The sequence below is a fragment of the Archocentrus centrarchus genome, chromosome 23 (genome assembly GCF_007364275.1).
Source record: "Archocentrus centrarchus isolate MPI-CPG fArcCen1 chromosome 23, fArcCen1, whole genome shotgun sequence".
Taxonomy (NCBI): Eukaryota; Metazoa; Chordata; class Actinopteri; order Cichliformes; family Cichlidae; genus Archocentrus; species Archocentrus centrarchus.
Genome location: NC_044368.1, coordinates 23,300,617 through 23,444,795, shown reverse-complemented (window position 1 = coordinate 23,444,795; position 144,179 = coordinate 23,300,617). Strand labels below are relative to the sequence as shown.

Genomic DNA, 144,179 nt, shown 5'->3' with positions numbered 1-144,179 from the left:
CACCAAAATACACAAATAAAAATGAATGAAGTCAAACCAAATCTGATTAAAGCCAAAGGTAATTAAGAGGAATAAAATCCTGGGATAACCGGACCAGTTGTGCCCAATCAGGCTCAGGCTGAGAATCAAAGCTCTGGGAAGAGCGCACAGCTAAACCTAGTTAAGATTAAATGGAACAAAGGGATTCAAACAAAAACAGATACATAGGTAAACTTATAGGTAAATGTGTCTCAAATATTGTGCTTAAAGGGCATAAATACTTCAAACACACATATTTCTCACACACAAACAGAATATGTCACATCCAGAAGTGGAACAAGAGTGTTAATTCTATATGAGCATGATAACAAATGCTATTTAAAGGAGATTAATTCCACAAGAGGATTATTCTTCACACTGGCAATAACAGGAAGTAGGAATGGGGGTGGTGGACAACATTTGATCTCACAAACATCTAGCTGATCCCAGGTGTAAAACACACTGGGGTTCAAGAGACAACCTCATATCTGTGCATGCTCAATCTCTGAGTTTTTTTCTTTCTTTTTTTTGTATTCTGTATGAGTTATGTGTACGTTTGTCTGCCAGCTCTACTCTGAGAGTGCGTTTACCAATTCCTGTAGGCCAAAACATAAGCTGTGCCCGCTGGCTTCTTCCTTACAGTGGTAGCATTGATGTCAGTTGTATTACCGTTTATCTTTGACTGACATATCCAGTTCATGAAAAAGCTTTCATTCGCTCTTCAAAACATGCAGCGTCACACAGGAAAGTCATCTGTCATGCATCAAGTGATGTGATTTATACTTCTGGTATTCACCACAGTGACTTGATTCCAATTAGTAGAATAAGAGCTAGATACTTAGAACAGCAAGACTCACTGTAGCAGTGCACAGAGTGGACAACGAAGCAACAGTCAGAGAAACTAGATCAACAAAGCACCAGGAAGAACATAACCCACAGAAGACAGCACACCAAAGAGCCAGAATGACAACATTCACTTTTAAAAAATGTGTTGGGCAGAGCGGCGCATGCACCAATCCTGTCTGTGACACACACATTTCCTTCCCACCTGAGTGCTTTCATCACATAAATGCAAAATAAAGTAATAAATTAGGTATCAGTTATTTTTGGCTTGTTTAAATAATCATTGTATTATGGCTTTTTTGGCATAAAATAAAAGAATTTCACTGTGAATTAAGTTTTGAGTCCAGTTTATAAAGTCCAGTTTTGAAGCCTCATATTTGATATGTTAACATACCCACAAATCACAAGCTGAGGAGCGGGTTTGGCTGATGAACTGAGGACACCGAACACTCAAAACGGCAGTAACTTATCAAAGAGCAACTACTGAGACCATAAACCCCTCAGTAAATGTTTATTGAAGTCATTTTCTCATAGACGTCTATACAATTTTCTATACAAAAGAGTCCCTACGGGCCATTAGAAAGAACTCAAGTTTAAGGCACTTTCACACTGGCTTCAATTTTAAGCTGCTACTACTGACTTAAGATTAATGATTTTAAATTATTTACATTCTGGATTTACATTTATGTCTTAAACATCATTTACTTGTTGGTTTTTAATCTCTTCTATTTGGTAATAATGGTATTTGTGAGCTTTATAAAGAATACTCGGTTGTCCATAAATAGATTTTAGGAACAATGGAGTAAGCTCAGCTACAGTCACTGAACTGAAATTCACAATCTGCCAACATTATTAAAGCCACAGTTTCAGTTTATAAAAACCTAACAACAAAGTGCCTGACGACAACGCTGAGCCAGAAGCTGAAACGCCTTCATTAAAAAAGGGCAAAAGAAAAATCTTTGAATGCTGAAATATAACAGATCCACTGAAAACTTACCCAGTGACATCATCAGATATCTGCATTTGAGTTTTTATACCTGAATCTACACAGATCAATCAGTCCATATCAGTGACATCATCTAAACCACAAATAGATGCTGACTCAGGATTCACACACACACACACACACACACACACACACACACCCCTACAGGCCCTTAAGTTGCCAAATATTCTCTCACACAAACACACATCCCAAATTTCCCCTCTGTGGGACAATAAAGGCTGTTTCTTCTTCATTCTCTGGAGCCCACTTAACACGAGTGCCCTCTGTCTTCATCAGATCCTCCCTGAGACTAAAACACACATGCAATAAAAAGCATCCACAAACTCGTCAACGCTTAAACTGCATCATCTTTGCCAGAAAAATCTAAACTAAAATAAATAAAATGAAGGAGCTTTCTCTCGGTTTCCTGCTCCCTCCAAGAAGTCGGTGGCTGCACTTTGAGATTATTTGGGGACTCAGTTCGATTGTTTCTCTACTCTTCTATAGATCAAGACTGATTAGGTTATTCCAAGTGAACTACAGTAGTGTGCAAATGTCTTGACTCACCCCTCATTTCTTTACATTTACTTCCAAGCAGCCAAAGTTGCTTGTAACTTTTTAAAGTGGTCTTGAACAATAGTTCTCCAGGCTTCCTGAAAGTTTTTCTTTGGGCATTGGCTGCTTTTTCATTGGCCTCCCCAGTGCCCCAACCTCAACACTACTGAAGCAGCGTGGGATCATCTTGACAGAACAGAAAAGGCAGCAAACATCCACAGAAGATCTCTGAGTGTCTCCCAAGAAGCCAGCAGATCTACTTCTGAAGACTGCTTAATTAAAATTACAAGAACGCTGCCTCAGAGTTCAGGCTGTGTTAAAGAACAAAGATGGTCACACCAAATACTGACTTTCAAGGTCATTAAAATGGTACAAACTCAGTTTTTTCCTTATATCTACTCTATTTCCCTGTATGCTTGAATCTGTTTATGCAAACTACACAAATAAACCTTCATTATTGAAAAATGATCTGGTGTATAATGTTTAATCTAAAAGAGCTGCAATTATAGTATAGATGCAGCACAATGGAGCTAAGCGGTATTTTAAGCATCATTATGTTACATGTTCCTGTTACTTCCTGTTGTTCCTGTGTTTGTGCTGCTTGCCCATCCACATTATTTCTGACCTCACCTTTGTCTTCCTCAGTCAGTCCACAAGCTGCAAAAAAGCATCAGCTTGTATTGTTTTCTTAGCTCTCTTTAGTTTTGCACAGTACAAAGAAAGTGTATCTAGCAGGTACGGGCCACGAGTAAAGATGGTACCGAAATGCATGCAACGGCTTTAAAAAAAACAAAAAAAAACCCACAAACATTCACGTAAACACAAGGTGGCGAGATGTTTGGACGGCCTGACTGTGCACTCCCTCCCCCTGCCTGCACAGAATTTGCAGCGCCGCCTAATCATCGTCATTACAGCTGTTTGAAAAACTGTTTCCAAACAGGTAATCAAAGCCTGTCTTGATAATTAGCGAAGGGGAAGACGTCTTTGTGAGCAAGCTGCTCCTCTCCCTCCTCCCATTGCCACCAATCTGAGAACACAAATCAGATCCTATGAGAACACAACAAAACCTGCACATGTGTTTTTGCAGTCGTGTGATTCTTAGCGCGCGTGTGTATGTATGTGTGTGCGTGCAGCGGTTGCACTTATTGTGCTGCCGAGACAGCTTGACTGAAAACAAACTGACAAAAAACATTTGAAGCAGAAAAAAAGGGGGGAAAAACGTGCACACACAACAACCTGTCAAGAGCGAAATGCCTCTAATTTTTCTGTCATCTGCCACCGTTTAACAAGACGAGAGCGCTCTGCCCCCACACTCCTCCTTCAAACCACAAGAGACAGAGATGGAGGGAGGAAGAGGAGGGGAGACAGGAGGAGAAAACAAGGATGGGAGAGAGACAGACAGAGCATCAGATATGTCTTTTTCCTATCTGAAATCATTCAACTCACTTAACCTTTTGCTTTCTCTCCAGGTTGTGATCTTTTGCTCCTTCTCTTCATCGCCCCCTCTTTCCTACCTCAGACAGTAGAAGAACAAAGTGTATATTTGTAAGTGTCAGGGGAGGCAGGGTAATAAGCACTTAGCCACTGGCCCAGTCTCTCTCAGACCAAACCTCCTGCTCTCTGCCTCTGGCTCTCTCTAAGGGGGGAATGGGGTTTATAGTAAAGCTCCTGTTCACTTTAATATGGTACATTACGCTGATGCTGCTGTCAGCGCACACCAGAGTGCAGGCAGTGTGTGCGTCTCAGCAGGTCTTCTGGCTTCTACATACATTTGTGTACATTTACAGCAGGTGTGCGTGTTAGCATGTGCGCACGTGTGCGTGGTGTCAGCTTTATTCCTCTCGCTTCCTCATCAGAACAGCCTCAGTGAAGACAGGCAGATACGTGAAATATTTAACTGTCGTGTGTTTAAAAGAACAACAGATGCTTTGTTCTACTAATTAGCACTTAGCATAGAGAGCAGTTACAGTGCAGTGGTGTGTATGGATGGGACTGTTATTCAAACTCAGCTGGGGCTTTAAGCAGTGCACTTGACATGCCAGGTCCAATTCTGTTCGCTCTTCAGTGAACCTGGTGCTACAAGTTAGGTGGCAGTGGTACTAGATGGTAAACAAAGACCTCCAGCCAACACTTAGCAAGGGGCAAGCAACTACAAACATGAGTCAGTATCAGTTATATTTTAATTATCAATAATGGCTTTTCATGTGTTTGAGACAAAACTCTAAGATGGGGATAACCTTCATATCAGCCGGCCAACCTCACGATCTGTTCGACATTTTGATGGATACTAATGTTCTCTAAATGCTGATTATTTGTTTTTGAGGAACCCCGACTTCCATTTGCCACAACAGACCAGTCGAAATCCAGCAACAGTGATGAACAAAGTAAATAACTAAGGTTAGATCCTTATTAAATTGAACAATTTGCCATGCTGAATATATGTATTAGATCACCTGTCATAAAAACATGAAAACACAAATATTTTAGAAATCTATCAAAAACTCAATTAATACTAAAAATTAATGAATTCACTGAACTGAATTTAGACCCAACTTTGAGCCGACACATGGGCCTTTTCTGAGAAGTCAGAAATCAATCAAGCTTAACATTCAGACACTAAAACTGATTTTTCTGTTCAGGAATGCAAGTAAATAACTGTAATTTGGCATCTTAAATCTAATAAACCATAGGCTTTAATATGTTTCTTCTACAAAATGGTAAAGTTGCAAATTCATGGATAATACTTCAATTAAAAGGTACGTGTAAAATCTCACTACTAGATGTCAGCAGACTGCAGTGCATAATTCTAGCTACAGTGGCTGCTGTCGGTCAAATAACTCTGGATGCCGTTGATCTGTAGTCAGTGTAGACCTCAGCTGTTAACGTCCGTTTACTTTAGAGGAGGCTGTAAAACTTTGTGAAAGAAATCTGATCCGAGTCGATGAGTCAGTGAAGTTCACTTCTGTCCAATGGCAGTGATACTGAGATGAGTTATTGAGGATATCCTGATTTTTTCTGTCAGTAAGTTCGGCTGTTGTTGCCGCTGTTAGCTGCTGTTAGCCAGTGTTTGTGAAACTTTCCTTGAAGTGGATCTAACGCTGTTGGACTTGGACACTTAGCTGTGATGATGTGAGGATATAATCAAACTGTTTATCAGAGGGAAAGTGTGATTTTTAGGACACTGGAGCCTAACATTAGCTGGCATAAAGTTAGCTTAACCACCTGTTACTGTTTAGCTGGCACTGTCAGCTGTCCGGAGACAGGAGGGTCACATTTCTAATCCGCTGACAATAAGTAATTGCAACAGAATTGGGAATAAATGAACATGTTTATGCATGTTTTTATGTGTTAGAGCCCTGACTTCAGTTCAGGAGATGAGGCTTGAGGTGAGGAGGAAGAGGATGAGCTACAAATGAGGGAAGAGAGAGGAGTGGTGAAGGAGGAAAAAGACATAATGAGGAAGATGGTGAAAATACACATGTACAAATGTTAAATGGTCATATATAGTTTGAAAGAGCTATTTGTGAAAGTAACTTAAAAGGAAAACTACATATGTGGCCAGTCGGTAGCCAGATGCAGAAGACATGATTAGGCGAAACAGTGATGTCCATCTCGGCCACTGCATTCAAGATGGCAGGGCAACTCCATTTTTCAAGCATGGTGGAGGAAGTGTAAAGGTTTTGGGGAAGTGATTTAATGATGGTAAAATTAGAGATTTGTACTGGTTCCACATACCATATAGACATGGTGTATATGGTTCCACATAAGGGGATGTGAAACCATACCCATTTTATGGATGGCGCTTCTTTATAGCCAATTTACTCTTAGGAGTAAAAAGCAAAAGCTTTTTTAGAGAAGCAGCAGTCAGCTAGCTGTTTTCATGTATCAACTATATTGTAATACAAATTACAAACACCCCCCCCACACACACACATACACACACACACACACACACAGTGCAAATATTCCATTTGCTATCTGTGAATTCACCGTACAGTTCTGCAGTTCGCCACAATCAGACACTGTGCTATGAAGGTAGCAGGTTAAAGAATGTTTAATGTCCGGTCTTACTGCATTTGCATTTCCACATGCATCCATAGTGTAATCATTGTCTATAAAAGGTTCAGGGCTGACAAAAGAAAAGTTTGAAGAACAACATTTCTAGTTATAAACTTGTCAGGGTCATAACTATATTTCCTATTCACTCATCTAAAGTACGACTTTATGAGCAGTAGTGTATGCCTTTGACATCCACGAGGACATTAATGCAAAAACCTTAAATTTCTCAATCAATCCAAAGTTCTAAGAGTGCAGCCACGATAACGCAGTACAACCTGAAATTATCACAAAGAATGAAGTGAAACACAATAAAAAAAGAGCGAGGGATCAAGTCAGAAACACAGGAAATATATTCTCTCTAGTCCTCTGTAATGTAGGCTTGAGGTACAATAGACAGTTGTGAAAAGACTGAAATCTATTAGCAAAGCACAGCACAGCTCAACTCAGTCCACTAGTTTTGTCCTTATTTAGGGCAGGCTGGTGGATGGTCATATAACACCGAAGTCATAGTAAACCACAGCAAAACATAAATTAAGACGGAGACAACCGAGGCTAGTTTGAGAAAACAAAAGGCTAAGGCTGTCTGCTCCAATTCTGTCGCACAGAACAAAAAGGAAAAGAGCAAATTGTGGCAAAATGATCTTGTACACAATGTGGGTCACTGTTACAAGCAAGGCTCTTTTGTTGGTGCCTTTTTCAGTAGCTACATCATTCTTGATAACTGCGATAGACGGGAGACGTGTGTGAAATCTGTGTGTGTGCATGCGTGCGTATCTGTGTGTGTGTGTGTGTCAGGTTGTTGTAATGCCATGCCCCCTCTTGTCCCTCCTCTGCTCAGAGATGCTCGTCTCCTCTCCTCTGACACTTAATCAATGCACTGGAAGTAGCCTTTCACACACAATCTAATTATATGGAAATGAAGGGAAACCAGGGGGACCTATGCTAAGTATGTGGGCATGTATGCACACTTGCATATACTTGCACTAAAAGGTGACTACTCACAGTGACAGAAGGGAGGGAAGCTGCAGGAAAGCAAATATGATCCAAATTAAGTGCCACAGATAACATTAAAGCTGCAACTGTAATAGGTAAAAACAGAGCATCTACACAACAGACACCCAGAGCTATAACTCAAGTATAAGCCTACATATGATCTGAACTGTATTGTTATTGGTCCCTATCGTGCTTTGTGACTACCCATTCATCAGGGTCTGAGACATGCATGGAGCTGTAATCTTTTGCCTGAGTGAGCATGTGTGTGTGTGTGTGTATGTGGTGATGGTGGTGATGCTGTAGAGTAGGGTCAGGGTTAACTCATAATAAATCCTGCATGTGCAGCCATTAAAGTGAGGATACTGCCCAGGCATTTGTCTATGGAGTCATCAATAAAGTGCGATTGCTCAGTTTTACGTGCCATACTGTCCCAGCTGTCGTTTCTCACTGTTCGCTTTGGGAAATTGGCGCACAAGCCTACATACTCTAATGTTAGTGATACGTCATAACAGGGAAAATTTGTTTCTTCATGTTGGCAAAGATGGAAGCTAATCATGCTTTGTTCTTTTCAACTTTGCTCAATGCATCTGTGGTTCAGTGTAGCTGACCTATCAGGATACAGTTATTTTAATTGAATTATTATTCCTTAAGTGTAAAAATGTTATTGTAAAAGTTTTAATATACTAATACTAATATACTAATTTAATATACTAATGGGCAGTTTTTGATGTTGGAAAGGTTTAAGGTTTACTTTCAGCACATTCATTCTAACTGTCCTGCACTGTTGTCTGTTCTAACCTCTTTAATGCTACTCTATGCTTCTACTTCTACTACTCATTATAACAGCATTATTTTCAAATCCTACAAATAAGGACACCACCTTTGATTTAATTTGTTATGCACGCTAAGATGGATGGATGGATAGAATAGTCACAAGAAGCACTTTCTGTGTGAACCCACACTTTTGACAATGCTGAAATATCACTGGTGCAGAATTTTTTAACTTTTTGGGCTTTTACTGGACTACATATCTCGACATACCAAGTCATCCATCTTTTATATATACGGCACCATAAATTAGGGCCACATTTTATATATACAGTCTATGGCAATACACTGATACATCTGTATTGGTTGCTGTTACATGTGCAACACAGTGCTGTCAGCAGCAACCTGATAAAGAGCACTAAAGAAAGCTAGCACCCATGACATAGTTCACTCTTAAATAACTTTGTAAAGTCCAACATTTTAGTGCCATTTCAGTCTAAATATGACTGTAGGGATTGTAATCTATGGCACAGTCCATCTTAGACTGTCTAAGTTCATTTAACTTGTAACTGATAAATTAATAAACTTGTGCTTGGAGGAATACAACAATGATAATTCGCAAGCCATTATACTGTATAGTGCATGAATCTATAATATTTTCACATAACTGAATACAGAGTTGTAATCTTGGTGTTTGCATGAGTGTGTGACTGTGTGTGTGTGTGTGTGTGTGTGTGTGTGTGTGTGTGTGTGTGTGTGTGTGTGTGTGTGTGTGTGTGTGTGTGTGCATGTCAGAATATGTAAATAACAGCAATACAGAGAAGATCATGATTGAGTCAAGTGATCTGACAGCTGTCAGTTGAACCTATTTCAGCTCAAATACACACAAACACACACAAACACAGACAAACACATATACATACGTCAATTATGGCGAACTGAGCAGTGATGAGCTGATTGGGTAATATGTTTACTCCCTGCAGCCATTGTCAGCAAGAGACCAACTATACAGTGGACATCACCTGGCACACAAAGAATCAGACAAATGTACAAACAGACACTATATGCAGTGTATGGTCAGGATGGGAGGGTAGTATATGGAAACTTCCAAGAAAGCCAACAGCACACGACACATTTACACACACTCACACTAACACATATTTTATACACTTTTATGAGGAATTCCATTTGTTGTAGCTGTACTGTGACATTAGGGATGTCACCAGAACCGATAGTTAGAATACCGATCAATATAAATATTCTAAAAATGCTACAATACCTTTATTTCTTTTTAGGTAGTTTAGATACCAAAGGCAGTGTACATGTATGTACCAAGGTTGCAGATCTTCCAGAACTGAAGGAGACAGCATACCGCTACAGTATAAGTGTACTTGCAGAAATATTCCTTAGGGGCCCAGGAACATGTGGTTTCATTTTCAAGTTCAAAGGTCAAAAAAATCAAATGCAAAAATTCCCTCTCATCATCTCATCAAACCAACTAGTTACATTTTGACCTGACAGTGTAACTTGTCTAAACTAAAGGTCAGTGGATAACCAAAATCATTAGGCTCTATCCCTTTGGGTCTGTACATATTTGTACCAACTATCAGTGTTATCCACATAATACCTGTTTATATATTTCTGCATAAACCAAAGTGTTCAACAGATTATCCAACAAAAACTGGCAATTATCAATAATGAGCACCAGATAAGTTAATCATTAGAAAAACAAATGCATGGTAAGACTTGTAGCTCCAGCCATTGTTATCAGCTGAGTGAAGCTGTGGGTGCTGAGCAGAGAGCATAACAAAACAAGTTATCACTGAAGCTCAGGTCACTGAAGTCAGGCTCTGCATGCATGTCTACCAACATCACCTCAAAATCAATCTGACACTGGATAATGGTTACATGTTAGTACAGATATGAAATGTTATTAAGACCAAGCCATCAATTTAGAACATGAATGAAGCAAAAGGGGAAAGAGTACAAGAGTTCATGTGACGCAGTGAGGCACACTGGACCACACCAATAAAACCACACAGATCAGAGGCACAAAGGACAAAAGAGAAGAAGAAAGAATTAAGAGGATGTGGGCATTAGAAAGAAAGGATTGTGATAACAAAACAAAAGACCAAAAGACTTTAAGAGAGAACAAGCAATAGATGGAGACAAAGTGATAAAGAGTGTGTGTGCATGTGTGTATTCATTATAAAAGTGTTCAGATTGTCTTGGCGTCCTATCAGGTGGCATCAAACCCATGCGCGATCTGTAGAGGGAACTACAAAGTGGATCCTGGGGCCTGCAGAAAGAAGCCTTTTTGATGGTGCTAATTAAAAGCCATTTTGTTTAAAACAAACAGACACAAGTCTAATTGGCTCTTTTCCATAAGAAAGGGGAGGATGCTGAAAGTGGAAGAACGCATGAAGGAGGGAGGATGTGTGCGTTTCTGTGTGTGAGGTAGAACTGGATCAGAGGGAAGCTGTACTCGGCCTGGCACATGCACCGCTGCAGACACACACAAACATGGAAGCGCACACACTTTTTTTTTTTTTTTTTTTAAACTGTGACCTACTATTAGGAATTCCCTAAACATAAAGTAAGAAGGTAGTGCAAGTCTGTGAGGAGATAACAGGTGGAGATGGGGACTGAGAAAACACACACAGACACAAATTCAAACAAGCAAAACTGCGTGTCTAACTCCACCATACGGTCTATTAAACATCAGCTATCAGCTGTCCTCCTACAGGACATAGCATCTTGTCAGCTTTGACTCATTGAACGGTTTTTCTTCAAAAGCACAGGACAGTCAACAAGCTTGGAACAATTTTCACTTCTATTGTTTAATAAGGGTGATATTTGAGATGGGACATTAACTCAGGACAAAGTAAAAATGCTCACCTGACTGCTGACTGCGTTTAACTAACCCAATAAAGAGCTAGTCCAGTTTAATGACTGCAATCATGCTGAAGGAGCTTTTTACTTCAGTAATGCCACAGTCAATATGAGACTTTCAGGAGTGTGCATAAATGTTCAAGGTTGGGCAGAAGAAAGTTGTGAGAGTAAAGTAGTGTATTCCTGCTTTCATTTTATACACACCAACACATATACATGTCATATGCACACACTACAAGTAGCACCCAAAGGCTGTCTGCATAGACAGAATGCAGAGGTTCCACCTGTATCTTATCCAGTACTGGGTATTCTGCTTCCAAGGAGCCAGACACCCTTGCAATTTTTAAAGTGGTCTTGAGCAACAGATCTCCAGGCTTTCTGAAGGTTCTTCAAAGTTTGGACATTGGCTGCTTTTTCACTCACTTTCAGTCCCATCATTGTACCTTAACACTGATCTATGAATCATTCAAACATAAAAATTCAGGCTATGAACCAGTGTTGCATCTACACATAATGGACAACTTAGCAAAGAATAAATTTTAAATTGTATTATTTGGTACCAGCAGCCTGTTGCAAAAAAAAAAAAAAAAAAAAAAAAAAACAAACTAACACAATTTGCCAGGCATAAAACAGCCAACAAGGTCATTACCAAAGAACTATTAGCCAAAAACCTCAGTATATCTCAGCATGGTGTGTCCTTAAAACACTTGAGGAAACTGTTACACAAGAACTGGACAAAAAAATATAGTGGCAACAGAGTTATGGAGTCATAAATACAACTTTAAAATTGTCATCAATATGTACGGAGGAGGTCAGGAGAGAGGTACAACACTGAGTGCCTGCAGCCATCTGTAAAACACAGTGGAGGCTGTCATGGTTTGGGGCTGCATTTCAGCCAGTGGTGTTGGAGATCTTGTCAAAATTGATGGAATTAAAAATACCATCAGATTTTGATCCACCATGCAATACCATCTGGAAAACATATGGTTGGCAATGGGTTCATTTTTCAGCATAAGAATGATCTCAAACACGCTTCCAGTGAAGTAAAAGCATACCTGGATAGGAAAACACACTATGGAGCACTATCAGTCATGGATTGGCCCCCCAGAGCCCGGACCACAACATTATTGAAGCAGCCAACATCCACAGAAGAGCTTTAAATGTCCTTCAAGAAGCCTGGAGAACTTTTCCTGAAGACAAATTAAAGAAATGACAGGAAATCTGCCTCAGAGAGTTCAGACTGTGCTGAAGAATAAAAGGTGCTCATACCAAATATTCACTTTAAAGCTTGTTAGAATTGTACAAACTAAGATTCTGTCTCATACACTCTATATCCATTTATGTTTGCACATTTCAATAAATCACAATTTTCTTAGCAAACTACAAAAGAAATGAGGGGTGGCTCAAGACCTCTGCACACTACTGTACAATCACACACTTTCCTCTAGGTATAAATTGTACACAAATCAAGGCAAAACTGCCCATCTGACATCACAAAAACAAGTTACAGAAAAAACGCAGAGCATACACAGTCTTCCTCTTACATTTTCACAATCTCCCACGATTATGTTTACAACAACAGAGAAATGGGCTGCTTGAATGGCAGAGGCAACAGGGGCCAATTTTAACAACGCACACAATACACTTGCCGCAACACAAACATTCACTTATCTATATGATAATAGGAGGGCGCACAGCTCAACGTGACAACAAGAGAGAAGCTCAGCACAATGCCAAGCAGCGCCTGTAGACAGAGCAAGTGAGATGTAATCTGCTCCAAAGAACAAGAGTAAGAGGAAAGAGAAAAGAGGGAGATACACGTCTTTATATGCAATACAATCTGGAGTTGGGTCTACTGACAATGAAGCTGTCAACGAAAAGAAAAAAAAAGTGTAGACAACAGGCTGTTTGTTGGGGAGGAGTATCTTTGGAGGAGATATTGATGCTGAAAAGGGGATGGAATACAGGGAGCGCTGTGATACAGGAAGTCCTGACAGCTTTTACAATTGCAGCTGGTGAGTGTAAATAACTATGATTGTAGACTTGAAACACTTCAGATGACTTACAATGTCTCTTTTAGGTTTAATGTATGTTTGAACTGCTCTATGTGAAGCATAAAGTGGAGAAAGTAGTGTAAAGGAGGATGTTTGCATCTTCCTTGTGTGGCCTTCTTATGTTTGCATAAGCGAGCTTGAACACAAGCCATCTTTGCTGAACTTTAACAGCTCATCTTTCTGGGAAGAGCGCTTGTTCTCTGCCTTTTTTGAAAAAATCAAATGACGTCCATCAACAAGTAAAGACCTGGAGTGAAGACACGTTTAGCATAGTTTAACATAAAGACCATAGGCAGGAGAAAACATTTAGTCAGGCTAATGTCCAACCCTAAGAACTACCTTGGAGTACATGAAACTAGGGGTGGCCTCTAAATTATATCACGATATGTCTAGGTCACCTGTGATGGTTATGATGGTATAAGGAGGGGAAAAATTACTGAACAAGGTTTTATCGGTGACTGCAGCTCACAAGCAGCAGCATTTATTAGAGCAAATAAAATGAAGGGCATTTTCCATCCTTCTTTTCCAATAAGCTACTGTCACTGATGACAGACTACCCAATTTGAAGCATGAACATACTGGAACAACGTGCCAGCAGCAGCAGCATTACAGTGCAATAGTAGTGACGCAGTACAAGTCAAATACAAGTACAAAAGTAGCCTAAGCATATTTTTAAAAGGTAAAAGACATTTTATGAAAGTTTGACCTTATTTGATCTTGAATAGGAGGTCAGAGGTCAGCATATATCATTCCCTATATGCTGTCAATACAAACAATAGTAGTAAGAAACATTAAACCCAGTTTTAAATAGTTTTATATATTATTATTGTCACTTTGACCTTTAGATCAATTCATTGACCTGAAAGGAGAGGTCAGAGGTCAAATGTGCCATGATTTAAAATCTTTATACAGTACTTTCTACATGTTGACAATACACACAGCACCTGTAGAAACATGTAGTTAATAAGTTATGAGGCTTTTTGTCAATTTTCGACCAATAAATCATGAAGTTGACCTTGAAGACCTCAGTGAATGTAAGCCAAATTTTAATGGATCATTAGCATGACCCCGCTCTACACCTCGCCTACGTTCTATTAGAATTCATTCAAAACTTTGAGCTATCATGCACGCATGCATGCAAACGCTATGAAAAAAACATAACCTCCTTGGCTGAGGTAATAATCACGAGATCAACCAATAATGAAAAGCAACCCAGCATGGGCGCCCTTCTTTGTTTCCCAGATGAAATGACCCTCACCCCACCCACCCCCACGACAACTACCACCCATGGTGCTTGGCAACAGAGCTTCCTTACCCCTTTCATCATTCTTCATCTTGTGATGTCTGGCCAGTGTTAGCAGTGGTAGTGTGGGATCCAGCTAGACAATGAACTAATACGACAGACTGAAGCAGGTTCTAAATTACAGTGAAGGAAATGAGCAGATTTCAGCCACCAAAAAAAAAAAAAAAGCTTACAAAATGAAACAACTCATTTTTGTATGCTCAGTTTCTGAGTCAAAGTTTTCCCAAATATGCATTTTTGGCAACTTTTACAGTTCCCTGTGTTTGCGGATTATTCAAAAGTGTGCAGATATTTTTCCTCCCATGCTTAGCTAGGCTAAAAACGCCGTGATGTTCCAACTCCAGCTCACTACTTAAAGGAGACTGCATCTGCTCATCTCTGCAGTTTTTTCAAAATACTGACCTTTTCCTCTTAAGCTAGCCTGCGTGCCACAGGACAACAAACAATCAGAAGGCAAGAAAGAGGGGAAGAAAAGAGCAAGAGAAATCACAAAGGAATTACACTTTCTCTTGGCTCATATGATCTATTATTAATCCAATTTTGCACGGACCCTTAAATTTTTTGGGGGGAGAAAAATCACATTGAGCAAATTAATGAGGTAAACGTAATGATCTGAGATGATCAAAGGATATCAGTGTTGGGCGAAGTATAGCCACCAATTAGTAAAACAAGCGCAGGAAAGGGACTAAAATATGCACCAACGCTCCTGATGAAAAGACGGGGTCAGAGAGAATGGACTAATTTCACAAATGAAACGACGTACACCAAGACAGGCCCGTGTGTGTGTGTGTGTGTGTGTGTGTGTTCCAGGAGGAGGGAGGGGTGTGTATGCGGGTCATGTTTAGATTCCCCCTGGGTCTACAAGCAGAGAGAGTAAGAGAGGTCCCACAAGAGCGGCAGGAGAGGAGCTGGCTTTACTTTGATAACAATAATAAGGTAGTTCTCCCTCACACTCTCTCTCTCACTGTCTCCTTTTTTTATCCAGCTTTGGCACAATGTGTACTGCCGCTCTCGTTTGATCCATGAAAGAAGCTTGTTATGATTTTTTTTTTTTTTTGAAGAGTTTGATGCACAAAGGAAAAGGAGAGAGAGAGAGAAAAAAAAAAACTTTTGGAAAAAGGCGGCCTCTGTCCGAATTGGACTTCGGTTCATTAGGAAGGCCTCAAGGGGTGTGCTACTTTTTGTTGGTTTTTGTTTTGTTTTTGTATATTTTGGAAACTTGTTTTTTTTTTTTTCCTCAAGGGGTGAGAGCTGCTTGACCTTCTGAACAAGTACAATCCTTTATAGCGCATTTGTGTCTGCAGAAACTAGTTACAGGGGATCTCATACTCATACTTTCAGTTCCATATTTTTATTCTTTGGCTGAGCTCTGCCTGAGTGACATTTCAAAATAACTCGTGTTTATCTTGCACTTGGCCTTGGCTCCTCTCATACTTATGCCCTGGGAAAAAACTAAAATGAATAATAAAACAAAAATCATAACACTGATGTAACAATGATGCAGAGGTCTCAAAGACGGATTAAATATGGTACACGTGCTGTTACAGGGTTAAAAAGATAGCACTGTGACTTTACTGCTTGATTACAATGTTAACACTGCTCAGCGGCAGCTCGTGATAGTCCAAAGCGTTACCTCCATCTGGTACACGGATACTCCAACTTGCTGCTGAGAGGTTCAGGTGATACATATCTTCATGAGGGGCACTGAGGAAATTGCTCAAAGTATTCAAATTGTCTGTGATGGCATTCATCAGGGACAGGTGTGATAGTCTCTTCTGCATCGTGTTGGACCATAACCAAGATTTTAATCGCAAGTTGTGAGCGATCACTCAGCTGAGGCCAACGTAGGGACAACAAGCGTTTTCAGAAGCTTCTTAATGTGCTGGTCTTCTGCTCTTTTTAACACCTTTATGCTGTTTTTTTGCATTTGTTAAAGGGTGTTATGAGTGCTCTGACGTCTGCCTTTTGCGACCCAGTGGTGCTGCAGCACCCCTACTCCCCACGGCTTTGGTTCTGTCAGTAACGTAAACTAGACTTACAAATCTTGAATATAATCAAGTCAAAACAATGTCGAAAGATTCAATTCAATCATAACTAAAGCTCCCAAGGCCACAAATGAGAGAGAAAATGAAATCTAAGTGGTTTTCTGGTATCTGGCATGAGAGAGTTAATTTTTGCTTCTTGAACAATGACCAACCTTCACAAACACACAAAGACATAAACACATACCAAAAATGCCATCTTACAAAAACCCAAGATACTACTAAGCTCACAGAACGAGCGGAGTCTGATTCTTCCCCGTTCCTCTCCGTTTCTGCTTCAAGCCATTTGTTCCAATCTGCATCTTTTCATCCCACACTGTACAGCAGATCATGTGTTCCAGTGTCAATTTCTATTTCATCTTTTAAAGTCAAATATTATAATAGCTCACCTACTAAAAACCTTCATTGAGAGCAAAAGTACACAGCACATATCTCACTTTAATAACAATGGATCATTTCATCATTTCATGCTTACAATAAAACACACAGGAAGAGGCAGGAGAGAGGAGCTGATAAGACAGAGGGTAAAGTTTGAATTTTAATCTTGACCTTGGAACAAAGAAAGACAGGGTGGGCAGTAAGGAGGAGATATGTTGCCGTCGTCTTAATTTTTTATTCTTGGCTGCGCATCTCCCCAAGTCTTTGTATTTCTGTGTGTTGGACTGAGATGCTGTTAGGACAAGCCACTTAAGCCCATTACTCTAATAATTAATATGTCTTGGCAGCACATTCCTCGGCTGTATTCGAAGCCTACAGATATAAGAAGGAGACAAGGTGATTCAGTGTACAAACATGGACGTGTTTGAGGTTCACTGATAAGGTTAATCATAAAACTAAATATATAATAAAACTAGTGAGAAGTGAATTTGTCAAAATACTCAATAAATGTCTAAAAGAAATCCAGAATATGTTAATTTAAAAAAGGGCATACTTGCCACTTTTAAGCTTTGCAGCTGAATGCCTAAAAAAGTTACTTTCAAGACAAAAATCCTGAAAGTAAGTGAAAGAATCTTTCAAGAGAAAAAGAATAAGAAAAAAGTCAGCTGGCAAACAAAAAGTAAAAATCACAAATTGCAAGGCATTCAAAATGCTCACAAATCAGAGCCGGCACTGATATAGGATTCTGATACCAACACTTATTAGGGATGTTCCTAGTGACTAATTTCTTAGTCGACTAAACAAGGGGGAAAAAAATTAGACTAACCCACTAGTCTAAAACTAAGAAACACTCAGATATCAATTTAAATTTTAGGCCTGTTTAATGGACAATGTCAAAAGCTATCTAATCAAAGGCATTTGAAACCATTTAATTTCAAATGCCTTTGTTTAAACAAAGGCATTTCTTCAATAATGAATCATACTTTAAATGTGCAGCACCGCCCATCGTGCATTATTAACACTGCGCGTTATACTACAAACAGAATGCGAAGAAAAAAAAACTTAAAATAAATTGAATTTAAATATCTGAAAACGCGTTACTGTAAACGATGTTCAAGCATCATTGAATATGACAAAATGACATCTGACCAACAAATAAATTGCAACATTAAAGTGTGGCGCATTGTGTCGTGCATTATGAACGATGCTTTTTGTTCTACAACGCATCTTAATAAAAGTTAAAATCAAAAATTATAATAAAACAACACAAACATCCATCCACCTTCTTCCGTTTATCCAGTGCTGCAGCCTGAGCAGTGAAGTCCAGACCTCCCTCTCCCCAGCCTCCTCCTCCAGCCTCCTCCTGATCCAGACTTCAGTGCTGGGTCTCTGTCTCTGTAGAGCTACGACGTAAGTTTTTTTTAAGGTGCAAACTCATTTGACCCTCTAGATTTTTCTCTTCTTTGTACAAACATGGGGGAAGTAGCTGGAAATGAATGCAAGGAAATGACATTGTTGGATTGAGAGGTGTGCTTCAGGTTATGCTGTAAAACTGTAAAAAATAACTAACAATATTAGACCTAATAAAAATATCAGGCCAAGTTTAACAGAGTTATGGCGTTTTGCTATAACGATATCAGGGCTGCGGCTCTAACTGGTGGCAGATGGCTGTATAACAGATAGGATAAACATTTACCTTAACAATTAGGCTAACCGACTAGTATGTCAATTGCAACGATTAGTCTTCTAGTCAATTAGTCGTGCACATGCCTAATATTTATATTAGGTGACTTAAAAATCCAATTTTCCAATATATCAGACAATATTTCTATTTTCTTTCAAACAAAACATGAGCAGCTTTCACTAACGTTTGTTATGTGTAGTTATTTATTTACTCGTTTACACTCTGCCTGATTCTACTCACAGCTGGTTGTTGTGTTTCTAAGTTTCAAACATTCCCAACAGGGATGTTACAAAGTGCCCCCTGCTGGACAAATTACGCAACATCAACACTCATGGTTGAAGGGTGTTTCTCCCATCGCTTCTCTATTACTTTGGCTGATAAATCCCATCCTGCCGATGAATCAGTCCAGCTCTGTTACAGATCTCTGAAGACGAAGATAAAGCTACATAACTGTTAGGAATCAAAAATAAAGTGTTTTGTAGTAAGTAGATCATGAGAAAATTGGGCAACAGTGGTTACATTTTAGCAGTATTAGAACACACAGACCAATTGGATGAGTGCAGTCAGTTGACAAGACATTTAAACAATGTTGCACTTGCTAGTCCACACCAGAAATGCTAATCGGTTAAACTAATTCTTTAAATTTTATTAATGAATGTTCAATGTGTTGAAAATGCAACACCTCCCCACTAGCCTGGAGAAAGGATCCCCCCCCCCCCCCCCCTTTCTGTGACAGGATGCGAGTAAAGAATAACTTTTCAAACTCAGTGCTGTTTACACTCAACTGAAGGAATACAGTATCACTGTTACTCCGCACGTTGACTTTACTTGGACAGGCTGCCCTATATATAATTTTTCCCTTATTGATGAACAACCATTTCACTGTTATTTTGAAAGTTCAGCCACTGCTAACCAGCTAGCCCCGGTCCTTCACGTTATATTTCCCCAGGCTGACCGGGTCACTATTTTGGTAGCCCTCAATGTTATTCTGCCATCTGACAACCTCGAACTCCAAGTGAATTCAAGCTGACCATGTTTGTTCTTTTTTCTGCTCTGGAAAGCTGCTCCATGCTAGAAGGTCATGCTAACCAGAGCCTGCATCAGGTGGAGAATGAGCTCATGTGGCACTATGCCAAACTGTCACCAAAGCTGCAGAGCAGAACAAGGACTACTGTCATTCCCTGTTGTCAAGACAGCAGAGTCCAACTACAGGATGAGAAAATGACTGGACGGGCAGCTGATTACTGTTAGATTATACTTTGTCACCAAGTATGGAAACTTTATTTAAGAAGAGACACTGCTGTCCCCTGCCACCATCATAATATTGTAGACTGTTTGACATATCTACAATATTATGCATGGAGATCTGTGCCACATATTTCACAAGAATTTAAAATATTTTTTTTGTGTGTGTCAACAGTTTCCCATGCCTCTAAATATATATGCAGTATCTGACTGGGCACCATTTAACCTTGACCATTGAACTGTTTAAAATTTTCAGTGCTTTCTAACTTTTAAAGAAAGCAAGCTTCTTTCGGCTTCTCTCTTATTCACAAGGGGCAGATGGATCTGCATGTTTGATATGGCAGATTTTTACACAGGTTGCCCTTTCTGAAGAAACCCTCCCAGGGATTTCCTCCTAGAATCTTTTGCATATTAGGTGCATGTGTTTTTTTTTAATCACTGTCTTTTTTTTAAAGTTTGTTTTCCTTTATACATACAAATGAAAAAAAGCAGTGGGTACAAAGGAACCAAATAAATAATAATACCATTCAAACATAACCCAAGAAAGGAAGATAAATAAGAGGGGAAAAAAAGGAAAAAAAACAAACAAAATAATAAATAATTAAATGATGATAATAAATAAATAAATTTGGCAAAATAATCCCTGCAAAGTAACCCCCATTCAATCCTACCCAGGTCATTGTCGTAGGTCTACACACTTCATCTGTTGGAGTTATGGTATAAATTCCATTCTGTTTATTATAAATTATCATATCTTCTGTTTGTATATTTTCTATAAGTTGTTTTATGTGCATATGATACTGTTGTTTTTATGTTTGAAATGGGAACACGTGGTGGTATTTCTTACAAAGGAAGTTGTAGTTACCTGCAGGCTGCTCTCGGCCTGCAGAGAACACATATAGGATACGTGTCTCGTATACGCCATGTTACATGCGCACATGTCACAGTATGCTTACGACCATATATGGTAAGGAAAAAGCCAAGAATGTTGTTTATTACATGCTGTAAACTGTGTTTGATGTAACCCACGTGATCTTATTGTGAAAATCCGAATAAAAGCGCTGCGCAGGAAGCAGTTCGCCAGGACAGATAACTTCCGCTCAGCTGAGAGCTGAGTTCAAGGAACGGATCTCTCCTCCTTGCGCAAGTTCAAAAGAGTTGTGTGTTTGTTCTCTGAGTTTTTAAAATGATCTGAACCTATCATCATCCTTACCCCCAACAGGAGCGGGGCTTGTATTAAAAAATGAATTCATCTTAAATATTATTGTATAATTTGGAATGCATCAAGAAAGGGTCCCCATATGTTTCTGAATTTCCCAATAGAGTGCTGAAGAGAACATCTTATTGTTTCCAGTTTTAAACATGACATGAGGTCATATACCCACTGCTTATGTGTTGGAGGAGCAGCGCCCTTCCATCTGATTAGGACTGTACGTCTCGCTAGCAGAGAGCAAAGCGACAGCGCCCGTCTTTCAGAGGCTGGTAGGGGCAGCTCCTCATCACTGGTGCCAAAAAGAGCCAGGAGAGGGCTAGGTGTTACTGCAACTCTGAGGAACCTGGACAAGGTGTGAAAAACATCTGTCCAGAATTGATGCAGACTGGGACAGGACCAGTACATATGAACCAGTGTGGCCTCAGCAGTTTTGCATTTGTCACAGTATGGGGTGATTTCCTGATAGATACGAGAGTCTGCTTTCAGAAAAGTGGGCTCTACGTTCAGTACCACTTTAAATTGAATAAGATAGTGGCATATTAGGTGCATGTGTTAACAACTACACTATGGAGCCACTGTTTCGGACTTAAAAACTAGTTTTAAAAAACATTTTAATTAGAATTCATTTTTAATTTAGGATTTTTTTTTAACCTCAGATTTAATCTACTGGCAGCAAAGTCACCAGAAAAGTCTCTTAAGGCAGCACAACCTCTGAGGCCCTGAAAATATCAGGGTTCTTTAAACAAGCTGCCGAGCTGATGATGAAATCCACTTGCTCAACATCTTTCTCATACTGTAGTTTGAGGTTTTATTTTTTCTAACAAATTCATGAAGCTTTCAAACAGCCTTCAAGCAGACATGGAATCAGACAGTGACTGTCCCCATTTGTACAATTCATCAAGACAACAGCCCGGTCTTGGACAGAAAGCTGGGAGGTGGTGACACTCAAGATTTTTATCCACTATCAAGTGGGAGATCATCAAGCTTTCAGTTTGGCCAAATTGAATACATTAATTAAATTAAAATAATTTCACAAAACCCTTAATATTTATAAATTATAAACTCAAATCAACCAAATTTTTGGTGTATTCTGTGGGCAGATAACACAATGGAGTATCATCATCACATTATTTAGCTGAACTGCAGCCTCACAGTGATCTAAAAATATGGACAGCCATTAAAAACTGATGCACTTCCTGTGCAGCTAGGTGTTTTTGGAAGCTATTTAACAAATAGTTTCTATAACCAAATGAAGCTCTGCTTCAGATGTCTGCTGTCTGTTCCGATTTACACTCAGCTGTTATATTTCATTAGTCCAGAAGTCACACAAACACACTTTGATTGTAAAAGAAGAGAGGGATATGCTCCAGCAAGCCGCCACATGTTGAGGGATTTGTTTACAGTTTCCTGTCTTGTGCGAGATCAACAGTGACACTCAAACATGCAGCTTTCTCACCTGAGCCCTAACTTCATATATGTGCCCACAGACATCCATGTGTGTGTGTGTGTGTGTGTGTGTGTGTGTGTGTGTGTGAGTGAGAGAGACCAAGCAGGACAGAGACAGAGCACCTCATCAGTCGCATTGGGAAAATACCATTCAGAGACTGACAGATGTCTCGCTCCGTCTGACTCTTACCTGTATCTAACAATGTGTCTCGCTCTGTGGGCCTGGGGACATGTATACACCCACTTGACATACACACAGCAATGCCACAAACAAACCCTGTGTTCCGGTCTGTGTGTGTATTTCTGTGTACAGTACATGTTTGTGTTTTCATCACTGTCTAAAACAGAGCGGAAACCAATCCCTGATGCTATGGACAGATAACAATATCCACCGCTGCCAAGCTCACACAATAACAAATGGGAGCGCAGCAGCAGCTGATACTGTAGGACTGTAAATAGCAGACGCACTTCACATTCACTGCAGATACAGTATCACTCAGCAATGACTGCAATTGGTTCTTCAAATAAAACAAGCACAGACGGTGCAGGGAACTCTGAATATAGAATAGCACAGAAAAGAACAGCCTAATAATAAAATCCACAGGTATGATGGCAATATGTCAGAAATAAAAATACAGCTACTTTATCTGTCATTTGTCATGTACTACAGAAGCTGAAGGCAGAGCTCTCTAATGGAGAAAAATGGTTTTACCTCAGTAATCGTCTGCAGCTCAGTTTAGCTCTTACTAATGGTCTAAGACAATACTGCTCAATAAAAAAACGCTTCAGCAGTCTGCTTTAGAAGTGCAAAAGTAGATCACAGAGTCACACTGAAGCACAGTCCTTGAACCAACAGGACACCTGTTTTACGACAGAGTCTCTTTACACCTTAACAGCCTCGACTTTTACAGCCTCTGATTCTTTAATCATCAATGAACAAGGAGAAGAAAGTGTACTTCTAAACTCTTAAAGAATGAGGCACAAAGCTCAGGGAAGATGCTGCACCTGATGTCACGCAGTCATTGACACAGCACCCAAGACATAAAGGCAGGCATTAGCTGGCAGGATGCTGAGGCATATAAGGCAAAGAGAAAGTGCAAAAAAAAAAAAAACCCAAGAGCTTCATCTCAAACTCTATAGGCTTCAGTTAGCATGTTATATGTTAAAGTTCATGACAGTACAATCAGAAGAAAACTGAACAAGTACGATTTGTTTAGAAGGCTTGCCAGGAGAAAGAGCATAGCAGCACAGCTTAGGTTTGCAAAGTCACATCTGAAAGAACCAAAAGACCTCTGAAACAATGACCTTTGGACAGGAAAGACCAAAGTGGAGACGTTTTGTTTAGAGGAACCCCAACACAGCACATCAGCACAAACACCTCATAGCAACTGGCAAGCACCATGGTGGAGCCACAGCAGTTAGGCACCTTGCAGTCACTGAGTCAAACCCGTCCATACACTAATGGTTGTAGTAATTACAAAAAAATGCAGACACTTGAAAAAGGTGGATGAAGTAGGATACACCACAATTCATTTTGACAGCAGTTTTATTGGCCTTAAAATAAACTCGTTTGTGATTGGCAGAGGCGGGAATAACGCAACACCCCACGACACAATATCACAACACTGGACTTATGATATGATGTTGTTAGCAAGGCCACCTGTGCATACAAAGCTCATTCATCCAACACCAGAGTCACAACAGCCAGATCTTGTTTTATATTTTATGCCAGCGCAAAAACAAAATTTCTAATAAGTCAGACTTTGAAGTTATTCTCTGTCAAAGTTTCGAAATAATAGTACACCAAATGGCAAAATTTAAAACATGTGACACAATCAGCAAAAAGGTAATACTCCAAAGATCATTTTGAGATGTATTTTATCAAAATCCGCTCCGATTTACACTCACATACAACACGGAGATGGCAGCTATCCATGCTCTGTTTAAAAAAAAAATCTATGACGCTCGTTCAAGTTACAACTCACAGGTTTAGATTTCAGTGCTGTGATTGGTCCAACTACATCATCAACAGTTCATTTTTAGCCTTGTCAGACAATGTGGCTCTTGTTTCTATATTTGCAGAAACACCAAACACTGTTTTGAAGCCATTTCTTTTTTGCCTGTTATGACTGGAAACTTTATGAAACATGGTGCAGCTTATGACAATGATTCATTTAGACATTTTTTTCTCTATTTATTTTAGATTTATAGTACCAGTCAAAAGTTTGGATGCACTCATAAGTGGGTCCAAACTGTTGACTGGTACTCTACATTGTGACTGATCACCTTTTTTCAACTTCAAATTATGCCCTCAAAGTTAAACTTTATTATCTGTTTATCCAATATTATAAAGTTATCTCATTTCAGTTACTTTTGCTGCAAAATGAAACTGTCATACCTGCCATAAATGTTGCCATAAAACCAAGTCAGTCTGCTATCAGTCTGTAATCAAATCAACTGGCAATTACATGCAATCTGTTTCTGATAATATAGCAATTAACATGATAAATCATCAAAAATCACATATCTGTTGCTGTTGCCATAGAAAGAGATTGAGCAGCCTTCCTGTTCTATAGGAATATAACCAGAATACAACCAGCTGGCAGCCAGTTGAGTCGGGTCTCCTTGCGTTTATAAATTACACAGCAATTACTTGCAAACGTTTGGCAATCTCTCAAAGTGATTGCAGTCAGTCCAAGTCAGACTGCAACTGTTTGCAGAAAGGTTGCTTCTTATCAGGTGACCTGTACAATCACCTTGTGATCAAAAGTGTGTGACAACCTCAAGCTGTGAGCAGCCATTTGGTCACCACAAGTTGCAAAAAGAATGTGAAAAGATTCAACAGATTCACCAGGCAGCCACTGACGTGAGGCGGTTGCTGTCTTATTTTTACTCGTGTGACTGAGCTATTAGCTTGCTCTCAATTAGGAGGTAGCTTTGTCCAATGTTGGATGGTTTTTCAGTTGAACTGATTTAATGTTAGTTTGCTCAGCTAACATTATTTCATGACTTGAGGCCTCTTGTTCATATTTTTCCCATATGAATTATTTAATAAAATATACAATATTTGGCGTTCCTGTACAATATCGACATGCAAAATATCACAATACTATGTTGCATCGATTTTTACCCAACCCTTGGTGATTTGCTTGAGTGAAAGTGGGAAAAGGTTCTGTAACATGTTGTAGCTATTGATGGTCAGGGTTTCCTTCTGATCATAAAAGATAGAAATATAATTATGCATCCTGTCAGTTAAAGGGCCATCCATCCATTCTTCCATTCATTTTCTTACCCACTTATGTAACTCAGGGTTAGAGGGGAGCTGGAACATATCCCAGCTGTCATGGGGCAAAAGGCGTGGTACAATCTCAACAGGTCATTCACAGGGTTAAGAGAGACAGACAACCAAATGACTGTCTGTATCTCTTCAGCCAATTTACAATCACCAGTTTAGCTAACCCAGTTCATTAAAGGCCTTACAAAGAAAATCTAAAATCAGTCAAAACTGGGAGGCCAGCCCATCTCACTGTAATAAAGCCAATTTTAGTATTGAATAAAGCTGCCCCTCCATCACTGTGCTGGAGATGATCATGTTACTACTGCTGTCCACATTTGATACATGTGACTTGTGCTCCAGTTTTACTTCAGCATGTATTTTTTTTTTTTTAATGTAGAAAACTAAACACCTGAATGTCGAGATTACAACTCAGTTTCTCTTCTGAAACCATTTTCTGCTGCTAATCATTTCTGTAAGACCTCAACTTGTGTTAAGGTTTATTAAAGCCATTAAAGGATTCAATTTGAAAGTGAATGCACAATTTATACTGACACAGCAACAAAACCAAACAAACAAAATTAGTTCATTTTGATTGAGTAAAGTTATGGACAGCAGCTTCCAGGACATGAAGAGCCCACATGAAGAAAGTCTGGGAGTAATTTAAAATAAACAAATCTGCCAAAAATCCTTCAACACTTAAAGACCCAACTGAAGCTCATGCTTTGCAAATTGATTTACAAAAGAAAAACACAAATATACTGCGAATGTGTGTGTAAGTCTCTAAATCCAGCAAAAATCACTATTAGAGTCGTTTAAAAAGTTTTCCATACACTTGCTAGTAGATGCTCAACAGATGCAGTTAATCCCACATACTGTAGGGAGACCATAAACCACAGACAAAATGTAAGAATCTATAGAAACATCACAGCATTCTGGTCATGTCTTAGAGAACTACCCCTCTCTCACCATCCCTCTCCTGCTTTCTGAGAGGCAGGGCGGTGATTGGCGGAAAAAAGCCTGCCTCAATCCAATCCCTAATCCCCAGCAGGCTTTAAAACATATGACTGGAGGAGGACCAGCGGCGGCTCTCTCACGCTGTCCTGTTCAGAGCGTTATTTTCTGTGCTGTAGCAGCAGCAGCAGCAGCAGCTGTGACAGAAGCAGCTGAGAGAAGCACACATAAAAAGCAGCTCTTCCACAACTGTGTACCCTGTTCTGTGCGCTCTGAGCATCGGAGAGCAGAGTCACACTGCCAGGGTGCCCTCGCTACCATCGCTTCTGCAACTTGTGCATGGTGGGAGGTATCTCTAGCTCTTTAATGACTTACCGGATGCTGCGCTGCTGAGGAGTCTGCCTTTCCTGTGACTCCCGGTCTCTCTCACTGAAAGACAGAGAGGTGATGGAGGTCGGGGGGAGACTGCTGCTGCCGCCGCTGTTGCTGCTGCTGGTGAAGGTGGTTTGGGTGCTCACATTGATTTGTGTCACTTCTCTGTCTCTCTCTCCCTCTCGCCACGCCACCTCTTTTCCACTCTCTCTCTCTCTTCACTTCACTTCACATTACACACACATGCATGCACACATACAGGACAAGATTTGGGCAAATTACACAAAGCTGAGGCACCAAGTGCAGGAGAGATCTATTTGTTTCTTCTCCACAACGGCTACTTCTAAAGTCAAAGCATTTCTCTTACCAAGAACAAACTATTAAAATCTAAGTCTAGAACTAATGTGCAGCCAGAAGGTAAACCTGTAGACTGTCAAGAGGAACAACTTTAAATGTGTCACTATCATGTTACAGTGCATTTCAACCCCATAAGGTTTTATTCCATTTACCTTGGTCACCTTTAGAGCTGCTTGAGCAAACCAGGTATCTGCTAGCTACTGTACAGCAAATATGGCTCCATTGAATGACTAGCACCTAGTCACCTACTTTAAATGTTGCCTATGTGGGCTTACAGCTGCTTTACTCAGAAGATAACATGTAATGTTGAACCCTCATTCTTACCTGCCCTGCACTAAGCTGGGGGGGGGTACGGCACACACCTTGAACAGGTACAGCTGCAGCTATTCATTCATTTCAGTGATTTGAGGGCATTTACATTTAGCTCAGGACTAAACTTTAGCCTATAATGAAAACATTGAAACCCCAAAATGGGATATTATCGCTATAAAACAGTTGCGGCGAGTTTTTATCTTATTTTATTTTTCTTATGTCTACCGCTATCGAGATATTACGAAGGAGTATTAGGGCCACATTGAGAAAAAAAAAATTAATTGTGCATTTTGAGAATAAAGTCAAAATTTCGAGAATAAAGTCAAAATTTTGAGAATAAAGTCAAAATTTCGAGAAAAAAGTTGAAATACTATTTCGAGAATAAAGTCAAAATTTCGAGAATAAAGTCAAAATTTCGAGAAAAAAGTTGAAATTTTGAGAAAAAAGTCAAAATAGTATTTTGAGAAAAAAGTCGAAATGTGCAGATTTAAGTCATTTCAAGTCAAACACCTGCCATGCCACGTCTACTATAACCTCCAGAATGTCTTGTATTATGAGTTAGCGAAACTATACTTAAGAATCGGAACTTATTTCTCTTTTAGTACACAAACACAATGGAGTGATAACTATGAGGATGGTAATGAGATGTGCAGAAAGCTGCATCGGCTCAGAAGAAAAACCACACAAACTGGCAATGGTTAGATGCAAGGATTTCGATGAATGCACCTTCGTGCAGTACAGAGGGGATTTTCAGAATCACAAGTCACAATAAGGGGCTCGCCTCACGGGGAGAGACGTTGCTCGCTCTTCATTCATTTTCTATGGAACTTGTGCAAGGATGCCACAATCGCTTCGCAGAAGTTCCATGAATGGAGAGGGAGCGACGTCGCTCCCCGTGTGTAGAGCCCCTAAGACAGCTGATCAAGTTGTTTCATCTACCCAAGGCATTTTGTAGAGGGTATAGCAGCCGCGGCCGTTATTTGACTTGAAATGACGACTTCGACTTTTTTCTCGAAATAGTATTTCAACTTTATTCTCAAAATACTATTTCGATTTTTTTCTCGAAATTTTGACTTTATTCTCAAAATGCACGAATTATTTTTTTTTCTAAATGTGGCCCTAATACTCCGTCGTAAGATATAATGGTTAACTTTGAGCATAAAACACTCACCCTTCAGCTGCAGATGAAATTAATTAACTAATGAAGAAAAAATTCCTCCTATCAAGCCTCCTTTTCCCCCATTGGTCCAAACCGCTCTCTCCTAGCTCACTCATTGGCTCATTCTCAGAAGAAGATGACGTCGCATACCTAGTCTAAATTGTCTACCTTATGCAAACGGGCGTTTGGTAGACGGTAAAAATGAGTTGTTTAATATGTTGTGTAGCCTTTTCAAGTGGAGCCGAAATAAATGGAAAAATGGGTCCTCATGCAGACTGGGAAAATTCACATAAAGGCCAGAAAAAGGACGTTTTTGCCTACATAATTGGTTACACAATTTCACGTGTTGTTATGGTGTTTAACTAGCAGCAATTGGTTGTAACATTGTGTCCATGAAGATGGGACGGAACGTGTATTCATTAGTAGATATGTGACTTTGATAACTTGTGAAAGCAAATTATTTATCATACAGAACTGTGTAAAAAGTGTTGAGACACTTCTTATTTCTTTATATTTTGCTTCCAAGCAGCCAGAGTTGAGCAACAGTTCTCAAGGCTTTCTGAGGGCTTTTCAAAGTTTTTCTTTGGACATTGGCTGCTTTTTCACTCATTTTCAGTCCAGTCCTTGTACCTGACTATTTTCAGGCACTTAACGCTAATCTATGAATCATTCAAGCACAAAAACTCAAGGGATTATATCTTTGGCACTTTGTGACTAGCAGCCTCTTGCAAAAACATAATTTGTACCCATTTCTTTAGCTGAGTCTATGACAGTTTGACAGGCATAAAATAGTATGTTTGCACTGACAAGGCGATTCCCAAAGCGCTATTAGCTAAAATCTTGGTATATCTTGGCATGATGTGTAGTGTGTCCTTAAAAGGAGTGGAGAAGTGGAGGACAGAAAAAGAAAAAGTGGCAGCTAAAAACTATCTACAGCAGATGAACAGAATTTGAAAGTCATGTTCTTAAGAAACAGGAAAAAGTCCAGCAAAGACCTGACACAGGACCTGAGAGATGCATCTGACCTTTCAGCTGATCCATCTGCTGTTCACTGCAGCCTCATGAGAACACGCTCAGCGCTTGGAAAATGGAACCATGCAAAGAGCACATAACTGTAAAATTAGCAAGTATGAATGCACCCCATGAAGTGCGACTGAGTTAACACTGCTCCTATTTTGAACATCATTAGAAAACATTAAAATGAGAAGCGACACATAACAAAAGCACAGAGAGACTGATTTAATTCAGGGTTTGAGCCACAACTTTTTTTTTTTTTTTTTGCACTATTATTCAAGACTAAACAAAAAATTAAAAGTGCCACAAACTCCAACGCATGCTGGGCACAAATCAAAACTCTTCTGCTGCTGCTGCTTTCTAACAGAGCTAGACCACATTTGTGACGCAACATTAACAACTGTATAAGCTGCTTTCCTGCATATGAAAAATGTTGGCCCACCAAAGAGGTAATGACCGTTCACCGAAGGAGAATCACCAGGACTGTGATAAAAATATTGCCTTTTTTTTTTAAGTAGGTTTTAATTTAATCAAACTTAACACACAGTTTTGTTCATCACAGCCAATCATGCTTTAGTACATAGTCACTCCCCAGAGGCCCATTTTGAGCCTGGAAAAACCCTGCAGCCATGACCAAACAGGCAGCAGCGACAGCACTTCTTAACCGGAAAGGTGAACAGTGACTGAGCTGTAGCTGAGAGCGAGAAGGTGGAGTCAGCAATAAATGGCTGATAAATAGACTCAATGATTTAAATCACCTGATCTTTGCCATCCCCGGACCTCAGCTGCTCGTCATGCATAAGAGGTTTGTGGCTATTTTAAACCATTAAAATGTGAGTGTGAGAGTTTCTGCTAACAGAATGCTGTTCTCTGTAAATGTATAACAGAGAAAAGAGCAGGCTCTAGTCTTTAAGGGTGCTACCAGCCAGCAGCAAAGATCCATTCACAAATTTGTGAAAACTGTGATGTACATTGTTATTGATTTAATCATTGAAATATTCAAAAATATATGTATATTTATATATTTTTGGAATCCAGAGACTTGGAAAAGCTTGGTGATATGGTGGAGTCGATCAATCAATACACACTTTATGCTGGTTTCTCCTTTATTTGTCAGCCATCTGTAGCTTCTAGATAAACATCACTGTCTTGAACTTAGGAATAGCATATTTGTATTAAATTATGTGCGTTTTTAAAGCAGTTCAGGTTGATTACTGCACCCTCATTTTTCCTTTTTGATGGTCACCAGCTATGATCACTTTTTCACCAAGCTTCTTATTTACTACTGCCTCACCGTTTCACTCAACCAAAATGATTCACCCTAAATCACCGTTACCTCTCTCACTCGCTCTCTCGCACTCATTCTCTCCCCCTTCATCCTTGTACGCTTAGTTGTTTCTAATGTGCGTTCTGCTGCCCACTGTACCTTGTAAATGCCACAGTATGCCTTTGCAGAGGAGAAAGAGGGCTCAGGGGCAATCAGCAAAAGCTTGGGGGCAGAGCGGATGCGCTTCAAAGGCTGTCAAAACTATATTATATGGTTGATCCCTGTCCAATTCACTTTCACAGTTCAATAGCTGCTGTATGTTAAAGCTGAAAAACAAAGACAATCATTGGTGTCTCATCAGTTAGCGCACATAAGAGGCTTTGTCTTTGTGTGTGTGTGTGTGTGTGTGTGTGTGTGTGTGTGTGTGTGTGTGTGTGTGTGTGTGTGTGTGTGTGTGTGTGTGAGGTTGGGGAGGCGGTCAAACAAGGGAAAGTCTAAGTAGAATGACCACATAGGTCAGGTTTGACACACTTTATTATTCATTCACTGTCTGTCCTCAGCTGCGCTTAGCTCATCAGCACGCGCACACACACACACACACACACACACAGTCTCCCCTAGGTGCGGCTTTTACTGCACATATGCGCCTGGACGATGCACAAATGTCAAGAGCAATAACTGGGATGTCACTCCAGATTCACTCCCTTCTCTTCAGTGTTTAGCAGCTAGGTAACTCAGGGTTCTGTCTTTCTGTCTCTGTCACGGTGTGTGTGTGTGTGTGTGTGTGTGTGTGTGTGTGTGTGTGTGTGTGTTTCTACATATGTGTGAGCGTGTCTGTGTGTGCCCTGACTTCTGAAGGTCTACGGATGTTTTTCTTAATTCCTTTCGGTTCAATTTACCTCCAGGTGCTTGAGGATGACTGCTAACATAAAAACAACAACAACCAAACGGTGAAACTGAAAAATATTTTTGGTTTTTATTATATAGATGCTCATTTTGAATTTAATGCCAACAACATATTTCAAAAAAGTTGGGACAGGGACAAGAAAAGACTGGAGAAGTTAAGAAACACCTTCTCCCTACTAACTAGGAAAGTAGTGTGAGTAGGTATTTTAGCATTCAATTTTGAACCGGTACCTATATAACGCTTTAAATCACAAGCCTCCCGCATACAATCATACTTTTATTTCATGCCTAAGTGCTTTATCTAACATTCCCGTGCACACTCATCCTCTGATGACGCATCAGAGGGGTTCAGTATTTTACCCAAGGATACTTTTCAGACTGGAGGAGCCAGGGATCAGACCACTGACTTTCTGAGTAGTAGACAGCCCAGTGGCACGGTGGTACAATGGGTCGTAGTGTTGCATCACAGAAAAAAAGTTCCTGGTATGAACCCCCCACTTAGGTAGTACTTTCTGCATGTTCAGCCTGCTCCTGTGTGCGTTTCCTCTCACAGTCCAAAGAGGTGATAACTGAGGCCCATACTGTAAAGCATGATTTTTGTCTTTTCCAGGTAACTTCTGGGTGGACCCTGGGTTTTATGTGCTGCAAAGGTGGCTCACTTCTTATCAGGCACATCACCATGGTAACTTGTGCTGTGAACCTAACCGGCTCCGGCGCAGGTTAGGTTCGAGATTAGAGATCGGCAGCTATGAAATCACCACCTGCTGATAGCGCCTCCATTCCTCGAAGATCTCGCTGAGCTGGGCCTTTCTGTGTGGAGTTTGCATGTTCCCCCACATGTCTGCGTGGGTTCTCGGGTACTCTGCCTTCCCCCCACGGCCCATGTAGTTATTGGGGTTAGGTTGATGGGTGATTCTAAATTGCTATAGGTGTGACTAGTTGTTTCTCTCTGTGTTGGCCCTGCGACAGGCCGACTAACTTTTAAAAGAAGTAAAGTTAGTTTGAGGTTTGATGTCTGTGTGAAGAAAGAACTTCCCCTGCTGAAACGTCCATATTTAACAGCTAAATGAACTGTTTTCATAAACTTTTTAAAATTACTTTTTTGTGGAAAGGCTGATGGGATACATTTTTTTTTTTCAATCCAAACTGAAAATTTCAGCATCTCTAAATTCCTTTCTCTTTGTCTAGACCTACATCTACCTAATAATCTATTTTGTTTTTTTTCCTTGTAAGAGTTTCCTTGTTTGGATTTTAATGGGAATGCTGCCACAATCTGCGTTGTTCTTTTTTTTTTTTTAACCTCAAACTGGGCGCCAGAATGACCCTAATTTGTTTAAAGCTGTTCCCAATCAAGATCATGTGTAGCCCTCTCCCCGTCTCTGTCTTGCATGTACAGTAATTTCATGAATGTTCCCATTTGTTTTGTGTGTGTGTGTGTCACCCAATTATGAGCATTACTTTTAATGCTCAACATCTTATTATCAATTTCCTCTCTCCCAAGAGCACAAAGCTCTCTTTGACCTCTCAGCCATTCCCACTGACTCCTTTGAAGATTGTGAAGATTTTTATGATGCCCTATAACATGCCCTATATCGTCCCTTGAAATTAATCTTGAATATTAATGTTGATGTATTATGCACACAATGTAATTGCATATAACTACTAATTGTGTTAGACAGAATAAATATTGTAAAATGTTATGGGGCAATTCATGATTTTTTCCTGGCAAATATTTGGCTTCACAATGAAAGCTTTGAAAAAGGTCTTTGATTTTTATCAACAAGAACAAAGGGCACATACACACATATTAATCATGTATCGCTCTTTGCTTGGAGTAGGTTGAAGTACAGCTACCTTCTCAGGATTTGGCAGCTTGTATCAGACCCCTGGGGCCTGAAGCTCAAGAGTCTGGCCAAGAGACACCCTGCTGGGACAATAAGGATGGGTCCATGGCCCACACTCCTGCACCACAGAGCAACCCCGTAACCAGCCTTTTGAAGCCCAAACCAAACCAGTGACATTTGCTGGCATGTATCATCATAAATCTACTGGTGAAAATTACACTTGCGTTGCCACTTTTTATTCAGGAAAGTTCAATAAAACAAAGCAGTCGCACAGGTTAAACCTTGAATCACTTCTCAGCAGACAAGTGGATGAAGTGGAATTACTGCATATGAAGTGCTGCAGAGTTAATGTGGTCTTTCTGTTTTGTATTCTGTGCTATACATCTACAGCAGTAAGGCCGAAAGTAAGAAGAAATAGCAGCACGTAAACACGCATGTGCATACACATAACAAAACAGTCACATTCTAATTGCTTTATTACAACTCTGCAATTTTTAAAAGAAAATATAACACTGGTAGGTAAAACAATTAAAGGCTCTAACCAAGATTAAATAAGAGCTCCTGCATATGCACTTAGCTGAATTCAACTCTGCTTTTCCTATTTAGCCTAAATGCCATGAAGATTTCACACAGAAGAGAGATCATTTTGTGAAGCGTGTCAATAATCTTACCTCCTGTCATGTAAAGGATCCCCACAGCTGAGTCCTGCTCACATAGCTCAGGCTTAACCACCCTCTAGTGACTGGAAGCCAGCATTACAATTACACCACAACAATCTGTTCTTCTTAGGGAATATGCCTCTTCCTTCAGCTTACATTTCTACACGTATACGCATTTTCTGGACAAACGTATCATGATATATCCATCCACCGGCCGAGCTATTCCAAGCCTGAGAAATAACAGAGAAATGCAGGAAGTCGTTGGAACATAAACAAGGCGCAATGGAGGAAGCAAGGGTCAAGGCGGCGCTTCCTGTTCCGAAACCACCTCTGTGTGCCTGCAAGCAGACACCAGGCAGCTGTGACACTAAACTTCTCTTATTAGTGTTATTATCAGATACCTCTAAAGCTGCTTGCTCTGCATATTTACTTCATCTGAAAAACATACTGTGCAGTTTAGGGAAGTACATACTCATTTGCACCATATGACTGGGCCAGCAACTAGTAGGCTACATTATATAGATTTTTGCAAAACTAAAAAATATATGAGGGATTTGATTTTGTCATTACTCTGCTGGTGTTGTTTTATTTTTTACATCCTACTTTTGCTCTCCAGTTCTGCTCTAATTGAATTTAACTTCCATCATGTAACAATAAACCAGGACCTTGTGTGATGTTAGGATTTATTTGTATGTAAGGATAAAAATGTGACCCAGTGTTTTTCAAAATACAAATACTGGCCACAGTTATGACCAGTTCTATTAGTTTTATTTAGACTAAGAAACAGATGACTTCACCCATGGCAATGAAACATGTAGTTTTAAAGTATCTGATCTATAAACCAACAGTTATTTGATTGTGAAGGTCTCAGATGGGCTCAGACACAAAGGAATGCATTGCTTTACTCACTTGATCCCTGTACAAAGTAAATCACTACACTATTCACTGCATTGCTCCTGCTTCACTCTGCAACATCGCCTGGAATGCATTGTTACATAAACTGGCAGTAAACAATATATTTAACCTCACCAAGCCTCAATTTAACTGTAAAGGTAGCACTAACATTGGGAATAGTGTGTTTTTAATTTAATGTCACAACCGCAATGCATTGCAAATGACATAACTCTGTTTCAAAGGCTCAGAAATACGATTTTTGTTGTTGTTGTTGTTGTGTGGTGTGGTGTGGTGTGGTGTGGTGTAGAGGGTGAAGGGTGAGGGGCAGGGGGGTCACCTTCAGTCACCATACTGCTGCCAGCTTTGATTTCCTGTGCTTTTTTGCTGTGGTTAATTAGTATTTTTGCAAATGAATACAATCAGAAACCTGTGCAAAGTCATTTGGGGGTTATGAAAACCTCCATTGTCAGATGTCCAATCTGGATTAGATTCATTTTCCGGCCAGACAAAACAGCAGCATCTGGCCGGCATTATTATAGCATATCATAATGAATTCGTAATCTGGTATTATTGAAGCATTTGGTATTATTCTCAAAGTCAATTACAGTAATAGTGGTATAATGATTTCAGAGGGTTTACGTTTTGGGTGGCAGACAGGATGCAACCTTTCTCGTTCTCATTCGCACAGACAGATTACCTCGAAAACACAGGAAAAATCACCTCGGTTTCCATTTTGGTTATTACATGCTGCGCTGAATAACCTTTTTCAAAATGTGCTCACTCAGTTTCTCCGTTTCATTCTGCCTTTTTCTTTGTGATCGCTCCAGCGCTGCAGCCCACAGTACGCCTTGGACCATAATGCTCGCTGTATTCCACTCAAATGTCTTATCAACACTTCAGAGAAGATGCAGTGCATCAAAATTTAAGGGGAGACATATGGTATACATGAGAATGATCTCAACAGACTTAGTGTAGTGTATACACAGTAGCATCTGTATCTTAATAGTCTATCAGCGGTGGTGAAGGGAGAACGTGAAAGCTCTGAGGGATTTAGGAGAAAGGATATGATTGCATTTATGTCCCATCAAGCAGCTTGCTGGATCCAGGGGAATGCCTAATATATGTCTGTATTTGGTCGCCAGCTTACATCTGTCTGCTTATGGATTTATGACTTTCAAACTATTTGGGAGAAAAAGGCGCCTCTCGACAGAGCCAGTGACTAATAACTAAAGCCGACAGGGATGGCAGGCAAACACACGCGCGCGCGCGCGGATAGACGTAACGACAAGGCTCGGCGACAAGGAACAAAAGAGTCGAAATCTGACACATTCCCTCTGACAGAAGGATAAAAGTCACTCACCCCTCGAGCCATGCTTACACACTCCACACACATGCACAATTTACTTCTTTTTCTGTCACGCAGAGTTTTTGTCATAAACATGCACATAATGTTTCCCGTACACATGCTCAGCCGGTACAGCATTAGCAGTGAGTGTGTTTCCTTATATTTAATCTCATCCTCAGTAAATATTACAGAGGTAGATATGAAGTTGTGTCACTGCTGTTAGTTCCAGTGACTTTAATGGGTTTGTGACAGGGAGGACTCTGAGGGCAGTTTGGCCTGGTTCACGCTGAATCCCACATACCAACCACGATTCTGCTTTTGTTATAAGGTTGGACTGCAGGAAAACAGCTCTGCGGATAAGTGTAGCTGAAATATAAATACAGACAGGGGACAAATTAAAGTGAAAACGTAAACCTTTGACCCCTAATAAGGGGATCTGATAGCTAAAGTATTGTGAGGGGCCATTTTCATGGCATGCCGCTTGTCTTTTTAAGCTAGACTCACATACACATGTTAACGAGTGCTGTGCCTGGAGGGATTCCTATTAACAGTTACGTAGCTTGACCTTTTTTGGGTGACACCAAAGATGCTCCGATTGACTGGTCGGTTCACCTCCTGCATGTCTGATTACAATCAAATAGTCGCACATTCTTCACAGTGAGTGAAAACACAAAGTTTGCAAAGTGCGGTGGGAAGACCACCACAAAAATGTTTGTAACAACAAACCTGTTCTGACGGACTGGAAAATGACTTAAGTACCTGACATTTGTTTTGTCCTATAAATCTGCTGCACCGGCTTTTGTTTAAAGGTAAAGGAGGGTGTACAGCAACTCATTTTCAGTTGATTATCTGCACCTTTTCAGCTCACTCGAGGATGTGGATTTGCCCTCTGGTGGACTGTTGGACAGCTGATTGGTGTCTGAATCTAATAAAGTTGTCCAAACCAAAACACTAGGGCTAAAAATCTCTTCAAATTAGTCAAACTGAGCAACAAGGGAAGCTTACACTTACTCATCTTGCCCATTGATTACTTAAAACTATGGATTAGCGCAGCTTTAAAGTTTAAGTCCACATGGATCATATCAAATCCAGCCTGTGTGGTGAGGGCTGGAGGCTGAATGGCTTTTGACACCTGGGTAGGAATGGTGCAATTGTGCATTAAGCTGTTAAAATATGAGGGTGGAGACAAATGGAGGAGTCAGCATTGGCAATAAATTGAAATAATAAACAAGTGAGACCAAGAGGGGGAAATGAAAGAAAGGTGGAAAAGGTGAAGAAGACGTGAATGGGTGGTGGGGGGGCGAAGGCAGATTGTGTTTGAGAGAGGCGTTTAATCCCCAGAAGCATCCTGACGGCATCTGCTCCGTACAGATGGGGATGAAGGGATGTTACAATACACACATGCATTGTATCAAATAGGGAAAAAAAAAGCTCTGCTGAATGTTGGAAGCCTTTTTCTAACACCCTCGAGGATCATGCTAAGCATAAGGTAAGGGAGCCTGGTTGTGTTTCATAATTTCCCACACTACAAAGACCACTGGAGCTGTGTCATCAGGTGATTAATGAACACAAAGCTCTTTGTTTCTCTCCGTCTCTCCCTCCCTCTCGCAATATGTTATCTAGAAATGTTCGATCTGTCTCGTGGTACGGCGCAGAAGTCGCAATGCCTCGATTGTCTGGGGAAGCAAATGGGTTACGTATGGTTCATCCATCCGTGTGGTGAATACATATATGTACATATATGAAAGCTCCGCTGACTTTACCATGACCATATTCTAATCACATTTAAATTCAAAATCCAAATTATTTTCACTTTTTTTTGTGTTTTTTAGTAATGACTGAAGTGAAGCACATTTAAAAACAGAAATTATGCTTTCCAGTCCAACAGTAAACATAAAAAATGCTAAAAGAGAAAAACAAAAAGTGATATGATGATGATAAATATGGCACGAATATAATTAATATTAATATTATTGCATATATTACATTGATGGGAAAACATGTAATATGTAAAGTCATGTTTAAGAAGAAACAACAGCTGGATAAAAACAGCAGTGTGGAACTGAAGTGGACTTCACTTTTATTCACAAAATTACAAAAGCACTGTGGAAATGTAGCCACTGGCATTTAAGGAAACAATGATGGCAAAGTTTAACAACGCAACTATAACTATAATGATCGGAACTGTGGCTGCCAGCATGCAAAGTCTGACGCACTAAATACTTTCCTACCACCAAGACTGTACTGTACATTTTCTTTAGGCACTTAAATAAAAGCCACAGTGCTTCCTGCAGTGACACTCAGCTGGTTTCACAGTTAAATTGTGTGCCGTCAGAGTGAACACACACACACACACACACACACACACACACAGGGATGCTGATCAGACATTCTGGGAAGTGACAAGAGTCTTGATTCCACTCTAATCAGTGGATTTAGAGTTCAGTCTAGGGTCTGTGTCTATTAGTATTATAACAGAATCGAGACCCTCCACTCTTAAATATTGGAAACTAAAGCATCTGCAGAAGATGGTGCTTCCAAGGCTTCTGTTAAATGTGCTATTTCAAAGGCTTCGCCTCCTTATTTTAAACTTGAGGCATCACTGCAAGCAGTTTGGCCATACATTTTAAAACAATGTGAGCAATTTTAGGAAAATACATCAGAAAATACAGTTTAAAAATATCATCGCTTCTCTTTTGGCCTTAGTCTTACGTATTTTACCACTTTTAACCCCGTTTGCTGCTTTTTTTTATGTGTTTGGCGCCATTACCTTGTTAATCTATCATCGCTGCGTCCATTTAAAGGTGGAGGATTTATTGTCAGCTGAGACGTGGAGGTGAGGTCACAGCATATCGGAGTGGCGCGGTTTACGACAATAGCCATTGTTCCTGGGACCAGCAGGAAGTGTCTGCATGGGACTTCCTGCTGCAGATAGTGTACCTCTGGAGGGCAGAGAGGTGTGTGTTTGCACATGGGTTCATGTGCGTGTCACTGATGATGATTATGTCTGTTCCTGTAGCTGATGTCATCTCTCTTGTTTTGTCTGTAACGGGTTATTTTTTGACTTTGCTGATTCTGAGTAAATTGCCATGCTGTGAGACTTTTTTCCTTTTATTCCTATTTCAACTTCCAAACTTGCATAACTTCCCCATGGTTTACACACACACACACACACACACGCACGCACAAATCCCTGTCAGACCGAAGCATCCACATGTCATCTAAAGGAAGAAGAAATGTATGATATCAGCTGTACTGATGACAGATATTAGTTGCCAGAATAAAAGGAAGGAAGTTGATGTGGATGGCTGTAAACTTCAGAATAAAAAAGAAGGAAAGCAGGTGCAGCATACAAACAGAAAAGCAGGTTTATGTGATTGTGTCTAAGAGTCCCTTTCAACAGTTAAAATCACTAAAAAACACAGAGAATGGCATCACTCTGCTGGGAAAAAAATAAAACTGCCTGCACCCAACAAAAATACCACTTAACTGCTACAATATCACAGTGTTTGATATGTGCCGGCCCAACAATGGGGCCTTCCGCACCTCTTTCTTTCTCACTCTCTCCCCCTCTGAAATTATAGCCACGATCAATTTTGATAATGCAAGGGAGCAGCGGCATTCTGCGGAAAAAAAAAAAAAATCAGAAATAACCATCTTGATTATTCTTTCTCATGGAGAATTTTTTTTTTTTCAGCTGTGTACTTTCTTTGCCTTTCCAAGGTAATGGTAACAATTTTCTCCTCTCAGTCTCACTCGAGGCCTCTTTCTCTTACTCATTGGAGAAATGTGAAGCCGTTGTTTTGGGTTTTTTTTTTTTTCAGTTTTTTTTTTCTGCAATGCTGAAAGCCTTTTGACCCACAAAGTAGGGTTTTGTTGACAGATTGATGCTTTCACACAGTGACATTAGCTGAATCGCCGGTGTTCAGAGGCCCGCGGTGCCACTCTGGAACAAATGCCCTGGAATTTTCCCAAATAATCCCCCTGTGTGCCTGTCTGTGTGTGGTACGCTGCTGATCTCCGGGGGAAAATGGAAAGCATCTATCTATATAAATGTCTGTTTGTCAGTCTGTCTGGACTGCCTTTTACTAATAGTTGTCTTTTTCAGAGGGGGTGGAGGGATAGAAGTGCAGTAACCTTTGATGTGAATGAGGGTGGAGAGAGGAAAGGGGCAGGAGACTTGGGTTTTTGCGATGACAGCTAAGGTATTAACACTCAGTGACACTGGTGTAACATGGTATTACACCCTGACAGCAAACACAGAGGAGGAGAGAGAGGAGGGAAAAGAGGAAATGAAAACGAGAAGGAAAAAAAAATTGTAGAGAAGTAGACTTCATCCATACATTTATACCCAAATTAGTCAAGGTGCAAATAGTTCCCTGTTACTGTAAGGCTGTGTTTCAGCATGCACGCGCCATCCCTAGCAAATGAAGCTGCACACTGTTTCACAAAACTGGGACTCCCAGGGCAGCTAGAATAGCTTCAGTGGTGGAATTTTGTCCCTCTCTTCTTTTCAGCTCATTGCAGTTTGCAGGCATTCGTTCATGCACAGCTCTCTTAAGGTCCCACCACAGCGTTTCAGTCAGGTTGAGGTCTGGACTTTGACTGGACCGCTGCAGCACCTTGATTCTTTTCTTTTTCAGCCGTTCTGTCAGAGATTTGCTCCCGTGCTTGGGATCACTGCCCTCCTGCATGACCCAGTTTGGGCCAAGCTTTAGCATGTTGCAGCTGTCAAAGGGTGAGGAGTGGGGTCTCTCCCTGTGCTATTTTCAGTCAAACAATTTTCACATCAGTATATTCCACCTTCATTCAATTTAACAAAGCATCCAAACTCTCAGAAACAAGGTTATGTTATCAGCTTAGAAAAACAGTTACCTATTTATACATCGGAGTTCAAATGGAGTCACGTCTGCGGCAACCTGACGAATTAGGTCCAGCTTTTAGCTCTATTCTGGTCTCCACAAATATGAGATTTAAGAAAGAAATTCAGACTCATTATCTGCTCAATGCTCCACTATGTTATTGCTAACTTGCCGGGCAGGTGGCACACAGTGGGGTTTTTCACTGAAAACAGCTGCCTGCTGTATCTGGAAACAACACCGATGAGAGGAAAGAAAGGTCAACTGAACACTTAATCACAAAGTATTAAATAACCCCTGGAATGCAACAAAAAAAAAAACAGTTGATCAGAACTCGTAATGTGTCATTAAATGCATGCCGGCGTTTAAATCGAGTTCTGCCTTTAGCCTTTGATTCTGCCAGGGCAGGCTGAGTAATGTTGTCTTTACATACACATACAAGGTATTGTCAGGCCTCGCTAGCACTGGGTCACAGCTGAGGGGAGTTCAGAGGGTCCAAGACCTGCACTGCCAACCCCCCCTTTGCCCAAACACACACATACACACTCATACATACACTGCCTTGTCAAAGGACCCTTTGTGCACTGTTGTTTTTTCAGGAGAAATACCCTCTTTATTCCTCTGTAGGGAATATAAAGCAGTGATCACCTAATCACACACACACACACACGCACGCACACACACACACACACATACACACACACAGATCCAGTCAGCCCCACTGCACGCACACACTAACATGCACATACAAAAACACACGTGTTCATCCACTTTCAGAAACACTCCACACACATTTGTAGGCACATGTGAATGATCATACATTTGTGCGCACACTGAGGCAAACACACACTAACAATGGGTCATTTATGTCCCTCTCTGCACCCCACATTCAGACTTGGCAGCCCGGTGAGGGCTCTGTTGTTTCAGAGACCTGGAGGAAAAGTTATGCGCTCTTAATTTATACACCAGGAAGCACACCTCTTTCTCTCACACTCACGCACACATACACACTCATTGTTGGAGTATGAACTGCTACAAACGCAACCAAAGTCAATAATATGACTATTTAAAGACAGTATGGGGGAAATGAGAACACACAGAGAGAAACGGAGTAAACAGATGATGGTTCTTAGACGTACAATGTGGCAACATTACAGCAGTGTGCAAAAAATATTTTGTTAGGAAAATTCAAAATAGGGGCAGTGATTTACTGAACTTTGTCCAAACATAAATGAAAATCAGTATATGAGGATAAAAGCGTTTGTACAATTCTAACAAGCTTGAAAGCCAATAGTTGGTATGAACAACTTTATTCATCAGCACAGCCTGAACTCTCTGAGGCAGCTTTCTTGTCATTTCTTCAGGAATAGTTCTCCAGGCTTCTTGAAGGACATTCAAAGCTCCAACCTATGACAGAGCCTCCACCCTGTGTTACAGTCGGCTGTAGACACTCACTGTTGCACCCCTCTCCTGACCTCCTCTGTGCTTACTGATGGAGCTTTAAACCAAAAGTTTCAAATTTAGATACGTCACTCCACGAGATCTGTTGCCCCTGATTTTCAGTCCAGTTCTTGTGTAATTTGGCACACCGCAGCCTTTTCTCTCCTTTTTCCCTTCCAGACTTTCAGATACTGCAGATAGTTTTTTGTTAGGTCTGCAACTGCTTCTTTTGGCCCACACCTCAAGACTCAAGACTCAAGAAGACTTTATTTGTCCTTATATGTAAACATATAATGGAGTGGCTGTCCAGTTTCTTCAAATTTTCTTAAGGACACACTGCGCACCAGGCCTAGATTGTCATGAGTCTGTGACCCGGTGTTTTCGCTTTTGGACTTTCTGTTATTTAATATCTTTGCTTGATTCTTTGTTTACTCTTATCTTTGCAGTTTTTGACTTTTGTTCCTTCTTTTAGAAATTCCTGGGTGGTTTCTTTATTTGATCCTTGAGCTTTCTTAGTTTTGTTATCTGAGTTTTTTCTGGGTTATAGTTTATTCATATTTAATTCTTTGTTTCCCTGTGTTCTCTGTGTCACATCTGTATTTCCATGTTCAGTCATTTCCTGTTTTATTTTCCTAGTCTCTCGTCTCGTGTGCATTGTGTTTAGTTTAGCTTCACCTTGTTTCATTGGTTTGATTCTGTTCCCCCTAATTACTGAACCTCATGTATTTAAGCCCTTGGTATGACTTAGGTCTTTGTTGCTCCCTCCCTCATCTCTTATGGTTGTGTGTCTTCCAGGCCAGCCTAATTCAGCGTATGCTTTGGTTTGTTTTCTGTGAATTAACAGCAATAAAGCTGAGCTCTGAGTTTCATTTGCCTCCGGAGTTCTGCGTTTGGGTCCACGTTCTGCCTGCCGCACAGCCAACTCACGACAGAGATATGCTAAAAGCTCTTTGGGAATCACCTTGTTGGTGCCAAAATACTATTTTATGCCTGTCAAACTGTGTTATATTTGTATGGGTTTGTTGTAGGTTCAACTAAAGAAATGTGAACAAGCTGCTGGTAACAAAGAGCCTAAAGATACAATTTAAAATGGGTTCGCTGCTACATTGTCTATTATATGTAAACACATATAATAGACAATTATAGGTCTTTCTATGCTTGAATGATTCATAGATCAATGTTAAGTGGCTTAACAAACAAAACAACTCTGAAAATGGTGAAGCACGAGGGCCGGACTGAAAATGAGTGAAAAAGCAGCCAATGTCCAAAAACAAACTTTGAAAAACCTTCAGAAATCCTGGAGAACTGTTGCCCAAGACCACTTTAAAAAACATATGAGAAACAAATTGAGGTGGCTCAATACTTTTGCCCAGTACTGCATATGCAGTCTGTTTGAGACAATGTGCAAAAAATAAGGCAGACGAGGTGCTGCATGAATAAAGAAATTCTCTAAAGTAAGATAAGTGTGGTGTGTGTGTGTGTGTGTGTGTGTGTGTGTGTGTGTGTGTGTGTGTGTGGTACCCGTTGAGTGCCGTGCTCTCCCTTGGGAACACAAGCACAGCTGAGAGTAAATGGCAATTACTGTGTTTAACTGTTTTATCCGCGCTCAGAGGCAACCATACATCCCAGATTCCACAGAACATCATTAAAATACACTTAGATACACGCACACGGACACGCTCGTACGCATACACACACACACACACGCTGTAACATCACGTCTGGTGGCTTATTCATGCCTGTCACATCGTCATTTACTCAACCATGATGGAGTGATACAAATACCGGCAGACATATTTCAATATTCTGCTGGAGCAAATTATGATATCTGATTAGCAAATGATGGAAAAGGGCGTCTCACGCACACACAAACACACAGCAGCAGGCACACAGAGCAGGCATTACACACACACACACACACACACACACACACACACAGAGCTCATTGTAAAGCCATGATTTAAAGCTGATGGATAGACTTACCAGTTAAGTATTGTGATGTGGTCGTTTACTATACAGTTAAAGAGGAAGTCAGCACGGGACAGTTTATGATATAACGTTCATTTTTAAGAGTTCTTCTTAAGAAAATGTTGTTTACACCCACACATTAAATCTCATCTATGACCTACAACAACAAAATAGAAAACTTTACGGGAGCATGAATAAAGAGTGGTGGGAGAGATGAGGTAAAGCAGTGGTTTCTTCTGTGCTTTAATCCCTCTGGTCAAATGCATTCATGCGCTCTCCAGCCGGGTCTTGATATTCCTCTAAAGTTGTTGAGTACACTGACTAAGCACGCTACAAAGTGCAAGACCGTTATAAGACAGAAAAGAAAAAGAATAATAACAACAAACTGCTTTAAGAAACTGGGCTGTTTAATCAATAAAGATCGTTCTTCTGTAACTGCACTGTCTGTGCCTGCAGATGATATGTGCCAGATATAAATGTATGAGCGTTATTGTTTTATGTCTTACCTTAATTTAATGCTGTTTACATTTATACTTCCTACAGTAAAGCAGCTCAGATATGAATTTTGACAGCACAAGAGGAAGGCGGAATAAATAGAGAGGAGAGAAAGGTGCCTTCTTTCCACCTTAATGTGAGCTGGCATTTGACAGGGATGTGTCAGACTTGTGTGAGTAATGAGAGAGAATGACTCTGAGTGTGTGTGTGTGTGTGAGGGAGAGAGAGTGAGGACAGATTTGAAGACAGACAGACACTCACTCTATCTGCTGTGGTGGTATGTGCTGTTGCGCCCCAGACAGACAGACAGACAGACAGACAGTTGTTCATTGGCCAGTTGGCTGCCGCGGTTGCTGGGTTGGCACGTCGAGGTGGTCAGCATGAAATGGGTGGCGCTGCATATGTGTGTCTGTGTGAGTTGGAGTGTGTGTGTGTGCGTGTGTGTGCGTTTGTGTGCGCGTGTGTGTGTGTGTGACTCACTCCCACCTGCAGGGATGCAGAGCAGTGCCAGCCGCCAGGCCCGGAGAACATTACTCACCGTCAGGACCGACGTCTCCGTTTGACACACGCGCGCATACATACAAAAATATTCAGTGCGCTCCTGAATAATAAGTAGGTGTCCTGCATTCCAAGGCAAAATGTGCCCACCTGCGAAATGAAGTACATACTACTCCCACAGTGGCTGGCTGAGAGAGTCTTTAATATTAAGCATTTGTTTCTTTTTGTGGCATTTTACAAGTAAAAAATATTCAATTTTAGGAGATGGTTTCAGTGACCACCAACATAAGAAAAATTCAGAAGATTTCATCATGACAAAAAGGTATGAAGAGGGTCCTGATTATATGCAGTGGGTGGCCCTCAGATTACATATTGGAAGAGGAATTAACAATTCCTTTACCTCAGTTACCTCATTTGTGAGCTGATAGTACTGCATAGTCCTTTACTCTTCAAATCGCTACTCTCCACATAATCCTCAAAATCCACAATTATCCCTTTTTTATATTTTCCTTATTTGCTACAATTCAAGTGGTCACAAGGGGAGAAAAGTTCAAATAAAACCTCTTTTATGATGATTATCCATAAACGACAAGGTCTGAATCATTAATCCGAGAAGGTGGCATCAATCTGTAGCAGAAAAAAAAAGATGGATCGTAGGGTAAAAATGATACGGTCCCTCTATTTTTTAAATACAGTACAGTGCAAAAGTTCCAGTCACTGAAAGGGAAAAAGCTGCTTTAAAAATAAGCTCTTTTTTTTCATCAGACAGATAAAATGCAGTGTCACAGCCACTTCGGAGTGTCAGGAAAAAATGTGGAAATAACACAACTCTTTCATGAAAAATACATTTTTTTTTTTAATAAATAAAATATGCAGCCAGTTAATCGGCGATGTGCAAAGTAAAAGTAAACTGAGCTGAGTAACCCGGGGCACTTTCAAACCTGAAAACGGTGCTCAGTGTTTTTGCTTTGGTTTCCAGGTTGAACAACATGTTTTCGTGGCTTTGTAATATGTTTTCGCTGGCTTGGTGGGCCTTTTTCTAAGTGTTACCAAGTCATCAGCAATGTTTGGAAACATGGATAGAGAAAAATGAGACCAAATCCATATTCAGTGGGACTTCTCTTTATTAAAATGGCACCAGTCCTTTTAGGTAAACTCGTGCATGGTTACTCAAGATACTCTGCAGCGAGGCTGTTTCAGGCATGTTGGAGAACACGCCACAGACCTTCCATGATTTTAGGTCATTAACTTCTGCCTGCTTGTTGTGATGCAGAGTGAATCTGGTTCCTGTCTAATGGGACTGTATGCTGGATAAGACTTTAAACATCTAAAGTGTGTATATTTAACCCCTGTGCTTCCCTTCATTCCAGCTCCAATTATCCAGCCATCACAAATAATGTAGGGTATGACAGCATACAGTGCAGAATGAGGTGAATACATTAGTGGTTAAAACAAAACAAAAAAAAGCAGATTTTTCTCTTGCTCGGTCCAAAATGAGACTTCAAGTGTAGCGTGACAGTGGAGCATCTCCATTACAACACTGGTGAGAAATAAAACAGCTTTTTACCACAAAGCAAATCAGGCTTTGGCGCTGAAGCTGTGTGAGTGACACTGATCTCTCTCTGTGCGTGCGTGTGTGTGTGTGTGTGTGTGTGTGTGCCTGATCTTCATCCATCCATCTACCCGTCCATCCATCTACTCTAAGCTCTTAAGCAGTGCTGCTGTTAAAAAGTCCCCTAAAACTCTAAGCCAACAGCGATAACATGAGCGGCAGGAGGATAACGCTGATGTAATGTCAGCGCACAACTGACACCCAGTGTTACTCCCATGTTAACAAAACCCATCACAGTCTGTCTGTCCGTCCGTCTGAAGGCATGCTAATCTGCTCTTAATCACGAGCTCTTATTTACAAAAAAGAAAATAAATACATAAATAAATAAATACATTTTTATTAATGCAGCAGAGGGGGAGGGTTGGAGTGAGGGAGAGGAGGGCGATGGTGATTGTGGTGATGGTGATGATGATTTTGTGATTAAATGATGCCATCGTTGTGTTCGTGGATTAAGATGGGCATGGAAATAGATTAGTTCTGCAGTGGTTTTTCATCATGATTGGCAGGCCTCCAAAAACTCACTCCCTCTCCCTTTTTTTCTCCCTCTTCTGCGTCTCCCTCTGTGAAGCAGAGCTGCGTTAAGGTGAATGTTTTGTAGACAGAGAGCACCACCAGCTGGTGGAGAAAGACACGGCATGCTTCCTTCTTTTTCTTATGTCAAATTCAGAGCTGGATTCAGAAGTGGGGAAGAGGAAAGCTCTGCAAAGAGAAGAGTCACAAAGTCATTGAGGTAGAAGACTGAAGCATAGCATCCATCAGCAGGCCATGTGTCTGACTGTTGATGATGTTGGTGCACAGAGGAGACACCAAGGACAGGACAATGGTGTAAAAATACTAAAGCCTAATTCTCCTAAAAGCATCTGCATGTGTGATATTACCTCCTGTCTTCTAGAGTAGGGCTTTTCAACCTTTTATGGTACAGGGGCCGCTTACAGGTTTACTCTGTGCTCAGTAACAACATTCTTTGAGTCAGGAAGTTCTCTGTTCTTCTACCCGTCAGAGGTTTAAAAGTCCACGAGGTCATGGTTTCAGCTACACACTGTACACCCTGTTTCATAACTCAGGATGCTGTTAAATAAAAAGAGTAATCCATCCTAAGCCGTAACCAAAGGATGTGTTACGTTCACTGTTAGCATTTTGAAACTTGGGAGTCACAGTTTTCAATTCAATTTATTAGGTTGATCAAAAAAAAAAAATGAATGCAGGCAGTATTAATCTATTAAAAAGTTATTTATTGCTGATATTTTACAGCAGAATTCCAAGTGTGTTTGGGGCTTTGGTGGTTCAGCATCTAAAATATTTGACTCTATAAAAAAAAAAAAACTTTTCCTTATAAAGAAAACAATTAGAGTTCGATGCTGGTTTTTTAAGTTAATTAAATTTCATCAAATGAGTTTTAAGACGCTGATAGACCCATAAACATGTCCAGTGGCAGTCTGTCTTCACCTACAGCACTCTGTGGGACCTGGATGGTGATGCTGGTGTTATTTTACCCACTCTGTGCCTCTAGATCAAGTCTGTGGTTAGATTCATTCATCTCTGTGTACGTTCTATGAGGTGTCACTCTCTGCAAAGCAGATGATCATCAGTTTGCTTGGCTTGAAAGCTCTTTGCTTTTTGATTTTACCGCCATTAAAAACCTTCACCAAGATGCTACTGATGTAACCTGATGCTAAGTAGGTCTTGTGCCAGAAATGTAAAGCACAGTGGGGTTAAACAGCATTAGGTTGGATTGCTCCCTCCATATTTACTATACAGTAAATGTGTGACCCTTCTGCCCTTTAGCCCCCGTGATCAGCAGTCATTGCCCCTCTTTCTGCTTCTTTATTAGGATTCTGAGAGAAAAACACTGAAGAGACACAAACAGACAAGCACAATGGCACTACACACACACACACACACACACACACACACACACACACACACACACACACACACACACACACACACACACACAGACACGCGGAATTTGATTCTAATTGGGTGACCCAAAGCCACTGATATCATCTGCTATGGTGTGAGACCACAATCGCACCCAGAGCGAGCGGCGGTGCAGTCACACCGCCCCGTTGGAGGAAGACTGGAGGAGTGAGGAGGAAGGTTAAAGAAAAGACGAATAGAAGACAAACAGGCCTAAGACGGAGAAGGAGAAGAAGAGGAAGAACATAACAACAACGACAAAAACACAAAGTGGCGCCGAGTTCATTAATTAGAATTTCAAATTGGACAAACTCAAGATGACAGCGTTGCGCTTGTCAAATCAGATCATGCCCTGGCGGGATGAGAGAGTGGAAAGAGAGAGAGAAGGAGGCACACTGCTCAGAGCCAAATACCACTCTTAGTAGCTGAATGGGTGCCATCTCTCCCTCTCTCTCCCTCTCTCTCTCTCTCCATTTCCTCTGATTATGCCGACCGCCTCCCCTCTGTCCTCGCGTGAATGTCATGGCTGCCTTAACGAGGAGTGACAATTAAAACATCATCGCTGTCTCGAGGCTGAATGGGAGAGGCCTGTCTGGGTAACAGAGAGGCAGAGAGTGAGAAAGAAAATAAAAGAAATGAGGGAGCTACAGGGGGAAACTCTGAGCACAGAGAAGTGGAGAGATACTTTGGCAACACACTGAACTCTAAAAGCAGTAGCAGTGCCCCTCAGCTATGACCTGCCTGAGGAGATGAGGCTTGCAGAACTAGGGATGTCCTTGAAATCACTTTTTAAGACACATTTTGATAGATTTCCGTTTTTTTAAAAATCTTTTTTCAATCTTCTTGGTTATAGAATTTATTGCTTACTAGTATTATACTGACATTTTAGTGCCTCTATAGCGTAGTGGACTGCACATTTCCCTAAAAATCAAAAAATCTGCAGAATGGTTCATTCACAGGAGGAGACACAGACCTTCTACATATAGTGATTTATTGACTTAGGCATCATCAGTTGTCTGATCAGCTCAAATGAAGCATCAGTGCTGTAACAGCTCTGATAATGTTCCATCAATGGTTTCTGATTGAAGCCAGCATGCATTAAAGCAGTCACCTGTCTAGACTGCATTTAGACCATATGTACTTTTAATGATTCCTATGGACAAGTAAAAGAGCTTTGAGCAGCCAGTTTATAATAACTGATGATTACTCAACAAAATGCAAGCAGTTAAATGCAATAGAAGGGAAAAACAGAAGTATCGCTAGATGCTAAGAGACACTCTGTGGCTATCAACCAGTGGCATTGATTAAGGAGGCTAGATGGCGCTTTGAAGTGTGTGTGTGTGTGTGTGTGTGTGTGTGTGTGTGTGTGTGTGTGTGTGTGTGTGTGTGTGTGTGTGTGTGTGTGTGTGTGCTGCACACACTGCACACAAGGAAGGAGCTGTTGCCAAAATGTCTTCACAAAGATCCAAAAATCTTCTAACCACAGGGCAACCCCTCTCCCTCTCTCTCCCTCTCACACACACACACACACACACACACACACACACACACACACACATCCATCCATCTATGGGATGCACAGACAGATTAAGATGGCTTAGTTAAATGACACATAAATTTAGTAGTGGCCACAACTTACCCTCATCTTTAAGCTACCTCTACTGTAAGTATCCTGAATTATATTGAATTCATATGTGTGTGTGTGTGTGTGTGTGTGTGTGTGTGTGTGTGTGTGTGTGTGTGTGTGTGTGCGTGCGTGCGTGTGTGTGTGTGTGCATGTACACCCAAACAGAAAAGCACTCTCCATTTTGATGGCTTTCTATTATGACTCCATAATGCTAATGACTTTGGTTATGTTCCAGCTTCTCTCGGAGAGACTGTGCATGCGTGTATGTGTGTGTGTGTGTGTGTGTGTGTGTGTGTGTGTGTGTGTGTGTGTGTGTGTGTGTGTGTGTGTGTGTGTGTGTGTAGAGGATGACAGGAAAGCATTTGCATCATTAAGAATGTCGCGGCGTCTCTGCAAACCAGGCTCTGACATTTTGAGAGGATTCTGGAGCTCCTCTCCACAATTCCACTTGACTTTCACTTTCACTATATCATTCACAGCTCTCTCTCTCACTTTCTCTAAGAGCATGGGAAGTGCCTGCCTGCCCTACGTGGCCTTCCCAGAGGCGTGTTGTACCAGTTGGCAGGATTCTGGTGGATGCACCTGCTTCCCATTTCATCATAATCATGTACATAAAAGAACTGGTTCAACGTCCACTCATTGCCAGGTCATTACAGCCACCTCAGCTTCAGGTCTCCGGTCTGTCAGCCTATTTCCCCACCATCGATTCTGCTCTCATTTCCTTGGCAATTCTCTGGAGTCACACTCACCCTCTGGAAAATTACTCACATGACTGCCCACTTCCCACCACTCTCTGATGAGGAAGTTAACCAGCTAATATCCCTGCTTACCTCTGAACGTACCTGCCATCCCTCCCAGCTGAGCATTCCATGCAACTATTGATTATTATTAATATACAGCCTGGAGTCTTATAGAACTATTCATGCTTTAGTACTTTGCTTAAACCTTTGCTCAGTGCAGTAAATGCTTCACCTGTCAAATTGCTACTGCAACAGTCTCAGTGAAAAAGAAGAAATCATTTCCAGCACATACAGAATATCATATACAGGGGTTGGACAATGAAACTGAAACACCTGTCATTTTAGTGTGGGAGGTTTCATGGCTAAATTGGACCAGCCTGGTGTCCAATCTTCATTAATTGCACATTGTTCTGGTTCCAGTGGATTTAGTTTGTTATACTGACATCTAGTGGTAGGGGGGACTTAAAACTTATGTTCGAGGTAGGTCCTCCATTTTGTCTGAGGGCGCAGCAGCGTAATGAGGCATGGCAGAATCCAAATCCATCCTCTCTTTTATGATCTTGATTTCGCACAAATTGTGAGTATTATTTTCAGTTGGACATTTTTCTGATGAGTAGCAAGCTCATTGTATGCAGATTGACATTTCTTATTGTTCAATGACCTCATAATCAGAGCTGGTGATCACATGGCAATGTTCAATCAGAAACAACTGTGTTATTGTTAGATTCTTTCTTAATGTTTCAGAGTTGTCTTTAATCAGTTGTATATTGAATAGGGTGTGCAACTGGTACAAATGTAGATTGTTTCATGGTATAAGTGATTTCAATGTAATACTGTTATCCATTTCTTTATCGTTATGTCAATGTTAACAGTTTCACAAAAGAGGACGTCCAATAAACAACCTCAACGTCAGCTCCTGTCTGAAGTGTTCTATTGGGCAAGTGTTTAGCTCACTGTCTAACCATGTATTCGGTACAGCACCTGGTGAGGGCAGTAGAGTGAAAAATTTGTAAATACATCAAGAACATCACGGCGGATTGCATATGCATTACGTTCTTGTGAAGTGCTAACATGTCAAGTGTGCCAGATCCTAATGAAGCGGCGAACCTGGAGGTCAGGTCTGAGTGTAAAGCTTCATCAGCAAGGTCAATGTCATCACGTCGATCCTGCAAATCACATGCAAGCCAGGCTGCAGCAGAAGCTCGGGCAAAAGCGGAAGCAGCTCGCACCAGAGCAGAATTTGCAAGACGGCAAATCGACATGGAAGTTGAAAGAGCTCGCCTTGATGCTACACTTAATGCCCTTAAAGAGGAAGGTGAAGCTGAAGCTGCCCTAGCTGCGGCAAAAGTATTAGAGACTGCTGCAGTTAATGAAGACAGTAAAAGTGAAGTTGGCATCACTGGGCCTCCTTTAGCATCAGCTGTGTCACAACAACGCACTGATGAGTACATTAATACTCACTTCGGTCATCAGCAAGATGAAATGAAGGATTCTTCTCAGACTCGGCCTGTGGGTGCCACATACAGCAGACAACCCAATGTGCAGCCTCTCTCTTCTTACACATCTCGCCGATTTCAAGACACTGAAGCCACGCATCACGTCAGCCTTAAAGCCTATGGTCCCTTGTCACCCCACAGCAAGAATACAATGAACACTCCTCATGAAGTCGGTGGCAAGCCTACACAGATTTCCACAGACATTTCAGACCTAGCGGCTTTCCTTGCTCGTCGTGGTCTTCTTTCAACAGGGGTTAAAGTATTTGACAATCGGCCAGAGAATTACACATCATGGAAATCCACCGTCTGCAGCGCCATAGAAGGTTTGAATCTCAGACCTAGCGAGGAGCTGGATTTACTGACCAAGTGGCTTGGCGGGGAGTCACTTCAGCACGCTCTAAGAATCAGAGCAGTCCACATCAATAACCCAGCAGTGGGTCTTGATAGACTGTGGCAAAGACTAAATAAAAACTATGGCTCTCCTGAAGTCATAGAAGCTTCACTTTTCAAGCGTCTTGAGAACTTCCCGAAATTCTCTGCTAAGGATAGTCGACAGCTTCTAGAGCTTGCTGATCTCCTCCTGGAGGTAGAAACCGCCAAAAATGAAGGCTACTTATCAGGCTTAAACTTCCTTGATTCTGCAAGAGGGATTAACTCAATTGTGGAAAAGCTCCCACATAACCTTCAAGAGTCGTGGGTTGCTCAAGGCACTAGGTACAAACAAGAGCATTTGGTGCATTACCCTCCATTTTCATTCTTTGTTAATTTTATTAACTATCATGCGGAAATGAAAACAGACCCAAGCTTTTCCCTTGAAAGTTCTAGTGCAGCACCCCCAAAATCTGAGAGGACTCTAGAGAAGCAGTGGAAAGCTAAGTTTCCCGTCTCTGCTAACAAGACAGAAATTGAAGCCTCCAAATCTGCGGATAACAAAAAGCTATGCATGGATCCAGACAAGCTCTGCCCTATTCACAAGAAACCACACTCTTTGAAGAAATGTAGGGGTTTCAGAATGAAAACTTTGGATGAGAGGAAGAGCTTTCTCAGGGAGCATTCAATTTGCTACAAGTGCTGCATGTCAGTAACCCATAAAGCTAGAGATTGTAAGGCAGTTACTCACTGTTCAGAGTGCAACAGCGATCTGCACATTTCAGCCCTTCATGATGGTCCTCCACCATGGATGATAAGAGAGTCTTCCATTTCAACAGAGGAGCATGACAGAAAACAAACCGACCACGGCTCCCCTATCACAACATCCAGCTGCACAGAAGTCTGTGGGGAAGGCCTCCATGGCAAGTCATGTGCAAAGGTGTGTCTAGTCAATGTGTATCCCAAAGACTGTCCTGAACAAAAGAAGAAGATGTACGTAATTCTGGATGACCAGAGTAATGTGTCATTGGCCAGGTCTGCTTTCTTTGACGTATTCAACATTCAAGGACCTGTCTCTCCTTACACCTTGAAAACATGCTCTGGCATAACAAACACTAGTGGAAGAAGGGCCATGGGATTCATCATAGAAGCTCTACATGGGGGTGTGCCTCTGGCATTGCCAACACTTGTTGAGTGCAACTTGATTCCCAACAACAGAGAGGAAATTCCCACACCAGAGGCTGCTACTCATTATCCTCATCTTAGACCCATTGCTGGCAAAATCCCACCTCTTGACCCAGTAGCCGAAATCCTCCTATTGCTTGGAAGGGACATTATCCGTGTCCACAAAGTTCGCAGTCATTGTAATGGGCCACATAATGCACCATATGCCCAACGACTCGATTTGGGATGGGTAATAATAGGAGACGTGTGCCTGAAAGGAGCCCACAAGCCTAATGTGAATGCATTTAAGACCAGTATTCTGGAGAATGGTCGTCCCAGTTTCTTCAGACCATGTGTGAACCACATCAGTGTCAAAGAGAGGTTTACAAGTGACCAAGCAACTGCGCCTACGGAAAAATTGGGTCAAGATAACCTTGGTAAGCAGATCTTTAGTCGCACCATAGAAGACAACCAAGTGGCGCCGTCAGTTGAAGACAAACTTTTCCTCCATATTATGAATGAAGAGTTCTCCAAGGATGAATCTAACAGTTGGGTGGCCCCTCTCCCATTTCGGTCACCAAGACAGCGCCTGCCTAATAATAGGGAACAGGCCCTTAAACGTCTGATGTCTCTTCGACATACTTTGAAGAAGAAGCCAGAGATGAGGGACCACTACGTGCAGTTCATGGAGAAGATTTTCAGTAACGGTCATGCAGAACCAGCTCCTACTCTGGAACATGGAGATGAATGTTGGTACTTACCAAGCTTTGGTGTCTACCACCCTCAAAAGCCTGGTCAAATCAGGGTGGTGTTTGACTCCAGTGCCCAGTACAATAATGTGTCCCTGAATGACGTGCTACTCAAGGGCCCAGATCTAAATAACAGTCTGATCGGTGTGCTCGTCCGTTTCAGATGTGAACCCTTTGCGGTGATGGCTGACATTCAGCAAATGTTTCACAGCTTCTTAGTTAAAGAAGAGCATCGGGATTATCTCCGTTTCTTGTGGTTCCATGAACATAACCTTGATGGGGACATCGTGGAGTTTCGGATGAAGGTCCATGGGTTCGGTAATTGCCCATCTCCAGCAGTTGCCATCTATGGTTTGAAAAGGACAGCCATGGAAGGAGAAGGGGAATATGGAACAGATACAAGACTCTTCGTGGAACGCCATTTTTACGTCGACGATGGACTTAAGTCATTTGCTACCATGAAAGAGGCAATTGATGTGCTAAAGAAAGCTCAGTGCATGTTGGCACAATCCAATCTGCGACTGCACAAAATAGCATCCAACAGCGCAGAAGTCATGGGAGCCTTTACAGATGAGGACCTTGCTAAGGAGCTCCAGGGTCTTGTGTTCGGGGAAGACTTTGCACCTCCACAACGAAGCCTAGGGCTCGGCTGGGACCTGTCCTCAGACAGCTTTACATTTCGAGTAGATCTCAGTGAGAGGCCTTTTACAAAACGGGGGGTGCTGTCCACAGTCAATAGCTTGTACGACCCGCTGGGATTTGCCACACCTGTCAGCATCGAGGGTCGCTTGATATTAAGGGACATCACTTCTATTGCCTGTGATTGGGATGCACCGCTCCCAAAGGACAGCTACGAAAAATGGCAGAGATGGAGAGTTTCTCTTCAGGACTTAAAAGAGCTAAAGTTACCAAGGATGTACACATCACTTCCTTTGTCAAAGGCTAAAAGGAAAGTAATGTTTGTGTTTTGTGATGCATCCATCAAGGCGGTAGCAGCTGTTGCTTACCTGAGCGTAACAGACGGAGAAGGTCACAGTGAAGTCGGGTTCATTTTTGGGAAAGCTAAGCTTGCTCCAAAACCAGAGATCACAGTCCCACGACTCGAACTCTGTGCTGCGGTGCTAGCCGTCGAGATAGCAGAGCTGCTCCAGGAGGAGTTAGATATGACACTGGATGACGTGCAGTTCTTTACCGATAGCAGAGTGGTGCTGGGCTACATCTTCAGTGAGTCAAGACGCTTTTACGTTTATGTTCACAACCGTGTACAACGCATCAAGCAGTCAACAAAAGCAAGTCAATGGAATTATGTGTCTACCAACAACAACCCAGCTGATCATGCAACCAGGTCACTACCAGCCAACCAGTTGTCCTTTTCTTCATGGCTAACAGGACCTAACTTTCTGACTGAGGTGGCACAGAGTCGGTGTTGCAAGGAGAGTTTCGGCCTAGTGGAACCTGATTCAGATCCAGAGGTACGTTCAGAGGGCACAACTTGTGTCACCAGCCTGGCTCACAACACGTTCAGCAGTGTACGTTTTGAGCGGTTCTCTACTTGGAAGACTCTTGTGAGGGCTGTTTCACTGCTCAAACACATTGCAAAGTCTTTCAGCCATGGATTTAAGCATGACGTCTGTCACGGCTGGCATAGGTGCAACATGCATCTCGGTGAAGAGCAACTGAACCAGGCTAAAGCCACTATAATCTTCACTGTTCAGAGAGAAGCATATTCAGATGAGGTCAGATGTCTCCAGCATGGTCAATCGGTCAGCAAATCAAGCCCGCTCAGCAAACTCCATGTTTTCGTCGACGTAAGTCAACTTCTCAGAGTTGGAGGCCGGCTAACGCAAGCCCAGCTTACGTCAGACGAATCGCACCCTATGCTCATCCCTGGAAGGCATCATGTTGCCCTGTTGTTGGTCAGGCACTTCTATAAGAGAACTTGTCACCAGGGTAGGCATTTTACAGAGGGAGCTGTGAGGGCAGCCGGATTCTGGATTGTTGGGGGAAAGAGGTTGATCAGCAGTGTGATTTTTCACTGTGTGATCTGTCGCAGGTTGAGAGGCAGACAAGAAGAGCAGATCATGGCTGACCTGCCTGCAGACCGACTGAGCACAGATCCTCCTTTCACGAACGTGGGTTTGGACGTGTTCGGTCCCTGGGTTGTTGTAACACAAAGAACCAGAGGTGGGCAAGCCAATGATAAAAGATGGGCCGTTATCTTCACTTGCATGAGCACTCGAGCAATCCATATAGAGGTCATTGAGTCCATGGACACATCCTCCTTCATCAATGCTCTCAGGCGATTCTTTGCCATCAGAGGACCGGTAAAGCAGTTAAGGTCCGATTGTGGTACCAACTTTGTGAGTGCTTGCAGGGAGCTTCAGATCACGAAGAAGGGTTGTGACAACAGACAAATTGGAAGCTACCTCTTGGATCAAGGGTGTCGGTGGCTGTTCAACCCTCCGCATGGTTCGCACATGGGTGGATCCTGGGAGCGAATGATCGGCATTGCACGGCGCATCCTTGATGCCATGCTTCTGGAACAGGGTTCGGCAAAGCTTACGGATGATGTCCTAGTGACCCTTATGGCCGAAGTGACAGCAATAGTAAATTCAAGGCCACTCACACCAGTTTCTACAGATTCGGACCAGCCAATCATTCTCACCCCAGCTATGCTGCTCACTCAGAAAGTAGGCACAGCACCAGTACCACTTGGTCAATTCGATGGAGCGGACCTTTTCAGAAATCAGTGGCGGCGTGTTCAGAGCCTAGCTAATACATTCTGGGATCGCTGGAAAAAGGAATACATTAACGAACTCCAAGGACGTCGGAAATGGAGAACTGAAAGGCCTAACCTTCAAGAAGGAGATGTTGTGCTATTGAAGGATAGCCAAGTGAAAAGGAATGACTGGCCAGTTGCACTGGTTACCAGGACATTTCCTAGTCAAGATGATAAAGTCAGGAAGATAGAAGTAAGGATTGTAAAGAATGGTGAACAGAGACTGTTTTTAAGACCCGTGACAGAGGTCGTTCTTGTTTCTAAGGAAACAATCTAGAGGGAAATGTGAATGCATACTGTGATACACCTTATCCTATGTTATTACTTAACTTGGTATTCTACCAAGTTAGGCGGGGAGTGTTCTGGTTCCAGTGGATTTAGTTTGTTATACTGACATCTAGTGGTAGGGGGGACTTAAAACTTATGTTCGAGGTAGGTCCTCCATTTTGTCTGAGGGCGCAGCAGCGTAATGAGGCATGGCAGAATCCAAATCCATCCTCTCTTTTATGATCTTGATTTCGCACAAATTGTGAGTATTATTTTCAGTTGGACATTTTTCTGATGAGTAGCAAGCTCATTGTATGCAGATTGACATTTCTTATTGTTCAATGACCTCATAATCAGAGCTGGTGATCACATGGCAATGTTCAATCAGAAACAACTGTGTTATTGTTAGATTCTTTCTTAATGTTTCAGAGTTGTCTTTAATCAGTTGTATATTGAATAGGGTGTGCAACTGGTACAAATGTAGATTGTTTCATGGTATAAGTGATTTCAATGTAATACTGTTATCCATTTCTTTATCGTTATGTCAATGTTAACAGTTTCACAAAAGAGGACGTCCAATAAACAACCTCAACGTCAGCTCCTGTCTGAAGTGTTCTATTGGGCAAGTGTTTAGCTCACTGTCTAACCATGTATTCGGTACAGCACCTGGTGAGGGCAGTAGACACATTGCACCAGTAAGAGCAGAGTGTGAAGGTCCAATTAGCAGGGTAAGAGCAGAGTTTTGCTCAAAATACTGCAATGCACACAACATTATGGGTGACATACCAGAGTTCAAAAGAGGACAAATTGTTGGTGCACGTCTTGCTGGCGCATCTGTGACCAAGACAGCAAGTCTTTGTGATGTATCAAGAGCCACGGTATCCAGGGTAATGTCAGCATACCACCAAGAAGGATGAACCACATCCAACAGGATTAACTGTGGATGCAAGAGGAAGCTGTCTGAAAGGGATGTTCGGGTGCTAACCCGGACTGTATCCAAAAAACATAAAACCACGGCTGCCCAAATCACGGCAGAATTAAATGTGCACCTCAGCTCTCCTGTTTCCACCAAAACTGTCCGTCGGGAGCTCCACAGGGTCAATATACACGGCAGGGCTGCTATAGCCAAACCTTTGGTCACTCGTGCCAATGCCAAACGTCGGTTTCAGTGGTGCAAGGAACGCAAATCTTGGGCTGTGGACAATGTGAAACATGTATTGTTCTCTGATGAGTCCACCTTTACTGTTTTCCCCACATCCGGGAGAGTTACGATGTGGAGAAGCCCCAAAGAAGCGTACCACCCAGACTGTTGCATGCCCAGAGTGAAGCATGGGGGTGGATCAGTGATGGTTTGGGCTGCCATATCATGGCATTCCCTTGGCCCAATACTTGTGCTAGATGGGCGCATCACTGCCAAGGACTACCGAACCATTCTGGAGGACCATGTTCATCCAATGGTTCAAACATTGTATCCTGAAGGCAGTGCCGTGTATCAGGATGACAATGCACCAATACACACAGCAAGACTGGTGAAAGATTGGTTTCATAAACATGAAAGTGAAGTTGAACATCTCCCATGGCCTGCACAGTCACCAGATCTAAATATTATTGAGCCACTTTGGGGTGTTTTGGAGGAGCGAGTCAGGAAACGTTTTCCACCACCAGCATCATATCGTGACCTGGCCGCTATCCTGCAAGAAGAATGGCTTAAAATCCCTCTGACCAATGTGCAGGACTTGTATATGTCATTGCCAAGACGAATTGACTCTGTATTGGCCGCAATAGGAGGCCCTACACCATACTGATAAATTATTGTGGTCTAAAACCAGGTGTTTCAGTTTCATTGTCCAACCCCTGTATTTCATTCAGTAGGACGTTCTTTGTGGAGCCTTTTGAATGAAGCATCCTCCCCATATTGAAAGTACAGAGGTGAGATGCATGAGGGATCACATACTTCTGCTTACACGTCATATTCTTTCTACACATCCGCTGAAGCAGCAGAGCAAGAAAGAGTTCAGTACATTTATTAGATACGCAAAATAAAAGAAAGAAATAACATTTCTTGATACATGTAAGACCCCATAGAGAATCTGTGAATACAGCTGTGTATTAGGTGCTTTCACTGTGAGAGTTAGAAAGGAAGACGGATACATTTCTCATGTTAGATTAAGAACTGGGAGACTGCAGCCAGCAGCCAGTTTGCTGCCAGCCAGCACATCTAAAACTCAGCAATTAACATATTATATCTCATTTTGATAACGCTTTACCTTCAGGTACATATATTCACCATTAACTCATGGCTTATAGGTATGCATATTTGTAGCTATTTTGTCCTTTATTCCTCACTAGACAACATTTATTATTATTATTTGCTTATTCTTTCTAGCTGTATTCTATGTTTTCTAGGACTTTAGCCGAGTTTGCCCTTAATAACCTCCTAATTACTGCTTATTGATTATAAGAGTCAAACTCCTAGTGAGCTAGTTATGGGCAAGATCTCAATTTACACTCTAAAATTAAAAAAAAATTGTTACATGTAACTGCAGTGTTAAAACCTATAGTTTATTTCATTAGAATAGTCCTTATTTATTAAAGTGGGCCTGTTATTATGATTTCCAGCTCTATATTTTGATTTTTGGAATCTACTGGTCTAACAAGTCCAGTTGTGAAATATTCCACAGTCAGCTGTTAGTGTTATTATAACAAAATGGAAGTGATTGGGAATGACAGCAACTCAGCCATGAAGTCTAGGCCCGGGATCCTCAAATCCAGGCCTCGAGGGCCGGTGTCCTGCAGGTTTTAGATGTGTCCCTGATCCAACACACCTGAATCAAATGGCTGAATTACCTCCTCAGTATGCAGTCAAGTTCTCCAGAGTCCTGCTAATGACTTCTATATTTGACTCAGGTGTGCTGAAGCAGAGACACATCTAAAATCTGCAGGACACCGGCCCTCGAGGCCTGGATTTGAGGATCCCTGCGCTAGGCCATGTAAAATCACAGAGTGGGGTCAGTGGTGCATAGTGCACAGAGGTGTACAGTGCAGTGGGGTAAAGCACGCCACCAGCTTTGGAGGCGTGTTCTCTGGATCACACTTCTCCGTCTTGCAATCCAATGGGCGAGTCTGTGTTTGGTGGCTGCCAGGAGAACTGTGTATGTCTGACTGCATTGTGCCAAGTGTAAAGTTTGGTGGAGAGGGGATTATGGTGTGGGGGTGTTTTTCTGGAGTTGGGCTCAGCCCCTTAGTTCCAGTGAAAGGGACTCTTAATGCTTCAGCATACCAAGACATTTTGGACAATTTCATGCTCCCAACTTTGTGGGAACAGTTTGGGGATGACCACTTCCTGTTCCAGTCCTGACCTCAACCTGAAAACACCTTTGGGATGAATTAGAGCGGAGACTGTGAGCCAGGCCTTCTCTCCAACATCAGTGTCTGATCTCACAAATGTGCTTCTGGAAGAATGGTCAAAAATTCCCATGAACACTCCTAAATATTATGGAAAGTCATCACAGAGGAGATGAAGCTGTTGAGATGAAGATGAGGCTGACATCATATTAAACTCTATGGATTAAGGATGGGATGTTACTCAAATTCATATGTGTGTGAAGGCAGAAGAATGAATACTTTTGGCAGTATAGTCTACTTTATAATGTAAGACTCCTTGACAGAAATTAAATTAAATTCACTTTTTTAATATCAGACCCACAAGTTTAAGCCATTTAAAAGCTCTTTGCAATTCTTATGTAGTAGTGTGAAACTCTAATGTCTTGCATGTTGTATCAAAGCTACAGTTGGGATGCTGGCAAGAAGTAACAAAGCAAGTCCTCATGGCAGGGATAATGTAAGTTATTGTGCAGTATTGCATGAGACATTAGCCTACTTTATTAATTCCTTTGGACTGTTGTGTGTTTGTCTTTATTTTAAGTGTAAAAGGAGGTGAGATAGTCACTTAAATTGCAATTAGATTCCAAGTCTTGAATATATTTTACATAGTTTCAGAGTGTCTTTGTTATGCTGTACTGACCCATGTCTATCTGTGCACCAACTGGTCAGTCCAGGCTCCTTCAACACTGCTACACCATGAAGGTCCAGTCGCTAGGTGTGCGTCCGTACTGCAAGAGAATAAAGGTCATGAAAAGGTTACATGAAAATCTTTGGTCCTCTGAGGCCTGAGCACAAGAAACCACTAAGCACTAAACTTCTCTCGCCTCCCTCTGCTTAATTGGGAGCACAACGCAAATCAAGAAATGAACTCAAATATCCGTAAGCAAATCTGCAAACTCAGCCGCCAACAGAACACAACACAACAGAGAGAAAGGAACTATAATAAAAAATCAAAACAAAATGTTCCCCAATCCGTGACAGCCGTGGAGACAAATCCAATTATTTGTGTCTCATGTTGCAAATTTGTTCTAATGGTCGAAGTGAGAAAGTAAATAAACGCCTGCGAAGGGGAAACAAAAGAATGTGATTTCTAATTAACTTGAAAGAGGAACAGCAGGGCGACTTAGTAAACCCATCTTTCATCTGCTGCCTCAGACCACTCGTTTGTTTGTTGCACAATGTTGTCTTCAAGAGGGGCAGGAGGAAGAGTGTGCAAGGGGGGCTAACACTGCGCTGCTTCCCTCCAAATGAAATGTCAACAGATTTAACAGCGCTGCGGAAGGAGTGCGGCGTTTTCCAGCGTTTTGTCGATTTTATTGTTCATTAAGCTCTGCCGCCGCCACCGTCGCTGCCCCTCGCCCACCTCCCCCCAAATCTTCTTCCTCCTCCTCTCGCACTTGTTCGAGGCTTCATTTGCAGCATCTTGGCTTTGAAGATCACAAAAGGCTGAGGCAATAATTGGGTTTGTGCAATTACAACAAGCTTAATGAGAGAATTCAGGAGTTTGTCTTGCCCCTATCTGCAACTCTCCATTAAGCCAGCGACTGCCTCTACTCTCTGTTGACGAAGGAGGATGTTATCACATATAAAGATGGAGGCAATGCACTCATCGCACATATCGCTTACAAGGTCCGGATGATGGAGAGAGTAGATATGCTAATTGACTACCGCAGACTTGCAAATAAAAACAAAAACACACAGAGAGCAGAGAACGTAAAGAGAGGAAGACAGAGACCAAGCAACAGAAAAGGCTAGTTGAAGAGATAAGCAGCATAAACTAATCAAAGTGTTTAGAGGACATTTAGGAGATCAAGAAGACCTAATATCTTTATAACACTGTAATATAGAAATGAGACCATCTAGTCAAAGTAATTGATTCTACTTTTAAAGTGTTGGAAAGTCCTTCAGTTTTTCTCCACCTTTTTCTTTCACCTTCAGGTAACTGGCCTTTAAAAAGCATAAACTCTCACCTGACTAATCTCTCCCACACATGTCCAGACAGCTTCCAGAGCGGCTGTGATTTCTAGTTTGTTTACTGGTGGTCTCATTCTGATCATTGCACTGTGCACTATGGGATTTCATTGCTGAAACATTGCTGTTTTGAAGATCTAGCGACCACTGCGGGAGTACAAGTACAAAAAGACAACAGAGGACTTCCAGGTAAGGATCTAAAAATTGCAGCCATGCTGCACAATAAGATGATCTTGACGGGGAGATTGGCCAAATTTAAATCAGGCAAGGTTTTTGATTTTTATGATTGAAGTCACTGAACTTTATGACCACACCTCGTGTGGTATCATATCCTGCACACAGAGAACAGAGAACCTCCCACCAGAGAAGTGAATGGAGGAGATGAGGAAGAGATATGAGGACAAAGGAGTCAAGTCAGCTGGCATTTAACAAAATGAGAAATCCTTCCTTTGGAGCCTCTTTTTAAAGCCCTGTCAATTAAATATGATGTGGGACACAACTGCATCATAAATTGTGTGGTTATAGCCCAAACAAAACAAACTGCTGCTGTATTTTATGAAGCAGTAATAGTGTTCATGACATATTTCATAGTTAAGGCTATTTTCAATTAAATGTACAGCATGGCACATTGTGATGAGATATTATACTTCGTATAATCACACAAACACAATCGGTAAAGGAGCACACCTTTGATTGTCCTCAATAAGTGAAACAGCTCATGAATAAAGAGGATTAGATGGTTTGTACTGTACAGGCATGTGAAAAAGACAATTTTGACAGGAGTTAGAGCTCCTCCTACTGCCCCCTCTGTCCTCTGTCTTCTGTCCTCCAGACGCATTGAAAGAATTGAGACATCCTTCTGAACTGCACTGAGATTGGTTTCTGGGTCACAGGCAGAAGGATGGAGGACAGAGGAGATGAAGAGGGAAAAATATTTTCTCTCTTTCACACATTGATGTCATTTCTGTTTTAACTTGGTAGTTTTGTTTTTAGTGGATTTTACTTCCTGTTTCTGTCTTGTTTCCACCTCTGATTCTCTGTTTCCTTTTAGCTTAGTTAGTTTACCCTCCACCTGTGCGCCTGCTTGGGTCTTGGAGTGTGTTGGTTCCCTCGTGGTTTGCACTCATTAATTATGACCCATTTGGATTATTGATTTTCCTCTCTTATAAATATTTAGCCTGGACTTTTATCAGACTCATCCTGCTACGTCCCTGCAGAGGGCATTAATTGTTATTTTTTTCCTCCATTGAAGCTCATTATTGTTTCATTTGCTACCTGCCTCCCTTTTTCCTTGTGAGTATAAAATTGGCAAATACAACTTGTTCAATTGATCAATTTAAAGATCACAGCCCATCTACTTAGCTGAAATTCAAGTGTGCTATGCTTTATTTTGACTAAGCTTTATAGTTTTAAAGGCTTTTGTTTCAGGCCTAGTTATCCAAAGTAATGGATAGTGCACAAGAGAAATGAAGAGGAGAGTGCAAGTAAGAGTGGAAACGATTGTCAGGGGGGATCCATGAGAGAAGGATAGCAGCAAGCATGAAAGTGAAGGTAGTGAGACTTGCTATGATGTATGGTTTTGAAATGGTGGCACTGACAAAAAAACAGCAGGCAGGGCTGGAGGTGGAGGTGGAGGTGGGAGAGTTGAAGATGTTAAGATGTTCACTGGGAATGACCAGAATGGACAGGATTAGAAATGAGTGCATCAGAGGGACAGCTCAGGTTGAGCGGTTTGGAGACAAACTTAGAGCGGCAAGGCTGAGATGGTTTGGACATGGCAGAGGAGGGACAGTGAATATATTGGACAAAGGATGTTGAAGATGGAGCTGCCAGGCACGAGGAAAAGAGGAAGACCACAGAGGAGGTTCATGGATGTAGTGAATGAGGACATGCAGAGGGCTGGTGTGACATTAGAGGAAACAGGGTAGAATGGAGGCAGATGACCTGCTGCGCCAACCCGTAAAGGGAGGAGCTGACAGAAGAAGAAGAAAAAATTGTAGGCCTAGTTAGGCCTCAAGCTGTGCAGCATTCCTTATGGACAGTAGCTTTGATGCTAAACATATGAAAGTCAGTTTCTTTGTATAACAGGACTTAGAGGTCATCTGCTAACCACACACAGCTAAACTTCAGTTGAAAAGGATCTTTGAGGACAAAATGCACCATGCTGAGAACAAACAGGGATCTCAAGTAAGCATCACACTCAGGCTCATATCTCTACTAATAGGCTCGCCGCACAACACAATAACAGAAAGCCAGCAATACACAACACCCTCATTAACACAAATCTAGCCTTCAGCAAAGCATATTATGAATCTCTTTAAACCTGCAGTGCTGAGTAGACTTTAAATGTGACATGATTGTAGGCCATGTACAATATTACCAAGTCATTACTCATTACCTAATGAGATATTTCACTTATTATGTACTTACAGGAAAATAATGGAATCGGTGGGTGTATGATAAATAACAACCAAGGGGGGTTTGTTCAAAAAATAACAGCTTAATAGTTTTATCTCAATGACTTACATAATAACCACTCAGATAACAGTCCTGTAATGCAATTATGGAGATGCAAGATAAGTGAATATTTGGAGGGAGTATTTGTTTTTAATAGGTCTTGCCTTTCATGTGCCACATTAATCATTTAATTTAGTAAAAATTTCCCCTTATTTGCCTTTTTTTCCAGCTAAACCTCTTACTTGTTGCTTACCAAAAGTGAATACTAACAAGTCAGACTCGTGACAAATTATAACAGCACCGTCATTTAGCCCAGCAGATCCAGCTCCAGCTCTTTTATTTTGTAGGATCCCGTTTCTCATTAGGCTGCATTCAAAGTAATTTATTAATACATAACAGCAGAATCCTCAGGGTAAAAGGAGTGTGAAGAACACAAATGTTCGATCAGCTGTTGGTGAGCTCGGGCAAACATCTGTGGGATGCGGATGCATGTTGGTGCGTGTGCGTCCACCTACCTGTATATCTGTGAGTTCCACTGTGAGCCGTGAAGTCAGCTTCAGTGGCTGTTTATCTCGGCAGGGGATGTGCAAGTTCTAAAACACACAATTTTAATAATTTGTCTCTGCAAATCGACTTGTTGTAAAATAAGTTATGAGAACAAGGTGAATATTAAGTAAGCAGATGGAGTTAAAACAAGCGGCCACAGGGTTCCTGTCACAAGATACCATGAACCTCATTAATCAAAGCTATCACTAAAAGTATTAAAGTGCACTATTTTCATATGAAACCATTAATCAGATACAGATGGTGGAAGAGGTTTTTTTTAAAGTATAAATGCAATAAAAGTAAGATGTAATCACAAAATCCATATTTCTTAAGCTATGATCAAGCAGAAGATGACAGGGCAAACTTTTTGTAACGTGATGTAATATATACTCACTAGCCACTTTTTTAGGTACACCTGTTCAACAGCTCGTCCTCAAGATGAACTGCTGGAGTTGAAACTGAGCATCAGAATGGAGAAGAAAGGTAATTTAAGTGAATGTGGCGTGGTTGTTGGTGCCAGATAGGCTGGTCTGAGTCTTTCAGAAACTGCTGATCTGCTGGGACTTTCCCACACAACCTTCTCTCAGGTTTACAGAGAGTGGTCTGAAAAAGAGAAAATACCCAGGTGGAAGTGCCTTGATGTCAGGGGTCAGAGGATAATGGTTCAGGTGCTTTGAGCTGATAGGAAGGCAACAGTAACTCAAATTACAACTCGTTATAACCAAGATTTGCAGAAGAGCGTCTCTGAATGCTTGGCATGTTAAACCTTGAAGCAGATGAGCTACAGCAGCAGAAGACCACATCAGCTGCCACTCCTGTCAGCTAAGAATAGGAAACTGAGGCTACAATTCACACAGGCTCACCAAAATCGATTGGAAAATAGAAGATTGGAAAAACATTGCCTGGTCTGATGAGTCTTGACTTCTGCTGCAAGATTTGGATGGTGGAGTCAGAACTTGGAGTAAACAACATGAAACATCCTGCTTTCATGTTGTTTCATGGTCTAATGGGGTGGGCGATATTTTCTTGGTACACTTTGGGCCCCTTAGTACAAACTGAGCATCATGTGTCACAGTCTACCCGAGTATTGCTGCTGACCATGTCCACAGTGTCACAAAGCTCAAATCATCAACCATCATGGATCTGCAGCAACTGTGTGGTGTTGTCATGCCAATATGGACCAAAATCTCTGAGGAATGTTTCTTAATGAATCTGAGCCACAAAGAATTAAAGCGGGTCTGAAGGCAAAAATGGGTCCTGGCACAAGCAAGAAGTACCTAATAAAGTGTCTGGTGAGTGTAAGCATAGTAACTGTGCTAGAAGAGGACACATTTAAGTTGGTTAAGGTTTGTGACTTTTATCGGCCGAGTCCCAGGATTTTATGATCACACTTCTCATGTGGTTCTAAAAATCAGACAAAATTAAATGCAAAATGTTTTAAATTATTTACTGCAAAATTTGAATAAAGTGAAACAATATCTTAACAGAAGTTTGTTATTCTTTAATACATGAATACATTTGGTTCAAACGGGAAATATATCTATATATCTGTTCCTCTTTCCTACAGTACCTCTCCCTGGTAGACAATGTGTCCAATAGGGCAGATCATGCAGGCAGTACCAGAGCCAAACATCTCTTTGACCTGCTGCTGTTTGAGAGCAGAGCTCAGCTGGCCCATGGTGAGGTAGCGCTCTGTCACTTTAAACTCACCCTGGATAAAGAGAACGGCGAGATTTTGAAAATGCATTCATGCATGGTAACTTTTGACATTTGTCATTAGCAGCTGATGCATTGCTATTATTAAAAGTGAGTGTGCTTGTCCATCCACATGTGGTTAACAAATACTACAGCAGCTCCAGCTTTTAAGAGAATGAGACTGCATGTCTTCTGTATTACCAAAACCAACTTCAAAGGTTAACTGAAATTTTACACTTTTTACATGAAACTTGAACATCTGGACTGTGTGTGTGTGTGTGTGTGTGTGTGTGTGTGTGTGTGTGTGTGTGTGTGTGTGTGTGTGTGTGTGTGTGTGTGTGTGTGTGTGTGTGTCTGCGGTGTGTGCCATTCTTACCCATTTCCTGGTTAGTTCTAGGATGCTCCGCCGAGTAATGCCTGGGAGAATGATGCCATCCAGAGGTGGAGTTGCAAGCTCCTCCTCTATTAGGAAAAAAATTATTTGATGTAATAATAATAATAGAAACGTAAGTTGGGCTTTTTTTCAATATTTTTTCGTGATGTTTATTGATAGACTGTATACTAAGGATAGCTTTATGCCCCTTGATGTAAAACCTGGTTTTGTGCAGTCCAATCTGCTGAGAGTAATTCCCCTTCCTATTAATTCCACAGTACAAAAATTTCCAAAATGAACATGATAGAAAGTGTTTACTGAGGTAAATCAAGTGAGAAGTAGTGTAATTTTCTAATAGCATCTATGGAGCTTTAACTTCTTTTTGTGACCAGAAAAGACACCCCCTGCTGGTCGTTGGAAAGAATGCAGGTTTAAGGCACTTTTCAGAGATTGATCATTCACATACAGTGTGAAAAGTGCCAATGACCAGCAGGGGCTGACTACTGTGGCTATGGGATTAAATAAAAAATTCTTCTAAAACCAACAAATGGAGCCACCCACTATGGGATTAGCTGAAAGTAGCTTTTCCGTCATTTGTATACAGTCTCTGCAACTGACCAACCTCCATTCTCATTGATCCAGTGCAGGAAAATATTCATTGTTCCTGCCTCAGTAATTTGATGATCCTCTCCATATAGCCAGAGCACCTGCTGACACCCATGATCCACTGCTTCATACTGGCCAAACAGAGCGCCTCCATAATTCCTGTGGAAATCCAAAGTAACAACTGCATCATTAGGATACACCTTTATATTAAAAAAAAAAAAAAACGTGATTATTCTGCATCTTTTACATACCTACATCATAAAATCTTAATTAACAAATGAAACTGAATTTTTTTTTTATATCAGACTGCATTAGCTGGTTCACAGGAAATGAAAACAAACTTGCATACAGTGTATGTCTACCCACCCTCCCATCTTGCAGTCCCCAGTCCCTCCTTTCCAGGCCCGGGTGTATTTTGGGTCAGCCCACAGGGAGATGGCATCTGCCTCAGAGTTGAAGTAAGAGCCAGCTTGACACAAGATCACATAGAGCAGGGCGCGGCCAGGCCTCTTTACACCCAGAGAAGGCTGCCATGAACACATGAAAAAATATAAATGATTCAGAGTTTTAGACACCTTTCACCTCTGCAAGAACTTCACCATCCTCCTCACCTCAGTGCTAATAAATGTTGGTCTTATGTACAGACTGGCTGAGTCTGAATGAGGAACCCAGTCCTGGTCAATCTCTACCAGCCTCCTGATACACTCCAGCAACTCTGTCTGATCAAAAGCCTGGAGGGGGAAGACAACAAATACAGAGGGCAATAGCAGCGATTTATTCATCATTGTCTGTCACCAGCCCATTCATTCATTTATTCCCACATTAAACCATTTTCTCTTCCTCTACGTGCATCTTACAGGTAGACAAGCCCTCTTAGCAGAGTTAGCCATGCGGCTCATGTGGAGCATTGGTCTGAAGAGACGCATTCGTTTGTCATCACCACGGTACACCTTGAAGCCTTCAAACAGCTAACGAGAACAGAGAGAATATTGACTAAATTTTTAACCCTGAATTAAAATAAACCGAGAGAATACCAACAGTGTTATTTTGGTAATGTATGCATTAATCATACTGTAGTACAGTTTTAACTGTTTATTCCATAAAACTCAGTGTACTGTTGTCATACTCTTATTGGCATATACGTTTAACGATGCAGAGTCCATTAGTCAGGATTTTATACATTTTCTCTTTACTCAATACCAAATTAAAACAACTCTTTCAAATTTGAAATGTGAGTCATGCAAAGCTACTCTAGTAGAGCCCAGAAATGAAAATATGAAGCTGTTCAGTGTACCTGAATGCCGTAGTGTAGTGACGAACAGGCAGGGTGAAGAGAAAGGTTCGCAAAGGGCCTGATGAGCGGGGCTTGCCAGCCCTCAGTCACGCTCCACTCTACAGTCAGCATATGGTCAGTGAAGACAGTCCCAAAGTCAGCCACATGTGGTTTGGTTTTTAGAGCAGGGGACAGCTGGATAACCAGGTCAGCTGCCTGGTCAACAACACAGAGCAGAACAAAGCAAAGAAAACACCAACTGATTATTTAATCAGAAAAAAGTTCTCCTAATGAAAACTTACTCCTTGTTTCATGCATATAATGTGATGCAGAACAACACACGATGCATTATCCAGCTGACAGCTGCACACCCACTCTGTATTAAGCAGTCTTGCCATATTTTAGTTTTGAGGATGACCTTTGTGACCTTGTCTGTAACGGGTGGTGCTCCTCCATCATCGGTGCACTGCACTGAAAAGCATTTATAGATGTCTCTGTAACAGACATTCAATGTCTCTGAGGTCCACTGCATCATAAACAGGGCATCCTACATTTTGCTTATTAAATTGCTTGTCCAAAGACTCACCCCATCCTTTCAGATGTCTACTAGCTGTGAGGGGTGAAGTGAGACAAAATTTCATTAATGTTAGACGCTGCTGCCATGCTACTCCATATTTCCCATCTAAGATTGGCCAGCAGGGGTTGCTGCTGGAAGCTGTCTATCTCATCCAGACCACTCAGAGGTCAAAGGCCAGCGTTAAATACAAACAGCATCAAAATAGCACTGAAGCCTTGAACATGAGTCACCCAGTCTCTGAGTCTGAGCTAACTCTGTGGTGGTGCAGTGACAGCAGATTGAAAGATGTGAAAGATTTATCAAGAACTATGTGAGAAAAAAAAAAAAAAGAACAGTTGGGAGTGCTGTTCTTTCCTGCTGTTCACCAAGGCGTAAAAATGTGATCCTTCTTTTGATGAGATACTTCTTGCTGGCCAGCAGTCAGTTTTGAGTTAGAATTGGCTAGGATTAGATTGGCCCTTTATCCACTCCCTTATGGTGCAGACGCTTGCTTGCACCGTAATCCCAGCTTACACTTCCGGTGGTGACTGGTGAGTGACCACAGTACAAGCACTGCGTGATATTGATTAGAGTAGTGCAGTTACTCTGCTTCTGTTTTTCAGTTATTCAAAAAGGTGCATAAATAGAGAAATGTGATATTCTTTGCTACGGTTTGTGTACATCTTCTCTGCAGACACACAAAACTATCCGCTCTATCTTTACATAATAACACAGCAGCACAGTGGCAGTTTTAGAACGGTGGCAGAGTGCTCTGTCCTCAGAATGAACCATAATCCTTCTTCACTGTTACCTGCATCCAGCCAGCGTTTGGCTGGGATTAAGTGGCTATAAATATGAATGTAACTGAATGTCTCCGGTGTGTAAGAAAGCTGCAAAGGGAGGAAAGAAGGAGCACAAGACATCTGACTGAAGCACTCCCACTACAAGACAAATCGGGTGCCTTCACATGAAGTACTTATCAAATAACTAATCTGTCAAAAATAAGAGAGGTTTCAGGATAAATTATGAAGAGCCGATGGAGACGCTCCACCCAAGCATGGCTCACGTGCTGTAGGACAAGCTGCACAGAACTCCAGCTTTCTATGTCTTTCATTGGCAGCCAAAGTTGGCACGCGTCTCCAAGCCTGAGCCAGTACTCAGTCTGTGTCGGTGCGTGCGTCTGCACATGTGCAGCCTAATCTCTACCTGAGCCTGCTATCTACTGCTCAGGCGGTCAGGGTCAGAAAACAAGCAAAGCTCCAGCTACTTAGCGTGAGCTGGGAAAGTGGATTCTGATGAACAGGGTGCTCTTGAGTAAGAGGGAGGACAAGAACCAGCAAGCACGCATCCCCCTCCCCTCCCCTTTCTCCCACCTCCAAAAATGGCAGCAACATGGACAAAGGAAAAGGCTTACTCGGGCTGATAACAAGTGGACTTCTTCAAGTGCTGGGATTTGCTGGGATTAGTTTTCAAGTGTTTGTTGTCACAATAGGAACTCCGGTTGATGACTGACTCTCAAGGCCTTTTCAGTGCCTCTCTTGGCAACATGAAAACAAGCCAGAATATCTACTCTGTGGGATAACCGGGGAGATTTTTCAGTGTGGAGAAGCCGAGGAATCATCAAGATGTTACACCTGGAGCTGCTACTGAGGGTAGGTGCACTTAAGTCACTGACAGCGTTCAGACACATGCATCTGTTTCATTACCTTGAAGCTTTGAATACTGTTGTCAGCCATTGGGGATGGTGGCTAGGTTGCAGCTGCTTCCCTGAAAACAGTGACAGAAGTCTGAACAATGTGATGACGGCAGTAAGAATCTACTTTGACAGCACGCTTTTGATCAGATTTTTAACACCACACAAATGTGTCTGCAATGTACAAAGAACTTAAACTGTGTTAACTATCCAGTAGACGCTGCTTTACTCAGGCTGAGCAACAAACTCCCTTCCACATTAATAATTAAAGTGTCTGATTTTTATGTATAATCTACTGCAAACTTATTCCTACTAAAAGATTAATTATATATGATAAATATTGATGGTATCACTGCAACTCTTTCTATTTCTGTTATTTTGGGTAAGAGGTGGCATCACTAGTGTACCACTAATTTGGCTATTGTGATATAGACTCTAAGCAGACTTACTACCAGATTAAAGGACAACCTTGGTCACTGACATCTAACAGCGCTTTAATAGTGATACGTTACCTTCAGGGAAGAGACGTCAGACTCGAGGGGCGCTGTGATGGCAATGAAGCACCTCCAAGATGTACTTCCTAAACCGCTTACTATTAATCTCTCGAGTTGAAACCAGTGCCATTACTGTGTGTGACACCAAAAATCAAACGAATCCGCTTTATGTTTCCCCTTTAATAAGTCTATTTTGATATTTTATTTATGCTATTCTATTTATTGAAGCGGTTTTATTTTATTGTATAGGTAATGCAAATAAGGCTACGGGACGGTGACTGTGAGTGCGGAGGGGAGTGGGCTTGTTGGGACACTTAAAAAAGGAGTAGAGAGGGGGGAGGTGTGCGGAATATAACTGTGGTTATGAGCAGTGATATTTATAATAAGGGAAAAGTCGTGAATGTGAAGTGAAACTAAAGTCCCGTGAAACAGGGTGCTGTACCCCTTGGAGGCCACAGGGAGGGGGTGCTGACTCATTTTTAAAGTCAGAGACACCCACTGACGTTTTAACTCCTTCTGCCTCGAGCGCCGCTTTCGCTTCCAGCTACCTGTGCGCGTGCTCCTCTTGTGCGTCTGGACAGTTGGCCAAACATTTGGTTGCGGATTTTTGCTCATACAAGATTAAAAAGGTAACAAATATCTGAATATACGAATGATGAACAAGGAGCCTTTTTTTTAACTAGCGGTCAGAGGTTTGCATGTACAGGCTTGACTTTAAGCCTTTCTGTAGTGCAGCCAGTGCGCCAGTTTCTCTTCAAACTATTTTATATGTTTTATGCATATATGCGTATAGGGAGTTGCTTATTCTATAAATGCACTGTAATTAAATTGACTGGGACGCCCAGTTTAAATGCAGCGGATTGTATTAAATAAAGCGAGATATTTGTTGGGGAAAAAATGCTGTTGTGTAAATAAATAACTAAAATTCTGAAGCTAACTCTTGAATTAATTGGCTCGTACCCACACCTGTGCACCTCAGTGGGTGAAGCATTGAATTTGAACGCATTTGTTTGAATTTATCGGCGTTTTAAGAAGCTACAGCTTCACAGCCTTGCAGACAGGTTGGCTTACAATAACTTCAGTATCCTGTCCTGTTATATTCCGGCCCCTTATTAAGCTCTTCAAGTGTTTAGTGAGAATTTACTTCCTCCTCCTTAAAAGCCATCTTCCCGCCACGCTTCTTAATGACCATTTAACACTAAACCTTTGGGGGGGGGGAAATCAAATAATTTGACATTGGGTGATCACATAGCTCGTTTTTGATATTTGGCTGTTCCAAAAAAAATGTTTAATTCCCAGTCCTTATCTGACACTGCTCTCACTGCAGTTCTATTTGCTCATTATCTGCTTCTAACCTTGGAGTTAGTCCAGCCGAAGATAAACGGTCATATACACACTGAATAAGCTATTTATCCAGTGCTGCATGTTGTTCTGCTGTGTTTGTAGTTTCCAAGCTGAATAACTGTGGCGTTTTGTGTTGCTAGGTTTTGTTTCATTTTTATCAAGCAAATATTTTCTTGTTATTTCAGACTTCAGCCTCTCCTCTAGCCAGGGAACCAACATTACAGCCTTGCCATCAGCAGCATGGACTATTGCACGCCTCAGCCTTCACGCCGTCACAATCCCGTGGACAGCATCTGCCGCAAACTGCAGACAATTCAGTGGCGCGGTGACCGAGAGCCCAATTCACCCTTCCAGATTCCCAAACTCTCCTCCAGCAGTTACGACAGCCCTCAGTGTGGCCTTAGGCACAACTTGGAAGCCATCCTGAAGAAAGGGACCTTCCACAGAGACGACAGGGAGAAGGAGAAGGTGACAGGGATGGGGATGCCAAGCTCTGCGGCTTCCCAGCATTCGTCTGTCCTTCTGTCCACCCCTTCCACTCCTACATGCAATCGCTCCACACCGGCCAACGTCACATACACTGTCACTAGTACTTTGGGAGAGAGGCGATGCGCTGATGGAAGTGAGTTAAGGCAAGTTAAGACGTGGCAGAGGTATTGTTCGACACCCACGGGCCAGTCCAAGGACTCCCCTTACTTTACGTTCACACGAGGACCTCAGTCAGCACAGCCTGAGAGTGCGAGACCAAGCAGGAGCCCACCTTTGTCTCATACCTTCACCCCAAGTCGCAGCACCATCTCTTACAACCTCAACTTCAGTTCTGCAGAAACTACAAACTCTGCTGAGCGTGAGCTCCCCTACCCAGCTCTGGTTGTGAAAAGACTGTCTATGGGAGATGGAGGTAGGGCGCAGAAGTAGTTTCACTGACCAGTGAAACTGTAGGCCGGCAGAAATAATCTTGTGTCTGTTACAGTAAACTGTTACATCAGGCAGTAGATCCTTAAAAATGTTTGGGTTCATGAAGTGGAAGATTTTCATCTTGTTGGTATGTTTTATTTGTTCATGGTGAACTGAATAATACCAAGAAGATGAAAACAGAGAATAAAAGAGCTGCTTAATGGAACAGGACCTTTTATTTCAAAGTGAACAGTTTTGCCTTAAATGCTTAGAGAAACATGGAAATTCCAAACTGCAGTTTTATTTACTTAACACAGTAAAAAGTTTGAATGAAAAGCTGTACAGTTAGTAAACAAATGAGCTCGGCGAGGCGTGCTTACCAGAAGCCACTGCTTCAGAAACTGTGATTCAGGTATAATATAATAGTTTTCCACATGTTTGCACTTGTGCAGGATAAACAGTGGCACAAATGTTAAACTGAATGCTGTTTTATTGACTCATTTCTGAACATAGGTGTGCACATTTTAAACTGTATATCAGTACAGTATTTTCAGTACATTACCATTCCTGTGAGTGGGCATCAGTCACTGTAACTTCCTTAGTTTCAAAGTAACCATAAAAAGTGGCAGGGAATAAAAAAATGCATGCTTTTTATTTGTGCAGAAAGTTGTCCTGAGGCTGCAGCAGGCTGTGTTACTCAAACGGGCATCTCCAAAGGTTAGGGGGTTTTGTGTCACAATGCCCTCTCTATGCCTTCACAGACAGGGTTTCATTTAAGGGAATTGTGGATTAAAGCAACCCACAATTTGGAGGATTTCTACTCTTAATTTGTACTTAAGCGCGTGTAATGTTATTTACTGCATTATCGTCACGTTCTCTTTTCCTGGATTTTCCTGCCTAGCAGGAACGGGAGGAGTGATTACAGGAAACCTTTCCTTTAAGTCCTTGTCTGAAGAGTCTCACTGCAGTATTAGTTTTGGACTTTCACGTTCCACATGGAAACTAAAGTGGTAAATCTTACTGCGTATCGAACACTGGGTCTGGTAGAATTCCTGGATAGAAAAAAAATTAAGTCTTTGAGAAAAGAGAGGTTGGAATTTGGCCTGGGTTTTTAGTCACATCCAGCTAGTTGAGGACTAGCTTTCAGACAGAAACTGTAACATTTTCAGATTTCGCTTCCAGACAGTTTCATTTAAATTCCAGACTTTTACCAATTAAAGGAAATGGTTACTAGCTGTAGTTCTGAAGTGACTGTAATGGATAATGTGTCTGAGCGTCATGCTGTCACACACTCGGTGCTGTGCCTGCAGGAAAATGTATCATGTGCTTGCTTTGCCACACAATTAAATGCACTCTGTGTTTGGTGTGTTTTTCATATTCAGGGCCGTCAGTTGCCTCAGAAAACAGGAAGGAGAATATGGCAGAAATCAGTCTCATCTGTGAAGAGAATCTGCTCGACACCATCTTCCACGCTTGTGACACCCAGCGCAGAGGTACAGCTGCATGTGCTCGCGCATCAGCTAGTGGCTGGTCAGGCATTAGCCACTAGCTCGATGAATTCTAACTCATTGCTGAGTGCAGTCTGACAGTGTGTCTCTCATGGAGACCGCAGAAGTAATTTCCTCAGCTTAAAACAGTTACATAGTATCAGTCTTTTCTGTGTCTTCCTCTTGTGCCTGCTTTTGCTCACAGTCACTCTCACATCTGAGAATGTGAAAATGTCCCTTCTCCTTTTTTTTGTTTGTTTTTTTTTTTGTTTTTTTTTTATAGAAGCTTCTGTGTTTTCTGACATTTAGATGCTTTTCTGCTGTGACTCACGGTGCTGCATAGATGGCATATTAATAGAACTGGGGAGGAGGGTTTTTTCTTCTTAGGTTTGTCTAACCCTTGTTGACGAAAATGTTCTTTTTAACCTCTGAGCCAGATTAAATCCAAGGTTGCAGACTCTTCAGGAGATTGTGCACCACTTTCTGAGGACAGACTTTAATTCTGATTACTGTGTGAAGTCAGCACTGAGAAATGTGTGAAACCAACTACCAAAAACTTGACGGTCTCAGTCACTATGGTTACTGCTTCTGCTGCCTACACCTATAACCACAATCTGTCACGGCGTATCTGGGGGTGTTCAACTGTGCAAAGGAAGACAATCAAAACTTGAAATGAACAAGAATGTAGAAGCGTGTCTACAAATTTATGGTCAGAAAAGGTTCTCGTGCGTATTGAGCATCTGTGTATGCTTCCAACAGGTAAATGTGTCTAAAAATGATTCAGTTTGTTTTGGTCTCATCTTCTAGGTAGAGTGTACGTGTCCCACATTGTGGACTATCTGCGTCACACTACCAGTCGCAGCTCAGAGGACAGTGGGTTGGAAGAACTTTGCAACATGCTGGACCCAGAACACAAAGATGTGTCCATTGATTTGGACACATACCACGCTGTCATGAGGGAGTGGATCGATGACTGCCGCAACACTCGGTACTAGAAAAGAGACATGTCCTTCACTCCAAAAATATCTTTGTGTGTAGAAGGATTTTCATTTGGAAAGAATGAGGGTTTGTTAGGTGAGCTGAAAGTGTTTGTGGAGAAGCAAATCAGAGCTTCTGTGATTTACAGTATGAACGTGTAAGTGAAAGTCCTGGAGCATCTGATAAAATAGCCTAAGGGGGCCATACTACACATCTACATGATGCTGCATGTCTCCATATACGGGAGAAAAAAAACCCCAAAAATTCACTTTAGGCATTCTATTAGGAAATTAGTTGTTGATTAAGATGAACTAAATGCAAAATATCCACTCATAAGTAGTTTTCAGAAGAAATGAAAGCATGAAAAGTGGGGCAGTTTTAGGTGGAGCCATGGAAAATAAACATACAGAAACAGTCATCAGCTTCATTTTTGGGAAAGTGAGACTCCTAACCAGATTTCTTTGAAATGTTTCTGGGTAAAATTACATGGGCTTATTTACCAACTTGCAGAAGTTAACATTAGTTAGCATGCAGCTGAGAATGCTGTGCAGCATCTTTGCCTGTTCTGTCCTTTGTGGTTTTTCAGAGTTACAGACTCTGTTTTAGTTATATAAGTACATGTTGTGTAGGTGGGTAAGCAAAGATGAGAAGTTGCTTTTTTGTTGTTGTTTTTTGGGCAGTGTGTATCTCCACTGAAGAGAATGCCTTGTCTTCTCACACATTTAGCTTGATTGGACAAAAGTTTAAATAAATGCATAGGTTCTGATACTTGAAGGTCCAAATATTTGCTGTTATTGATACATTTATTTGCCTCGTTCAGTGATTGCATTTCAACAAACCTGTGAGATGATTCATCTTAGCCTGATGTGTGGGCTAGTTAAAGTGATACTGCATATTTTGACAAGCTATAACTGCTGCATGATGTACTGTATCTTGTTACTGGTGTTGGTGATGTTTGTGTTTAACATAAAGGATAGTGAATGGCTTCCAAATCCTAGGAAAAGATCATAAATCCTACATGTTGATTTCTCTGTTTTATCTCAGGGAAGAGCCAACAGAAGATGACATCACTCAGGACTCTGTGAAACTCAGAGACAGCCTATGTGGTGAATGTCCATATAATCACACACAAACACACAACTGCATTTAATTTCTTTATGTTGTATGTATGGATCCAGTGTTGATGACACGTAGAGCTTTACTGATGTGTTTGGTTTTTCAGCCAAGAGGTCCATGCTGTTTAATATGACCTCAGGAAGCTTGGAGGCCTTTGGAGGGGAGGCATCCAGAGCAGAATTGTAAGTGATTGTGCAATACCAAGTGTTTGGATATAATGTGACCTGTTGTTGCCTATATTTATCTGTGACCACCCACACATGCCCTTGATCTGTAAAGCTAAGATGCATTATGACTGCATGTGTGTATTTGTGTGTTTTCCTCCTCAGTGAAACATCAGAGCTGGTGTACTGTGTTGCTGACCTCCAGATGAGCAACCAGAAGCTCCAGGAGGAGGTAAAAAAACTGAAGCAAGTGGTGGAGAGCATGGAGGAGTGCAACCAGAAGCTTGCAGAGGAAAACGAGGAACTCCGCAATCAAGCCAAGATGTAAGATGCTTTTACGTGTATGCAAATATACGCAACTCGCAAACTGTATTGCAGCAGTTGCAGCTGTTTAGTAATGTCCATTTGTACTTGTCATCTCGCACAGCAACCAGCAGCTGGCACAGAAGGAGAAGATGCTGAAGGAGGAGGTGGAAGAGATGAAGGCCACTCTGAGCTGTACGGAGGAAGGCAGAGCCCGTGCCTCCGCACACAGCAAACATGTGGTGAGTCAAAAGTGTTTGAAGTGAAGTGAAATGGAGCTGATTTTTTTCTTTCTTGTTGCCTTGCAGCAGTTTTAGGCAGCTATGGTACTTTTCTAAAACTAACTTGACTTTTTTCTTTAATTAGAATTTTATAATTATCACCATTTGTAGTTACAGACATGTTTAAACATCTTATTGCTACATGCAGGTTGTGTCGAGGTAATAATGTGTATACGGTGTGTGTGCCACACCTTTTGAGGGGACATTTAGAATCATTACCTGAAGTTATTTTATTGACCTTTTTCTTCTTTCAGGAGAGAGAAAACCAGAGTCTTATTGCCAAGATTGTGTCTCTTCAGGAGGAGGTGACTTTTACAGCACAGTTAACAGTGAAATGAATGACCTCACTATATGCACAGCAGTAGTGCTCAAATTCATAGACCTCTTACATAGTATATTGACACGAGTTAGTTCATGAAAGGATGCGTCCAGCTGCTCTAACTCCCCTCTGATGGTTCCTCAGAACTTCAAGGTCAGCATGGAGGCAGATGAGCTTCAGAGGAGAATAACAGAGCTGTGTGACATTAACGCTGACCTTCAGGTACTTTTTAACTGTAAAATATTCTTTTTATTTTCACAATTATTACATCTCTGCTCCTCACACATAATGTCCATTTTCTCATCTGGCCTCACTTTTTTTTTTTCTTTTTTTTTAAGAGGGTATCTGCTTTTCTTTTCTTTTTTTTTTTTTTTAAAGCCCTTTTCAATGAATTTCTGTTTCACTTGTGTTAAAATTGCTGTGCTTTTTATTATGTAACTGCTGTTTCCTTGTCCTCAGATGCAGATTCACTCTTTTGATGCTGTCATTAGTGAAAAGGATGCAGAGATAGTTGAGGTCAGTGTCATTTTATTACTGCTGAAGATCTCTAGAATCTTACATTTTAATATAGAATGAGTCTTTTTTTTCTTTCTAAAAACATTTTGTGTTGCTTACCTCCTCATGCAGAAGAGCAGACAGATAGATGAGCTGAAGGCAGCAGTGGAGGAATACTCCTCCATTACAGAGGTTAGTGTGCTGAACATCTCATCATCTCTTGAGTAAGAGCTTCCTCTAATTCTCTTTGACCTGAGGTATTTTCCTATTTTTGACCTGTTTGCTTGAGTTTGTTCTTCTTCTCCTCCTTCCTCATGTCACTGAAGCCTTTGTAGTCACTGGGGTACAGTTTACTGCACAAACTTGTTTTTTTTACCTTTCAGATATAAAATGTACTCATCTTATCATCCTCTCCTTTTGATTTTATCCCTTTGACACTTGATTGACCTTAGTTTATTAATTGACCTTTGACCAATAAATGTTTATTAGCTGTCACCATGTATTTCTACTTTAAAGCATTTTCTACTACAAAGTATCAACCCTAAAAATTAACGATATGCTATTTTTTGTGATGTTTAAAATTTGAAATCATTTTGCTGAGGCTGTATTTTCTCTGTACACACACGCCTCTCTGTCCACTGTGTTAGTCATCAACAAGCAGCAGCAGTTTTGGTTTGTTGAGTTCAGGTGTGGGAATTAAATCACCTGCTGCCTCTCCACACACAGGCCTTGTGGCCAGCATGTTTGTTGTAGGAGAAAGGGTAGACCTATAACTATCTAATGGGATGGATTGAGTCATGATTGTGTTATCTGCTGTTGACTCCAGCTGCTGAGGGTGGACAAGAACAAGCTGGAGAGGCAGATGCAGGTGATTCTCCCAGACTTGGCTGGGTGAGTGAACCACGAATAACCTGCAAGTAGAAATTTGAGTCTAAAGTTTTCACGCTGAGGATCGAAGCACAACTGAGGCAAAATGTATTCAAGTATTCAGCTTTAATTTTGTTTGGACGTATTCATTTTGACCTTTTCTAATTGTTGGTTTTTTTGTCTAAACTTGAGCATTGATTCCCGCTCTCCTGTCTCTTACAGGGCTAGTCTGTCTTTGACAGCAGCTTATCGGTTGAACCAGAGCAGCTCAGGATCATTACAAACAGAACTGGCTCTGGCACAGTCACCACTGGAGGTCAGCACTCCCATGCTCTGTTTAAATTGTGCATTTTTTTAATGCCTTGTATATTTTTCACTCCTATATTCTTCCTGCTGCTGCTTAATTGACGTATCCGTCTAGTCTTGTTTTTACCTTTTAAGTTTGAAGTTTACAGTGTTTTCAGCCTCTGGTGTTTGGCTTCTTATAGTGAATTCATTGGAAACCTTTTCTTGTAGCTGCCAAACTGTAAAAAATAAAGCTAAACATGATAAAACTGAATGCATCCCTTTGCATGAACGCACACCAAGCATCAATTTGACAGGCACAGCTAGTGTTGGCTGTGTTGTGTAATCTCGGTTTATAGTGCCCCTCGTTGCAGCTGCAGTTATGAGAAGTCTCATGTCAGGGGTAATCGTTCTTTGATCATTTTTGTTTTCCAAAGTGTGTCACATACTCTGCACACAATGCAAAGCAACACAAACCACTGTCATAGCATTGATGTGGCCCTTCACATGCAGCACACTCGACACAGACCAGCTTCTCTGCAATAATCATTTTTAAGAGTGTCTGACTCGTTCATATAACTCTATTCCCCTGTCTACAGGCTCCCCATGGAGTTGACCATTTGTCCGCTGCAAGCTTTGTCTCCCCGCTGGATGAGACTCTGGACAGGGAGGTTCTGCTGATGCTGCAGGGGCCCAGCCCTGAACACATGGCTCTGGAGTTCAAGAATCTCCTAAACAAACTGGTAATCCAGCATCCAAGTGCAGTGTCAGCTTGCACTCCTAAAACTGACTGTAGACTGTAGATTGATCCCTGTTGGACAGTCGCATTATTCTTTTATGTTATGTAACATTAAGTGTTTGTATTTCTAACTCATTTGCAATTTCCCCTCCAACTCCAACACCTGTTGAGGTTAATAGGTGACAGGAACGTTTCAAGGCTGCTTGGGGTCTTTCGTTATGTGATTCTATCTTTAAGTATTTCTCTTTCACAATATGCTCCTCTTTTGTCTCTCAGAAAAGGGACTTTAGAGAAGAAACCGACTCCGTCTTATCTACAGTTAGAGCCTCGTTAGATAACCACACACAGACAGGAGGCAACACGGACGCCAGTCTTCAGGTGGGATACACTTTGACATTCACGTTTGAATTTTACAGTCAGTATCAGCGTGGCTGTAATGCTCCAGACGAGCCTAAGAAAAGTTTCAGAATCACAGTGTACCAGAGAATTAGTGTCTGTGTAAATGTCTGGGTCTGAGTGATTTAAGTCTGCAGATGGTTATAATTTTTTAATATGAGTCATAAAATTATATAAAATATTCTTCCACTTCCTCAACCTGTTGCACTCTTTTTCTCTATTTTCCACATTATCTGCTCTTTCTATCCTTCCCTCCCACTCTTGAGAGCTCTCACTTATATAACTCTCCAGCAGGGCCCAGTGCTGTTTTACTGTGAGCACAACCCACTCCCACTCCCCCTTCACTCTTTCTGTAGCTCTCTCTCTCTCTCTGTTTCTCTTTCCCCCTCCTCCTGCATTGTTGCCACTCTGCATTCATTAGCCACGTTCTGCCATACAGCACTAAACATGCCAAATGAGACAGAAATCATTAGTGGACCTGAGCTGTGCCAGTGAATCTGTGTTTTGCTAGTTCTTCAGTGTGCTAGCTGACATGGAAAGAGTTTGTGTCAGTTAGGTGTTACAACTTTTTGGAGGCATAAAAGACACCCAGCTATTAAGTCTGCGGACTGTCACCTGAGTAAGAGGCTCATCCCTCAGGCTTGTCTTCCTACAGACAGTGCAGGCCGAGCTGGATGCACGGAGGGCAGACTGGGTACTCAGCCTGGACCAGCTGGCCCAGTACACAGACTCACTGGAAAAGGAGCTGATCAAAATGGCCGGAAACATGAGGCGGTCCCGCACTGAGATCCTCCACCTTTCAGTCAGGTGAGTCAATCTTTGGTGTCTACGCTGACTGTTCATCTGTGGTTGTGCGTTTGAAAATAAGTGGGCAGTCAGAACGAGGTGATCAGTTAAATGCTAATGCTAGTTATTATTTTGGAGAGCCTGGTATGAGAGAGGAGGTGGGTGAAAGATTAATACCAGGAAAAATCGATGGAAGGGAGCAGAATTCCAGTGGATCTTGTGGCAGCTAATCAAAGACGACTAGCTTTTAAGGTAGGGGAAGGTTTGAGGCGGAGTTGTTTTGAGTAGCAGTGATCTCATTGGTTGGATTAAACCCTTATAGGCAGAGCTAAAAGAAAAGCATATTCCTTCTAAGTAATACTGGCACCACTGTAGAGGACAAGAACTACAAGTTGATTAAGCGCAGCAGTGTAATTACTAATTTAAATGCAGTCTAGACATAATGAGTTACCAAGGTTAGCTGATTAGACCAACTGACCTTTCAAATCCATACAAGCCTACAGCCATCTATGTAGGTTTGTTAGGATGTTTACAGCTTGTCAAATATTTATTACTATTAATGCTTTATTTATATATATATATATATATATATATATATATATATATATATATATATATATATATATAATATTATAATATTATAATATTATAATATTAATAAATAAAAAATCAAGCTTAATTGATATGTGACCAGCAAAGTTAAATTCTACCTCTGGATCCAGTGTTTGGTAAAACCTCGATTACATAAATAACATCACATACAGTACTCTGTCAAACCCCTTCAAGGGTCACTGAGGTGGATGTCCTTACATGTCAGGGCTCTGTCTCAGCTGAGCAGTCAGGTGTTGTAGTGAATGGAGGAAAGACCCGTTAATCATGCTGACCTCAGTGACCGTAGAGGGCCTGCCTCACTAAGTTTGGGTCTGGGCCATTCCTGGATTTTTTCTGACTGTGTGGATGGATTTGCCTCGCGTTCTGCGTGTGTCTGTTGGTGTGTGTTCATGGAGACGGCCGTCCCCTTTGGATATATAACAGGGTTAGACCGGTGCACTACCAGACCAGAGGGGGAGAGCTGGTCAGGCTGTCCAGCTGGGATTTAGGTCTGCCAGGGTGATCTTGTTTGGGAGAAAGCAAACTGAAGAGGGGCTCACTGTAGGTATAGTTCTGGAGTATTTGAGAAAATGCAGACTGTTCAAAGTCGGACTGGACTATAAAGTGGTGCTGAGATCATGGTTCTGCTGTAGTTCATATCAGGGTCTGTGTGTAGTCTAAGATTAAGGGCTGGATTTACAACACTGACGTGAAGAGAACTGGCGCTGGTCACCCTGGGCAATAGAATGGGACACTGCATGGGCCTGCGGATTGGGTACAATATGTCCACTGTACTTTCTTATAGGATCTGTGTGCACTGGATAAATCTTTGGACAGTTTACATGCAGCTATCACATTTTCTCTTGTTAAATGAATAATTGAGCTGTGATTAACATGGTTTTGTGTAACTGCACACAGGGTGCAGGAGCAGGAGAACCAGAAGCGGCAGCTGTGTGAGGAGCTCGAGCAGCTAAAGACTCCTCAGGATAGCAGAGAGGCCTCATGCCAGACACCTGCACTAGAAGAGGAGGTCAGAAAGCAGGGGATGAAGGGGATGAGCCTGATTATATAAAGCTACGTGCAGTAAATGACAGATCCTTGCTTTCACCATTCTTAGAAGTGATCTTAATCTCCACTCACTGTACATTGTTTTTAGCATATTCAATGAGTACGACTTAACTATTATGTACATCATCTGGCAGGTCACTTGGTGCTCTTTAAATGTTCTTGCATGAAAGTCAGCTTGGGTTAGAGCACAATCAAATATAATAATATACATGCATGTTCTTTGTACATATTAATAATCAACAACCACAATTCATAGGCATCACTGGAGAGGAGTGACAGCTCATACTGTATTCAGACAGATGGAGTAGAGATGGTAGAAGAGAGCTGGCTGCGAGCTGGCGACTGAAGTGGACATGTGCACCCCCACACATAAATACACATGCACGCAGAATCAGATGCAAGCGCACACCTACGCACTGCTCATAACACACTGACGCATGCTCGAACATTTCCATTACAGCAGCATTGTTTTTACTCTAAAAAGAAATGTGTGAGGTGCTGAGGATGATATACATGCATACAGTAACCAGGTTGTCCTTTATATAAAATGCCGTTGAGAGTTTTTAAATAGCCCTGAATTTAAAAAAAACCAAAAACAAGCAGTGCTGTGGAATTGTTCTGCATCAACAAAAAGTCAGTTTCTTAAATATAATCATTTTTAAGCTGCATTTTGTTTTAATGGTGACTAGCGCTCATAATACCTACAGTAAGTGGGTAGCATGTTTGACCAGAAGCAGCAGTAGCTGTACAGAAACTTCACAGTAAAAATGATTCTGCACCCATAACTGTGCCACCTTCAATCCCTCAGGTGTTATTTAGCCCGAATGGGTTTTGAATGGTTTCTGCACAGTTCACCTTTTGCGTCTTCCATTTTTATTTTTAGGTTGGAGATGACTTGGACTGGGATGAGGAATTTGCCCTTCAAGATTTCCTTAAGAATGAGCTAGCAGAGAGAAACTGCCAAGTACATGAGGGGCAAAGAGAAGACAGGCTCGAGGAAACGGCAGATAAAGTAACAGACCAAGGTGAAGAGGAGAACACGGAGGAGAGGTGGACAGTGGTAGATACGGGCGGGGAGGGAGACGCGAGGGACACATCTACTCCACTGTCTACCATCACAGTGGAGGCCCAGTCCGGGCAGGGCACTGTGGGAGAAAGTCAAGGTGAGTGAGGACACTAATTGGGCATGATGACAACTACTCACACTTTAGAGGCTTAAAAAAACTGGCATTCTTCACTGTATCTGATTTTGAGCTAGTTTTAAACTGATGAGATGTTCTAAGTCATCTCAGGGAAAGTTAAGAACTTTGAGGAGTTTTTCCTTTTAATATCCAGTATTGAGCAGAATTGGCCCAGAGCTAACTGGAAGCTCTTAAAGCCAAGCCAAATAGAGCTAAATATAGTTTAATATTTTTCTAGCCTTGCTGTGACCCATGTGTTCTCCCTCATCCTAACTCTGGATCAGAAAAAACATGAGCAAACTCAGGCTCACGCGCAGCAAGGATGTGAACTAATGCATCCTGAAAATGCTTAGTAAGAGGATATTAAAGCAACTTTTATTTATATTTTATTTATTTACAGAAGTCCAAGCCAAGTGAGTTTTTCTGAGTTTACCTGAAAAATCCTGTATTAAAATATTTGTCGGTATGCACTTTATTTTGGCTAAATCTGCTTGAGTGTATATAGATGTGAATGTTGCAGTAGATGTTATGGATAAACTGCAGTTTTATCTCCAGTCTCAGTCCTGGATTAAGTTGCCTTTGATGCTTACTTGTCTTAGCCAGCCCACAGACATCGTTAAACCAGATTGTTAATGAGAGAACATTTACAGACAAATCAATATTTCAGTGACCTTGAATTCACACACACACACACACACACACACATTGAGCTGATGATGCTACTGATACTTTATTGATCCCACAATTGGGAAATTACAGGATCAGTCAATTATGGATCAGTCTGTAGGTTTCACTGTGTTGTACAGGGTAAACTCATGAACTTGGGCTTACAGACTACCGTTGTCTTTGAGTGTTGATTTATTTGTGTGTGTGTGTATGAAATAAAGTAGATTATGCTCCAGTAATCCATGGGAGTCACAGGGCATTCAGCCACCTTTAAAGAACCAGTACAGTACACTGCTCACTCACTCACTCACTCACTTACTGTAAGGATACAGTCTGAGGCCATTCCAAGCAGACCCCTGCCTTCTATGGTTGTTGTGGCCCTGGGCTTCTGAAAGTTGAGTGAGGGAGTGTGCGTGTGTCAACACAGTATGAGAAATCCTCTCTTCCTCAAGATCCTTCTATGGCCAGGTATATGACTATTCTGAAGCCATGAAGTGAGCTCAGTAATCCCCATTCCTCTGTCTGCATGAGCGGCTGGCAGGCAGAGAAACAGAAAACAAGTGTGCAGAAGTGGTCATTAATGCCACCTTAGCCATGGATGGTATTTTAACCCCTTTGCCCCTCCCTCGGCTCAGTTCTTTACATAATAAACTGTCTGACCTTTTATGGTGACAGTGCAGTTGGTTTTCAAATGGCCATTAACCCCGGGATGGATTTGACGAGGCTTTGGGTTCTCAGTGATCGGCCTCGTTGTTTTGTCGTTTTTCCTGCTTCAAAGTTTATTTTTCTCGTCTTCTGTCTCTGTTACAGATTCTGCAGCCTGTAGTGAGTCAGAGGTGAACTGTCAACCTTTGCAGGTACATTATTTTGAAATGAAATTAACCCGACATGGAATGAGGTGCTCACTATGTTTGAATATGAACATCATCCTTTTATTTTGTGTAATTGTTTTTTTTTTTAGGTTTTATCAAATCGTGGGTAAATTGTCTCTAGTGTAAAGTCATTCTGAAGCCAAATAAGAACCTAATACCAGGCTTAATTTTTTTTTAATTAAGCTCCCAAACAGCATTCTTACATGGCCAAATTGATATTTAATGACATGTGAAAATAATAAGTGTTGGTATACAGGTATCTCCTATATGTGTATCCCCTTATTTTTTAAAAATTATCTAAAAACAATGCCATGAAATTTAGGATTACCAGCTAACACTATGCGACTGTTGTTAACACTGTGGATAATCAAAAATGTAAACTGACAGAGAAGCAATGTGACATGTTGAAGTACCAGCTGAGATTTTGCTGCTAAGAATAAATCTCAGCCATTCCATAGATGGCTTTTCTATCAAGAGAGCGAACCACGCAAAGAGAGACTTTCATGAAATCAGTAATCTGAAGAATGTGGATTGTGAAATCAATTTACTCCTTTGGCTGTCTTCCACTCTGTCTTCCACTCTGATGTTGACCTCTTGAGCAATACACTGAATCATCAGCAGCTCTGCCAGCAGTAGATGATTTAAACAGTGCACTTCCATTAAGCTGATTTGATGCACATTGTACCTTCCGCGGTCTAAGTTGTTAATATTTTCAATAATAGCCAAATTAACCATATCTGTCACATGCAGTTGTAATAAAGTAACATGATGTTTAATAACTTCTTGAGAAATTCGGTTTGGATGAAACGGTATTGGTCAGCTGTGCGTTGTGGTCATAGTACCTCATAGTACCATATTACCCGAATACAGCACTTCACACTCAGACTGCTGGCTTACTTGTGGTTCCTGAGATACTTAAGAGTAGAATGGGAGGCAGAGCCTTCAGCTTTCAGGCCCCTTGTAGACAGACACCCTCTCTATTTTTAAGATTAGACTCAAGGTTATAGTTAGGGATGGACAGTAATCAGGATCAGGTGACCCTCAACCCTCCCTTAGTTATGCTGCAACAGGTCTGGGCTGCTGGGGAGTTCCCATGATGCACTGAGTGTTTATTCTCCACTCACATCTTTTCACTCTGTTTAATGATTAAATGCAGAGTGAAGTATGGTTATTATTGATCTCTGGCTCTCTTCCACAGCATGTCTTTTGTCCTGTCTGTCTCCCCTCAGCCCCAACCAGTCGTGGTAGATGACCCCCCCTTCCTGAGCCTGGTTCTGCTGGAGGTTTCTTCCTGTTAAAAGGGAGTTTTTCCTTCCCACTGTCGCCAAGTGCTGCTCATAGGGGGTCATTTTGAATGTTGGGTTTTCTCTGTAATTATTGTAGGGTCTTTACCTGAAAATATAAAGCCCCTCAAGGCGACTGTTTGTTGTAATTTGGCGCTATATAAATAAAATGAATTGAATGTGGCATATTTCTGTAATGTTAATTCAGTATTAACGGTACAGAAAAAACCTTCTGTTAAAAAAATCTGTGAATTTTATTCAAGCCAGCTTATTAAAGCATCCTTTTGACTTATTACATTTCAAGGTCTTTGCTGCAAACAGTGCGATTGTCCGGAAACACTGTCAGTTTCTTCTGCCTGTCATGGACTGCTCACTCAAGTTGATTTTTCTTTTCATTCTTTTACTCCACTAAATAAGAAGCTATGATTTAAATGTACAATGTGATGTATGATATCACATGGTGTCTCTACCTTCCTTTCCCTGTCCTCACTTAGTATCTGCACCTTTTCCCTTTCTTGTTTCCTCTGGTGTCATTTGCCTTCCAAATTGCTCATCACATATTATTTGCAGCCTCTATGCACAGGCAGCAGTCTGCATGCTTGTACTGAAGCTACTTCCTTATATAGGTTGGCACTCATGAAACCTTATGATCGTACTCACGTGAAAGGGAACAGAAGTAGCTGTAATCCCAGTGTCTTCTTACACTTCCTTATCTTGTAAGTTGTGAATTCCACCCTCTTGCTCACTGTTTAATTAATTTCATGCCTGTGAGGTTTATAAAACCAATTTAAACACTCATCAATGCCAGCATTATGAAAGTGATGTTTGCTTTGAATTCCTGTGAAGATGACAGTAATTGGGGATCTTTCCAACAACCCATTAATGATGGGGCAGACTTTTTGTGCTGTCTGTCAGCTGTAATATTTTGCTGACTGCTTATGTAATGTTTTCTTGTTTGACAGAGGTTTCTATTGACTGATTGTGTGCCTGCTGTTTAGTATATGGTAATATGTGATTTGATCTTTCCCCCTCTTTTTTTTTTTTTTTTTGAATATTTATCCATACGTCTCTGTGTTTTTCAGGAAGAGGCTGTGGTAACATTGAGCACCCACTCAAAAGCTGTCAGCATTAAACAGCCAGAGGCAGATGCTCTCCCTGATCTGTCCCACTCAGAGAACAACAGTAAGACCTCCTGCTTCCTCTGTCTCTACACTTTCAGTGCTGATCGCTTGCTGTCTTTCTGTTTCACTTTCCTCTCCCCCTGCTGTCAGCCAGACTACAGCTTAACTGTATGCATTTACAACTTAACCAGAGTGAGTCATTTCCTGGCTCACTTGGTATGCTGTTTGTTTAGAGGAGAGAAGACTTTACTAAATCTTGCAAGATGGTTAAATGCTACTAAATGTACCAGTATGCACATCAGTTTTGTTTTTTGATGACCTGAAATGCTGTGACTACTTTGCAAAAGCTTATATTTGGTAAGGCAAAACCGCATGTTTCTGGTGTCTTTATCCTATTACAAGACAAAAACATTTTATTTGCCAGATAAGTCAGTTGCTAATTTCCTTTTTGTAATGATTGTGTTTTACATATGAACTAAACAGAGAAATTTAGAAGTTCTTATGTTACAGATGTGTTAAAATTGTTAATCTGCATATACATGACATCCTAACTAATGTTCATGTAAGGTAACCTGTAATCATGGAATTTACTATTATTTACTGTTATTATTTCATACTGATAGTTTATTTATAGAAGATTTCATTTTGCTCTTATATCAGCAGGTGCAGAAGTTTGTGAGAGCGGACAGTCTGACTCCTGTGGTCCAGCCCAAACTCTGAGAAACCCACCTGATCAGGACCAGACTGTCGCACCTGTTGACACCCCTCCTACAGCAACTGATATAGTTTCTCCCAACAGCACCTCACCTGGATCAGAGGAGACCATTACCCAGACTGAAAGGTGACTGATGGAATTGACTGTGTTTAAAGAGAAAAAAAAAAAAAAACCCTCTTGCATATCTGTCAGTGTTTTTTTTCCTGTTACCACGAGGGGGCGCCAAACTAGAGTTTTCAAGTTGCTGGCAGTAAAGACGGTGGTTATAGCTTACATTAAATTGTGAGCCTAGTTTGTTGCAGTCGGTTCACAACAGTTGATAGAGCTGCAAAGCAAAGATGCTCTCTATTTGTGCTCATCCGTGTACACAGGGCTGTGGGAAGCACAAAACTATATACAAGTGGTCTTTCTCAGTATACAGTATAGAATACTTTTTTTTTCCCAGAGGACTGTAGCATAACATCTCTGTGATCAAATGAGAATATAATAATAGGTGGGAAGAAAAGAACTAGAGGTTTATTTATCACTGATGAGCATCACATGATGTGGCACTTTGATGATGCTGAGAACTGCCACCACATATAAAATGTACTGAGGAAGTTGACATGAAATGGAGAATGCACAGCGTTTTTCCTCCAGAGCTATTAGAAAGGATCTGATATACTGTCAACTGATGTTTGAACTGGCAAACCTCTCCTGGGGTGCACAAAACATGTTCAGTACAGAATATTATCGTTCAGTCTCACTTGGCATATTTTCATAGCAGCATAAACCTCTTTTGAATTTGGAACTTGATAGAAATTATTGATAGTCACTGTAGTCACCACTGAGGTCATTCTTTCACTAAGTTGGAACATTTTCCTGAGACTTTGGCAACATTTGGTAGTCAAATGGGTGTTTTCATTGCTGTGGGACGAGTGCAAAGGTGGATCAGTATCTCTGTGGCCATGCTTTGCATAGGCACAGTCCACCTCCACAGAGATGAAGCCTGTTCCTCATCCCTCTTGCTGTCTTTCATGCTAACATTTTTCTTACTGGGTAGCTAGAAAGTTTATCCAGTGTATCAATCAAGAATCCAAAAATGGAGAGTACCTAAGAATTGATCTGTGACCTTTCAACTGTCAGCATCCAGCCAACCAGTGAGGACCACAGAGGAGAGGAGAAGAGAGGCGAGGTGGACTCAACTGCAGGCGACATGAGCTATATTAAGGTTAGTAGCAGAAGTGCTTCAGTGCATAAGTGAATACAATTTCCTCTGTTCTTTTCAGCACCCACTCATGAATACTTCCCCTTCCTCTTTTTGACCCACTCTCTTTCTGTTTTCAACTTCATGTGTGTAAGTGAACAAAGGTGTGTTTAGAAGGGAGGCGGGAAAGGGCTGGATTTTCTTAGAAAGCCCAAGAAGGGAATTCTCGTCCTTGCCCACAGAGGAGAGGGCAGGGATTGTAAAATTAAGGAAAAGATCAGAATTCAGTCACATAAGGAATAATGGGACAGGCTTTCAGCTTCCCTGAACTCTGTGGCCAGAGGAGGCAAGTGTATTATACTTTATACTGCTCATGAAAGGTCTGTTATTTTAAGATGGATCAGTTGTCATAGTTCATTAAAAACACTAAAATATATTATCAGTTAAGCAAGAGTAGAAATTTTCAAAGGTAATGGGAGAAGAATTTATGCTTTTTGTTTTGCTTAGGTAATTAAGTTTTTTTTATTAATTTAAAAATTAGATAGAAAATATATGTTGGTATTTTTCCTTGGCTTCCACTGCTACTTTATTACACTTTTCTGTCCATACATTTATTGGTTGATCTGGTTTCTGTCTGGATGACTTGGGCTTCTCAGTTCATTGCTCATTTTTGCAAATAAGGTTGTTTTGTTTGGACAATTATAACCATCCTCAGATGTTTGAGCAGTTTTTTTTTTGTTGTTGTTGTTTTGTTTGTGTTTTTCAGGATGTGATGGTGTTTCACCATAACTAGTTTGTGTCCTGCTCTCTGCCAGATCTATCAGTTTGTTTTATTTAGTCTCCTGCTTGCTGGTGGCTTTATGGACAGCCCCCCCCATGCTGAGAGAGAGTCTGACACGAGCATTTTTTTTTAGAGCCAAGTCAGTGTTTGTGATCATTAAGAAGCCTTTGTTGATCTGAAAAAGTTGCGCATTCCATTTGAGCACAATTATTCAAATATATTCAAAGTTGACAAGTTTTACTTGTAAATGAAGAGATTTTCATAGGATTTTTATTCATATTCATGTTGTCAGTAAAGAAAAAATTAACCATATTATTCATTCCAATAGCATTGCCCTGTTAGTGTCATACAAATGCAAACACAAATCTGAGGATGAATGGTTCTGTCTTTGTATTAGCCCTGCAATAGATTGGCGACCTGTCCAGGGTGTATCCTGCCTCTCACTCAGTGACAGGCTCCCCTGCCTCAGCCCTTTATTGGATAAGAGGTTAAGAAAAATGGGTGTAAGGCTGGAGCAATGTATGAAATAAAATATAATGGTTGTTGATGATGTCTATAATGGTTTAAAGGTAACTTTGCAGGAGCCGGTTTTCATTTTTGCTTTGGATGGAAACAGGATTGAAATTATGTACTCGTAGTGTCGGTCCCAAGCCCGGATAAATGGGGAGGGTTGTGTCAGGAAGGGTATCCGGCATAAAATCTTTGCCAAATCAAACATGGATCATCAAAACAGGTATTTCCATACCGGCTTGGTTGGGATCCAGGTTAACAATGACCACCTCTGGTGGAAACTGTGCTACAGCTGGCCGAAGACAAAGGAAGAGGAGAGGGGCAAGGCATATTTGGATGAAGTAAGAGAGAGGACGGGTAGGAGGGTGGAGATGAGAGGAGGGACTTCAAATTTAGGGTGGTGTGACAGAGGAGGATGCTAAGCTGGGATAGAGTGAGATGGAGGAAGATGATTCGCTGTGGTGACCCCTAAAGGGGGCAGCCAATAGAAGCAGCAGCAGCAGCAGCTCTGTCAAAAGTGATATTATGTATACTCATTACACAATATCCCACTGCTTTGGTCTGAGCTCTCACCTTGCTACATTTTATGAGTGTGTTCACACGACTGTGTGCACACAGTCCGCCTCCACTACTTAGCGCTGTGCCAGTGTTAACTGCACCCTGCTCAGCAACACACACTCATAAAGCAGCAGCGCTCTCCATGTAGCTCCACATTATGTAAGGAATCAGCCCGGTCTTTCTGTTCCACGCTCCGTACAGCTTAGATAGCATTGCACTGCCATGGGACAGGTACGCTACATGTACGCAAATGTGTGTGTATGCAGCTTTTGATCATTTTTTTTAAAGTGGGACAGAAAATGTGCTTCAAGGCCACCTGTGTTTTTCTCACCCACTTCTTTGTTGCTTTTGCTTCTGTCCCTCTCAGAGCCTAAGCCAGGACCAGTCAGCCAACAGATCAGCAGCTGAGGACAGGTGAGTGGTTCAATGTTAGCTTAGAGAAAAGTGCATCAGTTCATAAACTACATAAAATAATGTAGGTTTTTTTGTTTTTTTTTGTTTTTGTTTTTTTTGTGAAGATGCAAAAGTGTAGGTTGCTAACTATTGTGTAAGTAAAAGTACATTTTTTCCAGCACAAGCCTGCTACCTGTGCTGGTGGAAGAAGAGGAGAACGTGCAGGACAGTGCACCTGAGGTTCCAACATCAGAGTCCAGCATGGCAGGCAGGAAGAACAGCTCTCACATCTGTGTGCTAGACAAAGCAACCAGAAATTGCTACACTGTTTGTTCCTGCATCTATGTGTAACTTTATCCGCCCACACACCAACTCTTTGTTCCAGGGACAGGCCGGCTCATCAGCGGCAGGCCAAACACCTTCTCTGACAGCGGCTCTCCTCAGTCAGGATCGTCCGTCGCACATACCAGCCAATCAGGGAGCGGCATGGCCAGTACACCCTCTGACCCCAGCCATTCAGAGGTTAGTCAAGACACAAAGGACTCCCTCCTCTGTGGCAAAAATAAGAGAGAACTGGTAAGACTCTCACTTTCCTCTCAACAAGTAATTCCACATATTAATAGTGCTTTTATTTATTTATTTATTTTAAGGCCTTTAGTGTAAGGTAGCAGGCATGTTCAGTTTTTAGCTCTCCAGTTTACTCTATATGTAGTCTGATTTTTATATATATATATATATATATATATATATATATATATATATATAAAAATCGTAAAGGAATCTGAAATACCAAGTCATGAGACAGCGCCATTAAGATGACATTTGATAACATTGTGCTTTTGGCTAAACTGAACATTATTGCAGCCTCAGGAAAAATCCTGTCTTTCCAGCTGAGTGAGTGTGTGTGTGTGTGTGTGTGTGTGTGTGTGCGTCTGTTCGTTCGTTCGTGTGAACACTTGCCTATGACGGAGCGAGAGGGAAGAGAGTGCACAGTTTGATTTTAACTGTACTCTGTATCAGACCAGCCCAGTGTGCTGCCAGCTGTGTTGAATCTTCATTATGTAAAGAGCAGTGAAAAAAGTGAGAAATACTGTTGCTGAGGACAATGTGAGAATGGAGGGATCAGCAGAGCAGGAGGAGGAGGTAGAAACGGGTATGTTTGTATGGACCTTGCAGGAACTAACTCGCACCATGGAGGCCATTGAGGAGCACAAGGTTCAAGAGGACCAAAATGAGAGCAGCGTGGTCACAGACAAGCAACGTATGTTTAAAATATTCATTGCACAACAATGCACACTTATAAGATCTTTTAGCACCAATTTGAATTGTATTTAAGCACTGCTTGTACATTAACCCTAAAATGAAATTATTGTGTGCTCCATTGTGAACATGTTTTTGTTCCATGATTAATCTGCTCGTTGTTTCTCTCTAGCTGAGATGTCAGGCACCTCTGGCCCTCGTGACACTTTCAAAGATGACAAGAACAAGTAAGACATCAACTACTTCTTGCAACGCATCCATAAATCATCCTTGTGTACATTTCAGATTTATAATTATTTTCTCTTTATCTCTAGCCTGTCACCTAGTGACAAGGAGATAGAGGTATGTATACCACTGGATCCTGCAGGTGTTCTGCTTTTAAATGATAAACAAATGGTGTGTCAATACAAGTCATATAGAACACTAGTAAGTTATACTTTATACTAGTTTATTGGTTACTTTATAACTATTCTTTTTTTCATTGAAGCCAATGAAATTCTTTTGAAATGTGAGCGTTGTATACCACACGATACTTTTCTGCCAGCCCAGTATCTCAGTGAAACAAGGAAATGTACATCATGCCTTTAACTAGAGGAGTTTAACGCGTTTGTCTACAGTGTCCAACCAAACGTTGTCGTGGTATAATCTGTCTCTCCTGTTTTCAGGCCGAGTTCCAGCGTCTGGCACTGGGGTTTAAGTGTGACATGTTCACTTTGGAGAAGAGGCTCAGGCTGGAGGAGAGATCACGTGACCTAGCTGAGGATAACGTCCGCAGAGAAGTGTCCAGCTGTCAGGGCTTACTACAGGTGTGTGTGTGTGTGTGTGTGTGTGTGTGTGTTTTGAGTTTTTCTGTTTTTGATATTAAACAAAGTAGCTATGACACCGCTGTAAATGAAGGTAGTGTTGTTGCACAATGCGTTGTCACACAAACACACTCTGATTGAAGTTGCAAAAATTTAGCAATACATTATGCAATTATTGGCTTCCGTAGGTAAAAGAGATGACAGCTGCAACTGTCTTGAAAGCCTCATAGTGTGAATGCAGCATAAAGCCTGTAATTTTTTGTAGCATTTCTTTTATATATGTAAAAAATGTGAATGATGGCTTTACATAATAAATAGGAATTAAAAAAAAAAGTAAACAGGAAAAAGGTATGACATTTTCTCACTGGTTCTTTGTCTTCAGCTCTCTCTGTTTTCACTCTTCCTTATTATTCTATTTAGGCTCTTATTCCTCTTTGTGAGGATGACAACCAGTCGATGGAGATCATCCAGAGGCTTCAGAAAAACCTGGAGATTCTCATCCAGTCCATGACTAGGGTGTCCAGTCGCTCTGAGATGCTAGGAGCTATTCATCAGGTAAGTAGAGTTTTTAATGCCATGATATTAAGATGATTTTGATTATAATTATTCAATAGTGTCCTTTGTTTGGGATTTACAGGAGAGTCGTATTGGTAAGGCTGTGGAGGTAATGATCCAGCACGTGGAGAACCTCAGGAGAATGTACACCAAGGAGCATGCTGAGCTGCTAGAGCTGCGGGAGACACTCATGCAGAGCGAGAGGTCGTTTGGATCACAAACAGAAAAAGGTTGTAGCCAGAGACACACACACAGTCTGACTGGATGCAGCGTAGAGTAGAATATCAGGTTTTAAACTGTTTTTATATTTAAGGAAGTTAAATACCAAATATGCACTATGCATTTAAAATGAAGGCTTTAGTAGTTGTGCCAACCAATATTAACCAATATACTCATTTTAGAGTGCTTACTAAAGTAGAATATAGACTCGGTAATCAGGTCAGTGTGTAGAATCTGATACGTGATATTGTGCAAGCAAACTACACATACTGTACACAAAGGCCAAATAATATGTTCCTCTTTCTAGATGGCTTACGTGGCAAGAAGCCAACATCACAGTTCTACAAGGTGGCTTCATCATGCTTAATTAATCAAGATTAATGTTAACTCTTTAATAATGTGTGATATTTAAGTGTTTTATTTTTTATTCACACACCCCCACCCACCCACGGGTGCTCTCGTAGCAAGGGCGGCGGGTCAGCATCGGACCAGTCCCTCATGCTGGTGGAGGCAGCATGCACTTTGACATGGTGAGGATTAGTTGCATCACTCTGCAATATCACAGTGGAAATATGTTACCTTATAGATGTTTTTCCCCACTACATCTATCATTTCCAAAGATTCAGCTTGCCTTTTGTTTAAACATTAGAACTGAATATCATTACATTTGAGCACTTGGGAGCAATAGAATGAAACTAGCTAGCTCACTGGGTGAAGAAAGAACGTCTCTGGCATCCTACAAAAACTCAAGAATACATCTAAAACATCAGCATTTAATTTAAATTTAAAAACCAATCTAAACGCATATGTCAAGCAGTTTTGATGCTACATCATCTTTTTTTTTTTTTTTTTAAGGTTACTTCTTGTGTAAAGTTTTGTGAGGTTTACTGGTGCAGTGGGCAAAACAATGTAAATGTTCACACTGTGGTGGAGCTACTATTTCAATGTCAAATGAAAGTTGACCTCAACATGTACAGTGAACTTAGGTCAACAAGGTGAACTTTGAGCGAGACAGAAAATATATTCAGACAAAATATGATTGTGGTTATGTTTTAAGTTGTGTAAGAGTGGTTTTCACACTAAATTGCTTTTGCTTCCCCTTCAACAGTCCAAAACACAAGATGGTTCAGAGGTTGAATCAGAAAGACTGATCAGGCGATCCCCATGGTGGGTATGTGTGTGTGTGTGTGTGTGTGTGTGTGTGTGTGTGTGTGTGTGTGTGTGTGCATTTCAAATTATGTAAGTCAAGTTTAATTAAACAAAGAGGAAGCGTTGAAGCTGTTGAAGTCATTCTTCTTTTAAAGCACCATGTCTAGGTTGCAGTTGGTTATTAATGGTACCTAGGCTTGTTGCATCATGACTTGAGGATTGTTGTTGTTTATGCCCTTATGTGATAACGATGGGTTCCAGGAATGTGGCAGGGAAGAGCACACGTCCCCCTCTAACACGCTTTGTTAGCTCTGCACCCTGGGTTGATACTGAAGAGCCCCCACTTGTGATGAAGGGGTAAGACATATGAGGAGGATGATGCTGCGCTGGCTGCGGCACCAAAGTGCTTTTTAACGCAAACCCTTATGCATAAAGATGGCGCTCTTAGGTGCAACATTGTTTATGGTGGTTACAGTATACATTTATTTTTTTATATATATATATATATATATATATATATATATATATATATACTTTGCAGGTATTAAGCAGACCAAAAAAAGAAAATGGTGACGTTGGTTAGCAGAAACAAACTCAAAAGTGGAAAAAAAAAACAGGGATGACACCAAACCGCAGAGCAGCCGTCTTTCATGCATCTGGTCCATCCACCTTTGCTTAAGGGAGTGTTTGTCCGAAGCCTTTTTTTCTATATGTAACACACGTTTGCTGTGTACAAAATATGACTTGCTGTGGATATTTTATTTATTTATATATACAGGCGTTGGACAATGAAACTGAAACACCTGTCATTTTAGTGTGGGAGGTTTCATGGCTAAATTGGACCAGCCTGGTGGCCAATCTTCATTAATTGCACATTGCACCAGTAAGAGCAGAGTGTGAAGGTCCAATTAGCAGGGTAAGAGCACAGTTTTGCTCAAAATACTGCAATGCACACAACATTATCGGTGACATACCAGAGTTCAAAAGAGGACAAATTGTTGGTGCACGTCTTGCTGGCGCATCTGTGACCAAGACAGCAAGTCTTTGTGATGTATCAAGAGCCACGGTATCCAGGGTAATGTCAGCATACCACCAAGAAGGACGAACCACATCCAACAGGATTAACTGTGGATGCAAGAGGAAGCTGTCTGAAAGGGATGTTTGGGTGCTAACCCGGACTGTATCCAAAAAACATAAAACCACAGCTGCCCAAATCACGGCAGAATTAAATGTGCACCTCAGCTCTCCTGTTTCCACCAAAACTGTCCGTCGGGAGCTCCACAGGGTCAATATACACAGCCGGGCTGCTATAGCCAAACCTTTGGTCACTCGTGCCAATGCCAAACGTCGGTTTCAATGGTGCAAGGAGCGCAAATCTTGGGCTGTGGACAATGTGAAACATGTATTGTTCTCTGATGAGTCCACCTTTACTGTTTTCCCCACATCCGGGTGAGTTACGGTGTGGAGAAGCCCCAAAGAAGCGTACCACCCAGACTGTTGCATGCCCAGAGTGAAGCATGGGGGTGGATCAGTGATGGTTTGGGCTGCCATATCATGGCATTCCCTTGGCCCAATACTTGTGCTAGATGGACGCGTCACTGCCAAGGACTACCGAACCATTCTGGAGGACCATGTGCATCCAATGGTTCAAACATTGTATCCTGAAGGCAGTGCCGTGTATCAGGATGACAATGCACCAATACACACAGCAAGACTGGTGAAAGATTGGTTTCATAAACATGAAAGTGAAGTTGAACATCTCCCATGGCCTGCACAGTCACCAGATCTAAATATTATTGAGCCACTTTGGGCTGTTTTGGAGGAGCGAGTCAGGAAACGTTTTCAGTTTCATTGTCCAACCCCTGTGTGTGTGTGTGTGTGTGTGTGTGTGTGTGTGTGTGTGTGTGTGTGTGTATGTGTGTGTATGTATGTATGTATATATATATATATATATATATATATATATATATATATATATATATATATATATATATATATATATATATATATATATATATATATATGATATGATTTTTGTTTTTTTGTTTTTTTTTTTAATGGCACCATATGCTTTCACATGTTTGGACTACAAAGGTGACCCTTATGCCAAAATTGAGGCTTAAGTTGATAGAAGTCAAGCACTTAATCTCCAAATATCTGAAAGGTTGTGAAATTGCTTTGTGGCTTCATGCTTTCATATTTCAGCGTATACTTTGCATTGCTGGGAATGTATTGTTCATGTGTTTGAAAAATAATTTAAAACGTGACTTCATATCTAAAAACTTATTTGTGTACCAGTGAGTGCTTCAGGGGTGTCTGCCTCTGCCTGCTTTTGGTGGTTTCATGTGCATGATTTTTGCATGTGTCCATGTGCACACAAAGTTGTGGTTTTGTAACAATGCTCATATGTCATTGTGCAGCTGAAGAGTGTGTTTGTGAATGCCTGACCCATGCATGCCCACAGGACGGCCTGCAACAACACAGACTGCCAGTCGGAGGACAAGCAGAAGGAGGAGACAGTGGAGGAGAGAAGGTCCAGTTTCAGTGACCTGGGCATCAAACTCACCTCTATCATTCTGCCCCTTAAGATGTTAGTCCAAATAAATGCCCACCGCCAGCATACAGTAGCACTACTGTCTGCCAACAAACTTAAGAGGCTGACACATGGCGAAAGAGTTGATCATTTAGGTGGACTGAGGTTCTAGTAGTTGTATATTGAGATGAAATTCTTATAATTTTGAGGTTAAAAGTCAACAGTCATATTTCAGATAATATGACCAGCACTGTAACATTTGGTCAGCAGTGGATACCTTGCTGCTGTTTATCATAATAAAATTACTGCTTTTGTCAAAGTATCCCTAAGCAGTATTAGTACCAGAAATGTAATTCAGCCTAACATGTGACATGGTGCAGCAAATATGTTTTTTTTGTTTGTTTTTTAATTATCAGATTATCACATCACTTTGTTTTAAGTGTGCTGAACCTGTGTAAGCTCCTAACTGATGAAACTCTTTCATTATGTAGGTCTGCTGGATTAGCTTCTATGCTCCAGGGGCTCAGTGGCTTTAAATCATGTTTAATCATGTCAGTATGTTTTACTGTAAGGATCAGAAATGAATCATTTCCTTCAGCTGGAAATTTATTTTTTTTTTTAATGCATGGGATCTCACGTTCTGGCTCACTTGTGCATTTTTGCATGTAAATGATAACCAATTCATGTTTACCAGGCTTACTCTTTTGTCATCTACTAACATGCTCAGCCACCTTTTCACTTTTATGTGCAAACCTTGGACTGTTGTTTTTGTGGGGTGACGATCATACAGATTGTAGTTCACGTGTTCTGAACTATCCTTTCCTCTTTTCCTCCCTCTGCATTGCTCAGGAATCAGGATGAGCTCTTTGTAATGCTGTAAGTGTGTTGGGAAGAAAATACAAAGCGGGAACTGCTTGTGGATTCTTTCTTTGTTAAAGGGGGGGGAAAAAACACAATTAATGCATGAAAGGGCCTGTGTTTATCTGGTGGGAGTGCCAATCAAAAGCCACTTAGAATCTCTCAAAATGACTGCAGAGTGAATTGATGCAGCACTCCTACCACTGACAGATTTCAGGCCAAAATTATCTGTTGCCTTCGCATGAGAAGCCAGTGCTGAAATCCAGCTCAGTGCCAACTGCTATTAACAGCTGCTGACATCTTTCTCATTATGCTAACAGTGATGTCGATGGTTGTGGTTAAATGCACTTAATTGGAGCGAAATTCTAATTTCATCCAAGTCACAGTTAATTTAGTGCCTGCTGTCCATTGCTTAAGTTACCACAAATGACGAGCAGATTTTATTGTGTTCATGACACTGTCCAGTAATGAGCTAATTACACCACAAATATTTCTGGTAACTCAACTCTCTTGTTTTAGCTTTGTAACATTTTCTATCTTTTTTTTTTTTTCCCTCTGTACCCACCATGTCTTACTCAGTTTGTGTCTTAACCTAATTTCTTTTCCTTCAGCCCAAGCCCTGCATCCAGCCCTGCATCTACAGAGCCAGGAATGGGCCAGCCTCTGTCTCATAGCCTGACCAGTTCCCGGGCGGCAGTAGCCAGAGGTGGCAGGGGGCTTTGGCTCTGGTTAGCCATGGTGGTGCTGCTAGCAGGTAGGCCCTTTTCATTACAATTACTGGTTTTAAGAAGAGTTTTTATGTCTTGCAACTAATACAGATTTTTTTCAAACTGGCAAGGCAACTTTATACTTGTTTAATCCTCAATGGGCTCCTTGCTGTACCACCTTACCTTGTTGTGGTGTGGCAGCTCATGTCTTTCTCTATGAGAAAACTAGAAAAACTCTTGATTAAAACATTACCAGCTGGGAGAACCACAACAGTGACTATAAAGGACAGACCATGGGATGGTGCAACATGCCCCATGAGCATTTATAGCCAGGCCTGTTATGCTTGTTTTCTTCACTCATGCATTAAAACACAGATGTGTGCTGTGTGTTAAATTATCATGTTATTCTTTTCTTCTTCATTATATCACTGTGTATATAATGAAATATATAATTAGCATCACTGTTAGCTCATCTTAAAATGAACCATGACATTATGTATACATTGAAATTACATGTATGTTACATATATGTGTAGGTTGTTGCTGGTAAATATATTTTGCTAAACTATTTTTAGTGCAGTGGCACTTTGGGGTCATTGGAATGTGCTGTCATGCACATCTGTAAACAGCTGTTCTGCTACACATTATATAAATAATTTGAGTGTTATAAAAAGAATTCCCCCAAAAGGTATCTAGATATTGGTAGTCCTGGCAGTTTACATAAATTTTGCACAAAAAGTAAGGACATTTGTGCTTGGTTGATTATTTCTTTGTAAAAATGCTTCATGGCAATAAATCTTATACCTTTAGAAAGCCTGTTTGTCTTTAAATGATGCCACATTAGTGAGGAAAATGCATCTGTGGGTTGAGCAGCAGGATTTGTTCACATGCAGAAGTGTTTTTGTAATTAAACAAAGGATTATTACTGTCATGGTTTTTCTGCACAGGCCTCCTGGCACTGCTGGCTAGCCTGGTAATGCAGCCAGCGGTAGATGCAGCTCCTGTAGGGACCGGGGACTCCTGGATGACCATCCAGCAGCTGCTGTGGCCCTACACAGGGCTCCGGTACAACGGACAACCCCCTGTCTAACTGAAGTCCTGAGAGTGGATGGTGCTAATGCTCATCAGCCCTCCACAGAGATTGTCATTGCACTGGGATGTTATGGAGAAGAAAAAAGTACCAATCCAGAGCAGAAGCTGTTGGGAGATTTACTGTGCCTGAAGAGTCCTATAAGACTTGCATTAACAGCACAGGCCAGGGCTCGGGAATAGTTAGCCTTGTGGAGGAGTTTATGCATCACATTGTATTTGCTAAATTAGTATGCCTGTGTGTGTGTGTGTGTATGCATGTGTCTGTTTATCAGAAGATACAGTTACAGGTGGTGGCAACCAGCGTCCTTTATGGTGAGCCGCTCAACTGTAACACATCACGATGCTGTCAGTGCTGCTGGGGACTCTCTACCTGGACCCAACAAAACCTGTCAAATCAGGCTGCCACAAAGTGGATCAATCATGTCCCAACAATATTAGCTTGATAGCACCAACACACCTGTCATGTACTTGAGGATACAGGAGAAAGACAGCATTTTTAATGGAATTTTACCTCATTGGTTGCTGAAGACATTTTATAACTTTAAACACTGCTAATAAAACTTTTAAGTGAAATCTATATTTATGAGTTTGATAGTTTTCAGTGGGAAAATGTGAATATCAGTTTGTTAACTTATAATTCTGCTTTATCACAGTCTCAACACCAAAGTTTTGTTTGTTTGTTTTTTGTTTTTTTTTTGTATTTTCCATCTTCAATTTTTTGCTGTGGTTGTCACAACTTCATACACTTTTGTATGTCCCAAAGAAGATGCGTGGATCTTTGCACAAATAAAGTAGCCAGTTCTACAACAGAAGATGTGTTACATGTATCCAAGTGTACATTTCAAATTCAGGTATTACATATCACTGCATTTAGGAGTGCATTTTTAATCTGATTTCACTCAGGTTAGGAAAACATCAGGGGTCTTGTGGCACAGAGCAGGTTCTGTACTGGTTCAACAAACAGATGGCATTTTCTGCTCCTAGCTATGCCATCAGGACTCATGGTGTCTTGGAGCATGTGGATGAAGGTGGAGTGAAATTCACTGCCAGGATAATGGTCTGGAGAGAAAGCTTCACTCGTCTCTGTCATCTCCAGCTTTCGACTCCTCTGGGCTCCCAGAAGGTACAGACTCCACGAGTCCTTAGGCACAGGGGAGGGACCCTGGTGCTCACACACCTGGCAAAGAGAGTTTTACAAACTGATACAACAATAAATTCTTTTAAAGGTCAGTTTCATTCCTGTTTTATCCAACTATGGTCAGTGTGGACTATGCAGTCACATGCGGATATCACTTTTATTATTTACTCTACAAAAAGCCAACTCTAGTTTAGCCCTTCACATCTCTGGTGGTGTGAATGTCACTTGTTAAGAGTGCGGTGGCTTGTTGGAACACAGACAACGCTCAGATGTTTGTGACAGAGCCGGTACGAAAGCAAGTGGAATGACGTCTCACATGTGGCTGGTGACTCAGAGCACGAGGTAGTGAGGAGGATATATATGTGGCTGTGTTCACTCTTCTGACAGGAGAGTGCGCTATTACTGTACTTTAAGGGGAATGGGTTGATTGGATGGGGTTGAGTTGGTGATAACCTGCAATCTGTTTGCAGTAATATCACAATTAATTGTGATAAATCTCAAATCTGTTGCTGTCTACATCAGATGTGTAGTGCTGTTGAGGAGCCAGGGGAGAATTTGAACCATCATGTGTGACTCAGCCACAGACGGGTCAGATCTAAACAGGGCAAATGTATAATTTATACAGTTACTTATTTGACAAATACAAGCAGCTAGTTCACTTCATTAATGACCAGCATTCTACCAAGAGCAACACAAACTTGTGGCTCAACAATGAGGGCGGGAATAATGTGCTAACAATAATACAGTGTAGGCGCAGCTTTTACACAGGTTTATGTGTAAAACCGAGACTGAGGTGAAGTGCAGGATTTATCCAGAGAGTTGCTTTATCTCCCGTCTCTAGTGTAGTATTCATTTTTTCTTTCAAGCATTTTGCACTGAAACATTTTGACATTATTTTACATTAATTATTGAAGTTGAGGGGCACAGCTGGCCAAATAACACAAAGTGGACAGAGGATTTAATTCGGGCATGTTAAACCATTTGTAAAGTTTGATTTCCACTGTTTGAGAGATGTTTTAAATCTCTGGGTAGAAATGACTAAAACACTGGAACCTGCTCAGCTCAGTAAGAAGGAAAATAAGATGTATCTGCGTCTTGTGTTGGGGTTCTCCTTCTCCCTCCCTCTGATGCTCCGTTAATTCACTTCAGTTCTGCTCTGTTTCAGTGAAATCCTAGTATTACTGCAGAGCTCGGCTTTAAACACTCAGTGAGGACTGAGAATAGAGTGACAGGACAGAGCCAAAGTTTTGACACTGCGCTCACAGCTTTGAGCCATCCAGCTGTGCACTCATACTGATAACATGTCCCCCTCTCTTTCTGAAGAACTAAACACTCCTAGCAGAAACTATTTGGCACAAAATACGAAAAGCTTTTCAGTGTTAAATTTAGCACAATTTACAGTAATTTACACAGTCATTCAGGTTTGTGTCTTTCATTGTTTGATAGAGCAGACGAGTTGCACTCATTGGTGCAGACTGACTCCGTATGATCAACATGTTGGCAATCTGCATTTAGAAATGAGATGGCAATTAATCACAAACTTTTGCCAATCTGTTTGAGTGCTTGCAGTCAATATGAGCTGAGCTGGACTGAGACTGGTTGCCTCCCACCAGACGACCTGTGCAGTCTCTTTGCAACCAAAGTAACTGCCCAGAGGTTGAGGTTCCTGAATGCTCAACATCTGGTTGCTACTTAGTATCAGTCCCAGACAGCCAAAAAATCCAGTGCTTTCACTTGCCAGCCACCATTTTTTCCTGGTTGTGCAGAGCCTACTGTGTTGTTTTTACTCTAATATGAGTGAGGCCTTAGGAAGACAATGGGGTAAAATACTACATTACATAAGGTGTATCTATGTGAGAGAATACCTGCAGGACCAAATGCTTGGCTCCACATTTAGCATTCCACTAGCTCCATGAGAATGCACAAAAGAAAGCTCTCTGGGGCCCAAAACAGGAAACAGAAGAGGGAGACGGACAAAAATGTTGTTGGGATGAAAAATGTGCTCCATACACCTCAGAAAGTATATAGCTGCGCCCCTGGCTGTACTACCTGTAACGTCCTGCATGGTGACTAATGTGCAGCAAAGGAGACATCTAGTGTCAGCTCTGGGAAGTTCTTCCCTCGCATTACATGAACAAACAGATGGAAAATTACTCCAAGTTTTACTGCATTTATGACCTGCAGCTTATAACAAGCTCAGTGACACCAGGGAAATCTCAGCACAGAGCAATAACAGATGCTTTATTTAATCTTAGCTGCAATGCTCTTCTTATCAATGTAACACAGCTGTGAAAAGCATGTCATCCACTCTAATGTTGTGGCAGCAACACAAGTTCAGTATTGTAGGCCTACCTGTATTTCTGCTTCCAGTTCTCTCTCTCTCCCTCTTGCTGTATTGCCACCAATGGGACATAAATCTTATATACTTTATTAAATATACAGTTTCAGCTGAAGTACGATTACTTAATGAGTGGTACAGCCAGACTGTCACTCAAAGTAGATGTAGCAGAAGGAAAGCTGAAGTGGTGTGCTGCTTTAACAAAATAATTCAACACTGTAGGAAAAGCCTTTATTTGTCCCCTCCCAAATATGGTGTAAAGTATAAAATATTTGAAAATAATAAATACATACAACAACAGGAAAGCATAAAAACACCAACAAAAGGTATCTCACTGGTTGTTGTAGCAAGTGCCTGGAGCTGTCAATCAAAAGATGGAAGCAAATTTGAAAATATAAAAAAAATATTAAAACATAAAGAGCATGCTCAGTGGCCTCATACATGAATCCAAACTCTGTGCCTTCCAAAACTATGCCTGAGTTAAAGGAACTTTTTGAGGTTGTTTAAAAGAAAGAAAACAATGCTGTACTCATACACTGATTAGTGGCTACAGACCAGCCACATACATACTGTACTACGCCTTATGAGGAGTTACTTTTAATTTAAAGATCACAAATGCATTTTTCAAACTATATATATGACCATTTAACATTTGTGCATCACTCATTATGTATCTCTCCTCCCTCATTTCCACCTCATCCTCTTCCTCCTCACCTCAAGCCTCATCTCCTGAACTGAAGTCAAGGCTCTAACACACAAAAACCTGCTTATTTATTCCCAATATTAACAAAGTTACTTATTGTCAGCAGGTTACACATGCGACCCTCCCCATCTCCAAACAGCTGATAATGAGCTGGAAAAACAACAACAGCAGCTGGTTATAAGCTAACATAATGCCAGCTAATGTTAGGCTCGAGTTATCACACTTTCCCTCTGATAAACAGTTTGATTACATTCTCACATTGTATGAGAGTTCATTCACTAAGTGTCCAAGTCTAACAGCATAAATCCACTTCAAAGAAAGCTTCACTAACACAGGCTGCTAACAGCGGCAAAAACAGCAGAAAAGACAGTCTTTTAACCTGTTGTCCGACTCTTACTAAACATTAAATAAAGCTACAAAGTCTTCTGACAACACAGCTGAACATGACTGGTAGAATAAGAACACAATAAGAAACAAAACAACCAATCAGAGCCCTCATCTTTTTGCGTGTTAAATTAATTTATGAATGTTACAATATTCTGTACCAACTTTAATAAATACCCCAGAGTCACAATCTGCAGAAAAAGAAAAACAGCGTGTTTCAGCACGTGGCACAGTAACAGTGGCTTCATTAATATGTGGGTGACTCAGACAACAAATAATGTGTTAGCCCAAACAACATGTATCTAGAATCAGAATAGAAAGAATGTGATGTACACACACACACGCACACTGTAGTTACACTTAACAAGAATCTGTGTATGCAATGCTTTTATTTTATGGCAAATATAATATGCAGATTAGTTTCAAATGTTAGCAGATCATTTAATTACTATTATCTGTTACCAGTCCCAAATGTAGCACCATGCTAAGTGGTCTCTTCCACCACTTAGCATATGATTGTTTATGCTGTAAGGTTGGAGGGATGACAGAGTGACAAAGAATACAGCTCTTTTACTTTTTTATGGCAGGAAATGATGGTTTTCAATTCAGTTCATCCATCCATCCATTTTCTTCCGCTTATATTTTATGGGTTGATTTCTTAAACTTTTTATACGTCCTACCACACTTGTCACAGTACTTCACGTTATCACAAGGTATCTTATTGTGTTTCGGATCAGGTGTTTTGTGGTATTGTTGCATAAACCCAAAATGAAAAATAATGACAAGTGGAACCCAATATAATATTAACTGTTACATTGGCATATGGATGACTTACAAATGCGTTTACAGTCACCACATCTGATGGTTTGTTCGGATTGTTGTTGTTGTTGCATACATATCGTTGTATGACACACATTGCATGCATGATCACATTTATGCATGAGCGGCGATTCGTATGTTTTGTAACAAAGATTACAGAAATAGGAGCAGCCGAAAAATCCTGTGAGGTTTTTGATCAGGTAATAGTGATTATCATGGAGATAGAGATAAATTGTGTCGGATTTTGCTTTTGTGTCTGTGTGGAATGGCTGCACGCGTTTACGCCCTGCACAACCGTGACTGGAACATTACAATTTTGACTTTTAAGACAGATTCAAATTTAGCGGACATCTGAGGGCATCACCTGCTGTGTTATGTCTAGGCCTGCCTTTATGTGCGTCTCTCTAGCTAAACCGTCTTTTTCTGGATGGGATTTTTCTGGGTGGAGTTTGTGTGTGAGACACCTGCTGAAAACACAAGTTGTCATCGTTTATTCGGATTGTATAAATGCTTCCCTTTTTTAGTCAATATTTCATCATAAAGCATATTCTTTAGTCTTAAGTCGTAAACCACCGCCTCCCCGGTTCAGCGCAACGCTGACAACGAACTCAAGCTCATCGTCCCCCAATGTATCGTCATTACTTTGCATAACAAGTGCTATCTCATCAAGAAAAATATCTGCGTTATAATCATTGTCTGAATTTAACACAGCCTGCACGTCGCTAGATAAGCTAGGCCCTCTTAAAACAACGTTCAAAACACTGTCTGGTGGTTGTCCCGATCGATAACACTACTTAAACACTCTCTCACTACGGCCGGGGCTCGATCTGGGTTATCTAGTCTTATGTTTCTGAAATCTACGGGTTGCTTAAATTCACGTCCATTAAAAACAGGTATATCCCTGGCCATGCCACCGCGCTGGAAAATATTCGCTTCAGAATGAGTGGAATCCACATATCGGTCATTAACACCAGGTGCAGTATCATCACTCCCCCCATTGACAGTAGGATTATATGACGTATGATGAGAGGAAGATGGGCTCAAAACTTGATTGTCGGGCGACGCGGAGGGCGGGGCCAAGATGGCAGCGTGATAACACGTAGTTTGTTGAGCTCTCGGCACCAAACTTTATATAAACTTTCCACATTTGTAAGCAAAGTTTATTCTGAATATACTCCTGCTTGAACTAAGTCTGACAACCTTTGGAGCCTTAAAAATGCCCAAGTCAGCCAGAAAAAGTGATGCCTGCGGTGAGAAACAAAACCAAGCTAGCATCGCAGCTAACGACCACAACTATAATGGCAGCATGGACTGCACGGTGCTTCCGCCGAATGAAGAGGACTTCCCGCCGCTGCCGATCACCCCAAGTAAGCCTCCTCCTGCCAAGAAACCCACTCTACTCAAATCCCATGACACAGACGTCTTTGGCTCGGACAATGCTGTCCGCACATTATCAAACCTGATCAACTCCAGAAGCGACGCGCTCGAAAGCTTGGTAGACACCATCGCACTGAGTTAAAAGTGATGAACGAAAAAATGACTCTAATTGAAAAACGAGTGGAGAAGAATGAGGCGTCAGCTTTGAAATGCTTTATACGCATCGCTGACCTGGAAAGCTATGGCAGGCGGTGGAACCTGAGGCTGCAGGGACTTCCAGAGGACGAAAAGGAAAATGTACGTGCGGAAGTCATCAGTATATGTCAACAGGTGCTTCCATCTGAGAAAGAGAAACTTCTCGACGCCATAGATGTAGCTCATCGGCTGGGGAAAAGGCGCCATGACAACCCGAGGCCTCGTTGTGTTATCATCAGGTTTGTGTCCCGGCGGCACAGGGAGGAGCTGTGGAAAGCAGCGAAGAGCAGTGCCTTTCTACAGTCAAGAGGTCTGCGCTTCACGGAGGACCTGACCATGGAAGAAAGGGAGCACAGACAAAAACTGTGGCCCGAGATTAAGAAAGCAAGAGAGGAAGGGAAGACGGCCTACTTCGTTGGGGGGAGAGGTTTTATCAACGGCGCAGAGATACGGCCATAGTGGTGAAGAGAATCTATTTATCCTAAAGAAGTACGGCAGCTGTTTAACCAATTTTGTCAGGCTCATTTTGTTCTTAGGTTCGTCTGCCTGGAGTATAGTTAGCCACCATTTTCTTTAAAAAAATAAATAAATAAAAAATTAAGAAATAATAACGAGGGGGGATTAGAAGTCGTTAACACTGTTTATTCTATCCCTAATAGAGCTGTGTTTTCTAAAAGAGGGGCTCTATATACATATTTAACTGTTTAAGGCTTTATTATAAATTTAAGGAACTCAAAAGGAAAATGAAGGTTTTACTGAGTTACTGTTCAATCACTTTTCCTGTTTAGTGTAATATAGCATATTGGTGCTGATCTCAACGTTGCACACTAAACTACTTAAAGTTTACTCGAAGTTTTTTCTTTGTTTACTATTGTTTAATTCTGTTAAGTCTATCTCTAATATCTCTTAATGCTAGGGGTTTGCGTAACAATGTAAGCGCAAAGCTTTATTTCTTTTTGCCAAGCAGTTCAGAACAGACCTTGTCTATCTACAAGAATCTCACTCTGTGCCAAATGATACCAACTACTGGAAATCGCAGTGGGGTAACTCCATTTGGCTCTCTCATGGCACAGAGCATTCAGCGGGGGTCACTACATTAAAGAACAGGTTTAATGGGGATGTTTTATGTACTAAGTGTGACCCTGCTGGTCATTTCATTTGCCAAACCATACAATGTAACGACCAGATATACATAATATGCAACATGTATGGGTACAATTCAAGACAGGAAAATAACAATCTCATTGCATCTATAGAGGATATACTGCTAAGCTGTTTATCCAAATTTCCAAATGCTAAGTTACTGTTAGGAGGTGACTTTAATATTGTACTTGATAGTGCCATTGATAAATGGCCTCCAAGGTCAACAAATAGAACAAATACAAATTTCACTGCATTCATGGATAAATTTAATCTTGAAGACATATGGAGAGTAAAATATCCTAATAAAAATGCTTTTACATGGAGCAATAAAAACAGGGTCCAAGCAATCTAGAATTGATTTTTGGTTAATTTCCCAGGGTTTTAACAAAAATGACACTGAGGTGGGCATACACCCCACTCCCCTCACAGATCATAAGGCTATATATGTTAAAATAAAATTATCCCGTCTCTCAATTAGGTGCTCTCCATTCAGGATACTGGAAACTTAACAGCTCAGTACTAACGAATGATGGTGGGTAAAGAGAGAGGTGATGCGTATGATTTCACACTTTTGGTCTAAAGCCAGAAAAGAGAACAATTTGGCGTCAACTGGGAGCTTCTGAAGTTCGAGCTTGGTACTTTTTTAAGAAAATTCAGCAGTGATTTAGCCAAATCTAGAAAAATTGAGGAGTTAAATGTGGTGTCAAGGATCACTTGTTTGTCTAGTAAAACCCCAGATACATTGTCAGAGGGTGAAAGACTAGAACTCTCAATTCTGCAAACTAAATTAGACACACTGTATAATCTGAAAGCTAAAGGTGCCTTTGTCAGATCTAGAGCAAGATGGCTGGAGGAGGGAGAACAAAATTCTCACTACTTTTTCAATTTAGAGAAACACCACTCCAAGATTAACAGTCTCAATAAGCTAAATGTGAATGGGGTGCTTACAGATGATCATAAGATAATATCCATATACTGTAGTCAATTTTATGCAGAATTATACAGTTCCAAATTTTGCCAGAGGTCGGCTGATGCCCTTTCTGAACTCCGTAACAGCTAAAAACATCTCCGAAGATGAGATGGAGCTGTGTGATGATCCTATTAGACTTGAGGAGGTTATAGATGCAATCAATCAACTAAAAATAATAAGTCACCTGGCACTGATGGTCTGGTCTCAGAATTTTACAAATCTTTCACGGAAGATCTGGCTCCCTTTCTCTTTGAGGTTTATTTGGAAAGTATAGAAAATGAACAACTTCCTCCAACCATGACGCAAGGACTAACAACACTAATTCCCAAATCCAATAAAGACACTTCCCTGATTGATAATTGGCGCCCAATATCATTACTTAATAATGACTATAAAATATTTGCTTTAATTTTTGCAAGAAGATTGAAAAATGGTACTGGGCTCAGTAATTGAAGAAACACAGTCAGGTTTTATGTCTAAAAGACACATAACAAACAATATTAGGCTAGTTATGGACATTATAGATTACTCTGATATTCTAGATGATGATGGATTTATTCTGTTCCTAGATTTCTATAAGGCCTTTGACACAGTGGAGCACCAGTTTATCCTACAGTCTTTGCATAAATTTGGCTTTGGTACTTATTTTTCTTCTGCTATAAAGACACTTTATAAGAACAGCAGCAGCTCTATTAAATTACCAAGTGGCACATCCCCCAGATTCAATCTTTCTAGAGGAATAAGACAGGGCTGTCCTGCCTCCCCCTACCTCTTTCTGTTGGTGGCACAGCTTATGGCATATCATATCAAAATAGTACTGTGGAAGGCATCTCCCTCCTTGGCAGAGAACTAATTTTAACACAACTTGCAGATGACACAACACTCTTTTTGAGAAATGAAGGCCAGATCACTGTAGCCATTAATGTAATTCAGGAATTTTCAAAGGCATCTGGTTTGTGCCTCAATCTTAATAAATGTGAACTTATGGCTATCAAGAACTGTACAAAACCTGAACTGTATCGCATTCCCATAAAGGAGGAAGTGCAATACTTAGGAATCTCAATAATAAAAGATCAAAACAAAAGAAGCACCGCAAATTTCAACCCAATTATACAGAAAACCCAAAGTAAATTAAATCAGTGGCTCTTACGAGACTTATCACTGAGAGGAAGAGTTTTGCTCAGCAAAGCAGAAGGAATATCTCGGCTAATATATGCAGCCTTGGCTCTGCATCTCTCTGATGAGACCCTAAAAGTTATTGATAAAATGCTCTTTAACTTTGTCTGGAAAAATAGGAATCACTATTTGAAGAAGTCAGTTGTCATGAATGCATGTGAAAATGGTGGTCTCTATATCCTGGATTTTTACACTTTAAACAATACATTCAAAGTTAATACTTTAAAGCAAATCTTTAGAAACCCAACTTCAATTTTGGAATATTATTCCTCTCCATATATTGTCTAAGCTGGGTGGTATTGAGTTTTTTCTTATTTGTAACTATGACATTGATAAAATCCCTGTTAAGATATCTGCTTTTTATCGCCAGGCCTTTCGCTCATGGTCCCTCATCTACAAGCATAATTTCTCTCCCCACAACTTTCTGATTTGGAATAACAAAGACATCTTATATAAACAGAAATCTCTGTTTTTGGAACACTGGTTTCAGAACAACATCATATGGGTTGACCAGCTATTCAATAGCAAAGGCCTTTTGCTCACCTATGAAGAATTTCTTAGAAAATTTAATATCCCTGTAACTCCTGGAGACTATGCCAGGGTATTTGGAGCCATCCCCTCTGGTGTATGTATGCTTTTTAAGGGCCAAAAGAGACTTGACGTTTATGACCTCACCTGTCTGTCTCCAGCAGACACGCCTGTAGGGAAAATTTGTCTATCTGATCAGCGAAGAAATAACAGAGCTATAAGAACATTATTTCTAGATAACCGCACAACACGACCGGATGTTATTCCATACTGGAATGGGTTTGTGGATGGGATACCACGGAGAAAGGTGTGGCTTCTCCCAAATACATATCTGATTACAAATAAAGTTAAAGAAGTCTCTTTTAAAATTATCCATAAGATATATCCTGCTAAATCTTATGTAAAAAGCAGATTCAAGAAAGATATAGATACTAACTGTAGCTTTTGTGATACATGTCCTGAAACTGTTGTTCACCTGTTTTGGTATTGCCCATTTGTTAATGCATTTTGGCAAGAACTGTGTGACTTTATTCACAGTAACATAGAAAAAAACTTTGTCTTATCGTGGAAGGCAGTACTGTTTGGTCTTGTTAAACTGTTTGTTAACTTTGGAGTTTTCCTGTCAGAGCACATATGAATAATGGGAATGTGTTTAACCAAGGTTTAAGGCTGGCAATTTACACATGGGGAAAAAAATCTAAAAGAAACCTTTTTTTTTTTTTTTTATTATTATTGTTGTTTTTGCTGTCATGGAGCTCCCGATCCAGCCAAGGCTCTCTATGAAGACGAGGAAAAACTCCCCCAGAGGCCAGACCGATGAGGAAGAAACCTCGGGAAAGGCAATTCAAAGAGAGATCCCCCTTTCCAGGGACGGCCGGTGGGATCACAGGAGCTACATGTCAGCCAACAGTTCAGTTTACATTTGCCATGAATCATGACATGACATCAATATACATTATGAATAAATGTCACATTTTGTACAAAGGCAGCCGCCTTTCTACTTTTTACAGCCACGCTAAGAAGGAGGTCTTCTTATAGGAGGTTAAAACACGGAAAGGCTGATAGCGTCTGACAGTGCCTGGACCAGTTTTCGGCACTGCAGTTTCAGGTTGAGGCGCAGATGTTGTCGGTGTCTCACCTTGACATTGCCTCTCCCTTTCTTTTTTCAGTTTCTAACTGAAGCTCCTTTAGTTGCTCTTTCAGACGACTGATCTCTTGCTTTAGGTCACGTTCTGCTTTAATCAAAGAATTTCCCCATTCAGAAATGCGAGTTTGTGCTTGGGTCAGAGACAATGTATGCTTTCTGTAATCTGCATAGTTCTTCGTTTTCTGCTTTTCAATCTCCTTTAATAATTTCCCAATTCGTTCCTCACTTTCGTTTAGTTTTTCTTGAAAAAGTTCTATCAATTTTGATATTCATCCTTTACACTTTGGGTCAAGCTGGTACAGGTTGCACCTTTGAAATATTTCTTTTTTATGGTCAGGAACTTGGTCCGTAAATCTCTGACGGCCGGGTCTGTGTTGTGAGATGCGTGAGGTAAAGCCTTTTCAAAGGCTTCCGTGCAGTTAAACAGTTCCTGTTTGAAATGCTGCAGCTCCAGGTTGGACTGATGGGCTTTTCCTTCCAGCATTCTGTATTTCCAGCATTGGTGCTTCTGTTTCTTATTTAATGAATTAATCTCATCATTTAAATGAGACAGTATATGAACAAATTGTCGTTCTTTTCCTTTAGCGTGTCATTTTCTGCCATCACGGTTTCCAGTTCAGCCTCAAGCTTTTCAATTGTTGCTTTCCTCTCCTTGTTTTCCTGGACTTCGCATTCTAACAAATCCCTGCTCTCTTGTTCTCTATTAGCGGCTTGTTTCAATATTCGAGTCCTTTCTTGAAGCTCGAAGTACCAACCTGATTGTTCTTCAATGTAGTATTTCTTCTCTTCTACTTCCTTTTGAAGACTTTCAATCACAGCGTCTTTTCTGCCTATTGTTTTATTTAATTTCTGGACTTTCACACAAAGTCGCGCATTATCGGGCTCTGAATTCTTCAATTCTCTCTTCAGTTCAAGACCTGCATTTTATGTTTTTTTTCAACATCTTCAATTTCTTTCTTGAGGTTGTTGACGGTCTCATCACCAGCGCGTGTGACCCGTTCGATTTCACGCTGAGCAGCACGAGTCTCAGATCTCACTCTTTCGAGTTCCTGTTTGTGAGACTGTTGTAATTCGGCCTTTCTTTGGGCTGCTGCAGTCCTGACTGCAGCTAATTGCTTTTCATATTCTTCTTGCTGTTTCTTGCAATTAGCCATTTCATTTTCAAACTCTTCTTTTATGCGAAGCATGTTTTTTTCATACCGTCTCTGATTTCTGTCTAATTGCAAACGCAGGTTTATGACTTTGTAACTTTCTCCTTTGGGGATTGAGGGATTAATTACCCGCACTGGACAGACATGATTGTTTAGGCATTCTAGTACCAGCTCAAACTCCTCATGGAGTCCTTGTTTTTCTGCAGTTAACCGCTTAATCTCTTCATCTTTTTGAGGCAAAAGCTTACGGTAACTGTTGAGGTTCTCTGTCTGGGTCTTAACCTGTTTCTCCAACTGATATATTTTATGCTCCAGTTGTATGCGATAAAAATCAGTTTGAACTTCGGTTTTAGTTTGGATTAAGTTTGTCCAGTCTTCAGTTTGTTCAGCTTTGGTACTGGTTTTGGGTTTGGACGCCATTTCTGTGCTCTCTGGTTTCGAGATCTTTTCTCGGGTAGAAGTATGAAAATCCTGCGGCGTACTTATAGGTTTTTAACATTCAAAGGCGGAAGTGCTGCTTTATTCTTCAAAGCACGTGCCTAGAATGCTGCTGACGTCAGACAGAACTTGTGGCGCGTTGGTTGTCATGGTGACGTGTATAGCGTTCGGATCGCGTGGGTGCAGTTGGTAACAGCTGGCAGAGTTAAAAGTGTGTCACGCTCACCTGCTCTCCTGATGGAGGAGAGAGTTGTTAGCTGGGTGGCCGTAATTTCTGTTGACCGCACGCCAGCGTGTACGAGCGCTCGCTCGTACACGCTGGCGTGTACGAGCGAGCGCTCGTTTGGTTTGTTTTTCCCGTTACGCTGCTGATTGTCACCCAGATTCGTGCTTGGCAGCGTATCAATGAACATCACACAAACGCGTGTGGGCTCAGCGTACTTTGTCAGGGGTGAAGGTAGCGCGTCATATAGACAGGGGCCTACTATTTCCTGTCAGGCGACTTATGGTTTGGAGTCGCTACATTATTGGTCAACAAAAAAGCTCTCTAAGGAAGCCATCGCTACCATAATCCACAACCAAAGGAATCAGGACGACGCCCACTAAGTGCGGCCACGACGCACCTCATCCACATCCACAATTTAAGCAATTACGTGTAAAGCAACCACTGCACACAAGGAGCTGCTGCCACTACTTCCACAAGATGAAGTTTTAAAACAAAATGAATGGTTCTCAAGTAATAAAACATGCAGACATGTTTCAAAAGGATATTCATGCTTTGTGGAAATGAATGAAACAAGTCAACAGTTGTCAAACATTTTCAACCAAATGAAGATGATGTTAAACCAGGTGACAGTATTTCAAATTTTGATCTCTGTAGGCCGAACACATACATCCAATATAAAAGGGTGCAGGAACAAAACCAGTTACAATAGAAGAAAGGACGAAAGTCCGCACACCAGAGCGCTCCTGGGACAAATGTGTAATCCAAGTCTGAAGAAGGGCACTGTGGCTGAAACGTTACTGTTGGAAGGTCCTTTGGGATTCAATTTCGTCCCAGGAGCGCTCTGCTGTGCAGACTTTCTTCCTTACTTCTAGTCTTTCAAATGCTGGCACCCACACAACAGTCCGGTCACAGCGCTCCACAACAATGTAGTGAATTTGATCAAGAGCAGTGGATGAATAGTTGGACAGTTAAAGCATTTGAGCAACTGTAACTGAGAAATGCTCGGCTAAGCTTAGTGTGAATTGATGTGATCATGAAAGGTGGTGTTGGTATAAATCCTTACAGTTATGATTTGAATTATTGTTGATGATCTGTTCACAGCACTGTTGCATTAAAATTTTTACTTTTCTTTTCTTTTTTACATTTTTCTCATGAAGGTTTTGCTGATGTCTCTTATGTACATCCATGTATAGCAAAATAAAAGTTTATACATTTTCGTATTCCATCTGCCTTGGTAGTCTTTAATGTCATTAATGCATGTGAACACTGAACGTTTATGGCAGCGTTCATGGGATGTTGTCTGAATGTTCAATGCTAGCTGGGAAGCCACTGCACAGAAGAGGATGATGGTGTGACAGACTTTTGTACAGCGAATTAGACTGAAAACTGAGTATGCTTTTCAATGAAAATAATGCTTGTGGTGTCACCAAAATCAAGTTATAGCCTTGTTTATCTCCCTCAGTCCACTAAAGTTCAGGGTTCACAAAAAACTCCATGACAAAGGCTCACAAGACAGAAGCTCACAGACAGAAGCTCACAGACAGAAGCTCACAGCCTTATTGGAAAAAGGGGACAAAAGCTGAAAACGTCCAAAAGTATATTTCCAACTAGATAATTCAAATTTATAAATTGGAATGATTTCTTGTGAGTTTCGTCTTGTTTGAATGTTTCGCTGTATAATAATTTATGTGTAGTCACATTGTAATGGAAAAGGCTTAAAAGATGATCATTAAATTGATTATATATATCTCAAAATAAAAATATGTTGGTTACAACTGTTGGGAGGGGTAGATCACTGGTGAGTACTTGATTTGCATTGTATGACTCACAGAAACCTCCTTTACATATGAAAGCCTGCCCTAGACCTGAGGAGAGGGGGGAGCTGAGGGAGCACTGACACAGAGTCCACGGCAGTTTCCCTACAGTTTACTGTTCTGACCAAAGCCTCCTGCTGAGAGCCCTAAAGCTCAAGCAATATAACATGCCAGAAACTGTTGAAAACCCCACTTTTCATGCAGTGATTGTTGTTCAGCATTCAGTCACTCAGTAAAAGCTGATCCTTGTTGTTACTGACGGCTTCTTTCCTCCGTCTTCTCTCCTCCTGCACACATTTCCTCTCTTCCCTGCCTTGCTCATGTGCAGAAGAATCTCCCTGCCTGAGGCCTTCCTGACAGCAGACATCATCTTCAGCAGGACATCACAGAGGGTCTTCAGAGATGATTTACTTGGCGCCAAACAGTGGCAGCTGAAATGACACTGTAAGGAAGTGAGCAGTGTGTTGAACATTTAAATTAATCAGTTAATTGTGCTGTTACTGCAAACAGATTTCAGGGGATTGCCAACTCAACCCCATCCAATCGAGAACTGATTGCCAAAATCTGTGCACCCCCCACCCCCCCTTCTATAATGCAGACTCATCCTAACATGAAGGCTTTGATTTGCTGAATAAAGCAGAGTATACCTAATAATCTGGGTGAAAAGGGAATTACTGTGATAAACCACCTCAGTGACTGTGTGTAAAGGACAGAGCATGGGATGGGGCTGGAGCCATAGGTTGAGCGTGCACCCTGACCAGTCTGTTTCAGGGCTAACATATACAGACAGATAACCATTCATCTCATTTAGAATCAGCAATTAACCTGAGTTTATTAACTGCATATCTTTGGGCTGACCTGGAAAGAATTTGCACAGATGTGGGGGATTCAAACCCCAGACCTTCTTGCTGTGAGGCAGCAGTGCTAACCACTGTGCTGCCTGATTAAAGGATTAAAAAAAAAACAGATACAACATGTCTGAGTGAGGCCCAAGTGTGAAGACCCTGTTGTATCTGATTGTTTTTATTATTATTATTATTATTATTATTATTATTATTATTATTATTATTATCATTGTGCAACATGCCCTGTGAGTGTTTATAGCCAGGCCTGTTGTGCTTGTTTACTTCACTCATGCATTAAAACACAGATGTGTGCTGTGTGTTAAATTATCATGTTGTTCCGTTCATCTTCATTATGTCATATATGAAAGCTTCATATATATATATGAAAGCTTCACTCGTCTCTGTCATCTCCAGCTTTCGACTCCTCTGGGCTCCCAGAAGGTACAGACTCCACGAGTCCTTAGGCACAGGGGAGGGACCCTGGTGCTCACACACCTGGCAAAGAGAGTTTTACAAACTGATACAACAATAAATTCTTTTAAAGGTCAGTTTCATTCCTGTTTTATCCAACTATGGTCAGTGTGGACTATGCAGTCACATGCGGATATCACTTTTATTATTTACTCTACAAAAAGCCAACTCTAGTTTAGCCCTTCACATCTCTGGTGGTGTGAATGTCACTTGTTAAGAGTGCGGTGGCTTGTTGGAACACAGACAATGCTCAGATGTTTGTGACAGAGCCGGTACGAAAGCAAGTGGAATGACGTCTCACATGTGGCTGGTGACTCAGAGCACGAGGTAGTGAGGAGGATATATATGTGGCTGTGTTCACACTTCTGACAGGAGAGTGCGCTATTACTGCACTTTAAGGGGAATGGGTTGATTGGATGGGGTTGAGTTGGTGATAACCTGCAATCTGTTTGCAGTAATATCACAATTAATTGTGATAAATCTCAAATCTGTTGCTGTCTACATCAGATGTGTAGTGCTGTTGAGGAGCCAGGGGAGAATTTGAACCATCATGTGTGACTCAGCCACAGACGGGTCAGATCTAAACAGGGCAAATGTATAATTTATACAGTTACTTATTTGACAAATACAAGCAGCTAGTTCACTTCATTAATGACCAGCATTCTACCAAGAGCAACACAAACTTGTGGCTCAACAATGAGGGCGGAATAATGTGCTAACAATAATACAGTGTAGGCGCAGCTTTTACACAGGTTTATGTGTAAAACCGAGACTGAGGTGAAGTGCAGGATTTATCCAGAGAGTTGCTTTATCTCCCGTCTCTAGTGTAGTATTCATTTTTTTCTTTCAAGCATTTTGCACTGAAACATTTTGACATTATTTTACATTAATTATTGAAGTTGAGGGGCACAGCTGGCCAAATAACACAAAGTGGACAGAGGATTTAATTCGGGCATGTTAAACCATTTGTAAAGTTTGATTTCCACTGTTTGAGAGATGTTTTAAATCTCTGGGTAGAAATGACTAAAACACTGGAACCTGCTCAGCTCAGTAAGAAGGAAAATAAGATGTATCTGCGTCTTGTGTTGGGGTTCTCCTTCTCCCTCCCTCTGATGCTCCGTTAATTCACTTCAGTTCTGCTCTGTTTCAGTGAAATCCTAGTATTACTGCAGAGCTCGGCTTTAAACACTCAGTGAGGACTGAGAATAGAGTGACAGGACAGAGCCAAAGTTTTGACACTGCGCTCACAGCTTTGAGCCATCCAGCTGTGCACTCATACTGATAACATGTCCCCCTCTCTTTCTGAAGAACTAAACACTCCTAGCAGAAACTATTTGGCACAAAATACGAAAAGCTTTTCAGTGTTAAATTTAGCACAATTTACAGTAATTTACACAGTCATTCAGGTTTGTGTCTTTCATTGTTTGATAGAGCAGACGAGTTGCACTCATTGGTGCAGACTGACTCCGTATGATCAACATGTTGGCAATCTGCATTTAGAAATGAGATGGCAATTAATCACAAACTTTTGCCAATCTGTTTGAGTGCTTGCAGTCAATATGAGCTGAGCTGGACTGAGACTGGTTGCCTCCCACCAGACGACCTGTGCAGTCTCTTTGCAACCAAAGTAACTGCCCAGAGGTTGAGGTTCCTGAATGCTCAACATCTGGTTGCTACTTAGTATCAGTCCCAGACAGCCAAAAAATCCAGTGCTTTCACTTGCCAGCCACCATTTTTTCCTGGTTGTGCAGAGCCTACTGTGTTGTTTTTACTCTAATATGAGTGAGGCCTTAGGAAGACAATGGGGTAAAATACTACATTACATAAGGTGTATCTATGTGAGAGAATACCTGCAGGACCAAATGCTTGGCTCCACATTTAGTATTCCACTAGCTCCATGAGAATGCACAAAAGAAAGCTCTCTGGGGCCCAAAACAGGAAACAGAAGAGGGAGACAGACAAAAATGTTGTTGGGATGAAAAATGTGCTCCATACACCTCAGAAAGTATATAGCTGCGCCCCTGGCTGTACTACCTGTAACGTCCTGCATGGTGACTAATGTGCAGCAAAGGAGACATCTAGTGTCAGCTCTGGGAAGTTCTTCCCTCGCATTACATGAACAAACAGATGGAAAATTACTCCAAGTTTTACTGCATTTATGACCTGCAGCTTATAACAAGCTCAGTGACACCAGGGAAATCTCAGCACAGAGCAATAACAGATGCTTTATTTAATCTTAGCTGCAATGCTCTTCTTATCAATGTAACACAGCTGTGAAAAGCATGTCATCCACTCTAATGTTGTGGCAGCAACACAAGTTCAGTATTGTAGGCCTACCTGTATTTCTGCTTCCAGTTCTCTCTCTCCCTCTTGCTGTATTGCCACCAATGGGACATAAATCTTATATACTTTATTAAATATACAGTTTCAGCTGAAGTACGATTACTTAATGAGTGGTACAGCCAGACTGTCACTCAAAGTAGATGTAGCAGAAGGAAAGCTGAAGTGGTGTGCTGCTTTAACAAAATAATTCAACACTGTAGGAAAAGCCTTTATTTGTCCCCTCCCAAATATGGTGTAAAGTATAAAATATTTGAAAATAATAAATACATACAACAACAGGAAAGCATAAAAACACCAACAAAAGGTATCTCACTGGTTGTTGCAGCAAGTGCCTGGAGCTGTCAATCAAAAGATGGAAGCAAATTTGAAAATATAAAAAAAATATTAAAACATAAAGAGCATGCTCAGTGGCCTCGTACATGAATCCAAACTCTGTGCCTTCCAAAACTATGCCTGAGTTAAAGGAACTTTTTGAGGTTGTTTAAAAGAAAGAAAACAATGCTGTACTCATACACTGATTAGTGGCTACAGACCAGCCACATACATACTGTACTACGCCTTATGAGGAGTTACTTTTAATTTAAAGATCACAAATGCATTTTTCAAACTATATATATGACCATTTAACATTTGTGCATCACTCATTATGTATCTCTCCTCCCTCATTTCCACCTCATCCTCTTCCTCCTCACCTCAAGCCTCATCTCCTGAACTGAAGTCAAGGCTCTAACACACAAAAACCTGCTTATTTATTCCCAATATTAACACAGTTACTTATTGTCAGCAGGTTACACATGCGACCCTCCCCATCTCCAAACAGCTGATAATGAGCTGGAAAAACAACAACAGCAGCTGGTTATAAGCTAACATAATGCCAGCTAATGTTAGGCTCGAGTTATCACACTTTCCCTCTGATAAACAGTTTGATTACATTCTCACACTGTATGAGAGTTCATTCACTAAGTGTCCAAGTCTAACAGCATAAATCCACTTCAAAGAAAGCTTCACTAACACAGGCTGCTAACAGCGGCAAAAACAGCAGAAAAGACAGTCTTTTAACCTGTTGTCCGACTCTTACTAAACATTAAATAAAGCTACAAAGTCTTCTGACAGCACAGCTGAACATGACTGGTAGAATAAGAACACAATAAGAAACAAAACAACCAATCAGAGCCCTCATCTTTTTGCGTGTTAAATTAATTTATGAATGTTACAATATTCTGTACCAACTTTAATAAATACCCCAGAGTCACAATCTGCAGAAAAAGAAAAACAGCGTGTTTCAGCACGTGGCACAGTAACAGTGGCTTCATTAATATGTGGGTGACTCAGACAACAAATAATGTGTTAGCCCAAACAACATGTATCTAGAATCAGAATAGAAAGAATGTGATGTACACACACACGCACACTGTAGTTACACTTAACAAGAATCTGTGTATGCAATGCTTTTATTTTATGGCAAATATAATATGCAGATTAGTTTCAAATGTTAGCAGATCATTTAATTACTATTATCTGTTACCAGTCCCAAATGTAGCACCATGCTAAGTGGTCTCTTCCACAACTTAGCATATGATTGTTTATGCTGTAAGGTTGGAGGGATGACAGAGTGACAAAGAATACAGCTCTTTTACTTTTTTATGGCAGGAAATGATGGTTTTCAATTCAGTTCATCCATCCATCCATTTTCTTCCGCTTATATTTTATGGGTTGATTTCTTAAACTTTTTATACGTCCTACCACACTTGTCACAGTACTTCACGTTATCACAAGGTATCTTATTGTGTTTCGGATCAGGTGTTTTGTGGTATTGTTGCATAAACCCAAAATGAAAAATAATGACAAGTGGAACCCAATATAATATTAACTGTTACATTGGCATATGGATGACTTACAAATGCGTTTACAGTCACCACATCTGATGGTTTGCTCGGATTGTTGTTGTTGTTGCATACATATCGTTGTATGACACACATTGCATGCATGATCACATTTATGCATGAGCGGCGATTCGTATGTTTTTGTAACAAAGATTACAGAAAGATGAGGCAGCCTTAAAAATCCTGTGGGTTTTTTGATCAGTAATATTGATATCATGGAGATAGAGAAAATTGTGTCATTTTCTTTGTGTCTGTGTGGAATGGCTTCACGCGTTTTTACGCCCTGCACAACCTGATGGAACATGACAATTTTGACTTTTAAAACATATTCAAATTTAGCGACATCTGAGGGCATCGACCTTCTGTTGTTATGTCAGGCCTGCCTTTGGTCTCCTCTCTAGCTAAACCGTCCTTTTTCTGGATGGGATTTTTCTGGGTGGAGTTTGTGTGTGGAGACCCTGCTGAAACACAAGTTGTCATCGTTATTCGGATTGTATCAATGCTTCCCTTTTTAGGCCACTATTTCATCATAAACATATTCTTTAGTCTTAAGTCGTAAACCACCGCCTCCCAGGTTAGCGCAACGCTGAAAACGAACCAAGCTCATCGGCTGGGGAAAAGGCGCCATGACAACCCGAGGCCTCGTTGTGTTATCATCAGGTTTGTGTCCCGGCGGCACAGGGAGGAGCTGTGGAAAGCAGCGAAGAGCAGTGCCTTTCTACAGTCAAGAGGTCTGCGCTTCACGGAGGACCTGACCATGGAAGAAAGGGAGCACAGACAAAAACTGTGGCCCGAGATTAAGAAAGCAAGAGAGGAAGGGAAGACGGCCTACTTCGTTGGGGGGAGAGGTTTTATCAATGGCGCAGAGATACGGCCATAGTGGTGAAGAGAATCTATTTATCCTAAAGAAGTACGGCAGCTGTTTTTAACCAATTTTGTCAGGCTCATTTTGTTCTTAGGTTCGTCTGCCTGGAGTATAGTTAGCCACCATTTTCTTTAAAAAATAAATAAATAAAAAATTAAGAAATAATAACGAGGGGGGATTAGAAGTCGTTAACACTGTTTATTCTATCCCTAATAGAGCTGTGTTTCTAAAAGAGGGGCTCTATATACATATTTAACTGTTTAAGGCTTTATTATAAATTTTAAGGAACTCAAAAGGAAAATGAAGGTTTTACTGAGTTACTGTTCAATCACTTTTCCTGTTTAGTGTAATATAGCATATTGGTGCTGATCTCAACGTTGCACACTAAAACTACTTAAAGTTTACTCGAAGTTTTTTTTCTTTGTTTACTATTGTTTAATTCTGTTAAGTCTATCTCTAATATCTCTTAATGCTAGGGGTTTGCGTAACAATGTTAAGCGCAAAGCTTTATTTCTTTTTGCCAAGCAGTTCAGAACAGACCTTGTCTATCTACAAGAATCTCACTCTGTGCCAAATGATACCAACTACTGGAAATCGCAGGTGGGGTAACTCCATTTGGCTCTCTCATGGCACAGAGCATTCAGCGGGGGTCACTACATTAAAGAACAGGTTTAATGGGGATGTTTTATGTACTAAGTGTGACCCTGCTGGTCATTTCATTTGCCAAACCATACAATGTAACGACCAGATATACATAATATGCAACATGTATGGGTACAATTCAAGACAGGAAAATAACAATCTCATTGCATCTATAGAGGATATACTGCTAAGCTGTTTATCCAAATTTCCAAATGCTAAGTTTACTGTTAGGAGGTGACTTTAATATTGTACTTGATAGTGCCATTGATAAATGGCCTCCAAGGTCAACAAATAGAACAAATACAAATTTCACTGCATTCATGGATAAATTTAATCTTGAAGACATATGGAGAGTAAAATATCCTAATAAAAATGCTTTTACATGGAGCAATAAAACAGGGTCCAAGCAATCTAGAATTGATTTTGGTTAATTTCCAGGGTTTTTAACAAAAATGACACTGAGGTGGGCATACACCCCACTCCCCTCACAGATCATAAGGCTATATATGTCAAAAAAAAAATTATCCGTCTCTCAATTAGGTGCTCTCCATTCAGGATACTGGAAACTTAACAGCTCAGTACTAACGAATGAGGTGGTAAGAGAGAGGTGATGCGTATGATTTCACACTTTTGGTCTAAAGCCAGAAAAGAGGAACAATTTGGCGTCAACTGGGAGCTTCTGAAGTTCGAGCTTGGTACTTTTTTAAGAAAATTCAGCAGTGATTTAGCCAAATCTAGAAAAATTGAGGAGTTAAATGTGGTGTCAAGGATCACTTGTTTGTCTAGTAAAACCCCAGATACATTGTCAGAGGGTGAAAGACTAGAACTCTCAATTCTGCAAACTAAATTAGACACACTGTATAATCTGAAAGCTAAAGGTGCCTTTGTCAGATCTAGAGCAAGATGGCTGGAGGAGGGAGAACAAAATTCTCACTACTTTTTCAATTTAGAGAAACACCACTCCAAGATTAACAGTCTCAATAAGCTAAATGTGAATGGGGTGCTTACAGATGATCATAAGATAATATCCATATACTGTAGTCAATTTTATGCAGAATATACAGTTCCAAATTTTGCCAGAGGTCGGCTGATGCCTTTCTGAACTCCGTAACAGCTAAAAACATCTCCGAAGATGAGATGGAGCTGTGTGATGATCCTATTAGACTTGAGGAGGTTATAGATGCAATCAATCAACTAAAAAATAATAAGTCACCTGGCACTGATGGTCTGGTCTCAGAATTTTACAAATCTTTCACGGAAGATCTGGCTCCCTTTCTCTTTGAGGTTTATTTGGAAAGTATAGAAAATGAACAACTTCCTCCAACCATGACGCAAGGACTAACAACACTAATTCCCAAATCCAATAAAGACACTTCCCTGATTGATAATTGGCGCCCAATATCATTACTTAATAATGACTATAAAATATTTGCTTTAATTTTTGCAAGAAGATTGAAATGGTACTGGGCTCAGTAATTGAAGAAACACAGTCAGGTTTTATGTCTAAAAGACACATAACAAACAATATTAGGCTAGTTATGGACATTATAGATTACTCTGATATTCTAGATGATGATGGATTTATTCTGTTCCTAGATTTCTATAAGGCCTTTGACACAGTGGAGCACCAGTTTATCCTACAGTCTTTGCATAAATTTGGCTTTGGTACTTATTTTTCTTCTGCTATAAAGACACTTTATAAGAACAGCAGCAGCTCTATTAAATTACCAAGTGGCACATCCCCCCAGATTCAATCTTTCTAGAGGAATAAGACAGGGCTGTCCTGCCTCCCCCTACCTCTTTCTGTTGGTGGCACAGCTTATGGCATATCATATCAAAAATAGTACTGTGGAAGGCATCTCCCTCCTTGGCAGAGAACTAATTTTAACACAACTTGCAGATGACACAACACTCTTTTTGAGAAATGAAGGCCAGATCACTGTAGCCATTAATGTAATTCAGGAATTTTCAAAGGCATCTGGTTTGTGCCTCAATCTTAATAAATGTGAACTTATGGCTATCAAGAACTGTACAAAACCTGAACTGTATCGCATTCCCATAAAGGAGGGAGTGCAATACTTAGGAATCTCAATAATAAAAGATCAAAACAAAAGAAGCACCGCAAATTTCAACCCAATTATACAGAAAACCCAAAGTAAATTAAATCAGTGGCTCTTACGAGACTTATCACTGAGAGGAAGAGTTTTGCTCAGCAAAGCAGAAGGAATATCTCGGCTAATATATGCAGCCTTGGCTCTGCATCTCTCTGATGAGACCCTAAAAGTTATTGATAAAATGCTCTTTAACTTTGTCTGGAAAAATAGGAATCACTATTTGAAGAAGTCAGTTGTCATGAATGCATGTGAAAATGGTGGTCTCTATATCCTGGATTTTTACACTTTAAACAATACATTCAAAGTTAATACTTTAAAGCAAATCTTTAGAAACCCAACTTCAATTTTGGAATATTATTCCTCTCCATATATTGTCTAAGCTGGGTGGTATTGAGTTTTTTCTTATTTGTAACTATGACATTGATAAAATCCCTGTTAAGATATCTGCTTTTTATCGCCAGGCCTTTCGCTCATGGTCCCTCATCTACAAGCATAATTTCTCTCCCCACAACTTTCTGATTTGGAATAACAAAGACATCTTATATAAACAGAAATCTCTGTTTTTGGAACACTGGTTTCAGAACAACATCATATGGGTTGACCAGCTATTCAATAGCAAAGGCCTTTTGCTCACCTATGAAGAATTTCTTAGAAAATTTAATATCCCTGTAACTCCTGGAGACTATGCCAGGGTATTTGGAGCCATCCCCTCTGGTGTATGTATGCTTTTTAAGGGCCAAAAGAGACTTGACGTTTATGACCTCACCTGTCTGTCTCCAGCAGACACGCCTGTAGGGAAAATTTGTCTATCTGATCAGCGAAGAAATAACAGAGCTATAAGAACATTATTTCTAGATAACCGCACAACACGACCGGATGTTATTCCATACTGGAATGGGTTTGTGGATGGGATACCACGGAGAAAGGTGTGGCTTCTCCCAAATACATATCTGATTACAAATAAAGTTAAAGAAGTCTCTTTTAAAATTATCCATAAGATATATCCTGCTAAATCTTATGTAAAAAGCAGATTCAAGAAAGATATAGATACTAACTGTAGCTTTTGTGATACATGTCCTGAAACTGTTGTTCACCTGTTTTGGTATTGCCCATTTGTTAATGCATTTTGGCAAGAACTGTGTGACTTTATTCACAGTAACATAGAAAAAAACTTTGTCTTATCGTGGAAGGCAGTACTGTTTGGTCTTGTTAAAACTGTTTGTTAACTTTGGAGTTTTCCTGTCAGAGCACATATGAATAATGGGAATGTGTTTAACCAAGGTTTAAGGCTGGCAATTTACACATGGGGAAAAAAATCTAAAAGAAACCTTTTTTTTTTTTTTTTTTTATTATTATTTGTTGTTTTTGCTGTCATGGAGCTCCCGATCCAGCCCAAGGCTCTCTATGAAGACGAGGAAAAACTCCCCCAGAGGCCAGACCGATGAGGAAGACACCTCGGGAAAGGCAATTCAAAGAGAGATCCCCCTTTCCAGGGACGGCCGGTGGGATCACAGGAGCTACATGTCAGCCAACAGTTCAGTTTACATTTGCCATGAATCATGACATGACATCAATATACATTATGAATAAATGTCACATTTTGTACAAAGGCAGCCGCCTTTCTACTTTTTACAGCCACGCTAAGAAGGAGGTCTTCTTATAGGAGGTAAAACACGGAAAGGCTGATAGCGTCTGACAGTGCCTGGACCAGTTTTCGGCACTGCAGTTTCAGGTTGAGGCGCAGATGTTGTCGGTGTCTCACCTTGACATTGCCTCTCCCTTTCTTTTTTCAGTTCTAACTGAAGCTCCTTTAGTTGCTCTTTCAGACGACTGATCTCTTGCTTTAGGTCACGTTCTGCTTTAATCAAAGAATTTCCCCATTCAGAAATGCGAGTTTGTGCTTGGGTCAGAGACAATGTATGCTTTCTGTAATCTGCATAGTTCTTCGTTTTCTGCTTTTCAATCTCCTTTAATAATTTCCCAATTCGTTCCTCACTTTCGTTTAGTTTTTCTTGAAAAAGTTCTATCAATTTTTGATATTCATCCTTTACACTTTGGGTCAAGCTGGTACAGGTTGCACCTTGGAAATATTTCTTTTTTATGGTCAGGAACTTGGTCCGTAAATCTCTGACGGCCGGGTCTGTGTTGTGAGATGCGTGAGGTAAAGCCTTTTCAAAGGCTTCCGTGCAGTTAAACAGTTCCTGTTTGAAATGCTGCAGCTCCAGTTTGGACTGATGGGCTTTTCCTTCCAGCATTCTGTATTTCCAGCATTGGTGCTTCTGTTTCTCATTTAATGAATTAATCTCATCATTTAAATGAGACAGTATATGAACAAATTTGTCGTTCTTTTCCTTTAGCGTGTCATTTTCTGCCATCACGGTTTCCAGTTCAGCCTCAAGCTTTTCAATTGTTGCTTTCCTCTCCTTGTTTTCCTGGACTTCGCATTCTAACAAATCCCTGCTCTCTTGTTCTCTATTAGCGGCTTGTTTCAATATTCGAGTCCTTTCTTGAAGCTCGAAGTACCAACCTGATTGTTCTTCAATGTAGTATTTCTTCTCTTCTACTTCCTTTTGAAGACTTTCAATCACAGCGTCTTTTCTGCCTATTATTTTATTTAATTTCTGGACTTTCACACAAAGTCGCGCATTATCGGGCTCTGAATTCTTCAATTCTCTCTTCAGTTCAAAGACCTGCATTTTATGTTTTTTTTTCAACATCTTCAATTTCTTTCTTGAGGTTGTTGACGGTCTCATCACCAGCGCGTGTGACCCGTTCGATTTCACGCTGAGCAGCACGAGTCTCAGATCTCACTCTTTCGAGTTCCTGTTTGTGAGACTGTTGTAATTCGGCCTTTCTTTGGGCTGCTGCAGTCCTGACTGCAGCTAATTGCTTTTCATATTCTTCTTGCTGTTTCTTGCAATTAGCCATTTCATTTTCAAACTCTTCTTTTATGCGAAGCATGTTTTTTTCATACCGTCTCTGATTTCTGTCTAATTGCAAACGCAGGTTTATGACTTTGTAACTTTCTCCTTTGGGGATTGAGGGATTAATTACCCGCACTGGACAGACATGATTGTTTAGGCATTCTAGTACCAGCTCAAACTCCTCATGGAGTCCTTGTTTTTCTGCAGTTAACCGCTTAATCTCTTCATCTTTTTGAGGCAAAAGCTTACGGTAACTGTTGAGGTTCTCTGTCTGGGTCTTAACCTGTTTCTCCAACTGATATATTTTATGCTCCAGTTGTATGCGATAAAAATCAGTTTGAACTTCGGTTTTAGTTTGGATTAAGTTTGTCCAGTCTTCAGTTTGTTCAGCTTTGGTACTGGTTTTGGGTTTGGACGCCATTTCTGTGCTCTCTGGTTTCGAGATCTTTTCTCGGGTAGAAGTATGAAAATCCTGCGGCGTACTTATAGGTTTTTAACATTCAAAGGCGGAAGTGCTGCTTTATTCTTCAAAGCACGTGCCTAGAATGCTGCTGACGTCAGACAGAACTTGTGGCGCGTTGGTTGTCATGGTGACGTGTATAGCGTTCGGATCGCGTGGGTGCAGGTGGTAACAGCTGGCAGAGTTAAAAGTGTGTCACGCTCACCTGCTCTCCTGATGGAGGACAGAGGTTGTTAGCTGGGTGGCCGTAATTTCTGTTGACCGCACGCCAGCGTGTACGAGCGCTCGCTCGTACACGCTGGCGTGTACGAGCGAGCGCTCGTTTGGTTTGTTTTTCCCGTTACGCTGCTGATTGTCACCCAGATTCGTGCTTGGCAGCGTATCAATGAACATCACACAAACGCGTGTGGGCTCAGCGTACTTTGTCAGGGGTGAAGGTAGCGCGTCATATAGACAGGGGCCTACTATTTCCTGTCAGGCGACTTATGGTTTGGAGTCGCTACATTATTGGTCAACAAAAAAGCTCTCTAAGGAAGCCATCGCTACCATAATCCACAACCAAAGGAATCAGGACGACGCCCACTAAGTGCGGCCACGACGCACCTCATCCACATCCACAATTTAAGCAAATTACGTGTAAAAGCAACCACTGCACACAAGGAGCTGCTGCCACTACTTCCACAAGATGAAGTTTTAAAACAAAATGAATGGTTCTCAAGTAATAAAACATGCAGACATGTTTCAAAAGGATATTCATGCTTTGGGGAAATGAATGAAACAAGTCAACAGTTGTCAAACATTTTCAACCAAAATGAAGATGATGTTAAACCAGGTGACAGTATTTCAAATGTTGATCTCTGTAGGCCGAACACATACATCCAATAACAAAAGGGTGCAGGAACAAAACCAGTTACAATAGAAGAAAGGACGAAAGTCCGCACACCAGAGCGCTCCTGGGACAAATGTGTAATCCAAGTCTGAAGAAGGGCACTGTGGCCTGAAACGTTACTGTTGGAAGGTCCTTTGGGATTCAATTTTCGTCCCAGGAGCGCTCTGCTGTGCAGACTTTCTTCCTTACTTCTAGTCTTTCAAATGCTGGCACCCACACAACAGTCCGGTCACAGCGCTCCACAACAATGTAGTTAATTTGATCAAGAGCAGTGGATGAATAGTTGGACAGTTAAAGCATTTGAGCAACTGTAACTGAGAAATGCTCGGCTAAGCTTAGTGTGAATTGATGTGATCATGAAAGGTGGTGTTGGTATAAATCCTTACAGTTATGATTTGAATTATTGTTGATGATCTGTTCACAGCACTGTTGCATTAAAATTTTTACTTTTCTTTTTCTTTTTTTACATTTTTCTCATGAAGGTTTTGCTGATGTCTCTTATGTACATCCATGTATAGCAAAATAAAAGTTTATACATTTTCGTATTCCATCTGCCTTGGTAGTCTTTAATGTCATTAATGCATGTGAACACTGAACGTTTATGGCAGCGTTCATGGGATGTTGTCTGAATGTTCAATGCTAGCTGGGAAGCCACTGCACAGAAGAGGATGATGGTGTGACAGACTTTTTGTTACAGCGAATTAGACTGAAAACTGAGTTGCTTTTCAATGAAAATAATGCTTGTGGTGTCACCAAAATCAAGTTATAGCCTTTGTTTATCTCCCTCAGTCCACTAAAGTTCAGGGTTCACAAAAAACTCCATGACAAAGGCTCACAAGACAGAAGCTCACAGACAGAAGCTCACAGACAGAAGCTCACAGCCTTATTGGAAAAAGGGACAAAAGCTGAAAACGTCCAAAAGTATATTTCCAACTAGATAATTCAAATTTATAAATTGGAATGATTTCTTGTGAGTTTCGTCTTGTTTGAATGTTTCGCTGTATAATAATTTATGTGTAGTCACATTGTAATGGAAAAAGGCTTAAAAGATGATCATTTAAATTTGATTATATATATCTCAAAATAAAAATATGTTGGTTACAACTGTTGGGAGGGGTAGATCACTGGTGAGTACTTGATTTGCATTTGTATGACTCACAGAAACCTCCTTTACATATGAAAGCCTGCCCTAGACCTGAGGAGAGGGGGGAGCTGAGGGAGCACTGACACAGAGAGTCCACGGCAGTTTCCCTACAGTTTACTGTTCTGACCAAAGCCTCCTGCTGAGAGCCCTAAAGCTCAAGCAATATAACATGCCAGAGGTATGTCTGTGTAGATTCTCAGTCATCCAGGTCATAGTAGTCTCTGGAGCTTGAAAAAGGCGACTGGACTTCTTTTTGTTTCTTGAAGACGTTTCACCTCTCATCCAAAAGGCTTCTTCAGTTCTCAACCAAATGGTGGAGAGACCCAGGTATTTAAACCCCTGTGGGCGTAGTCCCCTGGAGGTGATTATGACCCTCTATTGATCATGAGAGACAACTACGTAAATTTCAAACTCTGCAAACCAAGGCATATCATTCATCTGTTAACAAACAGGACGACACGATAAGCAATGGAAACCAAGGAAAGTGGGTGAAGAACCTATCAGACAGGGTCCTCACCAAACCAGAAGAAAATGTGCTAGCCAAAGGACTCAACTTTGCCATAGCCCCACAACAGCTTCCTATAGTAGACCTCATCACAGCAACAGAAACCGCTATAAGAAATAACAAACTTTCTCATCCTGTAGCAGAACAGATCAGGATGAAAGTTTCAGCCACTCTCGCCAGTGCAAGACTTCCTCCATCCAACCTCACCATTCAGGAGAAGAAGGCCATCACAGCCCTAAGCAAGGATCAAAACATCACCATACTGCCAGCCGACAAGGGGAGGTGCACGGTTGTGCTGAATTCATCGGATTACCACAACAAAATTACTACACTCCTCAGTGACAACAATACTTATGAGGTGTTGAGACGTGATCCCACAAGCAACTACAAGAAAAAAGTTGTTTGCTGCCTGCAACAACTTGAAAAGGAAAAAGCCATTGACCGCCCCACTTACTACCGCCTGTACCCTGGAGAAGCCACTCCATGCATTTATGGACTCCCAAAGATCCACAAAGAAGGAGTCCCACTTCGACCCATTATCAGCAGTATAAACTCGGTCACCTACAACATTTCCAAACACCTCGCCACCATCTTATCACCGCTTGTTGGCATCACACCCCACCACATTGAAAACTCTACAGATTTTACTAACAAGGTCCAGAATCTTGTACTGGATCCAGATGAAACCATGGTGTCCTTTGATGTGGTTTCACTTTTCACTTGCATACCTACAACTGAGGCAGTGGAGACCGTCAGAAGACGACTACAGGAAGACGATTCCTTACTGAACAGAACCAGCTTCACCCCAGATCAGATTTGTGCACTTTTAGATCTCTGCCTTACCACAACATATTTTAAATACAATGATGGATTCTACAGACAGAAGCATGGATGTGCCATGGGCTCCCCAGTGTCTCCCATTGTAGCCAACCTTTACATGGAGGAAGTGGAAAGTAAAGCTCTTGGTTCTTTCAAAGGGACGGCACCTAGCCACTGGTACAGATATGTAGATGACACCTGGGTCAAAATCAAAACCCAAGAAGTAGAAGCCTTCACTCGTCACATTAACTCAGTGGATAAATACATACGTTTTACCAGGGAGGACACCAGAGATAACAAGTTACCATTCCTGGACTGTGCGGTGCTTATCGAGGAAGATGGAAGCCTCAACATTGAAGTTTACCGGAAGCCCACACACACAGACCAGTATCTCCTCTTTGACTCCCACCACCCTCTGGAACACAAACTTGGGGTGATCAGGACCCTACAACACCGTGCGGAAAGTGTTCCCTCTAAGGCAGAAGGGAAGCATAAGGAACACACACACATTAAGAAAGCCCTCAAAACATGCGGTTACCCCAACTGGGCCTTCATCAAATCAGCTAAGATGCACAGGAATGAAGGCCAAACACAAACTACAGAGAATGGGAAGGACAAGAGGAACAACATTGTCATCCCATATGTGTCAGGCTTGTCAGAGAAACTCAGAAGAATTTTCTCCAAGCATGACATCTCAGTATACTTCAAACCAAGTCACACCCTAAGACAAAAACTGGTTCATCCCAAGGACAAACCCGCCAAACACAAGATCAGCGATGTAGTGTATGCTGTTCAGTGCAGTGAAGAGTGCTCGGACCTCTACATTGGTGAAACCAAACAGCCTCTTCACAAACGAATGGCACAACATAGAAGAGCCACTTCGACAGGACAAGATTCAGCAGTACATCTGCATCTGAAGGAAAAAGGGCACTCTTTTGAGGATGCCAATGTCCACATTTTGGACAGGGAAAACAGATGGTTTGAAAGAGGAGTGAAAGAAGCCATCTATGTCCACTGTGAACAACCATCATTGAACAGAGGAGGTGGATTACGTCACCAACTTTCCCCCGCTTACAGTGCTGTCCTGAGCTCCCTTCCCAGACGTCTCAACCCCCATTCACACCTTTGTTCCAGTGACCTCAATAGGCCACAGGAAACAATGGAGCGGAGTCCTAAGTTGGTTTCAACTGAAACCACTGATTAAATATGACCCACGCCCCCTTCACACCTGGGCACATGTGTTCAAGCACATGATCAATAGAGGGTCATAACCACCTCCAGGGGACTACGCCCACAGGGGTTTAAATACCTGGGTCTCTCCACCATTTGGTTGAGAACTGAAGAAGCCTTTTGGATGAGAGGTGAAACGTCTTCAAGAAACAAAAAGAAGTCCAGTCGCCTTTTTCAAGCTCCAGAGAATAACATGCCAGAAACTGTTGAAAACCCCACTTTTCATGCAGTGATTGTTGTTCAGCATTCAGTCACTCAGTAAAAAGCTGATCCTTGTTGTTACTGACGGCTTCTTTCCTCCGTCTTCTCTCCTCCTGCACACATTTCCTCTCTTCCCTGCCTTGCTCATGTGCAGAAGAATCTCCCTGCCTGAGGCCTTCCTGACAGCAGACATCATCTTCAGCAGGACATCACAGAGGGTCTTCAGAGATGATTTACTTGGCGCCAAACAGTGGCAGCTGAAATGACACTGTAAGGAAGTGAGCAGTGTGTTGAACATTTAAATTAATCAGTTAATTGTGCTGTTACTGCAAACAGATTTCAGGGGATTGCCAACTCAACCCCATCCAATCGAGAACTGATTGCCAAAATCTGTGCACCCCCCACCCCCCCTTCTATAATGCAGACTCATCCTAACATGAAGGCTTTGATTTGCTGAATAAAGCAGAGTATACCTAATAATCTGGGTGAAAAGGGAATTACTGTGATAAACCACCTCAGTGACTGTGTGTAAAGGACAGAGCATGGGATGGGGCTGGAGCCATAGGTTGAGCGTGCACCCTGACCAGTCTGTTTCAGGGCTAACATATACAGACAGATAACCATTCATCTCATTTAGAATCAGCAATTAACCTGAGTTTATTAACTGCATATCTTTGGGCTGACCTGGAAAGAATTTGCACAGATGTGGGGGATTCAAACCCCAGACCTTCTTGCTGTGAGGCAGCAGTGCTAACCACTGTGCTGCCTGATTAAAGGATTAAAAAAAAAACAGATACAACATGTCTGAGTGAGGCCCAAGTGTGAAGACCCTGTTGTATCTGATTGTTTTTATTATTATTATTATTATTATTATTATTATTATTATTATTATTATTATTATTATTATCATTGTGCAACATGCCCTATGAGTGTTTATAGCCAGGCCTGTTGTGCTTGTTTACTTCACTCATGCATTAAAACACAGATGTGTGCTGTGTGTTAAATTATCATGTTGTTCCGTTCATCTTCATTATGTCATATATGAAAGCTTCATATATATATATGAAAGCTTCACTCGTCTCTGTCATCTCCAGCTTTCGACTCCTCTGGGCTCCCAGAAGGTACAGACTCCACGAGTCCTTAGGCACAGGGGAGGGACCCTGGTGCTCACACACCTGGCAAAGAGAGTTTTACAAACTGATACAACAATAAATTCTTTTAAAGGTCAGTTTCATTCCTGTTTTATCCAACTATGGTCAGTGTGGACTATGCAGTCACATGCGGATATTACTTTTATTATTTACTCTACAAAAAGCCAACTCTAGTTTAGCCCTTCACATTTCTGGTGGTGTGAATGTCACTTGTTAAGAGTGCGGTGGCTTGTTGGAACACAGACAACGCTCAGATGTTTGTGACAGAGCCGGTACGAAAGCAAGTGGAATGACGTCTCACATGTGGCTGGTGACTCAGAGCACGAGGTAGTGAGGAGGATATATATGAGGCTGTGTTCACTCTTCTGACAGGAGAGTGCGCTATTACTGTACTTTAAGGGGAATGGGTTGATTGGATGGGGTTGAGTTGGTGATAACCTGCAATCTGTTTGCAGTAATATCACAATTAATTGTGATAAATCTCAAATCTGTTGCTGTCTACATCAGATGTGTAGTGCTGTTGAGGAGCCAGGGGAGAATTTGAACCATCATGTGTGACTCAGCCACAGACGGGTCAGATCTAAACAGGGCAAATGTATAATTTATACAGTTACTTATTTGACAAATACAAGCAGCTAGTTCACTTCATTAATGACCAGCATTCTACCAAGAGCAACACAAACTTGTGGCTCAACAATGAGGGCAGGAATAATGTGCTAACAATAATACAGTGTAGGCGCAGCTTTTACACAGGTTTATGTGTAAAACCGAGACTGAGGTGAAGTGCAGGATTTATCCAGAGAGTTGCTTTATCTCCCGTCTCTAGTGTAGTATTCATTTTTTCTTTCAAGCATTTGGCACTGAAACATTTTGACATTATTTTACATTAATTATTGAAGTTGAGGGGCACAGCTGGCCAAATAACACAAAGTGGACAGAGGATTTAATTCGGGCATGTTAAACCATTTGTAAAGTTTGATTTCCACTGTTTGAGAGATGTTTTAAATCTCTGGGTAGAAATGACTAAAACACTGGAACCTGCTCAGCTCAGTAAGAAGGAAAATAAGATGTATCTGCGTCTTGTGTTGGGGTTCTCCTTCTCCCTCCCTCTGATGCTCCGTTAATTCACTTCAGTTCTGCTCTGTTTCAGTGAAATCCTAGTATTACTGCAGAGCTCGGCTTTAAACACTCAGTGAGGACTGAGAATAGAGTGACAGGACAGAGCCAAAGTTTTGACACTGCGCTCACAGCTTTGAGCCATCCAGCTGTGCACTCATACTGATAACATGTCCCCCTCTCTTTCTGAAGAACTAAACACTCCTAGCAGAAACTATTTGGCACAAAATACGAAAAGCTTTTCAGTGTTAAATTTAGCACAATTTACAGTAATTTACACAGTCATTCAGGTTTGTGTCTTTCATTGTTTGATAGAGCAGACGAGTTGCACTCATTGGTGCAGACTGACTCCGTATGATCAACATGTTGGCAATCTGCATTTAGAAATGAGATGGCAATTAATCACAAACTTTTGCCAATCTGTTTGAGTGCTTGCAGTCAATATGAGCTGAGCTGGACTGAGACTGGTTGCCTCCCACCAGACGACCTGTGCAGTCTCTTTGCAACCAAAGTAACTGCCTAGAGGTTGAGGTTCCTGAATGCTCAACATCTGGTTGCTACTTAGTATCAGTCCCAGACAGCCAAAAAATCCAGTGCTTTCACTTGCCAGCCACCATTTTTTCCTGGTTGTGCAGAGGCTACCATGTTGTTTTTACTCTAATATGAGTGAGGCCTTAGGAAGACAATGGGGTAAAATACTACATTACATAAGGTGTATCTATGTGAGAGAATACCTGCAGGACCAAATGCTTGGCTCCACATTTAGTATTCCACTAGCTCCATGAGAATGCACAAAAGAAAGCTCTCTGGGGCCCAAAACAGGAAACAGAAGAGGGAGACGGACAAAAATGTTGTTGGGATGAAAAATGTGCTCCATACACCTCAGAAAGTATATAGCTGCGCCCCTGGCTGTACTACCTGTAACGTCCTGCATGGTGACTAATGTGCAGCAAAGGAGACATCTAGTGTCAGCTCTGGGAAGTTCTTCCCTCGCATTACATGAACAAACAGATGGAAAATTACTCCAAGTTTTACTGCATTTATGACCTGCAGCTTATAACAAGCTCAGTGACACCAGGGAAATCTCAGCACAGAGCAATAACAGATGCTTTATTTAATCTTAGCTGCAATGCTCTTCTTATCAATGTAACACAGCTGTGAAAAGCATGTCATCCACTCTAATGTTGTGGCAGCAACACAAGTTCAGTATTGTAGGCCTACCTGTATTTCTGCTTCCAGTTCTCTCTCTCCCTCTTGCTGTATTGCCACCAATGGGACATAAATCTTATATACTTTATTAAATATACAGTTTCAGCTGAAGTACGATTACTTAATGAGTGGTACAGCCAGACTGTCACTCAAAGTAGATGTAGCAGAAGGAAAGCTGAAGTGGTGTGCTGCTTTAACAAAATAATTCAACACTGTAGGAAAAGCCTTTATTTGTCCCCTCCCAAATATGGTGTAAAGTATAAAATATTTGAAAATAATAAATACATACAACAACAGGAAAGCATAAAAACACCAACAAAAGGTATCTCACTGGTTGTTGTAGCAAGTGCCTGGAGCTGTCAATCAAAAGATGGAAGCAAATTTGAAAATATAAAAAAAATATTAAAACATAAAGAGCATGCTCAGTGGCCTCATACATGAATCCAAACTCTGTGCCTTCCAAAACTATGCCTGAGTTAAAGGAACTTTTTGAGGTTGTTTAAAAGAAAGAAAACAATGCTGTACTCATACACTGATTAGTGGCTACAGACCAGCCACGTACATACTGTACTACGCCTTATGAGGAGTTACTTTTAATTTAAAGATCACAAATGCATTTTTCAAACTATATATATGACCATTTAACATTTGTGCATCACTCATTATGTATCTCTCCTCCCTCATTTCCACCTCATCCTCTTCCTCCTCACCTCAAGCCTCATCTCCTGAACTGAAGTCAAGGCTCTAACACACAAAAACCTGCTTATTTATTCCCAATATTAACACAGTTACTTATTGTCAGCAGGTTACACATGCGACCCTCCCCATCTCCAAACAGCTGATAATGAGCTGGAAAAACAACAACAGCAGCTGGTTATAAGCTAACATAATGCCAGCTAATGTTAGGCTCGAGTTATCACACTTTCCCTCTGATAAACAGTTTGATTACATTCTCACATTGTATGAGAGTTCATTCACTAAGTGTCCAAGTCTAACAGCATAAATCCACTTCAAAGAAAGCTTCACTAACACAGGCTGCTAACAGCGGCAAAAACAGCAGAAAAGACAGTCTTTTAACCTGTTGTCCGACTCTTACTAAACATTAAATAAAGCTACAAAGTCTTCTGACAGCACAGCTGAACATGACTGGTAGAATAAGAACACAATAAGAAACAAAACAACCAATCAGAGCCCTCATCTTTTTGCGTGTTAAATTAATTTATGAATGTTACAATATTCTGTACCAACTTTAATAAATACCCCAGAGTCACAATCTGCAGAAAAAGAAAAACAGCGTGTTTCAGCACGTGGCACAGTAACAGTGGCTTCATTAATATGTGGGTGACTCAGACAACAAATAATGTGTTAGCCCAAACAACATGTATCTAGAATCAGAATAGAAAGAATGTGATGTACACACACACGCACACTGTAGTTACACTTAACAAGAATCTGTGTATGCAATGCTTTTATTTTATGGCAAATATAATATGCAGATTAGTTTCAAATGTTAGCAGATCATTTAATTACTATTATCTGTTACCAGTCCCAAATGTAGCACCATGCTAAGTGGTCTCTTCCACCACTTAGCATATGATTGTTTATGCTGTAAGGTTGGAGGGATGACAGAGTGACAAAGAATACAGCTCTTTTACTTTTTTATGGCAGGAAATGATGGTTTTCAATTCAGTTCATCCATCCATCCATTTTCTTCCGCTTATATTTTATGGGTTGATTTCTTAAACTTTTTATACGTCCTACCACACTTGTCACAGTACTTCACGTTATCACAAGGTATCTTATTGTGTTTCGGATCAGGTGTTTTGTGGTATTGTTGCATAAACCCAAAATGAAAAATAATGACAAGTGGAACCCAATATAATATTAACTGTTACATTGGCATATGGATGACTTACAAATGCGTTTACAGTCACCACATCTGATGGTTTGCTTCGGATTGTTGTTGTTGTTGCATACATATCGTTGTATGACACACATTGCATGCATGATCACATTTATGCATGAGCGGCGATTCGTATGTTTTGTAACAAAGATTACAGAAATAGGAGCAGCCGAAAAATCCTGTGAGGTTTTTGATCAGGTAATAGTGATTATCATGGAGATAGAGATAAATTGTGTCGGATTTTGCTTTTGTGTCTGTGTGGAATGGCTGCACGCGTTTACGCCCTGCACAACCGTGATGGAACATTACAATTTTGACTTTTAAGACAGATTCAAATTTAGCGACATCTGAGGGCATCACCTGCTGTGTTATGTCTAGGCCTGCCTTTATGTGCGTCTCTCTAGCTAAACCGTCTTTTTCTGGATGGGATTTTTCTGGGTGGAGTTTGTGTGTGAGACACCTGCTGAAACACAAGTTGTCATCGTTATTCGGATTGTATAAATGCTTCCCTTTTTTAGTCAATATTTCATCATAAAGCATATTCTTTAGTCTTAAGTCGTAAACCACCGCCTCCCCGGTTCAGCGCAACGCTGACAACGAACTCAAGCTCATCGTCCCCCAATGTATCGTCATTACTTTGCATAACAAGTGCTATCTCATCAAGAAAAATATCTGCGTTATAATCATTGTCTGAATTTAACACAGCGTGCACGTCGCTAGATAAGCTAGGCCCTCTTAAAACAACGTTCAAAACACTGTCTGGTGGTGTCCCGATCGATAACACTACTTAAACACTCTCTCACTACGGCCGGGGCTCGATCTGGGTTATCTAGTCTTATGTTTCTGAAATCTACGGGTTGCTTAAATTCACGTCCATTAAAAACAGGTATATCCCTGGCCATGCCACCGCGCTGGAAAATATTCGCTTCAGAATGAGTGGAATCCACATATCGGTCATTAACACCAGGTGCAGTATCATCACTCCCCCCATTGACAGTAGGATTATATGACGTATGATGAGAGGAAGATGGGCTCAAAACTTGATTGTCGGCGACGGGGAGGGCGGGGCCAAGATGGCAGCGTGATAACACGTAGTTTGTTGAGCTCTCGGCACCAAACTTTAATATAAACTTTCCACATTTGTAAGCAAAGTTTATTCTGAATATACTCCTGCTTGAACTAAGTCTGACAACCTTTGGAGCCTTAAAAATGCCCAAGTCAGCCAGAAAAAGTGATGCCTGCGGTGAGAAACAAAACCAAGCTAGCATCGCAGCTAACGACCACAACTATAATGGCAGCATGGACTGCACGGTGCTTCCGCCGAATGAAGAGGACTTCCCGCCGCTGCCGATCACCCCAAGTAAGCCTCCTCCTGCCAAGAAACCCACTCTACTCAAATCCCATGACACAGACGTCTTTGGCTCGGACAATGCTGTCCGCACATTATCAAACCTGATCAACTCCAGAAGCGACGCGCTCGAAAGCTTGGTAGAC

At 41.1% G+C, this 144,179-nt stretch overlaps 2 protein-coding genes across 4 annotated transcripts; one reads left to right on the top strand and one right to left on the bottom strand.

Moving 5' to 3' along the window:
- Positions 1–47,949: 47,949 nt before the first annotated feature.
- bcat1 (branched chain amino-acid transaminase 1, cytosolic) lies at positions 47,950–73,909 on the bottom strand. Its single transcript, XM_030720025.1, has 12 exons — positions 73,885–73,909; positions 73,386–73,446; positions 71,145–71,339; positions 70,708–70,818; positions 70,462–70,581; positions 70,217–70,377; positions 69,867–70,009; positions 69,248–69,333; positions 68,747–68,887; positions 67,146–67,223; positions 62,843–62,930; positions 47,950–48,406 (listed from the first exon to the last, which is right to left on the bottom strand). The coding sequence occupies exons 2-11, from the start codon at positions 73,413–73,415 to the stop codon at positions 62,892–62,894; spliced, it is 1,104 nt and encodes a 367-aa protein (XP_030575885.1). The 5' UTR covers positions 73,416–73,446; positions 73,885–73,909; the 3' UTR covers positions 47,950–48,406; positions 62,843–62,891.
- On the top strand, positions 73,007–105,626 carry lrmp (lymphoid-restricted membrane protein). 3 transcript variants are annotated; one of them, XM_030720022.1, is made up of 39 exons: positions 73,007–73,331; positions 75,396–76,111; positions 77,490–77,600; positions 78,402–78,582; positions 79,617–79,678; positions 79,795–79,870; positions 80,018–80,176; positions 80,280–80,397; positions 80,691–80,741; positions 80,900–80,977; positions 81,215–81,271; positions 81,383–81,442; positions 82,077–82,141; positions 82,340–82,433; positions 83,002–83,145; positions 83,418–83,519; positions 84,193–84,344; positions 85,833–85,944; positions 86,866–87,145; positions 88,640–88,686; positions 91,067–91,166; positions 91,766–91,946; positions 92,946–93,030; positions 95,223–95,269; positions 95,428–95,516; positions 95,634–95,770; positions 96,425–96,509; positions 96,681–96,735; positions 96,823–96,850; positions 97,174–97,314; positions 97,732–97,866; positions 97,949–98,096; positions 98,393–98,433; positions 98,550–98,615; positions 99,194–99,252; positions 99,496–99,591; positions 101,699–101,824; positions 103,237–103,379; positions 104,280–105,626. In XM_030720022.1, exons 2-39 carry the CDS (start codon positions 75,451–75,453, stop codon positions 104,420–104,422), a joined length of 4,515 nt encoding a protein of 1,504 aa, XP_030575882.1. In that variant the 5' UTR covers positions 73,007–73,331; positions 75,396–75,450; the 3' UTR covers positions 104,423–105,626. The 3 variants fall into 3 exon arrangements, with proteins under 3 accessions (XP_030575882.1, XP_030575883.1, XP_030575884.1); XM_030720023.1 differs by lacking the exons at positions 73,007–73,331; positions 99,496–99,591 and adding an exon at positions 74,359–74,495; XM_030720024.1 differs by lacking the exons at positions 73,007–73,331; positions 99,496–99,591; positions 101,699–101,824 and adding an exon at positions 74,359–74,495.
- Positions 105,627–144,179: the final 38,553 nt, after the last annotated feature.

Bases quoted from the DNA above. Each gene is read 5' to 3' on its own strand.
- bcat1 (XM_030720025.1), bottom strand. From the start codon at position 73,415: ATGGCTGACAACAGTATTCAAAGCTTCAAG. The intron at 70,819-71,144 runs GTACACTGAACA...TGTTCTCGTTAG, and splicing joins CACTACACTACGGCATTCAG to CTGTTTGAAGGCTTCAAGGT. The intron at 70,378-70,461 runs GTGAGGAGGATG...TGTTCATGGCAG, and splicing joins CAACATTTATTAGCACTGAG to CCTTCTCTGGGTGTAAAGAG.
- lrmp (XM_030720022.1), top strand. From the start codon at position 75,451: ATGGACTATTGCACGCCTCAGCCTTCACGCCGTCACAATCCCGTGGAC. The intron at 78,583-79,616 runs GTACTAGAAAAG...GTTTTATCTCAG, and splicing joins GATGACTGCCGCAACACTCG to GGAAGAGCCAACAGAAGATG. The intron at 93,031-95,222 runs GTTAGTAGCAGA...TGTCCCTCTCAG, and splicing joins GCGACATGAGCTATATTAAG to AGCCTAAGCCAGGACCAGTC.